Source organism: Typha latifolia, chromosome 6, assembly GCF_019914945.1.
Source record: "Typha latifolia isolate L0001 chromosome 6, TyphaL0001v2, whole genome shotgun sequence".
NCBI lineage: Eukaryota > Viridiplantae > Streptophyta > Magnoliopsida > Poales > Typhaceae > Typha > Typha latifolia.
This window is the reverse complement of record NC_133091.1, coordinates 4,266,494-4,378,179: the sequence shown is the minus strand read 5'-3', so window position 1 is coordinate 4,378,179 and position 111,686 is coordinate 4,266,494. Positions and strand designations below refer to the sequence as shown.

The following is a 111,686-nucleotide window of genomic DNA, read 5'->3' as shown; positions in this document are numbered from 1 at the left end:
TTTTTTATACAAATCTCTCTAATTATTCTTTAATTAATATAGTAAAAGACTAATTAAATATAGTTTAAATAAAGAAAAACTTTTTAATCAATATTTCATAAAGAGAACTTAATTTATGTTACAAATAAATTATAGTATCTACTTAAAAATATGTAAATTATAGATAAATTTTTATACTTAAACAACGAATTTCGTATTTAAACTAGAAATTCTTCATTCCACTATAGATAGAGTCTTGAATCTGAAAAATTCTAAATATAATTTTTCATCTCAGACTTGGTAGTATGAGATAATGCATATTATATGGTGTGGTGTTGACATGACCTCGAGTTTGAGAACTTGATAGTCTAGATTGATTGTATGGTAGGTTATTAATTGTCGATGCATTGATTTGATTATGATGCACATATTCATATTTACTTATTGTTGCATCATTCATTGCACTACTTTTAGACTGTAGAAGTAGAAACTTGCTGAGCTTTATACTCTTTCAGATTAGTGGATGAGCCGGAGTTACTAGCCGACCTAGCGAAGACTAGCTTGAGTCTTCTCTTTCGAATTCTTATTCTTATTCTTAGTTTATTCATGTAAATTAAGCTAAATGGTTTATAGCTCCTACATGAGCTTTATCATGTTTTTGGCTATGAATATGTATTTTAGGTTTGTTGTGGCCTTAGTATTATAGGCTTCTTGTCTGTATTATTTGTAAAAATATGGACTTTTTGCTTGTATATTGTGTTGAGACATTGACCAGCAGGTCACGTGGTAATCATATAGGTTCTATCGACGTGAGGGGCAAGTGTTTGGTGGCGGGTGTTACAGAGATAGTGGTGAGATAATTAGGATTAGTTACACGATCAAAATTTTATACTTAAACTATGAATTTTATACTTAAACTAGGAATTCTTCATTTTGCCGTAGATCGAATTCGAATCTGAGAAAACACTTAATACAAAAGTTCTAAATCATGATGTCATTAATATTATCCGATTAGTTTAATTATATCTGGGCATCAAATGAATATCTTTTGAATATTTTTTTAAAACTACACAGAATTAATATTTTATAGTTTAAGTACGAAATTCATACTTTAAGTATAAATTTCGTACTTAGACTATAAAATTTCAATTCTACACAGTTTCAATAAAAATATTCAAAAAATAATCATCTTTGAATATTATGAAACCAATTCGATAAAATTTATAACATCATGATCTAAAATTTTTTATATTCTAAGTTTTTCTTTAGATTCGAAATCTATCTACAATAGAATGAAGAAATTCTTAGTTTAAGTATCAAATTTATAGTGTAAGTATAAAATTCTAATAGTAGTTCACAGTCTTTTAAGTAAATACTAAATTTTTTTTACAACATAGATTAAGTTTTCTTTTTGAAATATTAATTAAAGAATTTTATTTATTTAAACTATCTTTAATTAGTCTCTTATTGTATTAATTAAAAAATAATTATAGAGACTTCCATAGAAAAAAGAATAATTAGCAGCAATAGAAAAAAAAATAACAACAAAGAAGAAGAAAAAAAACAGGGTATGAGTCATTTTCTCTCTATTCTTACTTTGTACTAGCAGCACTCAATGAGTAATAAATGGCAAAATGACAAATTTAGAAGAAAGAAAAGGAAAAATAACTCTTCTGCAAAGAAAATTAAAAATGAGCCTGAGTAACAAATCAAAAACTAACTGGGTTTTAGTGCAAATTACCCAAGTTAAAAATAAAAAGGATACCTTTGTTTACTCTAATAACTTAAAGATTATTAGAGTATAATAACCTCTCAGTTATTAGAGTATAATGTGATTGGAGTTGGTTAAAGAATTAGCTTAATTGCCTAACCTAGTTATTAGGAAGCCCTCTTTAAACTTTTAATCACAATCGAACTATTTTATAAGTCAATTCTCTCTAATTTAGATAACTAGTACCAATTCTAACACCAACGTATACCCAATTAACGGGAGTCAATTTAGTTTTCCAAGATAATAAATAATGGTAAGGATAAAGTAGAAAGTTATAACTTGACAAAGGATTGGTGATATGGTAATATTTTATAGATCAAAGATTACTCCGACATAACTTCACAAATAACTACAAATTTTAATAAATAATTTCTTCAACTCCCAAAAATATAAAGTCACGGACTCTTATTTAACTCTACAAAATATAGAAAAATTATATTTATAGTACTGTCGACAAATAAGTATGAATATACGAAAATTTTAACCAAATGATATCTTCTATAAGAAAACATTTCACAATAGCGTGTAAAAAAATAATATCATGGTAAATTATAGTTGTTATTAAATGCTTAAGAAACATAGATAAACTTAATATCGCATTCTAACAGCTTCTTAGGATCATCATAAATGTTTAAGGAGGGAGAGCTTATCATATATGAATATTTCTAAAGCTTTGAATTTTACTATATAAGAGGTAATGTTACCGTTATCTTTCATTCTTTACAACTTAGATTTGTTGAAATATGATACCAACCGGGTCATATTTGATTGTATTATGAGAACATTGGACTCGATGAATCGAGTCTATTTATTTTTTAATTAATTTATACCTATGTAATGTTAGCGCTTAAGGTAAGTCTAGTTAAGTCATGTAGACTACTAAGGTAAATTCAATTAAGTTATGTAAGCCACTAAAGCAAGTTTAATTAAATTATGTAAGTATCTAAGGTAAATCCTAGTTCGAGTCGTATAAGCCTTTAGAGCTAAGTCCGAGTATGACTCATTGTACCTGACCTCTATATATAAAGAGGTTGGGCTTCTTAGTTTATTAATCCAAGCATTGAAAATTAATTAAGTTTAGTTATTTTATTATGATCGCATTTATCATTTTTATCATAGTCATTAGATCGCCTTTATTTTCATAAGAGTACATCATAATCGTAGAACCATTTCAAGCACCTAAACCTTAGCCACCACCTTCCTTCAGGAGCCACCCTACTACTATAAGGCCGTCCACTACTACCCTTGCTGTCTGCCACCCTCCAACGACCATTACAACATCAAATATTTACTGTTCCACCTTGTTCTGATCTTGATTGACTGTTTTAATTATATTTTTTCATCTAGACATACAATTCACATAAAACTAGTGTCTCTAGAAACCAATCTCATGATACTATAACCACCTAAATTTTCATTATTTTTTACATATCGTTTCAAATCTGGTTCGTAATAAAATAATAAATTTGTATATATGCTCTATTGTCTAGTACTCTATTTATTTATCTGTAGTAGTACTCCTCATGCATTTGAGATTATTATTTACTCATGCTAGCAGACGACTGAGTTTTAGCTCTTTTGTACTCAAGTCTCTACTATCTACATTTATAAACTAGATGCAAGGAAACTAAATGGTTTCAAAAGATTTTCTAAAGAAGAATGGGTCTGGTCATGGGCTTTAACATTTTCTCAAGATATTCTGAAAGTCTCTTATCCTCGTCATTGCATCTATATCTTGAGCTATTGCTGCTAATCATTAACATTAGGACTTCACTATTCTGGTCCTAGACAAAGTGCACAAGTTTTTCCAATTCAAATTCAATATTCTTTGAGCTTTGAAAGGATTTCAACTATTTTCCAACCATGGCTTGGTTTTGTTACCTTTTGCAACTGTACAAACGTGTATTGGACTAAAATTTAATGTCAGAGATTCTAGTATTTGACACTAAACTAGCCCTCCTAAATATTCATTTTATGTGTCTATTTTACTTTAAAATTTAAATACGAGATAGCTGTGTTTAGAAAACACTGACCATATAGTAATTTTCAATTATATGTTGCTGACTAGATTAAATTTATATAGAAAACTTAGGCAAATCTTTTAAAAGATTTAAAATTTGTCATTGACCGAGTTAGTGACTTTTAAATATAAGTTATTAATAAGGTTGATAGTTTTCAAACAAACATAGTCTTATATTTAAGTTTTAAAATAAACTAAAAGTGAAAAAAAGTGGCGAAACTTAAAATAGTCAAAAACCCAAAGATATACATCTTTATATATACCTATTTTTTGAGGGATACATATGTAAATGGTCAATAAACTCAAAGATATACATCTTTAAAATAGTCACACAAAAAAATATTTTGAGGGGTATATATGTAAATATAAATTTTAGAGGGTATACAAACAAATGAGGAGTTTTTTAAAGGTATATATATGCGAGAAAAAAAATACTAAAAATTATTCGATAGAATAATTAATATACACCACTGAATAATTGGCATATTTGGGAGTTGGACATCACAAATGCAATTAATCCTAACTTATCTTGACATGGTTCCATTAATTTCTAATAATAACGAAAACGACGCAAACATAATCATCCACAGCAACTCCTAAACCAATTGGACGAAATATGAATACAATTTCCATATGAGACAAATATAATCCCAACTTGCCACATGTCTTAGTTCATGAATTTAAGAATATCGTTGCTTATCTAGACTTGGTGAAGGTTTGTATTACGAGTAGTTGCAACAACTCTATGACTCAATTCGCTTGCTAGTTATTCGGATTTATATTAATGATAATCAATGAAACTTAGTCTATAGACTCTGTTACTAGTTGAATACAAAAATTGAGCATTTACTATGCCAACAAAATCTTGCATGCAGAGATGACATTCATTTCTTGAACATAATAATGTCAATTATTTATGCATAACTTAGCATGCTTACTTCTGGGTATATAAACAAGCGGTATATAGACACCATGAGAGCATTCTTATTTTTGAGTAAATAAATAACTTTTTGTTCATATTTTTATCAGTCGTGCCATCCAACATCTTGTTAACCCGAAGATTGGGCTGAACCATCTCTGGACTTCATTTGTAACCATGGTTCTCGATGAATATTATATGTCTGCAAACTTTATTCAAAAACTAAAGAAAAAGGAATAGAGAGAACATGGATGAATGTCGCTCACTGATCTTAAAGAGGTCAAAACAAAATAAAAATAAGATTAATATGCATTAATGTTACTCAAATGAGTTTTATTTTGATCCAAAGATGACGGTTATCTAGAGATAATATATATTTTTTTATTTAAAGTCAATATTATCCGTCTTTATTTTGTATTACAATGTATGTTAACACACACTAATTATTGTTTTGATATTACCCCATCGCTGTCAAAAGATTCCTAAGCTGTCTGACAAATCTTTAGAATAGTGTGTAATAATTTTCTACTCATATTATTTTATAAACCCAATAGTTAATGATGCTTAGAAGCCCATAGAGTAAAGATTGTACCTTAACGAGTTGGGAAAGACAGAATGGAAACCAATAGGATATCTAGAAGAAGACAAGTTGATAAATCTCTATGGAAAAGTCAATTGAATTAAGTCCCCGAAGATCCATGATAAAGAGAATCGAGAATTTGACACTAATTGTTAGAACTTTATCATAATTTTAAAAAAAACCCTTTTAACATGTATATTTAATTGAGGAGAGTCTCATCTCCTTTTGTTAGCATTTAAAATATAAAAATTATTATTGCATAATAGTTTAAACTTTTACATTTTGTTTAGCATGAGAGAGTTAGAGATGGGAAGAGAGGAGACGAAGAGAGAAAATAATATATTACTCGTTATACCCTTCTTTTAATATTTAATTATTAAAATAAAGTAGCACAAGTTATAATATCTATAAGAATATTTTTTAAAATAAATAAAAGTAATATAAATAAGTTATAATGTCCACAAGCTATAGTTTGTTAATAGAATCCCAATAAATTTAAGTAAATAGTATCATAGAACAAGAGACATTTAAAATGTTACAAAAATAAAAAAAAAGGCTTTATATTTTTCTTTCTCTCTCTTTCTCTCCAGTTTTGGAGAGTGAAAAAATGGTAGGCTTTTTGTTCCTCTGTCTTTTTACTCCTAAATTATTCAATCTAAATAAAAGAAAATTAGTTTTCCTCTTTACTTTCTCTTCTCTTCTTTCCTACTCTTTCCATCCCAACAGTGTCAAAGTAACCGGTGAATTAACACCTCTAATCTAAACACAAAGTATAGCAAATAGATTTATTTTACAAAATTAAAAAGAGAAGAGCGTAAAACATGATCTTGCAATATCTAATAAAAAGTTGATTTGTCATGCACCATTCAATTTAATTCCAATTTAGCCTAATTATATCTAGAGATATAATTTTATTATATCAATTCATTGAGATGTACAATGATAAAAGTCAAGCTACCGAATAACTGCGGCGACAAAGTTTGGACCTGGTCTTCTTCAATGCACAATAGTGCAAGCTAAGTTCGTTGCTTAAATAGGGGTCTAGAATCAATAGTAGGTAGTTCCAGAATAGAGATAGAGTTGCAGGAATGGAAGCTCAGGGTGGTGTCATCCAAATGATCACCGGCGAGGGTGATTTCAATGCTCCGGCAGTAGACGTCTTCATTAGAGCTTCTCAAGAGTTCACTGCTCCTCACGCTTCCTACACAGTAGTATCCATCATTAGACCTCAAAGCAGTGGTAAGAGAGCCAAAGTCTATGGTTTGGCAATCTTAAATTTATATTATAAGCTCATTAATTACAAGTTAGACAAAAAAATTAACCTTTTCTTAATATATAGATTGGATTATTAGATTTATCAAGAAAGAGGTTGCCACATATCCAAATGACGCGTAGAATATATACAGTAAATCACTCCCTCTTTTTTTAATTTGTATTAGTAAATTTCCTTGGAACAGGGAAAAGTTATTTGCTGAACTCTCTATTTAGGACCAACTTTGGTGTGATGAGAGCTGATGAGAATAGGTAATCTCCTCGTCACTTTTTTAAGTATCTTCATTGGAGAAATTATTTAAAATCTCCCCGCTCTAAGATGTCCACATCTTCTTCCCCAATAAAGGAACTGGACTACTGAGATTCCATTTTCTTTAATTTGCAGACCTTCTCTGAAGTCTTTATATATATATATATATATATATATTCATGCTTCCTTTTTTGAGTTGTTTTTCTGATCATTATGGTATAATTTTTATAAAATAAAAAGGGGACAAACAACCAAAGGAATCTGGATGGCAAGATGCATCAGGCCTTGCATGATTATCATGGATGTTGAAGGTTGCGATGGAACAGAAAGAGAGGTGAGTTCTTCTTACCAAAAATCAGTTTAATCATTACTCAATTACTCTTAGAATTGGTTTTCCTTCGATAAATTAGTGGAAGTCTTGTAGGCTAAGAGAACTGTTAACATGGATTTGTTGTAGATTAAGAAACTAAGGCAACAAAAATATGAAAAGTGACACAATGTTAGAGACAAACATCACAAATATTAATAAGATTACATGGAGATAAATTAGAGCAATAACTACGAGTGCTTATGTCTTTGGCTACAAAGTTATTAATGGTTGGTACTAGGTAAGCTTTGGTTTTTGTTCTCTCCCTTGTCACTAATCAGTGCAAGAACCATCCGTGGGAGGATTAAGCCAAGTTTTACAAGGATTTCTTTGATTTGCCAATCTAGCAAGGGAGTGGGCTTAAATCATTGTTAGTCTTGCTTGGAAAGCCAACTCTAATTTTGGTGAGAAGAGTCTTCAATCTGATACAGTCCAAAAAAATGTTAGAGACAAGGGATATAAGAAGAAAGATATTTAGAAGATCTTTAGGAAAAATAGAAAATGCTACTAAAGACTTGATCTCATAGATCTCATTATTCACCTTATTTATAGATACATAGATGACTCTTAGAGTTCCTAGTGACTCTTGAGATTCATAACACTTTCAGTTTTTTTTTTTTTATGACTTCATGCATGACCCTTAGACTTACAAGACATTTTGTTTACTTGACTCTTGGACTTATAAGAATAAAATTTAATTACAAATTAACTTCAACACCCCCTCTTAATTTGTAATTTTCAGCAACTTCTTGAACTTCTCAAATTTCTCGGTGGTTACGGTCTTTGTGAGAAAATCTGCCGGTTGGTCATTTGTGTTGATAAACTTTAATACGATTTCTCCTTCATTCACCAAATCTCTAATAAAATGATGTCGAAGTTCTATATGCTTTGTTCTAGCATGATATACTGGATTTTTTGTCATAGCAATTGTAGACATATTATCACAATGAATTGTAGTTGGCTGCTGTTGTAGTTCCTTTAAATATGAAAGTATTCTTCTTAGCTAGATTGCTTCACATGCTGCTTCTGTTGCAGAAATATACTCTACTTCTGCTGAAGATAAGGCGATTGTCTTCTGCTTCTTTGAGCTCCAAGATATTATTTTTGTGCTAAAATAAAATAAATAGTCTAACGTGCTTTTTCGATCATCTAACGAACCAGCTCAATCACTATCTGTAAATCCAAATAGTTGTTATCATTTTCTTCCAAGTATAAGATTCCATGCTTCTTCGTTCCTTGAAGATATTTCAACACTCGTTTAGCTGCTGCATAATGAAGCTTGCTTGGCTCGTTCATAAATCTGAAAATAAGACTAACATATTGTATAATACCAGGTCGAGTGTTAGATATATTAATGAACCAACAAGGCTTCTAAAAACCTTTGCACATGCTGTTTTTGCACTATCATTTTGTTGCAACTTTTCATTTAAGGTCATCGGAGTTGCCACTGGTTTGCACTTGTACATCTGAAATTTCTGCAATAAATCTTCAATATATTTTTCTTGAGAGATAAAAATCTCTCATTTTGCTTGTTTCACTTGGATTCCAATAAAATATTTCATAAGACCTAAGCCAGTCATCTCAAATTCCATCATCATTTTCTTTTTAAAATCTTCAATCAATTTCATATTAGTGCCCAAATATATTAAATCATCAACATATAAACATATTATGAGAAGATCTTTCATACCTATCTTCTTCACATATAGTGATGGTTCACTTGGGCTTCTTTGGAATCCATTTTGATAGAAGTATCTATCAATCTTGTCATTCCATGCTCTTGGTGCTTGTTTCAAGCCATAAAGAGTCTTTTGAAGTCGGTATACTTTATCTTCTTGATCTTTCACCTCGTAGCCTTGTGGTTGCTCAACATATACTTTTTCTTCAAGTTCTCCATTGAGAAATGCAGATTTTACATCAAGTTGATAAACATTCAACTCCCATTGAGCTGCTAAGGCACGAATTGTGCGTATTGTCTCCATTCGGGCAACAGGGGCAAAAGTTTTAGTGAAGTCTACTCCGGGTTGTTGAGAATAACCTTTTGCAACCAGCCTTGCTTTATATTTTTGAATAGATCTATCTTCTTTGAATTTTGTCTTGTATATCCACTTTAGCCCGATCACTTCTTTTACTTTTCGCAAGTCTACAAGCTCCCATGTCTTTTTCTTTTCTTTCGTAGTTATTTCTTCATTCATTGCCTTTCTCCATAATTCTTCTTTTGTTGCTTCATTGAAATTCTCTAGTTCACTAAAAAAGAAAGCAACATCACAAGATTCATAAATATCTATTAAATAACGCACCTTTCTTGTTGGTGTTTTAGAATATTCTTGGTTTGAAAAACTTGATGTTTGTAATCTTGTTGGAGTAGAGCTTGGACTTGCGGTTGCAATTTCTTGATGTTATTCTTGACTAGCTGGGTTCAAAAACTCATAAGCAACTGGTGCTTGAGAGGAGTTATCTTCCCAATTCTAAGCTATTTTTTCATCAAATATAACATCTTTTGAAATTACAAGCTTGTTAGTTTTAGGATCATATAATCAATATCCTTTTGACTCATCACTATAGCCAAGAAAGATATACTTTTCACCTTTTTCATTAAATTTATCTTTGTTTGGTGAAGAATTTAAAGAATAAGCAATGCATCCGAAAATTTTTAAGTGATCAACTACCAGCTTTCTTTGCTTCCATGCTTCAAATGATGTCATGTCAAATACTGCTTTGGTAGGAGAATGATTAAGTATATATATTGCTGTGTTAACAGCTTCTGCCCAAAACTTATTAGGCAAGCTTTTACCTTTTAACATGCTCCGAGCCATCTCGACAATAGTGCAATTTTTTCATTCTGCCACACCATTTTGTTGCGGACTTCTTCAAATAGTAAGTTGTCTTTCAATTCCATTTTCCTTGCAATACTCCATGAATGGAGTGTAGATGAACTCTCCTCCACGATCAGTCCATAAAATCTTGATTTTATGGCCACATTGATTTTCTGCAAGAGCTTTGAATTAGAGAAAGGCTGAAAATGCCTCAGACTTTTGTTCAAGAAAAAATACCCACATCATCCTGGTATAATCATTAACAAAAAGAATAAAATATCTTTTGTTATTAAGAGAGGGAGTCCTTGTACAACCACAAACATTAGCATGTACTAGCTCCAGCGAGGATTTAACTCTCCAAGCTTCACTTATGATGTGATGTTAGGATTAAGCTCCACAAACATATCCTCGCTTCACTTATGATGTGATGTTAGGATTAAGCTCCACAAACATATCACAATTTCCTCTCATATGGTTACTGCATCCACTATCCAAATAACAAATATTTTCATATTCATCTTGAGTATTCATGCATGAAAACTCATGGTTAGTTTCTTCCTTAGTAAAATTTGCTTCATCCTTCTTTTTATCTTGATAATAGCAATCTCTTTAAGAATGATTTGGATTTTTACATTTTTTGCATATGAAGTAACAATCTTTTGTTTCATGATTGAATTTTTTTTTGCATATACGACATGTACAGTTAGAGTTACCAGATTTTTGCTCTAAAAATCCAACATTTTGATTACACTATGATTTTCCCTTGTTTTGAGATCTTCCTTCTTTTTTTCCTTGCTCCTATTTTGTTGTCCCTTTATCTAATATAGAAACTTTTGATTGAAAAGCTTGCTCAATTGGCTGAACAGATGACCTATTAATTCTTTGCTCATGTGCTTGGAGAGAACTCATTAGTTCATGCATTGTATATAATGAAAGATCCTTTGATTCTTCAATAGCAGCAACAACATGATCAAATTTAGGAGGAAGACTACGAAGTACCTTTAGCACTATTTTTTTTGTCTGCAATTATATCTCCATGGCTTCGGATTTGATTTATAATTTCTGCTACCTTTGATAAGAACTCTTGAATACTTTCACTATCCTTCATAGAGATATTATCAAAATCTCTCCAAAGGGATTGAAGTTTTATGGATATTACCTTTTCATCTCCTTGAAACTCATTTTTTAAGATATCCCAAGCTTGCTTTGCTTTATTGGCACCAAATATCCAAGAGTAGATAGATTTACTTATCCCTTGCTAGATGAAACGAAGTGCACTTGCATCTCTTTTGATAGAAGCCTTATATTGAAGTTGTGCATCCGTCCAATTTGAAGAAGTCATTTCCTGAGGTGGCTCAGGATAGGTTCTCTCAACCACCTCCCAAAGATCTTGGGAAATAAAGATGGTCTTCATTTGACTACTCCAATAGTTATAATGTTCTCCTTCAAAAATAGGTATTTGAGTTATGGAATATGCAAATATTATTGATGTAGTGGCTGCCATGGGATAATATTTGAGAAAATTTTGCTCTGATACCAAATTTGTTAGAGACAAGGGATATAATAAGAAAGATATTTAGAAAATCTTTAGGAAAAGTAGGAAATGCTACCAAAGACTTAATCTCATAGATCTCATTATCCACCCTATTTATAGATACATAGATGACTCTTAGAGTTCCTAGTGACTCTTGAGATTCATAACTCTTTCAGTTTTTTTTTTCATGACTTCATGCATGACGCTTGGACTTACAAGACCTTTTGTTTACTTGACTCTTGGACTTATAGGAATAAAGTTTAATTACAAATTAACTTCAACAAAAGATATCTCGCATAGACCAATTGATACCAAGATCTCCGTCCAAAATCGCCTTCACAAGCACTTGTGAATCGCTAAAATCCAACACAAGCGGCCACTGCCCAACTTTGTCTTCTCTTTTAAGCCTTCTAGCATAGCTAGCGCCTCTCCCCATTAAAGCATCATTGTGGTATTCAAGATAGATAGACTTTTAATCTAATGGAACTCAGCGAGAGAGGAACAAAGAGCTATTTCGGTGACACCCGTGTGGTTCACACTCCACGCTACATCCACCAAGCAAGCCATATCCTAATCCAAAGGCCCAACCGAATCACAAAATAGAGGAGTAGTTAGAGGACAGGGGAAACTATCACTGAGTAGGAGGGAGTTGGGCAAGATCAACCTCTCTCAAAACCTCCAAAGAGGTCCTCAAGATATTCCCGAATATCACGTCGTTCCTGGCCTTCCAAATGGCCCAGATCAAGAAAAAGCATAGGTAAGCTACTCTTGCGAAAGTGAGTCCTTAATCTCCTGAATCCACATGCATTCCCACCTGAAGAGAGATTGTGCCCATTTTCAAACCTAGCTTTGGGGAGAAGCATACCACTTTGGCTAGGTTATAACTGAAGACGAGATGCTCCGTCGTCTCTTGATCAGTCTTGCAGGAGGGACAGAGGGCATCTATATGCGAAGATTTCTTATTGAGTTCTGCCATTGCTGGAAGCGCTCTCACAATCACCTTAAAAAAAAGAACTTCGATTCTAGGGATGGCTTCATTTTGCTTCCAAACTAATTTCTAGAGGGATTGCTCAACCATTTAGAGGAAGCGCTAGCTCAGTCGCCTTAGCAAACTTTCCTATACAGCGAGTTCGCTGTAAAAGCCCTCGCATGAGTAAGTCTCCAGAGAAGCTTATCGGAGGTAGTAGACGAAGAAAGCCCGGCATAGATACTATAGTTGTTATTGATCATTAGCTGCTTCACCCGTATGATATTAGAGGGATATTAAGGACAACTATCTGAAAATGAGGAACCCAAGGATCATCCCGAATTGAAATAGTACTTCCATCACCAGTGCAACATCTAGCTCCTTTTCACACCTAATACCTAACATGCAGGATGGAGTTCCACATCTAGCTACCACAATAGTTAGGCTTCCGGCACTAGAAGGAGCCCGATGGGAAATATCTAGCTTTGAAAATAGTGGCCTAAAGGGTAGACAGTTGATCAAGTAACCTCCAAGCTAGCTTCATCACTAGCACCCAGTTCACCGAACCTTCTAATTTTGAGCCTGCCATGGCTATGTACAACGAAAACCTCACCGAACCTTATATTACTTTAGAAAAATAAAAGATAAAAATAATACGTAAGCCTACGTAGCAGTGGTTGGGGCTCACATACATAAACCCACAAATAGGGCCTATAAGTCCACAAATCAATAGTTTAAGACTTTATTATTGTTAAAATAATAATATTTTTAAATTTTATCATAAAAAATGAATGACATTTTGACCTATTAATTTTATATATTATTTATTTTCCTCTAAAACTAATACTTTTTTTACTTTTTCACATTATATTAAAAGTAATAATTATACTTTAGCTTAGTTCGTAACCAAATACTATATTTTCTTGAATAAGTTTAGAGTACTTAAATCAAGACTAAGAAATAGGATTAGCTAATATAGTTCGAAACTTAACCTCAAACCAAACAAAACCTTTAGGATCAAAATCACATCAGAAATCCCTAATTGGTGCAGGGAGCTCTACTATTAGCTTCTTTGGGAGAATGATCATAGACATAAAATAAATAGGAATAGAGCTTAACACCGCTTTGATCGATATCTACTTGCCAACATGAGATAGATGTGTTTTGCCTTCCACATATCCAACTTTTGCTTGAACTTTTCCACTATGAATTGAACTGTCGATTTTTCAAAGTTTATGGCTTGCCCAGATAAGCTATAATAAGGTCTATACCAGCCTTTAGATTTAAAGCCTCATTCTACGCAGCTTTGCAGAATATTAGCAAATCATTAGCGAACATAATATGCGAAATAGTCGATGCAAACCTGGCAAGCTTCACTTCACTAATCCTTTTTAACTTCATATCTTCCTTAAGAAGAATTGAAAGAATATTTGATCTAATAATGAAGAGGTAAGGATCTTTGTCTCAGATATCGAGAAGGAAGGAAAATTCTGTCAACTTGCCCATTCATTTCAATTAGGAAGGAATAAGTGGAGATACACTAATAGAATATGATGATAAATTAATTAGGGAAACTAAAAATCTTGAGACTATCTAGATGAAGACCACTCTATGCGAACAAAAGTTTTGGACAAATTCGCTTTTAACATGAAAGCGTCAATCATGCTTAAGATAGATGATGTTTTCTTGAACAAGAACATGATTGTTTATGATCTAGCTGCCCAAGATAAAAGATTTGAGCACCACTTTATGCTTGCAGCAAATAACGTGGAGATGATTTTGTAAGCAGTATTACAAAATCTGATTGGTCAATAATCATTAATAGTGATCGAGGTATCCTTTTTCGCAATAAGGATAATGTTTGCTCTATTAAGATTTCTCTCCATAAACTTAGAGCTAAAGCAAACCTTCATTGATGAGCAAATCGTCGGCTTTAGATCAGTCCGAAAGGAATGGAAGAACCTCGCATTCAGTTTGTCGGGACTAGGCCTATCTAGAGCAAGTCTTTTCAAAATGGACTGCACTTCCTCATTTGACGATGGAGCAGACAAAGTGACACATTCTCTGTTGAGATCCTACGTAAACCATTGCTTTTGAAAAGAGAATAATCAAATATAGAAAAGGGATTAGATGAAGTAAATATCTTTTTTGAAATGATTCGTGAAAGCTCCTATAATCCCAATCTAATTGTAAGACCATGATCCACAATTAAGCAAAATCATATCATTTAATTTCTTCTTTTTCTAACAGTTGGCATGGAGTAAAAGAAAGAATTTTCCTATCCCCCCCAAGTAACCCATTGAACTCTTGACCTTTAAAACTAGTAAATCTCCTCTTGAAGAAGGATATTATCATGCTTGCTTCGTAGGATCTTCTCCTTTGCCTAGTCTTCATTACACGTGGCGGAGGATTGGAGGTGAGCAATTTCACCTTTAACGGCCCTTAGCCTAAACTAGGGGCTGGAGCCATGTTAAAGTTGCTGAACTATTTAACGGTTTATATAAAAAATAAATTATTAAATAGTTTAATAATTTTCATAATTTATAAAATGCTGATCAATTCAACTATCAACAATTTACATATAGAATACTCAATGCTTAATCGATAGAGTACTTGATATATTATGTGGAAAAGATAGAATCAGTAGTTTCACTCTTGATTTACAACATGATAATTGAGCTGCTGGATAAAATAAACTCTCTTTGGTAATAAATTTTAGAGTTAAATGTATTTTATATTTCTGTACTTATGCACAATATCACTTTACCCTCCTATACTTTAAAAAGTCTTAAATCAGTCTCTATATTATGACTAAAGTGAAACTATTAATTTTTCCGTTAAACTTAACTGAATAACGTTAAAATAATCAAAATGCCCATATCGTGTTTGTTAGAGAAGACATGCAGATTTTGATATAATGCAATAAAATTACCAAAATAACTATAGTACTTTGTTAAATTTAACAAAAAAACTAATAATTTCACTTTAGTAAGTACAGAGAGCACAAGTATAAAGTATAAAATATATTTAACCTAAATTTTTTTAGTTACCATTTTGATAAATAATATTTTATGCATACCATTTTGGTAAAAAAAAAATCATTAAATTTTTTTTATTAAAATATATTAATTGGAAAAAAAGGACTTCGCAGCCCTGGAGGAAGGAGAAAGGCAAGAATCCGTGGTCGGCCAGAGGCGGTTGGCTGCTGCGGCCAGTCAGCAGCCATCCGCCGTTGCTGCCTGGACCCACCACAGTGAGAGAGAGAGAGAGAGAGAGAGAGAGAGAGAGAGAGAGAGAGAGAGAGGGCCGAAGGAGGAGGTCGATGGCGAGGAAGGCGGCGACAGTGAGGTCAGTGGGGGGAGTGGAGCCCAAATTCCGAGCTGGCCTAAGCTGGTTGGCGCCTCCCCTGGCTCTCCCCCTACTGTGGCCAGAGTTGTCGTGTCCTGTAAATCGTTTTCTTTTACTAGGGTTCAGAGGAACGGCGTTGTATGAAACGACTTGATATTCCATATGATATGCAGTCGCCAGATTTTACATGTGTAATCCTATACTTCAGCGATTCTCCATTGCCCTCACGCATTTACTATATAGCAATCACATTCAAATAATGCGATAAGTTACATATTGAGTTTACTAAATGATACAATTTTTTTTTTCACAAGTCTAGTTCTTTGAGTTACTGATAGTTGAAAGTATTGCTTCATCTTACAGGACGATACACTATTTGAAAAGCAAAATGCTCTTTTTGCTTTGACGGTTTCAGATGTTATATTGGTAAACATGTAAGTCCATGATGTTGGTCCTCTTGGTTTTGAGTGAGATTATATTACTCTTCTTGGTTGGACTCCGTAATGGCTTCTATTATCTATTATTTTTTGTGTAGGTGGTTACATGACATTGGCCGTCAACAAGGTGGAAACATTCCCCTTCTTACGTTAATTCTTCAGGTTGGTTCTAAATTAAATTACAATTTTTACATACAAAAATGAATTCATGATTGATAGCTATTCTTATGTGAATCTAGATTGCAGTTCTGAAATTGAGGTTAGTTTGGGAGATGGATATACATACTGAATTTTTCTCGTGTAAAATGTATCACTTATATATATACCTGGTGGAAGTTTATGAATGACATATAGAAACCTCTGTTTTCAAGGGCCGACCCGAACCCTAGCAACTTAGCGAGGGCTTGACATAGACCTGTGTCACCTAGAGCTGATTGCCGGTCCATTCTGCAGTACAATAGCTGACCAGTCTAATGAAGCTAAATATTCAATATATCCATTTGCTTTGTATCAACATATTTGTCCGAAGTGTATTGCAAGATTATCCATGTGGTTTTGCAATATGAACAAAAGACAATGCAATTCTTTTTGAGAAAAATGCACAGTTAAGGCCAACAAAGTGATGGTTTACTACAGGCTTTATGTGCTAAGAAATAAGAAGTCAATTCCTTGTGAAGACAATAAACTCCACTGGACGGCAGCATATTAAGTCATTAACCTATTGAGTATGAATAGAATTTTGCAGATCATGTTATATAGTCCTGAATCACTACATCTGTTGCAATTTTTGGCAGGAAAGAATAAAGCTTGATCCCTGCAAGACAAAGGTGATATTTGTCATTCGTGACTATGATTATGAGGTTTGCTACTTTGCTTCATTCGGAATAAGATATCTACTAACTTGTATATCATTACTACCATAAATAATGAATACATCATTCACCATATGGAATGTCAAACTGCATATATCTCCTTTTCTGTTTCAGACTCCTCCTGGTATTTTGACGGAAAAGGTGATGGAAAGCATTAACAAGGTACTCTTTCTTCTTTATCTTTATTTCTAGCTGCTGCACTATCATATCTTGAAGTTAATTAATATTAACAACTCATAGCAGATATGGGAATCGGTAAAACCTGGGCATCGGAATGCGAAATTAAGTGACTACTTCCAGGTGAGTTGATACATGTTTGAAGACTAAGGAGGTTTTACTACATAAACATATATCTTTGTATTCTCTTGCATGCACGCATACTGCATACATATAGGTCTGCAGTTTTTTTTATATTAAAAATATATGTCTGCAGTTTTGTGCAGTCCCTGCTGTTGGCCATATGGTACAGAGGAGAGGGATTCAGGGTTATTTCGCTCTTAGAATATATTCCCGCCAACTAACTTGAACCTTTTTTAATTTCAGGATTATGATCTATTTCTTGTCTGTTAGATGATGTCCCTATTATGTTTGCACAACATGACCATCTTATCTCTAGCAGGATGTCTAATGATAAATTTTAAACTTAATATAAGCATGATTTTGACATTAATTTAGCTCTGTGACTCTGTCCCTAAATATACTTGGACTATCATTATTAAATCATACAACTGTTGAATATAGTTGCGTGATGTTTCCCCTTGAAACTTGGAATAATATTAAATTCTTATATTGTATAATTATGGATTGTTCACTTACAATGTGGTACTCCCAAGTCAGGTGATTTATGCTCCTAAAACATGTGGTGGGACATCTAAATTGGAAATCTCTGAGAAATTATGAAACTCATGAATTTTTGTAGGAATTAGTTTTAAGTATTAAAAAAAATTATAAATTCTCTTTATACTTGAGTTATAAGTAAATGCCAAAATATTGTTCATGTTGAATTCTACTGATTAATGATTACATTAGCTGATGTCCAATTGAGATGATCTATACCTAAAATTAACTTGATTTTACAATTATTCGTTCCAATTTTTAAATCTGATGGTAGTGTGCAATGTAACCAATAAATAGGTATCATGTGCTAGAATTCATTTATGCGTGCTTGTGTAAATAGTCCCATAAATTTTCATGTGATTTCTTTAATGTGAAGGTGTCTGCTGTGTTTTTACCACGCAAATGTGAAGAAAAAGCTTTCAAAGAAAAGGTATGTAGTTAGTTTTGATATTTGTGCTAATATTTAACTGATTGTTGCTATTGGGCTACGAATGGTTTGTCTTGTTTAGCTAATGCAGAAAATGGCCAGTTGGTGTTAGTGGAATTTTCCAATCTTTGAAACCCACAGATAGATAAATTTAGGCATACCCAATGCTCTTTTTGCTACATCTACTTGCATCTACATGGGATACTGATATTACAAAAAAAAGTTGTTTGGAAATTAGGATAGAGCTGTCAAAGCAAAATTTTGTCATATAATTAAATGACCACTATGTCCTTTCTTTATTTGTCTCTCCATTTCAACCCCTCAAGACCTTGTTGGGCTACAACACTTAAAAGAGAAAATTGATATGACTACTATAAGAATAACCATGTTTTATGGATAATGTCACGCCTCGATCCAAAAACATGATGGCCCCAAATCTCTAGGATAAAACCTAGAGAAAACATAAAAGCCCAAATAGTAATCAAATTCTAAAATAGTTTGACATAACGGACATGGTACTCAGCCTTCAGAGTCCTCACTAAACGGCTTTTTAAATTCATGCAAAATAACAAGTCCTCATGAGTTAGACGCCCAACAAGTAACCCACTCAATTAAGAATATGTTTAATGACAAATATCAACATATGATATATATAGTAGCAGAAAAAGAATTATAATTATACATATAAACCGTCTTAGAAAATAAATAATTTTCTTGTCTCTTATACTGAATTTCAAAACTCATATATGTTAAATTAAAATCATAAATTATTCATATTATCTCATATTGAATAAATTAACATAAAACAAATCAATCTCTACTAAAGTGTATTATCATGGAAATCGAATTAGAAATTATTCTAATTAACACAATCTGAATAAATTAATATAAAACGAATCAATCTCTGCTAAAAGTGTACTATCATGAAAATTGAATCATAAATCATTCATAATGTCTCAATTTGAATAATTCAATATAAAAACAGTCAATTTCTGTCAAAAGTGTACTATCATGAAAACTCGCCAAAATTGATAAAATGTTATATTGTCTCATTAATGAGTACTCTCACCCGTCGCCACATCGCACTACCTAGTCACTATCGGGATGATGCGAGGGACTCTTTAGATAGTCGATCCATCTAGGGTCATAGTTGGTACTCTCTAGTGCTCTAGCAATTTTTTTACTAGCTGTTGAGTAAGATTAGAGTCACCAGGATAAAAATTCAGGAATTTTTTTTCTAATCCTGCCAGTCACTTGGTAGCACATTGCAAGGTTACATTTCAAGAATATTTTTCTTGGACTTATCTTCTTGAAAATAAATTAGATTCCAGATTTTACTTTTATCAGTATTCAATTATACTGATTCATTCTGAAATTCAAGTATTAAATTCCTCAATCATCAAAATGCTCAATTCTTTAAATACAATATATGCATGAATAATCCATAAATCCAAATACTATTATTTTCTCTAATATATATATATATATATATATATATATATATATATAAATCATTCTTAATAACTTAGAAAACATAAATAATAATAATCTAACATTTGATCTTATAAAATTTCACATCTCAAAATAATATTTTGTTTGTGATCATCTTTTCAAAAATCTTTCTTTTAATAAAGATCTCTTATATTTTATTTTCTGAAAATAAAATATATTAGCATAAAGATTTCCTCTGTTATTTTCTGAAAATAAAATATAATAATAAATAATTTTACAAATCCGAAAATCCTTTAAATTGAAGTAATTCCAATTTATATCTTATTTTCTGGAATAAAAATAAATATTAATTATTTTCAGAAATCCGAAATTCATATAAATTAAAATATTCCTAATTTATATCTTATTTTCTACATTAAAGATAAATATTAAATATTTTCAGAAATCTAAAAATATAAACAATAAAATCCTTTTTTTTTTAATTCTGAAAATAATAAATCTGAATTTTATATAAAATGCAAATAATCTTAACATTTCTAATTTTTCTTGAAAATCCTTAAAACAACAAATTTCTTAATTTTCCTATACATGTTACATATTTGACATCCTCGTATCATAATTTATTATCTCTTAAAATTAAACATGATAAGAATAAAAAATATGAGTAGGAACTTGTCTTGATTGCTCAATTTAAAAATATTTTAATTTTCACATTCTAATCATAATTTGCACGGATTCCAATACGCTTCGTGATTGTCTTTTCTTTTCTTTTCTCTTTGGTATGATAAGCTCTTTTTTTTCATCTATTCTCTTTTCTCTTTCTCTATAAGTTTTCTTTTCTCTCTAATCTCTAATTTCTCTTAAGAATAATTTCCTTTTTTTTCTTTTTTTTTTCTCGGCACTGTAGCTATGCTACAGTCCGCCCTTACTTTCTCTCAAATTCCCTCTAGGGTTTTCTTACAGGCCCCCCTTTTATAATTAAAAAAAATATAGTAAGAGTCTTATTTGAATAAAGATTCTAATATTTTAAATATATACTTTAAAATTTAATTTAATTTAATAAAAATTCTAAAATATAAAAGATAAAATGAAATTCCCCATTATCTAAATATTTATTTCTATTTTATATATTTATTTACGTTTTAAAATTTTTGGTTGTTATAGATAATACAAAAAGTTTGTGCTAGTTGTGTCATGAAATGGGTGATGAACTCTCTTACAATATAGTTGTAATGCCATGATGATCAGAGAGGCATTTAACAGCTACTACTAGATACACCGCTCTACTACATGGCAGTACTATCACACTTTGCATTCAGGATTGTAAGGTTTTAGCAAGTATTAACCAAAATATAATCAGATCCAAACATCACCGCCAAACCCTTTGCTAAGAATATTCTATCCACCAAGGAGGCTACAGACAAATATAGTGTTTGTTAAGAGAAAAGCAGTTAAGGTTTTGTTACAAGAATTTGATGTTCTCACTGCGAGAAGGTTATGTTATATCTTGCAGTGCACAGAGCTGCAAAAATTATTTTCTACGGGCAATCTTGCTGGTTCTCGACAAGATAAAGTTCCTGCCTCTGGCTTTTCCTTTAGTGCAAAAGGGTTATGGGATAATATTAGACAGAACAGGAACATCAACCTTCCAGCATACAAGGTATTCTAGCATAATTGTGAGAAAATATTCTGCTCGCCAAAGCAGTTATTGTGACTTGTAGTTTTGCTTACATTTTGAGGTCTTTTTTCTAAATATATCTAGGAGTTTGTAGCTATAACCATGTGCGACAAAATTATGAAGGAAATTTTGGGTTCTTTGGCTTCCATGCAGGTAATCTTGTAATTATTATAATTCACGTCAAAAGCTTTCATTACCTAAAGCTCAGACATGCTTTTTGTCCCTTAATATGTTCTTAAGGATTATTTACATCTGAAGAGTTGTTCATCGATAACATCAGACTTCAACAATAGTCTGCAATCACTTCTGGACCGCATGTTGGCTAAGTAAGTTAATCCAGCTTCATTCTCTTCAGCAATATCTCTTGCTTATATCCTGTTGTCAATTCTCAGCAGAGGCAACCCGTCTGTGTGATGATACTAATATTTTCCAAATAAGTGGAAGTAGGGAAATTGAAATCATGCACACACACACACACACCGACCATTCCTTGAGTTAGAAAAGCTTATAAGGCTACAAATGCAAGACAACAACAATGAATACATCATATCTAGAGATTGCTCCCATATATCTGTGGAGTTGATGCACTTAATCTGGATTTGATAATCACTTACTGCTTCGGCTCTTTGAAGATGATTAAAAAAAGATACTTATAAGTACATTAGAGAAATGAGGAAGTCGATCTTTTTGTCAACAAGTACCTTAGCATTTTTGTGATTTGTACATCTTGCAAAAATAATTCTGTGATATTTTCTAACTTTCATTGAATAATGCTAATAATAGAATACTTTTACCTGTATATAGATATGATGAGGAGGCTTATATGTATGTCGCAAATGTGAGGGATAAAACACGAAGCAACTTAGAGACTGAGATACTGCACGTGAGAAATCGCCCTCCTTTCCTTTTACTTATGATATGTTTGGCTTTATTTATCTGTTGGGGGACCTAACGCGGTGGGTTCATACTTTTCTCCATTTTCTAACTTATAGTGACACCCCATGGCATTCTTACATGTTACTGGGTAATTACCCATATGAAAAAGGACGTCTTATACACGGGCTCCTATCTACAAGGGGTCCACAAAGTAGAGATGTATGTAGTTTCACCTTAATTTTTAAAGAGTGTTTTCAACTTTCTAGATGCAGAAACTGCTTCTTTTGACTCGAGTGTAGTTTTCTGAAGAGAAAATGATGAGTGGTTCCTTCCATCAATTATAACTTGGCCTAACCATTTAACTAATTCTAGTCCATAGTAACATAGACTTAAACCCGTTCTTGATGCTAAGAGCATGATTCAAAGTTTTGGTTTTGGTCCTTGGAAAAAATGAATTGTTTCAGAGTTTAATTCTATTTCAGAGTTTTCAGATCAGTTCCCTTTTGCTTCAGTCTTTTTTAAATAATTAAAAATATCTAGGAAATTCTAAATAAGAAAAATATCATAAAATTTTAAATACTAGAGAAACTAAGACATGTCACGAAAAAGATCTACTGTTCACATATTGCAAAGAAACAAATTAACAAATTAATAATCACTATAGATGGAGAAGGGTTAAGGTTTTGAGAGATACATTTGGTTGAGAGAGCTCTCAATCTCTTTCACGAGAGTTGAGAGATTTTAATGGATTTAAAGCTCCCTTTAGTTCATGTGAGAGCTTTAGTTCGTATGGTGCATGATCTCTTAAGCGGCTCTTAGTGGAATGCTACTCTGATCAGAATATTATTCCCTCCCGAGGTAGCGACATATTCTTAGTAAATGCATGGGCCTGGCCGCCGCGAGCTCGCAGGATAAGGTGATTTGGATGCCTACTCCTCTCACTTGTAAATCGGCCTACGACACTCTCTCTAAAGAAAACTGGTAAAGTTCCCCCTCCTTGACAAATCAAAAGCGCATCCGGAAGCTTGTTTAGGGATGTAAAATCTTCCTTCCTCGTATAAAAACCTTCCTATGGAGGGCTATTGTTGGACTTCCAGTTAAAGCTGCCATTAACAAGTGCATTTGGGAGCTCGAGCCAAACTGCACCTTTTGCAAAACTGAAGTAGAAACTATTGAGCACCTCCTCCTCCTTTGCTCGTTTGCTAGGGCAGCTTGGTTGCACTCAAGGCTCGGTCTGAAGGTAGAGGGCCCTTTAGTCACTTGGATGTTTGGATTCTCTCTCTGAAAGAGCATATCACTGTCGATCAGTTGGCTTATACCTTCAGTTTCCTTTAGAATATTTGGAAGCTCATGAATGACGTGGTCTTTAGGGGTGTCCTCTCTAACCCTAAGGAGATCTGTGATAAAGTGGAGGTGGGCTATTAGTGGTCTTCCTTGCTCGACCATCTTTCTCAGGAACTTCTTGAGTGCTAGCTTGAGGAGGTTCCATCAGCTTCTCCTATGCTGAATGACATTGTTTGCTGGGTTGACGCAGCTTGGCAAGGTGGGCATAGGGCTGTCAAGCTCGACGAGCGGCTCGAGCTTGGCTCGGGTTCGTCTCGACTGAAGCTCGAGTCCGGCTCGGCTTGGTCAGAGCTGAGTCGAGCTCGAGCAACTAAAACCGGCTCGAAATTAATATCGAACCGAGCCTGAGCTAGAGTCGGCTTGCTTAGGCTCAACTCGATAGGCTCAGTATAAATCCTCGCCTCGTCCTACGTCACGATGCGCCTCCTCCTCCTCCTTTTTCTTCTTTGGCAGCGGCTTTCTTCCTCTTCTTCTTCTTCTTCTTCTTCTTCTTCTTCTTATTCTTCGGCAGAGGCAAGCCGGCCCGGTGCCACCTCCTCCTCCTTCTGCAAGGGCAAGCCACTGTAGTGCCGCCTCCTCCTCCTTCGGCAGCGGCAAGCTGCTGTGATGCCCCGCCTCCTTCTTCGACAGCGGAAGCTGCCGCAGTGCCGCCTTGTCCTCCTTCGACAACGGCAAGCAGCCGCGGTGCCCCGCCCCTCCTCTTCCTCCTCCTCCTCCTCCTCCTCCTCTTCTTTCTTCTTCTTCTTCTTCTTCGGCAATGGCAAGCCGCCGCGGTGCCTCGCCTCCTCCTCTTTCTTCTTCTTTGGCTCAACTTGAGCTCGATCTAACTCGATCTGGCTTGGCTTGAATGAGGCTTGATGATAGACTCATTTTAGGCTCGAGCTCGGCTCGGGCTTGAGTTGAGCTGAGCAAAGCCTAAGCCGGAGCCGGCTCTTTCAGGCTCGACTCGTTTACACCCCTAGGTGGGCATGAAGGTGGCATGGGCATTTATATTTGCTCTCTCTTGGGTTGTCCGTGCAAAAGCATAGCCCTTTTTTTTATGATTGCCCGTGTGCTCTAGTTAGGGAGGCACTCACTTTTCTCCGAGGTATGGAGACAACAAAAGATTTCGTGTCGTCGTCTTGTTGCTAGTTTTTCTTCGACTCCCAGTCAGTGGTTAAGGTCGTAAATGGTTGCAGTGAATGTATTCATTGGATGATTAGGCCCATTGTATTAGAATGCTCCATGTGGATTTCTGCTAACCCCACTTTTAAAGTTTGTTTTGCGGGTAGGAGTAATAACTCCATGGCCCATAGCTTAGCTAGGCTAGCCCTAAGTGACCGTGTCACTAAGGTTTGGACTGAGCCTCCCTATGACTTTGCCTGTACTATTGATTTCTAATGGAACTTTGGTCGCTCGACCCTTTAAAAAAAAAGGTGGATGATGCGAATTGGACTAGACTCAAAGGACGAGATGATGGGAATTGAAAATTAATGAACAAGATAAAAAAATGGGTCCTACATCTTTTGTGTTGCCCCACAAGAGTTTGTCAATTGGGTTTAGGTAATGCATTGTGGATGCAAAAACAGACACGAAAACCTGTTTAAGTCAATTGGGTTTAGGGTAATGGGTTGTAACTTGTGGATGCAAAAATAGACCCGCAAAATTGTTTCATAAGAGTTTAAGTCAATTAGATTTGGACTAATGGGTTGTGGATGCAAAATACCAGCATAACTGTATCATGAGTTTAGTTTAGGGGTGAAAATGGATCGGATATGAACCGAATAGTACTCAACCTATATCTGAATCCATATTTTTAGACCGGATATTGATTCATATATGAATATTAGACGGACAACAAAAATTAAAATTATATCCTAACTAAACAAATATAATTAGAAATTAGATATAGATCGGATCTTAAATGGATACAAATATAGATAATATCTTAAATAAGTATGAATTCAGATCCAGATCGGATACAGATCAGATTTTAAATGAATATTCATACAGATCGTGTATGGATTGGATCTTAATGCAATGATTCTTAATCTTAAAGCATAATCCCTGAATAGCAGGTGTACAAGGACAAAAAAATTTCAGTTACCATGAGTAAACATTGATTAATTCTTGATATGGGATACTAAATGCAACATCATTAATTCCCTGAACTACAATCATATTTAGATTGGCCAACCCTTTTAATCTACCAAAAAAAATTCACCAAAATCTGTCAGTCCCAGTTGCCCACCTCAAGACCCTGATATGCATGTGAACAGAGGAGAAGGAATCATGCCATTAGCAATGCATCAACTGACTAAATCATGGAATTGCAAGTACACTCAATAGCAGAGAAGAAAAGCATTCAGAATATAGTGAAAATAAAGTGAAACTTATCACAAAAGCTAAACCAATTAATCTAATGGTTGAGTTTTTTCAGAGGCTAAGTAATCACTTCTCAAATGAAATTTGTCGAAAGGGGTGGATGGATATCACTAATTTCACTATATCAAGAAGGATTTCTAGCACCAAAATCAAAGAATTGTTCAACAAGTTCTGTTTCACAAGTTCAGAAAGCAGCAATAACTGAGGAGAAAAGAGAAGTACATTTGTGGAACATTGTCCAGAATGCACATTTATATCTCTAAAAGTTTATGAAACTAATCTAAGGTGAACCTCTCCATCTTGCTCAGGAGCCAGAAGTTTATGCCAAAATTTCCAAGATTCGACACAAATGGTATTGAATAAAAATCCCATATTTTCATTTTATTTGCATTTCTTTCATCTAGTATCAACAAGCAAAACAGCTCAAGATGCAATTTTGAAGCAATGAGCAACTTCCATACCTCATCAACTCCTCGTAGCCAATCAACAAAAGGAAGAAACAACATATGACAACAGGATCTTCCAGAAATAACACTTGTAAGCTTCAAATCAAGTACACACTCTACACACATCATTCCACAATTACCTCCCTATCTATCTGCAATTCTTCCATGAGATTTACATGTCTCCAGAAAGAGAATGGCAAGAAAGACAGAATATGAAATCACCCATATACACCATCAAATGCACAACTACCTCCGGTGTCCGGCAGAGGGCGTGCCCAATGGATGAAGACTGAAGAGTTCAGAGAGATTAAGAGAGTGAGGGAGAGAGATGATGAGGGAGTGAGAGAGAGTTGAGAGATAGATGGGGAGGGAGCAAGGGAGAGTCGAGAGAGAGATGGAGAGGGTGCGAGGTAGGGTTTTGACTTTCGTGGCGGATGATGAAGAGGGAGTGAGGAAGAGGTCGGAGAGAAATAAAGAGGGAGTGAGGATTATAAGATGGGTTACGAGTCAGGTAAGGTAACAGAGTATGCGACTAAATGAATATCCACTATCTGTATCCGAAAAAATTACCTATACTTGTATCTATATCTGTATTCAGATTTTTACTTTAAACTCTACTTGGATTCTGGGTCAAATAGGGTTTTTGCACTCGTATCCGGTCCAGGTCGGGTTGGTAGTGAGTTGAGTTAGTTAATCCGGGCCATTTTCAACCGTAATTTAAGTCAATTGGGTTTGGGCTAATAGCTTGTGGATGCAAAAATAGATCTGAAGACCAATTCCACGAGTTCAAGTCAATTGGGTATGGGCTAATAGTTTGTGAATGCAAACAGACCTATTTCCAACTCAAATCACCAGTTTTGGCTAAAACTTAATTCATTTCGGTTGAGACTCACTATTCAGATCCGATTTGTCATTTTCTAGTATCAGACCTTGTCTCGGATTGAGTCCGGCCGATTTTCCAAACCATGGCGACACTTAAAACTAATTTGCCTCACAAATGCAAAAGAAATAAAGCTGTCCAACTAATATATTCAATGACCTATCTCATTCATCAGCTCAAAAATAATCACTCCACTATTAGTTAGACTCAATAGAATCTGATCAATTTACTTTTCCATCACTAGTGAACTAAAATAATATGTCTACCATTTCCGTTGGGAGCATTGTTTTGAGTTTTGGCCAGGTATCGGCCGTATCGGGTGATCCCCGCAACCTCGACGTTTGGTGACGTCCACCGACCAAGATCCGACAATCTCGACCTGCGACGACCTTGGGTTAGTTTTTTTATTTTTTATTTTGTTTTCCTTTCTCTCTTTGACACCCATCTCTCTTTCTCTCTTTGACGAACCACCTCTCCTCTCTCTTTCTCATCTCTCTTCGTCCCTCTCCCTCTCTCTCTTCGACCTCTATCTCACTCTCTGCAATCACAGAGAGTGAGTTGGAGAGACGAGAGAGTGGAGAGAGAGAGAGAGAGAGAGAGAGAGAGAGAGAGAAAATTGCTTTGTGGCAGAGAGATTGAGAGAGGGAGAAAGAGAGAGAGGGAGAGAGAGAGAGAAGGGAAAAGAAGTGAAAAAAATTAGAAAAAAATAAATTGACTTGTAGATAGTAAGAGAGAGGGAAATAGAAGGGAGAGAGAAGAAATAAAAAAATCATAAGTTTTGAGTAAGTTAATACAAACTTTTAGTTTTTAGACTTCATATATGAGTAATTATTTTTTTCTTATTTTCTTATTATTTTTTAAAAATTTTAAAAAATTTCTTATATTTTTAAATAATATTTAAAATTTTACGTAATTGTAAAATAGTCTGATCTAATATGAGCGGCCGATACAATCGATACAGCTGGTACATTCCAGATGACCAATCCAATATGTCATGCTACTTGTTATGATTTCTTATCTTTACATTAAGGTTGTTATGTTATGCTTAATGCCTCGATGATCTAGACATGCTAATGAATTGTGAGAATCAATTATGTTTAAGACTTCAAGATTTATTTCTCAAATTCCATCAAACGAATCAATTCAAGCTCAACATGATTACAGTTGAATGCGAAAAATACTTGGGTCTATGAGTAGCAGGACATCAGGTGTCGTGCACTCATAGGATAATATGAATTTATTATCGTCAATGTCATCATATCAGTTAGACCTTCCAGAACCACAACACGCTTATTATGCTTCATATTTGCAGCTTGCATATAGTGTGTGTATGTGTCAGTCGTTCCAGTGCGTTACATCATACGAGAATTAGAAACTCCATATTTGTATAAAGAGTATGTAAGACGTTATAATAAGTAATATTATTAATAGATGAGTTTTGAGGATTATTAACAATATTTTATACAACACTGTTGTGTTAATTTTATACCGACAAAAATGAACTCTTTGATCCTTTCTGTTATTCTATGTTCAACTAGTTTCTAATTAACCTTAAAAATATATTAATGGTGTGCCAAAAACGTAACAATGCATACCACTCTGAACTTGCTCCAAATTGATATGTGCTGAGGACAAGAAAATATGCCGATACAGAAAAAGTTAGAGAGGTACTTATATTCACCCCTAAGGAAAAAAGATAGAGCATTTATGAAGTTCTTTTTCTCCTCCAAATACCTTTTTTTCATACTAGCATAGCTAGATAGATGAAAAAAAGATAGAAGATAATCTATCAAGCCTTGGGGGAAGGAAAATCAAGAGTACCTAGTTGTGGGGAAAAGAAAACAACCCAACTGCGAGTGAGAGAGCAGAAAGTGTGGAATCTACCACAAAAGAGAGAAGGGAGGAGGAGGAGAGGAAAGGGATAAATGTGGAATCCTTCGGAATGATCATTTATAATTTTTCATGATTTTTTCTCCATTTTCGGAATTACCGTCATGTCTCCAACACCATTTCTGATGCTTCATTTCATGGACTCAAAAGGTAGATATTTGACTTCATATTTAAAGTATAATTTATAAGTTCTGCACGTCAATGGAAGAAATGGAGCAAAATAGAGATCCATATATCACACAGTTAGGGAAATTGAAGAAAAAAAAATTCAAATTAGTGAAAATTACCAGTAGACAGATTGATCACCTGCAGTCTGTTGGCTGGTTTCAGATAGAAACTAATAGGCCATTAGAATAGTTTGTAGCTATGCCATTACAGTTTTTGATAAGTCAGATACAACAGGCAACTTATTTTGCACTGGGAGAAACTTCTGAGATGGAAGGACAAAAGAAAAGAAAGAAGATGCATACCCTCTTGTTGTGAAGTCCTTGTCCAATCAAACTTGAATATAAGAGTAGAACTCGCCGTGCTATTATATATTATACTAACATATATGAGTTGAAATACTAAAATAAACCATGAAACTCAACAACTATATAATCAGGTATCAGGCAATTCAACAAATACCATCTCAAGTTGCTGGTTGGACTTCGTTCCCTCACTGATGACTTTGGAACAATATGACGCATTATACACACAAGTTGATGATCCACCATGAATATCTGATCTACATCACTAAAAGTCTAAAAAAATTTTAAAGCAATAACTTAATTTAGTTTTGAGATATGGATGTGTCATGCTGTTGAAGAAAATGAGCTGCACGTAGATGTTGAGAAAAATGAGCTGTGCATATTGTTAGGATTATGAAGTTGTTGGAATAATCTTATTTTGTAACTTCGTATTACATAAGAAATCCTTCAAATGGAACGGTTATTTGTTTTATAGGTACTTTACATAGTATTCATCCGAATTAATGGTATTGATCTTCAGTTGATTATCTAAGATTCAATTTTTGTTTTTGATTAAAATCTGATGTTTTCTCAGCAAGTTAAAGTTTGTAGTAATACTATGTACATATACACATACACATTTATTTATATTAATATAATTCCTTTAGCTGACTAATTATTCTTGTTTGCAGCTCTTGGAACCTATATGTAAGGCCATGTTGCAAACTCTCCCTACTGAAATCTTTGTCTCGAGTAAGGATGAAATTGATGCTGCCTTAAACAGTGCGAGGAGTCCTAGTGACTCTGTCAATATTGTGGTTAAACCTTACTTGGATAAGTTTGACAATTCATGTGCAGGTACGTTAATTTCTTGAAATATTACAAAATATGAATTGCTTTTCTGCTAGTGGGTTGATGTTAAATTTTGTCTCGTCTTCATGACATATAGCCACTGTTATATAAACTTTTCTGCAGCACAGTTTTTGATGTTTGTGTGTGTGTGTGTGTGTCTACATATATATATGCATGCTTCTAGGTACATTCTACAAATTCCAACGTTTGTGACTTTAGATGATTTTGGCTATTTTCCATGGATCTACATTATCACTAAGTTTATTGGGATTAGATTACCACAATGTGTTATGGTTCCTTTAGGATTCTTTCTTGGTGCACCTTAAATTATATTTCTTATATGCTTACATTTGGTACATACATAATATATAGGGTATTATCATGAACTTATGATTCTTCATTCTATCCTGCTGTCTCAGTATTTATATTTGAAGCCCCATATTTTGGGCTTTATTTTCAAAAAACACCCTTTGTTGACTAATTTGAAGGAAAGTTATCAAAAATAGATTATTCCTTCCTAATCAAACTTATTTTTTGTTTCATTCTTTATGCTAAATTATACTTTCACCTCTATCACATATTCACATTGCACCCCCTGAAAAATAAAAGCATACAATTCACCTTGTATACTATCAAAACAGAATAATTGCAGCCCTACAGAGGGGTGGATAATGTTTTAGACAACGATGGTCGTGCCACCATCAGCACGCCTCGGCACGCCCCGCCGTGCTGCTGGCACGCATTTAAAATATTTTTAATAAATTTTCTAGAATATTTAAAGATATTTTTTAGTCTTTGATATGTCAATCTTTAGTTTTTGGTTTAAATATATGTATTAAAAGTTTAAAACCTACATTATAATATTTATCTTTAGATTATTTTATAAATGACATTTTATTAAAGATAAAGCAAAAGTTAAATATAAATATTATTCAACACATACTATGATTGAAGACATTCATTAAAACAAATATTAATGATTGGACACTCCATAATATAACTGAACACAATTTAATCAATAATAATTTAATAATTAAAATTAATATCTAGTTGAACGTAAAATGACGAGGAGAATCAAATACTTCATTTGTCAGCACAAGAATAACACGAGAATATTATATTAAATACTATCGATATTTTTCAAAACTTATTCACTGATAGTATTGCTAATTGTAATGCTTCACATAGTCTTCATACAAATAGAAATTTTATAATTCTTCTATGATATGATATGGATATTAAACATGCACGAGAATGGGCGACACCGGCACAGGCACAGACATACGATAAGCATATACAGATTGTAGATATAGAGTATAATAATGGTGTTGTGGCTCTGGTGGGTGTGGTTGATATGATGGTAATTATGATGAATTTATCATTCTGTGGGTGCACATCTCTTAATGTCTTGCTACCTACAAACTCAAGTCATCTGAAAAAATAATACCTCTCTAAGAATATTGTATAATAGGGACGCATGTTTCATCTCCATTATCACCGCCACCAGACCGAGTCTCGTTATTATGACCATGACCATGACCATCACAATCACCATCATCATTATCATCTCTAGTCTCATTATCATCAATTTTATCTAAGCTTTCTAAATAATCAATTGATCAGTTGATTTAATAAATAACTGATGAAAATAGGAAAAAAATTTGCTCCATATGGCACAATGACTGGCAGGGGGTTGTGCTGAACGGCACATAGTCGTGTCAGCCCGGCACGACTTGGCACACACCCGTGCCGGTCGGCACCGCTCAACACGGGTCAACACGGGGGTGTGCCACTGGCATACCTCGTGCCAAGTCTCGTGCCATTACTGGCACGACAAGTGCCGACCATCATGACCATCCATGGTTTTAGATAGTTCACCAGGTGCATGGTATGTGATACTAAGTCATAATTCCATGGACAAAAATGTAATTTAGCCATTTTTAAGAGGTAGCCCCTTTCAGATAGATAGTAGTGTATAAATACTAATGGAATATTCTTCTGGTAATATATTTTCATTATTAATAGTTAACTTATGGTGTTATCTAAGAATAAAGTCTCAAACTCATGATTTGTGTCACGTTCTGATTTCGAAATCATGACCTGTCATGTATCCCTATAGGCTTAAGATATACAAAGCCTTAATAATAATTATCTAACTCTACAATATAAAGAAACCCAAAATTTATTTAATAACTCCCAATCAAAAACTCCTAAAGATTAAGATACTCAAATCATATAACCAATGACTTCCAAATAAAACTAGGGCAACTAGTTTTTCAAATTGAAACTAAAATTGCTACTATAACTGAAGGTGGAAAGCCAAAATTCTAAGTAGCAAATGAGTCCCAGTGCACCACATTTATTCACCATGATGATCAGTATCTAAAACATTAAAGGAGTTTAATGAGCTAACAACTTTAGCTCAGTGGGTAAATTCACCCATAAGCCAGTAAAACCAAAATTTATACAACATGACATAAAAATCAAAGTTCGACAATTTATAATAATAACCAACATGCTCACACTGTGAATAATAAATCGAAAGTAACAATAATACAAATAATCAATTGATAATGTGCTCAATTGCATTATGCGGAGTTTCTCAATAATTGTAATATTTCTTATTTTGAGTCTATGCTTTTGGATCCAAGTTACCTCAAGATGACACTCAAATATTTTCCTTATAGCTAATCTGGTATGTGATAAATGCACCACGTCTTTTCTTCTGATTGTTGAGAGAGATTAGAATTACCTCAGAGAGATTTTGTCTAGTCTAGGATTGTTCCTTTACTTCGCCAGTCACCTAAACGGATCACTATATGATTAGGATTAGGTATATCCCCTGGACTTTAAAGTAGACTTGAGTCACCATAAGGAAATGCACGAATAATATCTAGACTGAGTATGTTCTCAAAGTCTTACCTACTTAATCTGCTAGCAACTCATTCGATATATTTGTTATTTGCACGAAGATTAACATTGTATGAACTATAATATTGCATGAAGTGAAGTATGACACAAAGTAAACAGAGCATAAAGATATAATAACGCACGAAGTATGATGTTGCAGAAAGATAATACAATGGAATCATAGTATAAAATACAAGATAAATACGTGGGTAAATCAACTCATCTGGCTCGCATAGGATAATTTCAAATTCCTAGTCCAGGTACTAGTATAAATCTTCACCTTTATTCATAAATAACTTTTATAATTTTATTTAACAATAATACAATTTCTAGAATTAACAATAAATTTTTGCTCATTTAATTGGGTCACAACCTAAGTTGGCGACGAGGCCACGATCGAACGACGCGCATGTGGAAGAAAACACTTGGAAGGATAAGATTGTCAACCAAGGTGGCACGAGTTGTAAATGGAGCCTTCGCCAAACCTTTTTCAATTTATCTATTTTTTCTAGCCAATGTGAACTCTGTTGGTGGAGCTCCAGCATAAATCGGTCAATATAGAGAGATCTTTGAAACGTTGTTATTTAGCTGACATAGCTTAGTTAGGCTAAAGTTTAGTTACCATAGCTTCATCTGCATGTATCCCTCGATCTTGACTTTTAAAAAGTTGGAACTTCAAGCACAATTTTGATCTTTCCACCCCGTACTCCACTCATTCCTTAAAGTTCGTGCACCCTACCTAGCTACAATTTGCAAAGGAAAAGATACGTGCAGTTACCAATAAGTAGCTACCAATCTCGATCTCCAGTCTTCTCCACCGTCAAACACCTAACTCGTTAATTTACAGCATGAACACCACTCTAGCCCGAGAGCAAAGCTCCAAATCATCCACCACCCAAAAACCCTTCTACTACACATTTTCATGATTATAACTATTTGTTAGTTATCTAACTACTTTCTAGTTATTTAACTACCATAACTATTTTTTAGTTATCTAACTATTGGCACCTTTTAGTTGGTGTCCTTTCATTTTCTATAAATAGAAGATGATGTTATTGTTTTGGATAATTCCAAAGACCTTAGTGCTTGCTTTGTTACAATTAACTCTTGTTCAAATCAAGGTTCAATTTTACGAGTTGCACCTTAATTCGTGACGGTCTTGTATCCCGAGAACAAATTGCTTTCGTAATTTTTAATCGCAATAAGTGGACGGCAAATTTATTCAAGAGATAGATTTACCTTCGCCTGACCGTTGCAAGTGCCTAGCCATTTGATTTCATTAATCTCCACTTTTTAATTTCCTCCAACATGTGGTCTCTCCTTGCCCAACTTACGCATGCCTAGCCTAAGGTTTGTGCTTAGCCTAACCCAAAGCAATGCTAGCCCAAAGGTTGGGCCAAGAACTAATTCCATCTTTTTTCCAAAGGAGGGAAAAAAATGAAAGAAAAAGAGGAAGAAGCCGATTGGCTAGGGGAGATGTTTGCTGGCAGTCTCCATTGCCAGTGGACCAAACCAACCACACCAAAACGAAGCTCACGACCAATGTGACCCACTCGAGGTGGAGTAAAGAAAGGAGAGAGAGAGAGAGCGACGGCATGTCCCAAAGAGAAGAATTGAGAGATTTTTATAAAAAGGAGTTTAGGTTTTACACCACCCATCCCGATGGTATCGTCGGGATTCTCGCAACCAAGCCATCTCCAAGAGGAAGAATGACAGTAGTGCACGTGCCTAGACATGTGCCCAAATTTTTTTTTGTGTGGATATTGCAGTTCCACTGAAAAGATAGGGTGAGAATCAACAATGGTCATGCCCAGTGACATACCTTCTAACATATTTTTAGTATAAAATTTAGGATATTTAGAGATGTTTTTAGGTTTTCAACGTGTTAATCTTTGATTTGTAGTTTTAATATGTATATTAAAACCTACATTACAATATTTTATCTTTAGATTACTTTTATAAATTGTTACGCTCTCACTCGGCAGCCACGTGCATGCTCACGTGCCCACACAGTATGGACGACGCACATGACAAGACGAGTGGGGCAATAACTATACTAAACGACTACATAATCTGGCAAGACTACACAGAACACGACGAATCATTAAGATACAACTAATATAACTAATATAAGAGTAAAATATAATGAAGTATAAATATATCCAATATTAGTACAACTCTACTTATCTTTTATATCATCTCACGTCTAGCTCACCTCTTCTTCATCGTAAAATGTGTCTTCACGATATTTCAAGTCGCTATCAGGTACCACATATATCTAGGGGTTAGAAAGAAAATAAAGAGTCATGAGCTAACAGTTAATAGACAGTCAGTTATGAGCTAAAAGTTAATAGACCTTACCCCAAATAGTGATGTCAAACTGAAAGTAATAAATAACATGAATCAGATAAAAGTATCATGCAATGAATGAGCATATAAATATATCTTTAATAATATTTAAATATATGGTAGATATTATGTCATGGCCAATCAAGTGTATAATTCTTAATAATATATAAATAAATCTCAAATATAACATATGATGCAGGATGACCACTCGATAATCATGTATATCAGGATGATAATAAAATCATATGTATTTCTCAATATTTTAATTATTAATGTCATCTCGATATGACAGTCATACTAGACAATCGTGCACGTTCAACATCTAGTACCCAATCTCATCATCTGTCCCGAAGGTTCAAAGCATACCTTGTAATCCATTAAGGGTATCTTAGTCATAATCATAATTTGCTATATGCAAAGAGTATATCAATATCCATCCAGACTGGATATCCACTAGTTGATAGAAATCATATGAGAATAACTCGCCATATATGCCCTGACAAACACATGTCCAATTGTTTATGCATATCAGACTCAAATAACCTCAGACGTGGGCTATGAGATATCACATATCAGTGATCATAATCATCTCATCAAACACTCATAACCCTAGCGCCTACTCGGGTATTCTCATGATTTTAGTATCAACTTACTACCAATAGGACTCCATAAATTTCCTTTTACATCATAGATTATATGCAAAAAAATTTATTACTATAACAAATCATGCATATTAAGAATTTATGTGGTAAAGAAGTCAAGAGAAATATGATATAATGCATTCTCCAACCATATATATATATATATATCATATGTATGCATTTATTTAGTACTATAACAAATCATGCATATTAGAAATTTAGGTGGTAAAGAAGTCAAGAGAAATATGATACAATGCATTCTCCAATCATATATATATCACATGCATACTCTTACAAGAGGTCAACTTGACATAAAATATAGATAATATATTCATCTCTAATCATCTCTATATATCTACATACTTGTATCCAAAACCAATCTAATAAATAATTGATAAATATATGCTTATCCACTATTATATATATATATATAATCATGCTGAAAATTAAAGGAGAATACATATATATAAATATATAATATATCATTATATAAGAGAGCTGTTTAGGGGGTAAGATTACTCATAGTCCGATTAGAATATATGAAATGTACATCCTCATGTTCGTCCACCAAACATCAACTCATCGCTAGCAAGGTTCACGGGGTCTCAAATAACAAGTTTGGGATCTGAAAAATATTTAAATAGTATAAAGTTAGTCGTTATCCAATTAGAATCAATTTGTGTAAAATATGATAATTTATTAGGTTCAAAATTAACTAGATTTAGATGATATATTTAATTGTGATGATATTAATATGCTATTACTACAAATTATATTTATTTATTAAGAACCCTAGTTTACTAATTATAGAGTTAAGCATATAATAATTAATCTCTTTTTATATAAAACGTACAACAACTACATATATGATTTATAAACAAAAATATAAGTATAAACAAAATCTAATTAATAATTATTCGGTGATTCTTACTTTTGTTCAACTAATCATTAATTATATGTAAAGTAGTCATTATCCAATTATGTAAAAATACTAAGCTTAGTATTTCAATTTATACAAAATAGTATAAAATAATTAGATGCATATATATATATAAACATGAATATAAATATATGAATTTGATTATTATTAATTAAGGTATACATATTATTATGCTTATCATACTTTGCTAATAGTTATGTTAGTGAGTACAAATTATTTAAAATAATTAATTGTCTAATTAAATCTAATAAACAGTTAAAAGAAAAAGGAGAGAAAATCTCTCGCTTTGCTATAGTGCTAGGCTCGACTCAACATTGTAGTTAGCAGAGAGAAGGAAAGGAAGAAGAAGGAGAAGCATAAGAAGAAGAAAGAAAAGGGAAGGGAAGGGGAAGCCGGGCCGGCAAAGAGGGGCTCAGCCGTTGCTAGCTAGCTAGCGGCTCAATTAGGAGAACCCAGGCCGTAGAGAGATAGAGAGAGAGAAGAAAATAGAGGATGGGGAAAGACCTCACACGCGGCTGCTCTCAGTGGTAGTGGTGGCAGCGGCGGCGGTTCGGCATGAATCCGAGGGGAGAAATTTGATAGAAAGGAGAGAGAAGAAGAGAGAAATAGAGAGAGTAGTATGGAGACGGTGGCAGTAGTGGGGCCCGTCGTGCCCAATTGGCCCAACCCTATTGGTTGAGGGTGCGTGATGTCCTCAGCACACGTCTGTTGTTGCATGGCATGTGTGTGGTCGGCACGTCGTACCATGTACTACCCTTTTTTTCTTTTTAAATTTTAATTTTATTTCACATATTACTATATTATTTCATTACTATCATTATTATTTATTTATTTTTATTTTATTTTATTTTTAGGGCTGGGATATTACATGAATGACCTATTATATTAAAGATATAGCAAGAGTCAAATTAAATATTATTCAGCATATAATATGGTTGAATACATTTATTAAAATTAATATTAATAATTGAATACTTCATAATATGAATGAATACTCTATAATAACATTGAACATATAATATTAATTGATAATAGTTAATAATTAAAACTAATATCTAATTGAATGTGGAATGACTGGGAGGATCAAAGACTTGATTTGACTAAATTTGATTAATGATGATTGATAGATTGATAGATGTTACGAATCAAATCAGAAATGATTCATTTGTGGGAAAATTTTGAAAATTTTGTCACGTAATTGAAGGAGTCACGGATCTAACGATTTTGGAATGAAGTGATTTCAAGGTCAGAGTGCAAAGATATTAATAAAACAGTGGAGGAAGGTCGAAACTAGAAATATAAACGTTGTAGCGGCCGGGAGGGGGTGGCGGATGGTCTTGGGATGGTGGAGGTCAGCCGTAAGGGTGGGTGACTTGTGGAGGTAGATGATGTCTAAGATTTGGAGGAAAGATTAGGGTTCTAGATTATATCTACTCATAAGAAAATAAACGGCTATGATTAAAGATAAAAGTAAGATAATAAAATTAACTTAACTCGATATTTATTCCATGATCCTAATAACCCATGGCCACTCCTATTTATAGGAGTATAGTCATAGTGGGTTAGATTCAATTCGTCCTACTGGGCTTACATACGCGAATTATCCGCTTTAATATAAATTTAAAAATAATAAGTAAAATTAATTAACTAGACTCGACTTAACTCAACCTAACTAACTCGACTCTTGTGGTCGAATCGTAATAATAGAAATAGAAAAAAAAAATTAAAAATGGGCTCCACACCAGCACGAAGTGGTATGCACCCGCGTTGGACTAGCATAGTGGGCATGAGCAGTGTTCCATTGGCACACACCGTGCCAGGTGCCATGCCAACATCGACACAAGGTGTGCCAAGAGGCACAACCATCATTGATGTGAATCATAAATATTTGAAAAATGTATGTGAAACCTATATATCTATTAATCCACCTCTCTCTCTCTACATATATATCAATTATATATCAATATTATACCCGTACTTTTTTTGGATGCATGCTGCTCTTGCAAGTTGTTGCAAATATTCAATAATCCCTGTCCAGCTGGGCAGTTGTCGAGTAAATTTTGGTCCACATTCAATGTATTTTCACTTATTGTCTCATTGATCCAAGTCATCAAGGAAAGACAGTGACGATCGGTTGTGAAACAAAGACGACATCATCATCCAAACCAAGTGCCACCTGGCACTGTGCATGTCAAGCAGTATGTAGTGCCATTAGCTCATTGGCGCGACAAATATATCCCGAAACTTGCATAGTTCTTCTATATTGTATGTCATCCGTATAATCTCCGTCCACCATCAACATACTTCCATGGTTGAGGGCACAAAATTTAATACGGAGGGCCATGTTGAACATATAATAGATTGTGGTAGAAAAGTAATGCAATAATATAGGGTTAACAAATTAATAGAACATTCATTTTACGTTTTTTCACTTTTCAATAACATATAGGGTCGGGAAGTCTTCATTTACATTTCACAATATTTTTCTACTTCAGCATGTGTGTGTGTGTGTGCACCAATCCTAGAATTTGTTTGATGATTGTTCGATGATTTACTTATTTAGTATGGTAACAGAACACCAGCAGTGAAATTGCTTATTTGCAGGTTTGCACCAGCGGTACGAATCTATGGTTACTGGTCAACATGCAAAACTTGAGAAAGTTCTTGTTTCATATGCTCAAGAGAAGGCAAACTCAATTGAGGTTTATATTTTACTTGGTTTCTGTTGAAATACTTATCTTGTACACCTTCTGCTCTTTCCTTTGCTTTGACATTTATTTATATGAATTATATATATATATCAAGTACTGTTGTGCTAGTGGAACGAGCAGTGCTGGTAATCCATTGACACGGTACGTGAGGATCACTATGGTCAACATGGAGTGGCACTTCCCCATGCCAGATAACATGCGCTAGTTTGGTACATCGTCGATATGAGTCGACATAATTAGCATGTGGGAGTATTCAGATGCTTCTCTTGCATCATTACTGAGTATACATATATATATATATATATGCAGTTGACAGCCCCTTTTATAGGCTGACATTTCACATTATGCACAAGAAAGATAGTTGAATAAGAAATATCAAGATTACTTTACTGGCACTCGATCAACCTTCCTATGACATTAGAAATGATTGATATAGTGTTGAAATTTGTGTAATTCTTCAAAGGTTCATCTTCTGAACTTATTAGAAATGATTGATATAGTCAACCTCATTTTTTTAAGCTTTCAATAATGATGGCATGGTGGTGCTTGACTCTTTGTTCCTTCATAGGTTTACTTCCAGTTTGTTGCTTGTTTTCAAAGCACTGTACATATATCTAGTAGTAGTAACCCTCTTCTTTTCACATCATTCATCAATCATCATTTTCTGTGCAGTGGAAACGCGGTCTTCGCAAGGGATTTAAAATAGCCACTGTAGGCTTTGCTATTTGCAGGCTAGCATTTGGTGATCCAACCAGTCTGGCTGATTTAGCTGCCTTTTTCTTCATATAAATGAACTCCCATGTCATCCTGTCAGACTTCAGCTATGCAGCTGTTATACATTTTATGCATATGTTTCCTTGTCTTTATTTATGTACTTCCTTTCTGCAATTTGAACACAAAGTTGTTTGTAAGAGAGACTTGCATGCTTTCTATCTTAAATTTGCTTCCTGTTTTGAAGCCTTGTTTAGAACTGCATGCTCTTTTTTTTAAGACTCGTCTTATTGTGTCTTATAGTTGTATCTTGTTTGTAATTTCCCCAAAAAGGTATCACAAAAAGTAGACATTCCAATATCAAGTAAGAACTATTCTAACTCCTGCTTATTAACTTCCGAAAAATGCAAAATTCCTGCAGTAATTAAACTTGGATGCTGAGATAGCTCGTTTATTTGCTAGTGACAATGATCATATATAATATATTCGGCTCAAACATTTTCTCATATATTGGCTCATAGAAATATACATACATGTCATGATATTAATATACTGAAGGTGATTTCATTACTAACCAATACTAACTATTGCATTCAATGCGGCAGTTAGCTAGTTGAACACCAATTTCCTAGGCATGCATTACAATGACACTTTCGCACAGTCAAGACGCCCATCGTTCAGAGCTAGGTCCTCCTGGGGCATGTGGCTCGGCAAGTGAATTGGGTCATGACTCATGCGTCACGTCAGCATGTGTTGCTCATGTGGACCAATAACAAAATCCATGATATAGAGTTTACATCCCATTCTTTATGACCAAGGAGGTTGTAGAATTGAAATTCATTTATCTGGATCTAGTTATAAGATGTGAAATACCAAATCCAACTGAAAAGAGAGAAATTAAAGAAAGAAAAAAAGACACATCTTGGTTTTGGATCATGCACATATTTAGTTTTCTACTTCACTATCTAAAACTATCTGGAATGGTTCAACACAAATGACTTTAGACCTTGTAGACTGCACCTAATGTTTCTCTTTTTTTTTAGCTACAACCTTGATCCTAGAATTCAAGGAGGGATAAGCTTTTCATACTTGGCCCAAATGTATATAAACGCTATGTATACATATAAATCAGACATTATTTCCACACACAGCACATGTATAAACAAGTGCGAGAGAGAGAGAGAGAGAGAGCTATAACTACTATAGATGAATTCATACCACAGCAAAATAATGAACTAGTTTTCTGCAGATAAAAGGTCTCACAGAACAAAGAAAGGAAAAAATTTGCTATCTTCTATCCTATGAAGAATGATATTCTAGACAGCCCATGTTTACATCATCAAAGAGATATGGAAACTTCCATATTTACGTAATGTAAATATATAAATTTACCATCACAATATTATAACTGTATAACAAGATAGTAAGGGGAAATGACACAAGCTTTCATAGATGAAATGAAATAGATGGCTGTTTCAATTATAGATGTAGCTTATTTTTCTTCAATATGAACGTGATGTAAACATAAACTGGCAATGTTAAGCTCAGGAAATTGTTGACATGAAAATCAAACAGGAAATAGTTTGCCTCTCATTTCTGAGGTGTCCATCACTCTTCTTCAGTTCTTCCTATTAATAATCTTACTGTGGCATGTATTGGATGAGTGCGATTAAATGAGGATAGTAACGTGGATGAATGAGGTTACCTAAATATAGAACAATAAATGTCTGTATCACATACAACCAGGGGTTGGAAGCTAGATGATAGATTATGTAAGAATCAATTAAGGGTTGGAGATCCTCAATGGAGACCAATAGTGCAAAAATAATAAGAAGTAATTTCAATCAGATAGAAAATTCTCAGTACAAAAGAGTGAAAGACCAAAACTGAAGTGGGAGTAAGTAATAAAAGGAGACAACATAGCATTAAATTTAACACATTTTTGCACAAAATATAAATGAATAGAGGAAAAGTATCTATATAGTTTATCCCAAATAGTTGGCTTGGTGGTGGTGGTAATGATTGTTGTTAGAGTCGCAAGATGTTAAGGGCCTCTGACACCCTATGGTTAACATTTGGTTTTGAAGCTTACAGTATGTGTCACTGTAGATGAAAGCCCAATATAAAGATCAAAAGAGTACTCAACTAGCCAAAAAAACAGATTCTAAGGCATCACAACTTATCATAGTTAAGAAATTTTTGGAACCCTATATTATCAGTGAAAGGCACTAATTCAGCAATGACTGGCTTCTTTGCAAGTAGAAAGGAAAGGAACATGAGAAAAGAAATTCAATTTTACAAGGAAAGGAGAAAGTAAATAATAAATGGAATTGTCTGCTCATTCCCCATCCTTTGCTCCTTTCATGCCATAGTGATGATCCATTTCCTTCTCTTTACAGCAGTTGGATGAATTTGATTCAATAACTTCCCTAATTTCTTTTATACCAAGTCTCAACTTCAAAGGAGAAAAATGAACTGAAAGATAAGAAGCTGGACCTATCTATATAGCCAAAATGATTTCAGAGTCTGACTAATTTAGGTGATTCAATCAACAAGAATCCTACCAATGCTGGATATGGGTAGGGCAAAGCTTGATGCAACTTTACCCCTATTATTGGAGATGTTGTTTGTAAGGCTTGAAATGATGACCATTTGGGTGTAGAGCAGGGTCTTATGTCACATTCATTGATGTCATCAATGTTCGGAGTTCTACCGTTCCACAAAATTAATTAAAGCTCACAATCCAGGTAATACTATGTAAATGCAGAGAATTCAAATTATGCAATATATTGTGAAGAAGAAATAAATCAATCAAAAGAAGAGTAACCTCTTGAAGGCCGGAGCTTGTCCCGTGCATGACAGGTCCCATGATTACTCTGCAATCAGGAAATACTCCCACGACCTTGTTGTAGATGGCTACTGGAAGAGTTGCAGTGACAAAAATATATTGTGCTGACACTGGTGCAGAATCAATTAAACGCTGAAGAACTTGCTCAAAGCCTTCATCACCAAATAAGATGTCGACCTCATCTAACATGTTAATGTATATACTCCTATGTTGTAACTAAGGGATAATATACCCTAACCATGTATTTATACTTATTCTCAATGTGAGTACAGCAGAGTTCTTCCATTCGTCACATGATATCAGAGCTATGACCTAGGTTATCATCTTTAACCTTCTTCGTGAACTTGTAGCCGATCGATCTCTCCGGTCGACGGATCACATTCATCGACGCCGTGAGCTTCATCTCCTTCGACGCCTCACCGCCGTCGACTATCGCAAGCTTCATTTCCTTCGACACCTCGCCGCCATCGATTGTCGTGAGCTCAAGTGGCAATGTAAGGTCTCCATCGACGTCGTCGTTGACTTCATAGCTTGAGCAACTCTTCCCTTCGGGTGGAAGAGGTCTCCGTTGACGACAACGCCGCCGACTCTTCCCTCCGGCTGGAAGCTTCTGATCGGAGAGGCTTGCCAACTCCGGTGCTTCCTCAACACTGTCGTTGCTGTCAATTACCTCCAACTCCGACGACGGCGACAAGGAGTCTGCAAGCTTACCAACATACAAGTTGGGAGCCTTTAGGACTCGACGGCAAGGTGAATCAATTCCTATCAGAGATAAATTGATTAGATCAATTCATCTCAATTTGTTCCTGCTTGAAGTCTGATCCAGCAAAGGATTAATTGATTAAACTTGCTACTTGAATCAATTCATCTCAATCCTATCTGAGAAATAATTGATTAGATCAATTCATCTCAATTTGTTCCTGCTTGAAGTCTGATCCAGCAAAGCATTAATTGATTAAACTTGCTACTTGAATCTGCTACTACTATTTTTCAATGGCTAATTCTAATACAGTCCGTGATTATCTTCCTTATTCCGCTGATTTTATGCTTGTAGCTGCTGCTGATTGGCCATATTTGTGTGCCATGGTAGAGGGTGCACTTGATGGTCGTGATCTCTCTATTCATCTTGACAAATCCAATATTATGCCCTCCGATGACTCCAAAGAGCATGCTACTTGGAAGGCTCATGATCGTCGTGTTCAAGCATATTTGATTGCCTCCATCGACAAAGCTCTTCGTCCGGATTTTATTCAATTTATCACCGCAACTGATCTTTGGTGCCACCTTTGATCTCGTTTTGTCGAATTTAGCAGTGCTCGAGAGTATCACCTTCTGTCTAATGCTTAAACAGCTCAGCAAGGCAAATGATCCATCCAACAGTTCTATAGTCATATGTGAGATTTTTGGCGTGAGTTGCAGGCATTGGAGCCTTTTAATTTTCCTTTGCAGTTTGTTAGCATTTATGAGAACTTTAGAGAGCATCGCCGGTTGTACCAGTTTTTGTATGCTCTTCGCCCGGAGTTTGCTCCTTTGGCAGGAATTTGGTTCATCGTGGCACTTTGCCGAGTTTAGAGCCAGCTGTGACTTAGCGAGTTGCTAAGGAGACTCGTCTACGTACTATTTAGTCTCGATATGCTCCACCAGTGGCTTTCCCTTCGACCCGGGTGAAACAGGTTCTTGGTGCCACATCTGCTAATTACTCTTGCTCTCGTCCTCAATGTTTTCAATGTCATAAGTCGGGGCATTTGATTGAGACATGTTGAGAATTATGCCCTGAGAAACACAAGAACCACGAACAAAAGAGTCATCTACGTCCGACGGCATCTGTGGCTACTATTGTTTCTTCTAAGATGCCTTCCACTATTCCTATCTTGCATACTGCTCCATCAAATCGTCTTCAGCAGATTGAGCAAACACTGGCCCAACAGAGTCAGCTCCTCAGTGTCTTTTACATAATCCAAGAGCCCCTACATCTGCTTCTCTACAGATCACTCAGCCATGCCTGCTCCATTTGGTATTACTCCCTGCTCCATCTGGTATTACTCGTGACACTTGGATTGTGGACTCTGGTGCTACTCAGCATATGACTCCAAATTCTTCTATACTTACTATTTGCTCACCCTATCGCATTTGCCACCTCTTCAGACTGCAAATGGATCTCTTCTTCCCATTTATCAGTCTGAATCTATTACCACTACCTCGGAGCATTCCGGTCGTCTTACTTTACTACATGTCTTACATGTTCCTAATCTGAGCATGAATCTTCTCTCAGTTAGCAGCATTTGTGATTCTAGTTATCATGTCTTATTTACTGCGACTTCTTGTGCTGTGCAAGATCCACTTACCAGCCAGGAGATGGAGTTAGTCGTAGAGCTGGTGGTCTTTACCACATCTCTTCTCTTCATCTACTTGTCTCACCCATTTCCCATTTTGTTGGTGCTACTCTCTCTCCTATTGATTTGTAGCACCGTAGGTTAAGTCACATGTCCAAATCTCGTCTTAAAGGTATTTTCCATTCTGGAGCCTTAGGACGAGATTCTTTTGGTTTTAGTTATATGTCGGATGTGTGAGTTGTAAGTTAGTCAAACTATCAGCTCTTCCTTTTTCTTCAAGTAATAGTAAAAGCAGTTCATCTTTTGATCTCGTTCATTCTGATATATGGGGCCCTGCACCTTTATTTTCCCGATGTGGATATTTGTATTATGTGAATTTTATTGATGACTTCTCTAGATATACTTAGTTTCATCTCATTCGTCATCGCTCTGAGATTCCCTAAATTTATCAGATTTTTACATCTATCATTCACACTCAGTTTCACAGACACATTAAGGTTTTCAGGTCTAATTGTGCTCGAGAGTACACCTCTATTGTTATGCGTTCCATTCTCCATTCTCATGGCACCATTTTTCAACAGTCTTGTCCTTACACTCATGAGCAAAATGGTGTAGCATAACGAAAACATCGTCATATTTTATAGACTACGCGTGCTCTCATTCTTAGTTCATATGTCCCTCGTTCTTAATGGGCAAAAGCTCTCTTGACCTCTATTGATCTTATTAACCTCCTGCCTTCTCTTCTACGAGATCGTTCTCCTCATGAGATTCTTTTATTTGTTAAAACAAATTATAGTATTCTTCGTGTTTTTGGATGCATTTGCTTTGTTTTGCTACCTGCTTATGAGTATGACAAGTTGTTCGCCCAATCTGCGCAGTGTGTTCTTCTCGGATATAGTTCTGAACACAAAGGTTATCGATGCTATGTTCCTTTGACTCATCGAATGCGGATTGCTTGTCATGTCTCTTTTCTAGAGGATATTCCTTATTATTCTCATGAGTCTGAAGACCTCACTTTTCTTGAGCCTCCATCTTCGACATCCATTCCTTAGTCTCCTCTTGAGACAGTGCCCACTTCAAATTCTCCTGAGGATCCTCTTGTTCGATGTCCTAGTGATTCTCTCCCTTGTCGTCCTATTGCTCAGGTGTACTCTCGATGGGTTATTCATGTACCTCTTTCATCTTCTTTTCCTCATGTTCCTCCTATTTCATCTTCAGCTCCACCTTCTGCACCCCCTCCAGCTGGTACTGTGGGTCCTCGCCGATCTCAGCATGAGTATCGTTCTCCTTAGAGATATGGATTTATTGATGTTGCATGCTATTCTTCTGAGTTCCACACCTTTCTAACAGCTCTTCATACATATCATGAGCCTAATTCTTATCGGGAGACTGTTGTCCTTCCTGAGTGGCAACATGCTATGAATAAGGAGTTTCAGGCTTTTGTACGCACTCAGACATGGGATGTTGTTCCTCTATTAAGTGGGACTGAACCTGTTAGCTATAAATGAGTTTACAAAATCAAGAGACGACTTGATGGATCTATTGAGCGATATAAAGCTCGTCTTGTAGCTAGAGGTTTCACCCAAGAGTATGGCATTGATTATGAGGAGACATTTGCCCCTATGGCTCAGATGACTACTGTTTGTACTCTTCTTGCAGTAGCTGCCATTCATCGCTGACCTTTGTATCAAATAGATGTAAAGAATGCTTTTCTTCATGGTGATTTGGCGGATCAGTATATATGCAGACTCCACTGGGATTGTCTGTTTCTTTGTCTCATGTTTGTCGACTTCAACGTGCCATCTATTGTCTTAAGCAAGCACCCCCGTGCTTGGTTTAAGCGGTTTCGTCGAGTGATGACAGAGGTTGGTTTTATTGAGAGTGATCATGATCACTCTATGTTTACGCGTATTTCTTCGCAGAGATATGTTATTCTACTACTCTATGTAGATAACATGATTATTACAGGTGATGATTCAGCTACTATCAAGTCTCTATAGAAACATGTCTCAGCACTTTCAGATGAAGGGCTTAGGTCACTTGCATTATTTTCTTGGTCTTGACTCTTGAGATTGCTCACAGTGAGAGAGGTATACTTGTATCTCAACAAAAGTATGTTTCTAATTTGATCAGTATGGCAGCTATATCTGATGATCAGACAGTTGACACACCTCTTGAGCTTTATATGAAGCTTCGTCCTACAGATAGAGTGCCATTGATAGATCCAACTAGATATAGCTAGCTTGTTGGACAACGTGTGTATTTATGCATCACTAGACCAGATATTTCTCATGCTGTGAGTATAGTTAGTTTGTGGGAGCCCCTCGATCTACTCAGTATGCAGTACTACTCCGGATTCTCAAATATCTACGAGAGACTATTACTCGCTCTCTATTTATGTCTGCTTATTCATCTCTTGTTCTTCGTGCTTATTCCGATGCAGATTGGGCTAGTGATCCTACCACTTGTCGTTCTACTGCTGGATTCTGTGTATTCCTTGGTGACTCTTATATCGTGGCGAAGCAAAGAAGCAAGAAGCAAGATATTATCTCTCCCTCTAATACTAAAGCAAAATATAGAGCCATGTCCACTACTTCTAAGGAAATCATTTACCTTCGCCGTCTATTGGGAGATATTGGCATAGCAACTCCTACACCCACTGCTCTTTATTGTGATAATAGAAGTGCTATACAAATTGCGAGCAATTCTGTATTTCATGAGAGAACAAAACACATTGAGGTAGACTATCAATTTGTTCGACATTAGTTTCTAGCTAGCACTATTAGTCTTCCGCATATATCTTATATGGAGCATATAGCAAATTTCTTCACCATACAACCTAGTCCGAGAGCACCATACAACCTAGTTCGATGGATTGCTACGAGGTTGATATGGTGCTCTCGGACCATGATGCCCTGCTTCAGAGATTCAAACACAACTTGGCAGCGGCTCGGAACCAAATGAAGTAGAACTATGACAGCAAGCATCAGAAGTGAAGCTTTGAAGAGGGGAATTGAGTCTACATCCGACTGCAAATTGTATCGGCAAACCACGATGCGACCTATACTCAATCAGAAGTTAGCACATCGCTTCTTTGAGCCATACCAAGTCTTGAGGAGGATTGGACCAGTGGCATATCTACTTGACTTGCCCAAAGAGTCACAAGTTCACCAGGTTTTTATGCCTCAAGCTTGCAAATCCGACTCGGTCTGGCCAAGCCCGTTGAGGCAAATTTGCCCGATCTAGCCGCAGACACGACAAAACCTGAGCCAGTAAGGTTCTTGGCTAGGAGACGAGTTAGACGTGATGGGAGATTGGTAATTAAGGTGCTAATCGAGTGGTTCAGCAGCTAGTGGAAGAAGCGACTTGGGAGCTCAAGTCAGACTTGATGGACCGCTTCCCTAGGTTCACACTTTGGAACAAAGTGAGTGGAGGCATGATGCGATGATGTGATCCAGACCTAATCGAGTCACACATTCGAGTCTATTTTATCTTATTAACTTATTTATTAGTCGAAGTCCTAGATATGTTAGTGTTTTATTTATCTGCATGAGCTACTTTACTTCCCTTCAGGCCCCATTCTGCCAATATGACTACTGGTAATATCCTATTGGGAGATAAAGGGAACGTATAATAAGAGAAAAAAGATTATTATGTTGCTACAGATATCTTTTATAGCTTTTACTTGCATATGGGGATGGCTAACAAAATCCAAGCTAAACAAGATGACGAAATTAATGTCTCCAGTCAAGTTTGAACAGACTGGATAACGGTTTATTATATTATGTTATTTTGTGAACATTGGAGCATTGTTATGATGATAAAATTCAGTAATTACTCAGGAATGGCATTACCAAGGATCTAATAATGGTTATATGATCAGATTGAGTTATGACATAAACATATCCTGACATGTTAGAGTCCCTTATTTTTAAGGATTATAACCCTGCACATACCATCATTGCACTTTATTCTGAAGATGGTTTGACTGTTCAGATATCTACTATTCTCTCTTTCTCTAGCCCTTATACACCCTAATTGCTCTAGCTTCATTATCTTATCAATAATGACAGCATTAGAGTAAATAGAGAAACGTTAAATTTTTAGTTGAGGATAAATTGGTAATAAGGGCTCAAAAGGATTTACGGCTATTAAAGGTAGTTGCTTAGAGTGTGTTGGCATAGCTTAAATGGGATAAAGATACAAGGAAAAGGTACTAGGTGATCGATCATGCACAACTATGATTATAAAAGGCTCAGCTTCAGCTATGCCAAGATAGGAGTTGATTGGGAAAGTTCCCTTTTCCAGAGGATACCTAGCAGGCTAGCACCTATACTACTAGTCCTGCACAGCTCGAAGCAAGAAACTCCATCAGTACGGTTATCATTTATCAAGTCAACATATAAAGCAACTTCAATAACTGCTAAGTTAATACGAATAAAATAATATAGACGTGATGGGATGAATTTTGAGCAAAAAAACATCATATATTTATCTTGAAACATTTAGCAAATTCTCAACCATTATTTCATTTTTCAGAAAAAAGACTGTTGGTGTATTGAGATTATGCATGCTACATCAAAAAGGGAAATGCAGGTAAAGATATCCTTTATACTTATTAATTGAAACACGATTTAATTTCAGGATAAGATGGGCAGGACATGAAAACATCAATATGCCATACCATTTAAGATTAGTTAATTGCAAAAATCCTTCTTGAAGCAGATAAATAAAACGGCCAGGTGTTGCTATGAGCACTCTTGTTGAAGACTATCCAACTGAGTTTTCTGTCGAAAACCACCTGTTGCAACCATAGACCTAAAGGGGTCCCCGCCCTTTGATATGGACCGGCAATTGTTAAGGACCTGCAAAATTAGGGATAACTAGATAAGTCAAGAAGAAAAAACCGACGACTTTCCTAAAATTATATATATATTGTTACAAGGAACTTTCAGTTATTCCATAAACCGAGATCAACGTATTAAGTAAATCTAGAGATGTGCCCATAGACAAAATTAGTGCCTATACATCAAAGAAAGGAAGATTTGTGGACTTTCTTCAGTATGAATTTTCATATACAGATAAAAGAAAATAAACGAAATGCCAAAATGAAAAGTAATTTCCTTGTTTTAGTTGTTCATCTTATATGGCCATTGCCAAGTAATTTAAATAGAAATAGGAAAGTTAAGACACTGAAAACGAGTTATAAATCAAAGTAAAATTTCTTCGGCATCTTTTAGCTACCATTAGTTAGAAGTTAGAACATTAATATTTGAAATCAACATAATCCAAGAATACTCATATCAATAGTGGGAGCATCTGTTCATGAGAAAGATCCATGGAAGAAATAATTGGTTTCAGGTGACTAGAGAAACCTCCCTGGAATTGTGAGAAAGTTAACTGAACAACTATTTTGCAGTTTTAAATTTTCACGACTACATATCAACCGGATTTCAAACGTTCAAAATTGGTACTATTGGAATATAAAATATAGAACCACTGCTTCCTAACAATTTAAGCTTTTAGAGCAGTTAATGAGTTAACATGATATCAAATTCTGAGTTAAAATATCGCCTGGTTATATGTCATCTAAAATATAAAATCTCCACTCATTTAAGTCAAATGAAATCTACTTATTGAGCCATCAAAAAAGTCCTAAGCCTAGAAGTGAGGGAGATTGTTGGAATATAAAATATAAAAACCATAATTTTTTAACAGCTTACATGTTTAGATCATTGGTAAGCTAATAGGTACCACCGACATGGCCATCCTTGACTGACATCTCTCTTGCCGATCTCTGCTCCAATGTAAAGCCCTTTTTCTAAATTTTTTCTATTTTCATCAATTATCATCAAATCAATTTTAGTTATTTTCTTAATAAACATGATATGATATATTTTTCTTATTTCCATCGATCATCATCAATCAACTTTAGTCATTTTAGGAATAACAACTCATGCCTAATTTTCTTTTCTCATTCTCTAATTTTCAATCAAATCAAATAATTAACTCATGTTTTGTCATCTAATCTTATTTCTTTTTTTGTCCTTTCCTTATTTCTATCCATCAACTCTTTTAAATGCCTCTAAAGCTACAAAGTGTTAAACACAATCATATTATGGAGTGTTCAATCATTAATATTAGTTTTAATGGGTGTATTCAATCATATTATGTGTTGAATAATATTTATATTTGACTATTATTTTATCTTTAATAAAATAGGTTATTTACAAAAATAATCTAAAAATAAAATACTATGATGTAGGCTTTAATACATATATTTAAACTAAAAATTAAAGATTGACATTCTAAAGACCCCAAAACATCTCTAAATATCATAAATTTTTATTAAAAATATTTTAAATGCGTGTCAAGAGTGTGTCGTGCCGATAATGGCACAGCATGACTCGTGCCACTAGCATGGCTATCATTGATGTCAGTTATAAGGCCCATTTAGGTGGGTGATCTCATGCAATCAAGTAACAAAACAAATTTCTGACGGGCGATGAAAAAGTGCAGCAAGGAAATCATAAGCTTTTATAAAGGGAGCTATGCTAGTTTCAAAGGTACAAGGGAGACAAGGTCATATGATACGCCTAGTGGGACTAGAAGGAGCCTCATATACTGCAAAATCAAATCTTACTACATGTCATACCCATTCTCAATTTGAGTTGATCCTAATACGGTAGAGCAAGTGATTTGCCAATAAAGCAACTTGTCAAGATTAAAAGTGATAAACTCATTTACATGTAGATACTTAAAATTTTGATATAAACAAAAACATTGATACCAACTATATGATATGCTGAACAAGTGAAAATATTCTCATTGGTTCAAACATGTAAGAAAGGAAGAACAATTGATTAAATTTTAAACCATATACCAACCTGACAAGACAGTTCAGCAGTAGGTGTCAATATTATTACTCTAGGACTCCCCGATGATGATTTAGAAATCCCTAGTAGTTCCTCTTGTCTTATACATTGTATAACTGGGGCCAAATATCCCCAATGTCTTGCCAGATCCACTTTGATCAGCAATTATGCAATTTTTCCCCTCTAAGACAGGCCAATATGCCAAAGCCTGCATTTATTAGAGTATGTCAAAATAAATTCTCTAGATGACTAAAAAATAGCCAAACAAGTTTGATTAAATGGCCATGATTAACAAATCAAGTTTTGCATACCTTAGTTTAGATTAATATTACTTTATATTGGAAAAATAACAAAATGTGTTTTCTTTACCTGCTTGCTGATTCTAAATGAAAAATTTTTGAATACAAATGCAGAATATATATATTTGCATGTATAGAGGGAGAATTATTGATAATGCAAAGTCCAATAATATTCTCACAAACCATGCTACTTGTTTATCTTTCCTCCACAAGAAATATCAAATAGTCTGAGAAACATTTCAGGGCCATGTAAAGTGTTTACCAGTTATACCAATCATTTGCAAAGTAAATACAGGTAATCTCTGAAATAACTAAAAATAGAAGCACTCCCATCTTCTAGAATCATCAATAATTTGATCCGAAACAGATCATTTAATTATTAAAGATGAGTAAATGATATAAAGTTATAAACAGCATAGTCTATTGACAGTCCCAGTTTATTAATCTGAAATAGCACTCCTGAAAAGATTGAATGCATTACTTAATAAGCTTAATGAGTCAAATAAATTAACTTAATGGACTTAAACCACTTAACTGACTCAATACCCAATCCGTATTCAATATATATTGGACACACGTACGGGGACATATATGGAGTATCCGTTCTTAGAGTGTTAGAGGAACCTCACAATAAGTTGCTGCTAGAGATGTGTATGTTGAGCATACTTCCATCAATATAATATAGTATAGTAGAAAGCTAGCATCATGAACTTCCGTTCTCTTTGCAAGTGATCTAATATTTTTGCACAGAAAGAACCGGAAGCAAAGAAAAATGCTCTTAAAAAGAGCTGCAAGAATACAGCCTTCTCAGAAACAGTTTCTAGTTTTTTCGTGTAATGCAGCACACAAATCCCTAAATAAGACTTATGGTACGCATAAAGAACTGGTTGAGAGTTACATTCAAGTACATGAAATGGTTTTAGCTTTTAACCATCTAACAACAGAAAGCTCAATCATTGGATATGCACTTCAAGCAACCTGGTTACTGATGATCCATATTTTTCTATCATGGCAAAGAAACATGCCTCAACATTATATCAATAAGACTTGTGGTACGCATAAAGAACTGATTGAGAGTTATCTGATTCAAATACATGAAATGGTTTTAACCATCTAAGTATCTAACAACAGCAAGCTCAATCATAACAACAGAAAGCTCAATCATTGGATATGCACTTCAAGCAACCTGGTTACTGATGATCCATATTTTTCTATCATGGCAAAGAAACATGCCTCAACATTATATCAATAAGACTTGTGGTACGCATAAAGAACTGATTGAGAGTTATCTGATTCAAATACATGAAATGGTTTTAACCATCTAAGTATCTAACAACAGCAAGCTCAATCATTGGATATGCACTTCAAGCAACCTGGTTAAAGTTGATCCATATTTTTCTATCATGGCAAAGAAACATGCCTCAACATTATATCAATACCTTACATCTTTTGGCTTTCAAACACTACATCTAAACTGTATAACTTTGAGTAAATAATTCTATTCCCTTCAATTTATTTATCAACTAAATGGATTGTGGGATGAAGAATATATGAGCCACCCAGCAATGTGTATTCGCTCTCATGACAGCGAGATGAGAGAGAGAGAGGACGTAGAGGGAAGGGGTCGCATATCGAGGAAGGGGATTGGACAGCTAAGGGTGAGAGAAGCTAATGGAATTAGAGGTCGAAGTAAAGAGGAGGCTAGGGGTCTGATCCAGTTCAAACCAGGCTCAAAACCCCCATTAACTTAAGATAATAGGGTCTGGAGTCGGGTTAGGATCAGATCAGAGCCAAATCTGTCACGACCCAAAATAGGAATCATGACCGGCCATGCATCTCAATATGCTTGAGATGCACGAAGCCTTACCAATACTCTCTACGTATACGATGCCAAGATAAATAAATAAAATGAGAATGTGCTTTATTAAAATTTTATTACTAAATGCAATTAAAATAAAAACAATGTTAATGTTTTTTGAGTCTCTAAAATAAAATAAAATCTTCTAATCTAAAGCACAAAATCTAAAAGAGCAGAAAGGTAAATAGGTGAATCCTAAGTGGAGGTGGAATCCGGGTACATCACGCTCAGTCGCCCCGCTGACTATTACCTGAAATAAATAAACAAATACAAAAAAAACAATAGAACTCGTGAGCCAACAACTATAGCTCAGTGAGTGGAATCCACTCGAACCAAATAACTTTTAAAACATTTTAATGCTGAATAGATTAAACTAAAAGCAACAATATCCATCATAATATGCAATAGGCATGATCTCTACATAATAACAATGATAACAATAGAGAAATGTCACAACTTGTAACCTTGCACGTTTTCAACATATTAACATCTTTTTGATATTTAAACTGTCATATGTCTCAATGGGTCTAAACCCTGTGGATCCACATCAACTAGAAGTCACCTCGAGATGACGCTCGGAACTTTTCTTCATAGTTAATCCGGTTAGGGTCATCAGAGGGTATCATCCTGTGATTAACACACTCTGTCTTTTCCTCTAACCGTTGAGAGAAGTTAGAATCACCTAAGAAATTTTCTCATACTTCCTAGGACTGTTCCCTAACCCCGCCAGAGTTACCTAAAAAAATCAACACAGTGATCTAATTTAAGACTTTCCCCTGGACTTCCCGGATAGACTTGAGTCACCACGGAAAATCGCAAACGATTTATACGGAATCGTTCTCTAAGTCGTATCAATACTAGTCTTATTTTTCTTTTCACAATTTTTCAATATTTGCACGAAGTATGGTGATGCACTGAATATAATAATTAAATGCACACAGGAAAATAAAACAATTAAATTTTCTCACGTACGGATGAAATAAATAGATTTGCACACAGAAATTGCAACAATTTAATTTTTACATATAAGGGTGAAATAAATAATTTGCACACAGAAAATTTACATGGTCTGACAAAAATACGAAATACAATAAAATAAATATGTGAGTGAACCCACTCACCTGAGTCTAGGCAGGACAACCAAAATCTCAAATCTCTAGCCCACGTACTAAAAATCACCACCTTAAATAATAAATAACAATAACATTTTTAATTAAAACAATTATTAAAAATGTTTATACAATTTAACCTAAGAATAATTAATTTGGGCTAAAATAAGCCCAAATCAATTGGGCTGGTCTGCAGTTGGCCCGCAGCCCACCCAATTAATTCTTAAATGGATTGGGCCAAGGCCCAATCCAAATAGATAATGGAACCGGGTCGGGTTCCTTGGATTCGGATCCAACTCAACCCGAATCCAACACTAAAAGGGAGAAGATCAGACTCGGGCAACCCGAGTCTGTCTTCCCCAAACCGAAGAGAGAGAGAGAAAAAGAGAGGAAAAGAGAGAGAAGGAAGAAGAGAAAGAGGAAGACGCCCGGCGACCGCCACGGCGAAGGTTCGCCGGCCGCACCCCCGGCATCTCAATACCCATACGGTGTCGCCGTCCTCACGAGGTGGAGGAGAACCCGCGAACGGCGGTCGATCCCATGACCGACGGCGATCGGAGCCACGAGGGCTCCAACGGTGACTGCCCACGGCACGAGGCCAACGGCAAGGCGCTTCCAGCGGTAGCGGCTGCGACTCGAAGCCGCCGGCCGGCCAGATTTGTCGACGAGGCCGAAAACCCCCAAATTAGGTATTTCGGATTTACTTATTTAATTTTAAATTAAACTAGAGGGATGAGAGAGGACTCACCGGGGAGGAGTGTGGTGGTTCCAATTTCCTCCGGCGACGCTCCGGCTGGCCGATTCCACGGCGACGACTCCGACGGTGAGGAAGGAGAAAGAGAAGAGGGCTGGGGGTTATAAGCATTAAGCAGAGAGAGAGAGAGAGATTAGGGTTTAATTTATAGTTTAGATGAGGATCAAATCTAATCCGATTCGGATTAGATGAAATCCCTTCTTTCCCGCTGCGCACCGGAGAGGGAGAGGGGAGGGGCTGCACGTGCAGAGCACGTGCACCCTCCTCTCTCAACCCAAATTTTTTTTTTTCCTGGTCCTAACAAAATCCAACCTAATCCTAAGCTCTATAAACTTACGCTATAGGGTTTTGGTTATGTTTGGGCTAGTTCAAAAATGCGACCTGAGCACCAGCTAAAGCAAACATACAGCATGAATATTGTAGCAGACGGCACAGACTATGCTGAACGACAAGTCTTGTACCAGCAAGCCACTGGCACACCTCCTGGCAACAACAATGAAATCCCTGGCAGAAACAACTACAACCTCTCTCAAAGTCAAAATATGAAGATGGCTCAAAATCTGAGGTACTTGCAAGCTAGATAACAGTTTTAATAGATCTAATGTACATTCATAAAGAAATTAGGGTAACTAAATGTAGGCTATATCAAGATATTATTTTTCCTGTCCTTAAATTTGTCGATGTATGAAAGTTAACCATCAAAAGCTTTAGCATTTATGATCATTTCCACAAAAACAAGTCTTCCTTATGTGTGCTCAAAATATTTAATTTTAATTGCCTGAATTTTAAAAGTTAAAAACATGTTTGCAAAATGGATATATTGATGACAAGGGTTTTCATAAAAATGAATGACTAACCATCTAGATTGGATAGAGATCATCACCGAGAATAAGATGAAGCAATATCCTTTAGAAACATTCAAACAAGATAGATAAAGATCATATGGCAGCACACTACCAAGTAGAAGGATGCTCCAAGACAAGCGGGAGAAAGAGCCCAGAAGACTCAGGTCAATGTCAAATAGTCATAATGACCCACAAAATAGTGAAGGACATTGTCTCTATAGTAGAAACAATCTGAAGCAAACATCCCTACATCATAAATAGTCAGGGCTAAAGGTTAAACAAGTTTAGATATGGAAGAGAAGGGTGAGAACATAAAATATAGTATAAGAAAAATAATTAGTAGAAGTATACACGCTATTGCTTGCATGTACACACGCTTGCTAGCTGGCAGACAGAAGACATGCACAGGTCAATAGGCATGCATGCAAATACACTCACATCTTATCATACTCTATAATACAAACTATTTCATTCATTTCTAAGAATTTATACTCGCATTTCTATTAGGATATTAACAAATAATCAGACGACATCAACTACAAAATTATGCATCCTTGAGGAGCTTGGCACCACTATTTTTTCCTTTATTGTTGAACCTGAGAAAGCGAGAAGTCCTGCTCTAAGGAGAAAAAAATATTTTAGTTGTATCCAGATAGAATCCTTAACTTTTGGTCCAACTATGAAATTTTGAAATCTAATGTAGAAAGCATTTTGCTTATCACAGTGCGTGTATAAGATTGTCGAGTTTGCTAGGAGTTCACCTTGTAGTAATGATGATCCGGTCCTATGGCGCACATTGCTTAGTGCTAGCAAGATCCATAAAAATGTAGAGATGGGTGAGATTGCTTCAGACATCTTGTAAATATGCCAACTTATAATGCTGGAGTTTGCCAGGAGTTCACCTTATAAATTTCATAGTTGTACAAAATTATGCATCCTTGAGGAGCTTGGCACCACTATTTTTTCCTTTATTGTTGAACCTGAGAAAGCGAGAAGTCCTGCTCTAAGGAGAAAAGAATATTTTAGTTGTATCCAGATAGAATCCTTAACTTTTGGTCCAACTATGAAATTTTGAAATATATTGTAGAAAGCATTTTGCTTATCACAGTGCGTGTATAAGATTGTCGAGTTTGCCAGGAGTTCACCTTGTAGTAATGATGATCCGGTCCTATGGCGCACATTGCTTAGAGCTAGCAAGATCCATAAAAATGTAGAGATGGGTGAGATTGCTTCAGACATCTTGTAAATATGTCAGCTTATAATGCTGGAGTTTGACAGGAGTTCACCTTGTAAATTTCATAGTTGTACAAAATTATGCATCCTTGAGGAGCTTGGCACCACTATTTTTTCCTTTATTGTTGAACCTGAGAAAGCGAGAAGTCCTGCTCTAAGGAGAAAAAAATATTTTAGTTGTATCCAGATAGAATCCTTAACTTTTGGTCCAACTATGAAATTTTGAAATTTTGTCAATGCGTGTATAAGATTTTCACAGTGCAATAAATTTAGGGCATACCATTTTGCGTACTTGGACCAATTCCATTCTTCAAAATAAGTTGCTTATCTGCAGTGCTTCGCGAAGGCCACTGCTCAATTGGACGAATAATCAGTGCTCTGGGGTTCTCCTAGGGACGAAAAAAAGCATCTGCTTTTAATATTGAAGGAGCTTCTTCTTCATCAGCAAATAAGGGAACCTGTGAAGATGAAGTGTTGGGCTTTGCGATAAAGGTTTCCAGAAAAGACTATAGAGAAAACAAAATCTAACAGATCTTGCCACATTCCAAATGGGTCGTCTGGTGTTAAGAAATTCTAACCTTTGGACCATCAGTTTTGGGATGATATTTCCTTGGCAGCAATCTTATCCTTCTCTGAGAGAGGTGTCTTGGAACCAAAGTGGAGAGCGTTTTGACTGGAATCGGTTTTTCAGCAACCTATCAAAAAGCAAAACATTCCATTTGTCATACACTTTCTTACAACAGCACCTAAAAGACGTACTAATGCAAAAGTAAGTAATGTCAAAGCTACACCCCTACACTCAAATAGGTCCTACTTGCATGCTTGAAATACCATAATGAACTGAAGGGGCAGATCCAACATGACCAATAGACATCTGAGGCATCACTGGAAGTGTACCAAAAGGATTTGTAATAGGAGCTGGTTGCATGACCATATTGGATTGACTAGCAATACTGCCTCATCGATACAAATAACAGGAAATTAATTAGAAAAACATAATTGGTAAATCATAATAAATATATAAGGAGAAATAAGGCATAAATCTGAAAATACATCCAAACAAGACAAATTATACTCCATAATATCTAAGCTCCACAGTCCACACAAATAAAGTAAAAGAATATGAACTAAGGTTCCACATTTCACAATGAGAAGTAGAATGAACTACAATAGGAAAGAAAGAAAACATACTGTTAATTAGCAAAGAGACATTTTAGAAGAAGTCTGAACTCAGTTAACAACTTAACATGTATGAGTTTTCCCTCTTTCCCATCTAAAATACTAAAACCTCTACTTACCTTGTTATTACTGCCACGTGATTTTCAAGGCTATCAATATAAACTACATGAGGGGTATAAATGTAAATATGAATTTTTGCAGGGCATAGAAGAAAATAAGAGATTTTTGAAGGGTATACAAGCACAAAACCCAATAATTTATTTTATGTAAATGTATAAAAGATACTTTATATGTTCTAATCATGAAGCATTTTTTTACACACATTTTTATATATAAAGCTAATGAATATCATGGGAATAATAGTTTAATGCTTTGTGTGCTGATTGTTGTGGACTTCAAGTGTCTAACAGTTATTTAGAAATTTATGCATCCTTCATGATTATCTATTTCAGATCTGCTGGCAAGTTTACTCCTACAAGTGTGGTTGTCTTCAACCTCTTAGATGGACAACCTCAGAGTAATCCTCTTGGCATCAAGTAACTTGGACTTGGGTATCTTAGAGTATCTAGAGTCTACAGATCTTTCACTTTGCCTACAAAATACCAATAAAAGGACATATTAGAAATTATGGAAATCAAAGTATAAAACACCCTTCAGGAAAAAAAAACTAACTATATGGGAGAAACATGCTTCCTTGTAAGTTAGAATAATTTCACTCTCTCCATAAGAACTTCTAAGGCTAACCCTTTGATGGCCTGGCCTTTTTACTCCAACTCCTTAATTAAAATAGCATTGCCAATATTTAAGTACAAGGAAAACACTAAGTGAGAAAATGACCTCCTGTCTCTGACTTAAGATGTAGAATGCATTGCTACATGACATCTTCGGTATGGAAAAGATTGCAGCAGATCACCTTCTACCACTCAGTTTTCATCTTCCAACTTGTCAATTCTGACTGCTGCTTGGATTTATAGACTATAAAATGACGACCATTAGAAGTTTCACCAGTAGTCCTTACAAGAACAGGATCCATCCTTGAAATGATGAAAGCGTACACGATCCCTTACAGTGATTTCCCGACCATAAGCTTTTGACAAAATTTTTGTCAGCAAATGGCAATCCTTACACACCCTCAAATTCTTCACAATCCGCAGATTAGTTCCATCCGGAGTATTAGCCAATCCATAAGCAATAGCTAATAACTCACTATGATAGTCTCCCCCATTCTCTGAAACATCCTCCAACCATCGCGCAGGTCCATTTTCTTTTCTCAATAACTTTAAATTCTCTTCCAAATGACCCACTGAAGCTGCTCGGCTGATCATCTCCTTCACCTTCTTATAAATTTTTGAGGTATCATGATGTGAACAGTCACCAACTACAAATTTCCTCACCTCACCATGAATCTGAATCGAGCTCCAACCAGGAGTGGTCTTAATTCCCTCATTCTTAACCATTTTTCGCATCTTAGAGACACCATCAGTATCCCCTGCATTGCCATAGATATCTGCTAGAAGAGCACAATCTCCAGCATTATAAGCTGACATATTTACAAGATGTCTGAAAGCAATCTCACCCATCTCTACATTTTTATGGATCTTGCTAGCACTAAGCAATGTGCGCCATAGGACCGGATCATAATTACTACAAGGTGAACTCCTGGCAAACTCGAGCGCCTTCTCTAGCTTGCCTGCACGGCCACATACGTCCACAATACAACCGTAATGCTTAACATCTGGTTTGACATTGAATTGGTAGCTCATTAATTCAAAGTACTTGAGACCATCATCAACCAGGCCTTGGTGGCTGCATCCCATTAATAATCCAAGGAACGAAACAGAGTTTGGCCGGACCCCAGCCATCAACATCCTTTGGAAGAATGTGATTGCTTCATTGCCACGACCATGAATTCCCAATCCAATGATCATCGAATTCCAAGTGAAGACATCACGGCACTGCATCCGATCAAAAACCCGATGAGCCTCATCCAAGCTACCACATTTGGCATACATATCTATAAGCGCATTGCCCACAAACAAATTTCTATCCAAGAATCCATTTTCCTCTGCAAACCCATGAACCCAGACACCAAAATCCAATGCCCCAACATGAGCGCATGACGAGAGCAGCCCTACGGCAGTGAATTCATCAAGACCAACATCTGCCTTCCTCATCTTCTTATAAACATTCAATGCCTCATCATGCAAGCCCGCACGGCAATAACAAGATATCATCGCATTCCAGCACACTAAGTCTCTCCACGGCATTTCGTCGAACACCCTCCTCGCATCGTCCATGTAGCCAACTGCCACATAAGACCGGATCAAATTGGTGCAGACTACAACATTGGAACAAAACCCAACTCGCAGAATGGTCCCATGAGCCTCCTTGCACTTGGGTTTCGCCTTGGCGAGCTCGCAGGCTTTGAGGACGGAGGAGAAAGTGATGGCATCGGGTCGGACACTAGTAGAGCGAGACATCATGGCATTGTAGAAGCAGAGGGAGTTGAGAGGGGAGGAGGCACGGATGAGGGTGTTGTAGTGATGGGCGAGAGGGGAGAGGAGGGCATGGGAGAAGAGAAGGAGGGCGTGGGAGAGGTCGCCGGAGGAGGAGGTGGCGCAGAAAGAGAGGAGCTTGGAGGAGAGAGAATGGTGGTGTTGGTAGCCATGGACGATGACTTGGGCATGGATTTCTTTGAGTTGGGTCATGCTGGCGCATCTTTGGAGGATTCTGAGCAGGTTTGATTGTCCAAAAGATAATGCGGAGCCAAAACTGAAAGATGGACTACTTGATGCACCAAATGCAGGAACACTTGAAGCTCCATATGCTGGTGTAGTAATTGTGCCAAATGCAGGAGTGCTTGGAGATCCAAAAATAGAAGTGCTTGAACCACCAAAGGCTGGTGTCACTGTTGAACCAAATCCTGGGGTACTTGAAGCACCAAATGCCGTTCCAGTATTACCAAATAACGAAGTTGATGTGGACCTAAATGCTGGGGTACTTGTAGCACCGAAGGCTGTGGTACTTGTAGCACCAAAGGCTGGGGTACTCGTCGCACCAAAGGCTGGGGGTACTCGTCGCACCAAAAGCAGGGGTACTTGGAGAACCAAATGCAGGTTGACTTGGTGCACCAAAAGGAGTTGTGTAACCAAAGACATTGCTTCCAAATGCTGGTTGTGTTTGCTGAAATGTGCTCCCAAACAGACTTGATTGGCTAGATGATTATCTGAAGCCTCCAAAGGCTGGCTTCTGGCCAAATAAAGATGATCCTGCAAAAAATTCTAGGTGATGTACTGAAATATCTGGCATAAGTCAAAAACACAAAATTGTAATATAACCAAATACCTGTCAATAAAGCAGTGAACTATTAAGCAAACTACTTCTAGATATGACATACTTGTATCATTCATGAGCATCAAGGCAATGTTAGATAACAGTATCTAACGAGATTCATCTTGACTATACACATTATAGTTAATGCAACCTAGAAATACTTGTTCCTCCTTTACAATGGCAGCAATACTTCTCTGTTTATATATATGATTACCAAAGCACTCCTAGTTTGAGAAATGATCAAGGAGCATTCAAAACTGCCCCCTAACCTTACCATGATTAATAGTGCAGTAAAGCTAGAAAAACTGCTTATTTAGCTTTATAGCTTAAACATACAAAAATTTCTCCAGTTTAATCATCATAATGAGTAATGACTGATCAGAAAGATAGGTGTTCCAGTTAAGACTAAGATTTCTGTTAGTAGAATGACAACAAGCACATCCAACTATCGAAAGAATCAGTCCATTATGTGCAACCACTTTTCTCCCTAAACTCAGTAATATATAAAAATGGGTAAAATGGGTAGAATGATTACGGCTTATCAATTACATGACAGCCTAACCTGCCCATAAATTTGGTTGACTACAAGAAACCTTCTCCGCTAAGCTCTATATTAGATCATCTGTCAAAAGATAATAGGAAATAATCCATGCATTGTTCCTATTGTTTCCTCCTTCCTTTGGGCTTAACACACACATAAAAACATTGGACCTAGAAATGAGACATCGAGTAAAAATAAAGTTTATAACCAAATTGCTCAGGCACTAATAAAGTTCCTGACAGGTTACAAGTTTACATTCAAATCCCCCAAGAATTAGAATGTTTACACTATTTTATGAACATGATATTAATGTTAATTCATGTCTAATAGAAAATTTAACTCGAATGATCGCATGGCATCTAAATTTGGTGAAATAAGCAGCCCTAATCCCATATTTCACTGATTTTTTATATGTCATATATCTATTTAGTAAATTTCATACCAAGACCAACAAAACAAAAGAAATGCAAACACTAGACTTGATCTGAATAATGTGAAATTATGTTTTCTTAGTTATTCTTTCAGCTAATTTTAGTGACATTTTCATATTTTTCCAACAGAAGAAACCTAGAAACTAGAACAGACGATAAAGAAAGGCCCAAATTTTGGACTTTGATTTTGCTTAGCATGTCAACTGTCAAGTACCTTCTTTGAACCAAATGGCCAACTGAATGCTTGTTTGACTACAAAACCATCCATTGGAATGATATAAAAGTAAAGAGCAATAAAAAATAAATATTTGACTGGAGTATAGGTCTCTACATAAAGGTTGAGTATATCACTAAAGAAGCATTTCAGAGCTGCTATTTGCTCAATAATACTACCTTCAACTTTACTTCATCTTTATTCTCAAACATAAAGGGACCACAAGTGTATCCCAAATTTTAACCCCTTTGAAAAGTAAATATATCTCTTGTCACCATCCCCAAAGTGTACGAGACAAATGTATGCATTTCAAATTAGAATTGTACCTATGGTTACAATTATATCGGATATGCCTTCTTTTACACAATTAAAATTTAACTTTTTAGATGCTTACAACATATATCCCTCAAGGAAATTATTCATTTGGCATCACTAATATCATTTGATTGAATATTTGCCTCAGCTCCTCATATGAAAGACCCATCCCTTCAATTAATCATTGTCACAAAAAGCAGATCTAAGATAACAAATCAAAGATAACAAATCAAAGATACACACCGTTATTTGATTATTTTTTAAAATAGCAACGTATTAAGAGACAGTCGCAGGTGGCGGACAGTCACCCCACCGCCTAGCGCCTAGGCGGAAGGCAGACGGTCTAGTATTTTTAATATATATAAAATAATAAATAATTATATATGATATATACCATATACTAAAATAGTATATATAATTTTTTTAATAGTCCACTAAATCCTAAAAACTAAACTTAGCCCACTTTCCACCTCAAATGTGGACCCATTCAACATAAGTAGCTCCAAAAGGGCTACTAGAAGACTGCCCAAATGCTGCATTGCAAACTCCAGTTATTAGAAGATAACATGAGATACTAATGTAGCACTGATAATCTAATTGTCTAAAACTAAATTCTACATTTACACCCAAAAATGTAAATCAAGGTATTGTATGCGGGAGGGACCCGCGGACGCGCCAAGCGCATGCATGCGTCCCAGCACCCCTGCCACCCCGTCCGACCCGTCCTCTTCTTCTTCTTCTTCTTCTTCTTCTTCTTCTTCTTCTTCTTCTTCTTCTTCTTCTTCTTCTTCCTCTTCTCTTGTCGTGCACGCAACCATTCCCACCTCCCCTTATTTCTTCTCCAGCCCGCCATCTCTCTCTCTCTCTTCTCTCTCTCGGGTTGCTGACGCCGGAGACGAAGCCCTGGAGCCGACGGCCGACAAAGCCAACCACGCGATCCCTCGGTAAATTTTCTTTTTCTTTTGTTGTTTTTCTTTCTTTCGCTATGCCTTACCCCTCTCGGCTGCGTGGCTACGCCATCAGCGTCGTCGACCTCAATGGTGGCCGCGTCTCTCCCTCTCCTTGATTTCCTCCTCTCTTTTCCCTTCCCTTCCCTCCGACCAACCACCCGCCTCGGGTGAGGGCCGTGGGCCGCCGACATCAAAGGTAGGCTATCGGCGGCGTGGGCCACCGGCAGCGTCGGGCCCTTCTCGCTCCCTCCTCTATCTCCTTCCCTCGAAAAGAGATGGTGTGGGAGGGCGGGGGTTTGTTTAACCCCCACCCATCCCCTTAGTGGGTTGCAGTTTAGACTGCAGCCCACTAAGCCCAACTTTGGTGGGCTGCACACCGCAGCCCACCAACCCAATCTTGGTGGGCTACGCACCACAGCCTACCAATCCAAACCTTTGGTGGGTTGCGGTTGGACTACAGCCGTGCAGCAGCCCACCAAGGCCTCCCTTGCCTATTGGGTTGGGCTTAGGCCCAACCCAACACCCCAGCCTAGCCCATTTGGGGTCATTTCCAACCTATAGCCCCATTTCTCTATTCTACCTAATTAATTAATCTAACAACTCCCCGAAAGACAATTTATTATCATCTAAATAGTGTGAATTTTAGGATGACATAAAACTCGCCCTAGGGAACCCTTGACTTATGTATATGTCTAAACCTAAATTTTCTAAGGTAATTAATTCTATTAATTCGCTAACCTTACATATGGCTTTTCTTACGTGAATTAATAGGATCGACACTGCATGAGAAGGATTTTGGGATTCCGGAAGAGCCGGCTAACTAAGAAAAACTAGAATACTGTGGAAACCCCCAAGCGAGTAGAGTTTATACAAGTCTAGAATAATGTAGTTACAGCTATTATACCTTCCATGACACTATAGGAAATATTAGTATTAACACATGCATCTAGTGTACCATGATATATCTTAGCATGTGTAGTTATTGATAGTTTACTCATCATGATATTATGAGAATGTTAATGTTAGCAATATGTATTAATGTAACGATGCTCTACATGTATCCTGTATGACAAACTCTTGCATAAATATTTATTGTGAATATAGAATGTAACGATCGTGATGACTATGACATGACTTATACACTCACAGACACTACACCACTTCTACCTATCATTAGTAGTCGGGTTCTAACTAGGCAGTGCCCCTACTCACTCAACTCGAGGTTAAGGGTAGATTGTATCATATATGATTATATTATTAACGGCCTACATTTGATGTTGGGAGCCTGTGTGGCATTTAGATAATTATACTGCATAGTCAAAACTAGATTATAATTATAAGAAAACATGATTGTGAGGCGGAGATATATCTCTAGCGGTACCCGATGATGCAGGGTTAGGGCGTCCATTAATGAGCCGAGGGCTCTCGATTATCTCGCTAAGGACGGTGATGATTTAGAGAGTGTGAGATATGGGCCCACGACAGGGGTCCTTAGTCTGATAGCCACAGACAATCGGTCACATACAGTGTCGTCATATATGTTTGGGTGGCATTACCGCTAGATGTGTATATATCCCTCTTCGATGTATGAGATGATGGATGATTATGTGATGGATAATTTTCTTAAGAATATCTACACTGTGTGGTGAATGGCTCAGTGAGCTATGATAAAAATATGATTAATGCCTTGATGAGCATGAAATGACCAAACTACACTTTTATTTCTAAGCATAACATGTAAACACTATGATTGAGATTTGTATAAATAAAAAATTGTATCAAGCTTTATACATGTGTGGACTTATCCTGATATGATTAGGAGTTGACATATTCTAGGATAGTGACGTGTAGTCTTTATTGATTACATTGATTTAGTAACTCATGGTAAGTCATGTAAATAAGCGTATTGTTATTGCTAACAACTATAGACATGCATTGAATATACACATGTGATTTCATTGTTATAGATTGTATGGATTTTACTTGCTGGGCTGTGTACTTACCACCCCTTGGTGGCATCATTTTAGAGCTAGGGAAAGCAAGTGCGGGTAGCGAGGAGTAGCTGTCTTTATTTCAGTTATGTCTATGTCTATTAGTTGTATTGAGCCCCTGCGAGAGTGTTATGATTGGCGTTGTATTTTAGACTTTAGAGTTGTATTTTGGATGTGTGTCTTGAAGACTTGTTGTGGCATGTGGAACTTATAATTTAACCACGTGATATACACGTGTATTTAGAGATTTTGGTGTTTCAAACCAGCAGCAAAAATTGCACTTTTGGCACTGAAGGTGAACCAGAAATGCAGAGAGCATAACAACATTAATAGCCACCTAAATCTATGCTCCTAAAATAGAAAACCAGGACAAGGAAGCCTCATTAAAAGAAAACATATACTTTGAATAAAGCCTGACACACCAAAAACTAACCTGAATTCTCATAGATAAATTAAAAGATTAATGAAATCACGAGAAGAAGCATACTAAGGAGTGACGACACTGCTAACTTCTACTGATCAATCACAAAAGCAACACCAGATCATACCAGTGCCATCAAAACCTCAAACAGCAACCCAAAGATCCAGTATCCAAACCCAACTCACATTAAAAGAAAACGGATATGAGCGTAGATAAACCCTATATCGAAGAAAAACAAGCGAAGCACTTAAGAATCATGGAGGAAGGACAAAAAAAAGGGCAAAGTTAATAGAATTCATCCACGATTTCACAAAGAAACACCAAAAGAGAGAACTACGATTGATCAAACCGAACATGGCTACTCGGGTTATCTTCGATCACGAAATCAGCTAGGGTTTGAGGCTTCCACAGTAACAGCGAGATGGCTTCCTTCCGCAACCTTTGGCACTTATAACCGGAAAGGAGAAGAGATTGCGCTGCCTCTTTAATCTATGTAGGAAGCCTAAGTTAGCTTAAAACCAACGGGAGAAAGGAAAAAAAAAAAAAAGTACAAATCCCGTACCGAAACACCAGACTAAGCGGATCCGATCAAGAAACTGGAAGGCAGGTTAGGGGAATCTACTGGGAGATTTTAGGGCAATCGAGGAGGGAGAGGGAATTATTTCTCCTCACTTCTTTATTTTAGTGCGAAAAAAAAAAAGGAAAACTTTTTGGTCCTTGGATTTGAATTAGGCGAAGAGGGAGGTATATAGCCGACTCATACACCGTGAATCCGTGGATCAGAGGTTCGGATGGAGTGTGACGTTTCATGTGTGTCTACACGAACGATGTCCAAAACCCTATCTATCTTCCTTTGGTGAAATCTTGGTCTGGTGTAGTTGAGTATCAGATGGGTCCAAATTATTTTACATACATGCCCTTCAAAAATCTCATATTTATTTCTGTATGTTCCCTCTAAATTTGATATTATATATATATATATCCTTCAAAACGTACTGATTTTGTATTTATGCCATCAGTATTTGAATATATCTCTTCTTTTTGTTTCTTTCTTTATTTTTTTAGTAAAATGAATTTTGAAAATTTTACATATAACACATTTTTCTTTTAACAAAAATGTGATTTACATTCTATATTTTTACTATTTATAAATCGAGCCCTATAATTTAATAAATATATACAGAAAAAATATCATGAGTTAGATATGAACTAACACCATAAAAATATTCTGTTAATTAGATATATTTTATTTGTATTTACTAAAATGCTCTTAATATATGTTAGGTTTAGTTTAGTTAGATTTAATTGGGTTGGGTTGAGTTAGTATAGATTGGATAAGTATAATTTTGATTAGGAGTATTTTTGTAATCTTTTTAATATAATTAACTTAATCCAAAAGCTTAATTAACATATCTAATAGTAAAGTATTTTTTTATATATATTTACTAAATTATAAGAATCGATTTATAAATAGTAAAAATATAAGATGTAAATTATAATTTTATTAAAAGTCACGGTGCCATATGCAAATTTTCTTATTATCTATCGAACATATTCTATTCCTCTTTGCTATATATTTGAACTTCCATCCGGTTCATTTTCCCTACCTCATAAATAATGTATATAACCTCCGAACTCCTGTACGCCAAAGAGAGGAGATGGTAGAGATAGAAGATTGAAGGGTGGAGACAAAACTGAATTATTGTCCTCCCATAAAGTTACAGTCATGGTTTCTGCAGATTTGTCAATAACTCAATATGTCATCTTGATTGTGGCTTCTGTATTTTAACGACACAGGAAATAGAATCAAACATTGCTTGTATTGCCAAGAGTATAGAAGAAACTCTTCATTTCCAACTCTAAAATAAATACCAGGATCCTGAAAATATCTGTATTACAATATTTTTTCATATTTGCATCTGAAATATTGTTGCTGAAAATCTATGACAAGTGGTTATTTTCGATGTCTCCAATGGTGGTGAGTCATATGTCAAGGTCTTGAGCTTGGGTAATCTTAAGTGCTTCTATAAAATCTGCTATTTACCTAATAAAATAATAGCAACAACAGAAGGAAGAAACTATAAGTGAAGACAATGGAGTGATACAAATTATGAAGAGATAAGCATAATCATTATCAGCTTTATTTATTTGTTGGGCAAAATAGTTAAGGCGGGCATTTCACAAATAGTGAGTTCAAAAATGAGAATTGATGCTACACATTCATGACATTCTAATAGGATAGGAAAACATGGAAAGTCGCTGAAAACAAAACTCACTATGGGGCATTTCCTCACTTCAATTTTCAGGGGACCTAAGAACAAGAGATGAAAGGAAAAAAAAAAAAAAAAAAAAACAAGAGCAGAAGCAATTGCCCCACAGTACAGCAAGCTCTCACAGAGGCAAAAAAAAAAGGTCTATACAGAAACCATACAACACTCACCCCGTTAAAGGGCAAAAAAAAGGCAGAAAGTAGCTACAAGATATAACAAGAAAGCCTTAAGTCACTTGGTTCAAGCATCTAAAATCAACAACTTAAAGGGGAGCTCTCTAAGATAATGGTGTCTCCTTCGCCGAACTCATAGCTGCTGAAGTGCTTGACCTTGAACTTCCATTCTTCCTTCACTGGGTCATAAGATACGAATTCAGCGCCCTGCTCCTCAGCTTTCTTTGTCAGCATTTCCTTGTATTTCTCAATTCTAGGTCCTTCTGTGTACTGCTGGCCTGTCTTCTTGTTCATGCACTTAATATTAAGAAGTGTTACCTCTGCAGGCTTGTTGAGCCCCTGTCCAACTGGAGGCTTCTTGCTTTCATCCTTGTATACAATCACCTCACGGGTGTTGAACTGGACAATAGACTCAAGGTCAAGTGTCCTCACATCAGTTTCACCGAAGAATTTGATGCTCCCATAGCCATGCCTGCCGACCACAAAATCTTTTACATGACGACAGAAGCCTGGTTCAGCTCGTTCTTTAGCAGCCAGCTCCTGGATTCGAGGTTCTGTGTAGTAGTCAGCATGGCGTAACTTGGGCATCAGTGCCTCCACATCTGCACCATGCTCATACACAATTGCAGCCTTGAAACCCTTTTGTGTCTGGTCTTCATGAACTCCGTTCGCCTTCTGAACGGTTTTGGATGGTGATTGAATGTCATTTTGCTCAGCCATTTGGTGGTTCCTAGTCTGAGAATCTGCATGGATTTCATAAATCTATAACACAGGAAAAATGTAATATTTAGAGTTCTAAGAGTATTTAAAAACTAACAGATCCAATGCGATTAATTATTGTTATATTCATCTCATTCAAGACTACAAATCAAACATGTGAAGTCAATAGTGGACTAGTGGTTTTCTTGGTCGTTTCTCTTTAAAATGTTATCCTATTACTCAGTTGACTGCAATATATTCTTACAAGGCAATCTTACCAACAAAACCATAACAAAAATCTTTTTTCTCCAAGAATAAAGCATAATTATTCAATAGCAACAAGAATTTCTATTTTCAAAAATGATAAGAAACATAAAAAGTTATATATAGAGAGTTTTAAACCAAACTAATTTCCCAAAAAATTATTTTAAATGTCTAGTACACTTTAAAACTTAAATACAAGACCAAGTGCATTTAAAAACCACTGACACAGTCAGCGATTTCCAAATACAAGTCCTTGACTGAATCTATGACTTACATAGAATTTCAAATCATTTAGAAAAGTTGTCAAATTTTAGAGAGAAACTTTTTCATAAATCACTTTCTAATTCAACGACTTCTAAATATACGTGGCAAACTGGATCAACAACTTAAATAGAAACTTTTCCGTTAGACTTATCCAATTTTTTCAAGATTTAAAATTTCTATATAAATTATTGATTCAATCAATTATTTATATTTAAAAATCGCTGACTTGATTAGTGTTTCCAAACCCCTAATCTCATATTTAAATTTTGAAATGAATTAAATGTGTAAAAAAATATGGGCAGACTTAAATAGTCAAAAAAAAAATCATATATATATATATATATATACGTCATAACTTGTGCATAGACTGCCCTGCTCAACTCCATACAGGTCCAAAGATCTTCAATGAAAACATAGTTACTTTCTATATTTTGAAGAACTGGAAAGGATTCAAGAAACAATATGAAACAAGTGAAAAAACATAATCACGATCAACCCACCATAATGGTCCTCTTCAAAGGGTTCACTTACTGCAGGAGCAGATGGCTCTTCCAATACTTTACCTATTCAAGAAGATATCCCCAGATAAGGAAAGAGCACAACATCATCTTGAAGAATCAAAACAACTCCATTACAGCATATAAGATCAAATATATCAAAAATAAAAGATTGAAGAAGAGCATGTCCACAAGCAAACCAAGGACAATATGATTAAGATTAAGCAAGGTGACATGTTACCAAAATGTAACAATATTGTACATTTCATGACTGCTGCCTGGTGATCATGGGGCTGCTAAGCACCATTTTCGAAGTATAAATAGCAAATAGAGAATGACATGAACAAAGTTTTTTTATTTTTTATTTTGAGTAGAACCGCATTAATGGAACTAATATAGAGCAAGCAACAGGAAACTGTTATATTTGGGGCAGATTAAATAGGAGCTTAGTTGCCCAATAACTCAGTAGGGACCACTGATATAACTTAAAACATAAACTACTGGTTCTTCCAGAGGCTAGAATGTAGTTTCAGATGCCGCAAGCCCCTCTCTTTTGGTTTGAATCCAATCTAAGTTAACTCCAACCAGCTAATCTAAATCACCAAAAGCAATTTAATGGTCTACATTGTAGTCGGAATCTTTGAAAAGGTCAAGTTAATCAGCCTCATCTTTTTTAAGAAATAAAGGAAAGCTGCAGGCGGCAAAATGCCACCACCAACAGCCCCAAAAGGAATCCATATCAGTAAGTGACCAAAGAAAGGTTTCAATTGGCAAAGGTTGTCATGAAGCACCTCACTACTCACATACCAATAAGAGACACTATCTCGTAGAATAAATTTGGGGTACTTTATATAATTATATCATCTAATTATAGTTGTCAAAAGATCATATCTTGCCATCATTCAAATTTGTTGAAAAACTGCCACAGTACCTCACATAGAACTCAAATTTGTTGAAAAACTAATTTTCCTAATCGAGACCCTCTTAGAACTTGTCAAACTCTTGCTTCTAGGTTACAAGTTTGTAACAGAACTTGGGTAAATAAGAACTATCTCCAAGCACCATCGTCCACCCCATTAGCTGCTGATGACAAGGACATTCTACAGAACATCATTAATGAAAGCAATTTTGATCAGAAAACTTCCTCAGCCTTACCGACAAGGATCTACTAATCAAGGAAGGCAGTTACTGCCATGAAAGATCAAGACAAATTAACAACAACCAGAAAGCCTAAACATCAAGAAATTTATAAGACTATGCTAGAGATATGAAGCATGGATATGGGTACGAGATATGGATATGCTATCATACAGATACGACAATAAAAAAATATGGCGATACGACAATAAAGATATCGTGATACAGCAAATTCTAAAAAAACAGGATATGATACACCTAAGATATGTAAATAAATATATTAAATTAATATATATATTTATACTCTAATGACAACCTATACATGTATATTTACAAAAAGTAGAAGATGACATATACATGTGTGACAAAAACACAAAACATTACTGATTTCTAACACAATCTAACAGATAAACAAATAGAGATATTTATTGGGAGAAGGGAAACTAGAAAAAGAGAGACATAAAAGAGAAGTGAAGAGGGAGAGAGAGAGAGAGAGAGAGAGATGACAACCATGTAAATTCAAAAAAGAGGGGAGGGAAAAGGAAAAAACAAACACTAGAGAGAGTTTTAAACCAAACTAATTTCCCAAAAAATTATTTTAAATGTCTAGTACACTTTAAAACTTAAATACAAGACCAAGTGCATTTAAAAACCACTGACACAGTCAGCGATTTCCAAATACAAGTCCTTGACTGAATCTATGACTTACATAGAATTTCAAATCATTTAGAAAAGTTGTCAAATTTTAGAGAGAAACTTTTTCATAAATCACTTTCTAATTCAACGACTTCTAAATATACGTGGCAAACTGGATCAACAACTTAAATAGAAACTTTTCCGTTAGACTTATCCAATTTTTTTCAAGATTTAAAATTTCTATATAAATTATTGATTCAATCAATTATTTATATTTAAAAATCGCTGACTTGATTAGTGTTTCCAAACCCCTAATCTCATATTTAAATTTTGAAATGAATTAAATGTGTAAAAAAATATGGGCAGACTTAAATAGTCAAAAAAATCATATATATATATATATATATACGTCATAACTTGTGCATAGACTGCCCTGCTCAACTCCATACAGGTCCAAAGATCTTCAATGAAAACATAGTTACTTTCTATATTTTGAAGAACTGGAAAGGATTCAAGAAACAATATGAAACAAGTGAAAAAACATAATCACGATCAACCCACCATAATGGTCCTCTTCAAAGGGTTCACTTACTGCAGGAGCAGATGGCTCTTCCAATACTTTACCTATTCAAGAAGATATCCCCAGATAAGGAAAGAGCACAACATCATCTTGAAGAATCAAAACAACTCCATTACAGCATATAAGATCAAATATATCAAAAATAAAAGATTGAAGAAGAGCATGTCCACAAGCAAACCAAGGACAATATGATTAAGATTAAGCAAGGTGACATGTTACCAAAATGTAACAATATTGTACATTTCATGACTGCTGCCTGGTGATCATGGGGCTGCTAAGCACCATTTTCGAAGTATAAATAGCAAATAGAGAATGACATGAACAAAGTTTTTTTATTTTTTATTTTGAGTAGAACCGCATTAATGGAACTAATATAGAGCAAGCAACAGGAAACTGTTATATTTGGGGCAGATTAAATAGGAGCTTAGTTGCCCAATAACTCAGTAGGGACCACTGATATAACTTAAAACATAAACTACTGGTTCTTCCAGAGGCTAGAATGTAGTTTCAGATGCCGCAAGCCCCTCTCTTTTGGTTTGAATCCAATCTAAGTTAACTCCAACCAGCTAATCTAAATCACCAAAAGCAATTTAATGGTCTACATTGTAGTCGGAATCTTTGAAAAGGTCAAGTTAATCAGCCTCATCTTTTTTAAGAAATAAAGGAAAGCTGCAGGCGGCAAAATGCCACCACCAACAGCCCCAAAAGGAATCCATATCAGTAAGTGACCAAAGAAAGGTTTCAATTGGCAAAGGTTGTCATGAAGCACCTCACTACTCACATACCAATAAGAGACACTATCTCGTAAGAATAAATTTGGGGTACTTTATATAATTATATCATCTAATTATAGTTGTCAAAAGATCATATCTTGCCATCATTCAAATTTGTTGAAAAACTGCCACAGTACCTCACATAGAACTCAAATTTGTTGAAAAACTAATTTTCCTAATCGAGACCCTCTTAGAACTTGTCAAACTCTTGCTTCTAGGTTACAAGTTTGTAACAGAACTTGGGTAAATAAGAACTATCTCCAAGCACCATCGTCCACCCCATTAGCTGCTGATGACAAGGACATTCTACAGAACATCATTAATGAAAGCAATTTTGATCAGAAAACTTCCTCAGCCTTACCGACAAGGATCTACTAATCAAGGAAGGCAGTTACTGCCATGAAAGATCAAGACAAATTAACAACAACCAGAAAGCCTAAACATCAAGAAATTTATAAGACTATGCTAGAGATATGAAGCATGGATATGGGTACGAGATATGGATATGCTATCATACAGATACGACAATAAAAATATGGCGATACGACAATAAAGATATCGTGATACAGCAAATTCTAAAAAAACAGGATATGATACACCTAAGATATGTAAATAAATATATTAAATTAATATATATATTTATACTCTAATGACAACCTATACATGTATATTTACAAAAAGTAGAAGATGACATATACATGTGTGACAAAAACACAAAACATTACTGATTTCTAACACAATCTAACAGATAAACAAATAGAGATATTTATTGGGAGAAGGGAAACTAGAAAAAGAGAGACATAAAAGAGAAGTGAAGAGGGAGAGAGAGAGAGAGAGAGAGAGATGACAACCATGTAAATTCAAAAAAGAGGGGAGGGAAAAGGAAAAAACAAACACTAGAGAGAGTTTTAAACCAAACTAATTTCCCAAAAAATTATTTTAAATGTCTAGTACACTTTAAAACTTAAATACAAGACCAAGTGCATTTAAAAACCACTGACACAGTCAGCGATTTCCAAATACAAGTCCTTGACTGAATCTATGACTTACATAGAATTTCAAATCATTTAGAAAAGTTGTCAAATTTTAGAGAGAAACTTTTTCATAAATCACTTTCTAATTCAACGACTTCTAAATATACGTGGCAAACTGGATCAACAACTTAAATAGAAACTTTTCCGTTAGACTTATCCAATTTTTTTCAAGATTTAAAATTTCTATATAAATTATTGATTCAATCAATTATTTATATTTAAAAATCGCTGACTTGATTAGTGTTTCCAAACCCCTAATCTCATATTTAAATTTTGAAATGAATTAAATGTGTAAAAAAATATGGGCAGACTTAAATAGTCAAAAAAATCATATATATATATATATATATACGTCATAACTTGTGCATAGACTGCCCTGCTCAACTCCATACAGGTCCAAAGATCTTCAATGAAAACATAGTTACTTTCTATATTTTGAAGAACTGGAAAGGATTCAAGAAACAATATGAAACAAGTGAAAAAACATAATCACGATCAACCCACCATAATGGTCCTCTTCAAAGGGTTCACTTACTGCAGGAGCAGATGGCTCTTCCAATACTTTACCTATTCAAGAAGATATCCCCAGATAAGGAAAGAGCACAACATCATCTTGAAGAATCAAAACAACTCCATTACAGCATATAAGATCAAATATATCAAAAATAAAAGATTGAAGAAGAGCATGTCCACAAGCAAACCAAGGACAATATGATTAAGATTAAGCAAGGTGACATGTTACCAAAATGTAACAATATTGTACATTTCATGACTGCTGCCTGGTGATCATGGGGCTGCTAAGCACCATTTTCGAAGTATAAATAGCAAATAGAGAATGACATGAACAAAGTTTTTTTTATTTTTTATTTTGAGTAGAACCGCATTAATGGAACTAATATAGAGCAAGCAACAGGAAACTGTTATATTTGGGGCAGATTAAATAGGAGCTTAGTTGCCCAATAACTCAGTAGGGACCACTGATATAACTTAAAACATAAACTACTGGTTCTTCCAGAGGCTAGAATGTAGTTTCAGATGCCGCAAGCCCCTCTTTTTTGGTTTGAATCCAATCTAAGTTAACTCCAACCAGCTAATCTAAATCACCAAAAGCAATTTAATGGTCTACATTGTAGTCGGAATCTTTGAAAAGGTCAAGTTAATCAGCCTCATCTTTTTAAGAAATAAAGGAAAGCTGCAGGCGGCAAAATGCCACCACCAACAGCCCCAAAAGGAATCCATATCAGTAAGTGACCAAAGAAAGGTTTCAATTGGCAAAGGTTGTCATGAAGCACCTCACTACTCACATACCAATAAGAGACACTATCTCGTAAGAATAAATTTGGGGTACTTTATATAATTATATCATCTAATTATAGTTGTCAAAAGATCATATCTTGCCATCATTCAAATTTGTTGAAAAACTGCCACAGTACCTCACATAGAACTCAAATTTGTTGAAAAACTAATTTTCCTAATCGAGACCCTCTTAGAACTTGTCAAACTCTTGCTTCTAGGTTACAAGTTTGTAACAGAACTTGGGTAAATAAGAACTATCTCCAAGCACCATCGTCCACCCCATTAGCTGCTGATGACAAGGACATTCTACAGAACATCATTAATGAAAGCAATTTTGATCAGAAAACTTCCTCAGCCTTACCGACAAGGATCTACTAATCAAGGAAGGCAGTTACTGCCATGAAAGATCAAGACAAATTAACAACAACCAGAAAGCCTAAACATCAAGAAATTTATAAGACTATGCTAGAGATATGAAGCATGGATATGGGTACGAGATATGGATATGCTATCATACAGATACGACAATAAAAATATGGCGATACGACAATAAAGATATCGTGATACAGCAAATTCTAAAAAAACAGGATATGATACACCTAAGATATGTAAATAAATATATTAAATTAATATATATATTTATACTCTAATGACAACCTATACATGTATATTTACAAAAAGTAGAAGATGACATATACATGTGTGACAAAAACACAAAACATTACTGATTTCTAACACAATCTAACAGATAAACAAATAGAGATATTTATTGGGAGAAGGGAAACTAGAAAAAGAGAGACATAAAAGAGAAGTGAAGAGGGAGAGAGAGAGAGAGAGAGAGAGAGATGACAACCATGTAAATTCAAAAAAGAGGGGAGGGAAAAGGAAAAAACAAACACTAGGGTTTAGGGTTTAGACCAAGGTTTCAAATATCGGAATCGACCATCTGAAAAAATAATATAAATACATAAAAAATTCAAAAAAAACTAAAAAGTAATAAGATATAAATATAAATTATTCATATATGAAGCCTAAATATTAAAAAATTATTATTTTCTCAATCTCTCTCTCCCTCTTTCTACCACTCACACACACACTCTCTCTCTCACATAAATTAAAATAAAATTTAACCTCTCCCACTAATTCTCTCTTATCAACTCTCTCTCACACTAACTCTCTCTCTTATTAACTCACTCCCTAAAAAGAACCTATCACCCTCAAAATTCTATCCCTATCCGACTCCCTCCAAACTCTCTCCCTTTCCCTCTCTAACTCCCTTCTCTCTCTCCTTAGCACTCTTACTCTTCCTCTCCCTTTCTCACCACCTTTCTCTCCCAAGCTGATGCTTCTCCAACGTAGTTCCAATATCTATCAACGTCCAACAAACTCTTCCAACGCAGATCTAGCTCCAGTAACCTCCAACGACCTCAAATATGCTCTCTCCCTCCCTTTCTGACGAGCTCCCTACCCTCTCCCTCCCTTTCTGACGAGCTCCCTACCCTCTCCCTCCCTTTCTTTCTTACTATCATCCCTCTATTTCTCCCTTTCTCCAGACTTCCGTCCATTTCAGCCAATCCTGACGCAATACGGATCGGGTATCAACTAATCCAGCCAATACTAAGTTGAAACTAGCCATCAGACAAGTTTTGGCCCTGGATCAAAATTAGTTATGGCTAATCCCAATCCGTTTTTGCCAATCCCGAGAACTAACTTCCATGGTTTACACAAAGATGAGAGGGCAAGGGAAAAGAGATAAATGAGAGGGAAGAGAGAAAAATAGAGAGGGAGAAAAACTTACCTGTACGAGAGAGAATAGATGAAGGAGAACGCCCACAAGAGAGAATAGATGGAGGATAACGCTTCGTTGAAGCTCATCAAGAGAGGACAAAGGTAGCTACAGCATGCATTGGGAGAAAGGGGAATTAGATTGATCAACGAAGCTCGTCAAGAGAGGACAAAGGTAGCTACGGCACGCATTGGAAGAAAGGGATATTAGATTGATATGTCCTATTCCATTACTTAATAAGCTTAATGAGTCAAATAAATTAATTTAATGGACTTAAACCACTTAACTGAATCAATACCCAATCCATATCCAATATATATTGGACACGCGTACGGGGACATATACAGAGTATCCGTTCTTTAGAGTGTTAGAGGAACTTCAGAATAAGTTGCTGCTAGAGATGTGTATGTTGAGTGTACTTCCATCAATATAATATAGTATAGTAGAAAGCTAGCATCATGAACTTCCGTTCTCTTTGCAAGTGATCTAATATTTTTGCACAAAAAGAACCGGAAGCAAAGAAAAATGCTCTTAAAAAGAGCTGCAAGAATACAGCCTTCTCAGAAACAGTTTCTAGTTTTTTCATGTAACGCAGCACACAAATCCCTAAATAAGACTCGTGGTACGCATAAAGAACTGGTTGAGAGTTACATTCAAATACATGAAATGGTTTTAACTTTTAACCATCTAACAACAGAAAGCTCAATCATTGGATATGCACCTCGGGCAACCTGGTTAAAGATGATCCATATTTTTCTATCATGGCAAAGAAACAGGCCTCAACATTATATCAATAAGACTTGTGGTACGCATAAAGAACTGATTGGGAGTTATCTCATCCAAATACATGAAATGGTTTTAACCATCTAACAACAGAAAGCTCAATCATTGGATATGCACTTCAAGCAACAACCTGGTTAAAGATGGTCCATATTTTTCTATCATGGCAAAGAAACATGCCTCAACATTTTATCAATAACTTACATCTTTTGGCATCTTCCCTTCGACTTATTTATCAACTAAATGGACTGTGGGATGAAGAATATATGAGCCACCCAGCAATGTGTATCGCATCTCATGACAGCGAGATGTTGACACAGAGAGGGAGAGGGGACGTAATTTGAAGGGGCCGCATATCGAGGAAGGGGATTGGGCAGCCAAGAGTGAGAGAAGTTGATGGAATTAGAGGTTGAAGTAAAGAGGAGGCCGAGAGGGAAGGAAGTAGAAGATGAACTGTTTTTCTGTTAGATTGGGTCTGATCCAGTTCAAACCAGGCTCAAAACCCCATTAACTTAAGATAATAGGGTCCTGAGTCAGGTTAGGGTCAGATCAGAGCCGAATCTAACCCGATCCTAAGCTCTATAAACTCTGACCTGAGAACCAATTATTCCATTCTTCCAACTCCTACGGCAATGAACGTTAGCCTACTAGTCATTCTTTTTAACTCCTCTACCTCCACCTCTGTCACTCCCTCCACCAGCTGAAGCAAACACACAGCACGAATATTATAGCAAATGGCACAAACCATGCTGTATGACACGTCTTGTGCCAGCAAGCCATTGGCACACCCCGTGGCACAACAATGAAATCCCTGGTGGAAACTACTACAACTTCTCCCTCAAAATATGAAGCTGGCTCAAAATCTGAGTTACTTGCAAGTTAGAAAACATTTTTAAACTTTTGATAGGTCTAATGTACATTCATAAAGAAATTAGGATAATTAAATATTTAAATGTAGGCTATATCGAGATATTATTTCTCCTGTCCTAAAATTTGTTGGTATATGAAAGTTAACCATCAAAAGCTTTAAAAGTTATGATCATTTCCACAAAAGCACAAATCTTCCTTATGTGCGCTCAACATTTAGTTTTAGTAGCCTGAATTCTAAAAGTTAAAAAACATGTTTGCAAAATGGATATATTGATGACAAGGGTTTTCATTAAAATTAATGACTAACATTCTAGGTTGCATCTATTGCAAAATGAGATTATCACCAGGAATAAGATGAAGCAATATCCTTTAGAAACATTCACACATGATAGACAGAGGCCATATAGCAGTACCACTACCAAGGAGAAGAATACTCCAAGACAAGCAGGAGAAATAGCCCCGAAGACTCGTACCAATGTCAAATAGTCATAATGACCCTCAAAATAGTGAAGGGCATTGTCTAGATAGTAGAAACAGTCTGAAACAAACATCCCTAGACCCTAAATAGTCAGGGCTAAAGGTTAAACAATACAAGTATAGATATGGAAGATAAGAGTGAGAACATAAAATATAATTTAAAAAAATAGTAAAATTATGCACCCTATTGCTTGCCTGTACACACGCTTGGTCGCTGGCACACAGAAGACATGCACAGGTCAATAGGCATGCATGCAAATACTCACATCTTATCATACTCTGTAATACAAACTATTTCATTCATTTGTAAGAATTTATACTTGCATTTCTATTAGCAAATAATCAGATAACATCAACTACAAAATTATGCATCCTTGAGGAGCTTGGCACCACTATTTTTTCCTTTAATGCTGAACATGAGAAGGAGAGAACTCCTGCTCTAAAGAGAGAAATTATTTTAGTTGTATCCAAATAGTATCCTTGACTTTTGTTCCAATTATGAAATTTTGGGCACTACATTAGAAAGCATTCATAAGTAACCCTTGTTTAATAATATCTCTCCCGTTTGCCTTATTTATTTCTAGCTACCATTTCTTTTGATGCACATATTTCATAGTTCGGTATTGAAGTGTTAATTACTACAAAATAGAAAAACTAGTGCAGCTCTTGCTCTTAGTTATAATTCGTGCAAAAATGCAAGCTTCAAGTAACATGATATACTAAAATCCAGTTGTCTATGCGTGTATAACATTGTCACAGTGCAATAAATTTAGGACATACCATTTTGCTTACTCGGACCAATTCCATTCTTTAAAATAAGTTGCTTATCTGCAGTGCTTCGTGAAGGCCACTGCTCAATTGGACGAATAATCAGTGCTCTGGGGTTCTCCCTAGGGACGAAAAAAGCATCTGCTTTTGGTGTTGAAGGAGCTTCTTCTTCATCAGCAAAAAAAGGAACCTGTGAAGATGAAGCGTTAGGTTTCGCGATAAAGGTTTCCAGAAAAGACTTAAGAGAAAACAAAATCTAACAGATCTTGCCACATTCCAAATGGGTCGTCTGGTGTTAAGAAATTCTAACCTTTGGACCATCAGTTTTGGGATGATATTTCCTTGGCAGCAATCTTATCCTTCTCTGAGAGAGGTGTCTTGGAACCAAAGTGGAGAGCGTTTTGACTGGAATCGGTTTTTCAGCAACCTATCAAAAAGCAAAACATTCCATTTGTCATACACTTTCTTACAACAGCACCTAAAAGACGTACTAATGCAAAAGTAAGTAATGTCAAAGCTACACCCCTACACTCAAAGAGGTCCTACCGGCATGCTTGAAATACCATACTGAACTGAAGGGGCAGAACCAACACGGCCAATAGACATCTGAGGCATCGCTGGAAGAGTACCAAAAGGATTTGTAATAGGAGCTGGTTGCATGACCATATTGGATTGGCTAGCAACACTGCCTCATAGATACAAATAACAGGAAATTAATTAGAAAAACGGAGTTAGTAAATCATAATAAATGGTTAAGGAGATAAAAGTCATAAGTCTGAAAACGCATCATAACAAGAAAAAATATACTCCATTATTTATAAGTTCCACAGTCCTCACAAATAAAGTAAAAGAATATGATCTAATGTTCGACATTTCACAATGAGAAGTAGAATGAACTACAAGTGGAAAGAAAGAAAACATACTGTCAATTAGCAAAGAGACATTTTAGAAATCTGAACTCAGTTAACATGTATGAGATTGCCCTCTTTCCCATCTAAAATAGTAAAACCTCAACTTATATTGACAGTGTGCCATTCTATAATGATCTAAATGGGATGATCATGATGATATTAAAGTTAAAGCAAGAGAGAAGTGAAACATACGGTTGCCCAAAGGTACCCTGACTGAAAATGTTGGAACCAGCACCAAAGCCACCTGAAGACGCTAAAATGCCAAAAAGAAAAATAATAATGTAGGGTAGTTCAAGATCCAAAGGTGAGGGAAGAGGAGGAATGATTAACGTACCTGGTGTCTGACCGAAATTCCCAAATGAAAAGGCACTTGATGTCTGTAGCGGCGCAGCTGCTTGGAAGGGTGTTGATAGGGAAGGCTAAAGAAAGCATAGATTAACTACATTAAAAATAATACAAAAAAGAAAAGAAAGGGCACATTATATCACATGATAATAAAGTTAGAAACTTCATTAGATGAGGAAAACTAGAAAGAATTAGTCTTAAAACCTAGACAACAGCTTCAAGGATCACTTACAGTTGTCTGACCAAACCCTGCTGGAGTGCTTGAAGGAAATATCGAAGGTGTTGAGCTGCTGAACAAACTTCCTCCAAACCCTGTTGATGGGGTACTAAACAGATTTGAACCAAAAGCTGGTGTGTTCTGTTGAAACCCTGTAGATGGTTGCCCAAAAGGAGAAGGTGCTTGCCCAAACGATGGAGCTGAGGACTGAAATAGCCCAGATGATTGAGTATTACCGAAAGTCAAGCCACTACCAAAAGCTGAACCTGAACCCGCCATTGATGAGCCAAAAATTGACGGCGAAGAACTGAAAGCAGGTGTGGTTGTTCCACCAAAAATTGACGATGAAGTATTTGAACCAAATCCAGCACCAGTGGGTCCACCAAACAGTGTAGGAGTAGACGAGGTTGAACCAAAGGGGCTTGATGATGATGAACTAAATGGGGAGCTGAAAAGTGATGTAGATGTGGAACCAAAACCAGTTGCACCAAAAGCAGGCGTTTTAAGTGCAAATGGATTAGAAGTTGTAGAGGAAGAAAAAGGATTTGCAGCTGTCTGTCCAAATGCACCTGTGGCACCAAAAGGGCTTGATTGTGTTGGAGCTGAAAAACCAATCCCACCTGCAGGCTGCCCAGAAGGGTTTGGACCCCCTGAGAAATTTGAACATGAAGATATCAGTGAAAAGACAGGCAGCTTGTGGAAAATAGCCGACAAATTATGCAGAACGAGCTAAATTTGGTAGTGCAAAACTCCAAAAATTTCAATTCTTGCAACAATGCACTCTTAGTACCTAAGAACTTGCCTCATAATCTCAGAAAAACCTAACAGGAATTCCATAAGTGTAACTTTAATTATTTTCTAATCCAGTTAAAATTTGTTGGGATCTTAGGAATGTCTTAAATTTCATTTTCCTTAAAAGAAATCGTTTTCTCTAAACTATGAAATAAAAGGTTCACAAATTGAGCACTCCCTGAGGTTCTCAAACAGCTTGTGGTAAGCAGCACTTTTATACGGAAGCACTGTCCTCACCTTTGTCTCCACGTTGATAGTCCTCCCATCTCAATTCTTCATGACTCTTATCTTTATACACAGGCATGGCAGAAATAGATTCCAACTTCCCAGCGGGCTGCGTACCAGTGCCACCATCAACCTCCGGTGTTGGGGTGTAAGCTGCTACTCGGCTTCCTCCAGCTTGACCTCCAAAAGCGGATTGTCCAAAACCAGGGCTACCAAATGTTGGTGTTGCTGCTTGAGAACCTAAAATCATTGCCAACAAAAGGTGAATAAAGATAGAGACTTAAAGCAAAATCAGAGTAAAAATAGGAAAGCAAATAAAAGACAAAAAACATGATATACGGCTTCTTATTCTGGAAGACCAACAGCAACTTTAAAATAAATCACAAATCCAAAAGATAGATTTAATTTTCAAATAATTGCAATATCTGAAATGAAACATTCTCACCACATCAGAGATTGTGACATAAGATCAGTATCTGAAGGACAAAAACAACTTGGTGACTTACCAAATGGGGAACTCTGAGCACCAAAAGGAGGAGTTGTTCCAAAAGGAGTGCTACCAAATGTGGAGGCCGATTGTCCAAAAGATGGTGTAGAGCCAAAACTGAAAGATGGACTACTTGATGCACCAAATGCAGGAGCACTTGAAGCTCCAAATGCTGGTGTAGTAGTTGCGCCAAATGCAGGAGTGCTTGGAGATCCAAAAACAGATGTACTTGAACCACCAAAGGCTGGTGTCACTGTTGAACCAAATGCTGGGGTACTTGAAACACCAAATGCTGTTCCAGTATTACCAAATAACGAAGTTGATGTGGACCCAAATGCTGGGGTACTTGTTGCACCAAAGGCTGGGGTACTTGTTGCACCAAAGGCTGGGGTACTTGTCGCACCAAAGGCTGGGGTACTCGTCGCACCAAAGGCTGGGGTACTTGGAGCACCAAATGCAGGTTGACTTGGTGCACCAAAAGGTGTTGCGGAACCAAAGACATTGCTTCCAAATGCTGGTTGTGTTTGCTGAAATGTGCTTCCAAACGGACTTGATTGGCTAGATGATGATCCAAAGCCTCCAAAGGCTGGCTTCTGGCCAAATAAAGATGATCCTGCAAAAAGTTCCAGGTGACGTAGTGTAATATCTGACGTAAAGTCAAAAACACAAAATTGTAATATAACCAAATACCTGTCAATAAAGCAGTAAACTATTAAGCAAACTTCTTCTAGATATGACATACTTGTATCATTCATAGCATCAAGGCAATGTTAGATAACAGTATCTAACGAGATTCATTTTGACTATACACATTAATACATTATAGTTAATGGCTTAATGCAACCTAGTAATACTTGCTCCTCCATTATAATGGCAGCGATACTTCTCTGTTTATAGATATGAATACCAAAGCACTCCTAGTTTGAGAAAAGATCAAGGAACATTCAAAACTGCCTCCTAACCTTACCATGATTAGTAGTGCAGTAAAGCTAGAAAAACTGCTTATTAAGCTTTATAGTTTAAATATCCAAAAATTTCTCCATTTTAATCATCATAATGAGTAATGACTGATCAGAAAGATGGGTGTTCCAGTTGAGACTAAGATGTTCTGTTGGTAGATTGACAACAAGCACATCCTACTATCCAAGGAATCAGTCCATTATGTGCAACCACTTTTTCTCCCCTAAACTTGGTAATCTATTAAAAAGTGTAGAATGATAATGGCTTATCAATTTCATGACAGCCTAACCTGCCCATAAATTTGGTTGACTACAAGAAACCTTCTCCAATAAGCTCTATCTTAGATAATCTGTCAAAGGATAACAGGAAATAATCCATGCATTGTTCCTATTATATCCTCCTTTCTCTGGGCTTAACAGTCACAAAAAATTATTGGACCTAGAAATGAGACATCGCGAGAATCCTTTTGGCCTTTCAATATCAATAAGTTTAGGGTACTCTCAAAAACAAATCCAGTGGACACAAGATAGGACCTATAGCTTCGAGGCATATATAAGTAAGGATGTATCGACAAGTTATACTTGACTTCCTAGCAAAAATTTTTTAAAGTACCACAATATGAGGTCATAAATTATTATTGCTATGAATTATGATTGGCACGAACTTATCACTTATAATTGAGTCCAACAACAGCAACAACCTCCTATCCCCTACAGCCCTTGTACCCAGAAAAGTGGGTGCATACACTTAAGGGGAGTCGATAATAAAATTGTGATGTTTGGTGGGAAGCTATAATAAAGTAGATTCAACCAAATTGCTTGGGCAAAATAAAGTTCCTGACAGGTTACAAGTATACAACTCAAATCTCCCAAGAATTAGGTTAGTTTACGCTATTTTATGAACTTGATATTTATGTTACTAGAACATAATTCATGTCAAATAGAAACTTGAATGAAAGCATAGCATCTAAATTTAGTGAGATAAGCAGCCCTAATCCCATATTTCACTGATTTTCTATATGACATATATCATTTAGTAAATTTCATACCAAGACCAACAAACGAAAGAAATGCAAACATTAGACATGATCTTAATTATGTGAAAGTATGTTTTTTAGTTATTCTTTCAGCTAATTTTATTGACATTTTCATATTTTTCCAACAAAAGAAACCTAACTAGTGAAAACAGAAGCAAAAGCAAGGCTCATATTTTGGACTTTGATTTTGCTTAGCATGTCAACTGTCAAGTACCTTCTTTGAACCAAATGGCCAACTGAATGCTTGTTTGACTACAAAACCATCCATTGGAATGATATAAAAGTAAAGAGCAATAAAAAAGAAATATTTGACTGGAGTATAGGTCTCTATATAAAGGTCGAGTATATCACTAAAGAAGCATTTCAGAGCTGCTATTTGCTCAATAATACTACCTTCAACTTTACTTCATCTTTATTCTCAGACATAAGGTGACCACAAGTGTGTCCCAAATTTTAACCCCTCTGAAATGTAAAATATATCTCTTCCCACCATCCCCAAAGTGTACGAGACAAATGTATGCATTTCAGTTAGAAGTGTACCCTGCGGTTACAATTCTATCGGATATGCCTTCAATTATATCATTAAAAATTTGACTTTTAGATGCTTACAACAATCCCCAGCAGAAATCATTCCTTTGGCATCCCTAATATCATTTGATTAAATAGTTGCCTCAGCTCCTCATACGAAAGATCAGAGATAACAGATTAAAGATACAGAAAGTTGTTTAATTATCTTTTAAATATCTGACCAATATTCAAGTCAATTATGTTTCAAATCTTCCTCAACGAAAGGAAATCAAACAATCCACAGTCATGGTCCTTCTGGATTCTTAGGGAGATGTACAGAGTCATTTGAAATCAACAATCATGGATCTCCTACTCAAGGAAACCAAAGTCATGGATCTCCTATTCTCATACCTGACATAGGGTGGCATAAAGGGAAAAGTTCACTAAAAACTCATTAAAAGCCATGTGATTTTTAAGAATAACTTCTGCATACTGAAAACCTATTAATCAAAAGATATAGAAAGAGCAAGCCAACATAAGTGGTCACATTGGTTGTCATTTGACTTGAAATTGAAATGGATAAGGAGGATACGACAACAAAAAAGTAAGCAATATATTGATAAAGACTAAAGCCTCTGCAGCATGTTGGAGCATGAAAATGATTCAGAAAATTGAAGATTCACCCAAGTGCTGCCTATTCAACCGTATGAATTATTTGACAGCTGCTAATTAAAAACTGCCAACACTTTAGTGTTCGTGTTTAAAAAAATTTACTAACCGCCAAATGAAGAGGAAGAACTGCCAAATGCAGGAGTTGATGATGCACCAAAGGCAGGAACAGTACTTCCAAAAGCAGGAGCTGATGAAGCACCGAATGCGGGTGTTGAAGGTTGTCCAAAGACGCCAGTTGATGTGCCCCCAAATATCGAGCTCCCTGTCTGTGACCCAAAAGGAGTAGGACTACCAAAAGGCTTCGGAGCGAAAGGATTAGTCCCGACGTTGCTTGTTTGGCCAAATACAGACTGAGAACCAAAAGGGCTACTAGAAGACTGCCCAAATGCTGCATCACAAAACACCAGTTATTAAATGATAGCATGAGATACTAATGTAACTCCGTTAATCTAATCATCTAAACTAAATTCTACATTTACATCCAAAAATGTAAATCAAGTTATTGTAGCCAGCTGCGAAAATTGCACTCTTGGCACTGAAGGTGAACCAGAGAGGCAGAGAGCATATCAACATTAATATCCAGCAAAATCTATGAAAACCAGGAAAAGGAAGCCTCATTAAAAGCAACCATATACTATGAGTAAAGCCAGACACACTAAAAACTAACTTGAATTCGCATAGATAAACTAAAAGAGAAATGAAATCACGAGAAGAAGCACGCTGAGGAGTGAGGACACTGCTAACTTCTACTGATCAATCACAAAAATGACACCAGATCATACCAGTGTCATCAAAACCTCAAACAGCAACCCAAAGATCCAGGATCCAAACCAAACTCATGAAAAGGAACCGATATGACCGTAGATAAACCCTACTATCAAAGAAAAACAAGCGAAGCACTTAAGAATCATGACGGAAGGAAAACAAAAAGGCAAAGTTTACAAAATTCATCCACGATTTCAACAAGGAAACACCAAAAGAGAGCATTACGATTGGTCGAACCGAACATGGCTGCTCGGGTTGTCTTCGATCACAAAGTCAGCTAGGGTTTGAGGCTTCCACGGCAGCAGCGAGATGGCTTCCTACGCTACCTTTCGCACTTATAACCGCAAAGGAGAAGAGATTGCGCTTCCTCTTTAATCTATGTAGGAAGCCAAAGTTAGCTTAAAACCAACGCGAGAAAGGAAAAAAAAAAAAAGGTATAAATCCCATACCGAAACACCAGACTAAGCGGATCCGACCAAGAAACTGGAAGGGAGGTTAGAGCAATCTATTGAGAGATTTTAGGGCAAACGAGGAGGGAGATGAAATTATTTCTCCTCTCTTCTTTATTTTAGTGCGTAGAAAAAAAAGGAAAACTTTGTAGTCTCTGGATTTGGATCGCGACTTAAATGAGGCGAAGAGGGAGGTATATAGCCGCTCATACACCGTGAGTGCGTGGATCCAAGGGTCGGATGCATCTGAAGTCCACCTAGGGTGTGACGTGTCATGTGGGTCCTTACTATCATCTTGCGTGGCATGTGTCTGCGTAGCAGGAACGATGTTCAAAACCCTCTCTATATCTTGCTCTGGTGCAGTTGTATTAGCTGATACAATTACCAGGCAATTTCATGTCTTGATTTTGGTTGTATTGCATTTAATTATATTAAAATAATATCTCAAATATTGAAAACAGCTGGTACTAAGTAATTTAAGGGTTTTTTTTTATATATTTGTTTGTATGTTTATCTAAATTTGATATTTTGTATATACATATTTAAAATTTTAAAGCACACGGTTTTTATATGTATACCTCTTAAAATACTAGCAGTTAAAACTTGAACAAATTAAGATATAAAACAAAATTATTCTTATTCTACATTTCATAAATGTTCATAGTTACAAGTATTTTTATTTATTTTTATTAAATTAATGAAACTTAATTTTAAAACAATTAACTGGGTATCTATATAAAAAATATATGTTTTAAAGGGTATATATATAATACCAATTTTAGAGGGGCATACAAGAGATTTTCAAAGGGTATATAAATAAATAAAAACTCAAAAATTTATTATATGTAAATGTATAAAAAAAAATTATATGTTATAGTATGGTACTATTGATATTTGAATTATCACTTTCTGTCTCTCTTTTTCTTTTCATTTTTTTTAGTAGAATGATTGAATGAATGATATCTCTAATTTACAGGTTTATTATCTATTGAATATATTCTATTCCTCTTTGCTATATATATTTGAACTAGCATCCAATTGATTTTCCCTACCTCATAAATGATGTATATAACCTATGAATTGATATACAACAAAGAGAGGATGGTAGGGATAGAAAATAAAAAGGTGGAGATGAAACTGAATTTTTATTGTCCTCCCTATAGTCACAATCATGTTTTTCTCAATATATCTTCTTAATTGTAGCTTCTGTATTTTAATGATATAGAGTAAATAGAATCAAATATTTTTTGTATCGCTATGAATATAGACGTTAATTCATGAAATTTTCATGAAATTCTTCGTTTCCAACTCTATAATAAATCGTGGGATTCATGAAAGCATTTGTATTATAATTTTTTTTCATATTAGCATCTGGAATACTATTACAGCTTAGAATCTATGACAAGTTTTAACATCATTCGCACTCATTTCAAGTGGCTATCTATGTTTAATGTCTCAAATGGTGAGTCATATATCAAGCTCTTGAGCTTGAGTAATCTTCAGTGCTCCTATAAAATCTGCTATTTACGCGATAAAAGAGTAGCACCAACAAAAGAAATTATAAGTGAAGACGATGGAGTGATACAAATTGCAACGAGATAAGTATAATTTGCACACATTTTTATAAATAAAGCAAATGAATATCATGGGAATTATAATAGTTTAATATTTTGTGTGCCAATTGTTGTGGATTTTAAGGTTTTGTTTGGTTTAAGGCTAAGCCCTAAACTTAATTACTTAGCCTTATTTTTTAATCTTGATTTTAAGTATCTTGAACTAGGCTAAGAAAATATGATGTTTGGTTATAAACTAGGCTAAATTATAATTATTAGTTTTAATGTAATATAAAAAAAGTGAAAAATTAATTAGTTGTAGATAAAAATAAATAATATATAAAATTAATGGTCCAAAATACTTTTTGACTTTAATGATAAATTTTAAAAATATTATTATTCTATCAACAAAAAAGCTTTAAATTATTGATTTGTGACTTGTAAACTCCATTTGCAGCCTTTATGCATGTAAGCTCGCAAACGGGCTATATACATATATGTAAGGCCGCAAATAGACTTAGCATTCATGTAAGCCCACAACCACGCCATTCACTTCTAGGCTAGATAAAGATTAATACCGATGGCTTTTTCACTGGAGCTCAAAATTAGGGGAGTACCAGGCTTTGTTGCCCGGCAATCTAACGGTGGTCCTTTGGTTATAGGGTATCGATGTGGAAGGTTTGGATCAACTCTACTGGTTGAGGTAAAGACAATGTTGTATGCTCTTCATACCATCCACCAAATATTGGCAGATCAGGTCTTGATTGAAATGGATTCCCTACTCCTTGTCAAAATGTTGCTTGAGATTACGAGGCTCTCATAGGCTGTAAAGACCATTACAGAAGACATTTTCTTCTTGCTAAGCAAGTAAAATGATTACAAAATATCTCACTTTTTTCGCGAGACCAATAAGACAGCATATTAGCTCACTAACTTTAGACGTTCCCAAACATCTGGTTATACTTGGGTTGGAGCTTTCCCACCCATGCTTTTATATTGTTGCGTTGTAGATTTTAATAGGGCTTTTTATAACCGTGGAAGGTAGTTTCCTAATAATATTTCCTTTTTTCTAAAAAAAAAAAGCTCACAACCACTGCTATATACATGCATGTAAGCCCGTAAATGGCCTTACAAGCATACATATATCTAATGTAATATTTTTCTAAAATAACGTAAGGTCAAGATTTCTAAATAAAAACATAATATTATTATTTTTTTATTTTTAAAAAACTCACATGTAAGGTATTAATTTTGTAAATCTCTTTTAAGAAGTTCTTCGTATTGCAAACTATAAGAAAGTTCACAAGCTTGTAACCACTCTATAATTTATTGTAAGTTTAGTAAGGATTAAATTTTACTTGGAGGGAAATATATATATATATATATATATTTTGGAGAAAAATTAGAGATAGATGAAATAAGATTTGAAATAGAGTGCAATTATTATTTTGATGTGATATGAAAATTTAATGCATGTCATGCAAGTAGTACCAACATATTATTATTATTATAAAATATAAATATAATAAGCCATTTTAAACTCATATTTAAACTATTAATAAATTATATTAAATAATAAATTTCTAATATTTTCATCGTGTACTAATATTTTTTCAAGAGTTATTTTTTTGTGAGCTTAGTGAAAGTCTGAAAGATAAGCTCTTTTATAATAATAAAAAAATATTTTTCGGAAGAGAGAAAAGAGAGAATATTGACAAGACATGAAATTGACATATCTAAGTCATATCAAGAATAAAATTAGAATCAATTTAACTTTTATTTATTTATTTATTAGGCATTGAACTTGGTCTTAAAAAAATAGGTTGAAAAGCTATTTGATTACTGAACTATGTTAGGGTGCCTGATTGAGTTCAAGGACCCTTCCTGAACTCAAAACAAATAGGGGCTTAGAGATTACAAAAAGAGAAAAAAGAGTATAAAAAATGTAACAAAAAGGGTAGTAGGATTCTCATTTTTGCCATAGCTCAACTAGAGAGACAACCGGGATAAGAGCTTAGAAGTTGAAAATTATATTGAGGGTCTCTCCAGTCAACCTAAATTTCATGACCCAGATTGATTGTCAAAGTAAATCTTAACTTTGAGTTAAAGCTTTTGATCACTATGAGAGTAATAAGGGTAGTGAAAAAAATGTTACACCAATTTTATCTCCTCGTCACAAAGAGCATAAGAAAGAGGCTTTGTGAAACTTTTTCTAACCTGATTAGATATACTATGAAGCTTATCAAGTCCGGTTAGCCAAAGAAATATTTTAAGCTTTGAAGAATGGTGGTATCTTCAAATCTCGGAGATGTTAGTGAACTTCACACCTAAGAAGTTAAGGAGGTAATAGTAAGAATTAGCCAAATAAGTGTTATGGCCTTATTGGTAATGAATCTCCACTTAATCTTATATAGTGAATCATCAATAACAACTCCATGAGCTAAACTTCTAATCTTCGACAAAAGCAACAACCTCATCGAATTTTCTAAATAACAAAAATAAGGAATATGGTTCTCGAGAGATTGCTCTTCTAAACCCTTCTGTAGAATTTAGATTTCTACACATTTAGAATATCAAGGGGCAGAAGAATATTATAGATAAGTGGGAAGACTATCTTTTAGTTCGAATATTAATCTAAGTTACATTACTAATTTGATACAAAATGATGTGATCCGAGTATGATTGAATCAATTCACGAGGACATTAGGCTCGATTGATCGAGTCTATTTATCTTTTAATTATTTTATGATATTAGTCTTTTAGGCAAGTCTAGTTTAGTCATGTGAGTCATTAAGACAAATCGAAATAAGTCATAACAACCCTTAAGGCAAGTCTAGTTAAGTCAAGTAAGCCTTTAAGATAAGTTTAATTAAGTCATGTAAGACTTTAAAGCAAATCCTAATTCGAGTTGTATTAGTCTTTAAGGCTAGTCCTAATGGAACTCGTTGTAACATACCTCTATATATAGAGGGGTTGGACTCCTTGTTAAGCATCCAAGCATTGGAAAAGTATTCTAGCTTTGAGTTTATCTTAGGAGTAAGAGTAAGATAATCTAGGAGTAGAAGTAAATTAATTTTTCTTCATCATCGCTGCCCACTATCTTCCTCACCATCACCACCACTATCATCCCTCTTTCCACCCTCTCCATCTACCATCATTTACCCTAGTCAAAGCATACACTCCCTTATTGTGAATAATTTCTAGTCGGTCTGTAAAACAAAACACGCATTTGAAGTATTTTTTAATTTGATGACATCTCTTCAAAAGTATGAACATACAAAATAAGAAAAAAATTTCAATAGGATGTGCCTTTTATAAGAGTGGAGGACCAAGTTCTTTCAACATAGATTGTTTTGAAGTTTGCTTAACTTCTATCACCACTTATCCATCAGAGCTAAGTTTTGATTGAGGAGATTGATAACTCTTAAACCTCCCTAGTCTTTAGGCTTGCAAACTTCTAGTTAACTAGAAGACTATTTGTAAACTTTTCTAGTTAAACAAGACAGTTAACTCGATAGCATATTTAAGTTTACAACAAATCTTTTTTACTCCCTTTTCTCTTTATTCTTTATTTTTAGTTCACTGCTCTAATTTTGTCCTAGCCAATCTACCTATATCTTAACATTTATTATTAAAATATATTTTGGGACCTAGTATGAAATAATGTATATTCAAATAAAGTTTAATAGATTGTCTCATACAAATGGGTCCATAGCTCAGTGGTAGAGCATTTGACTGCAGATCAAGAGGTCACCGGTTCGAACCCGGTTGGGCCCTTTTAATTTTTTTCTTCTCATTTTAGTTTTTATCATAAGTAGAATCCCTCAAGTTGTGTACTGTTTCTACTAGATTCTGAAAGCCTCTGTGTTCTCCATTTCTTTTAAGCAATCCAGTGATTCTCTTGGAATCATTTTGCCTGAACCTGATCTCCTCTTCAGGCTTTCAGGCTTAAAAGCTCTAGCTGCATCAAATCTCAACCTGATCTTTAGAATGTATAAAATTGAGCCAAAAAAGGGAAGAAAAGGATAGAGGGAGAATCCTTGATGATTTCTTGTTATATATTATCGACCTTCAAGTAAAGGAAGGAATACATTTCTTGTTAAATATTATAATGGAAGTTACAGTCCCCTCGTCTTTGTTATGTATTCTTAGATGTTCATATTGTCTGAAATTTTCATGCAAGGACTACTGTTTCGACTGCAGTTGATGGAAGAACTGCATCAGATTGATCGTCACCTTCCCATATCTCCGGTAGCGCTTCCTTGATGTTGTGAATGCTCCCTAGTGCATGATCAGCCCCTGGCACAAGAACTGAACTCCCCACCTGTGTCATAAACTTCCCGTTTGTTAACTTTTGTGCAGGCTATCATGTTAGGTGCCATTTTAAATGCTTGTCCTACACTTTCTAATAATGAAGAGCATGGATTTAAATTGTGGAAAATAGAATCAAGACCTGCAATTTTGCGAAGAAGGAAAAAAATTAATTAATTTGATGGAGTTGAGCGGCTTACGATGACTGTATTGAAACCAGCAGCCTTTCCTGCAGCAATGTTACGAGGACTATCGTCGAAGAAGATCTGAAAGTAGAAGAGTTTGAATTGTTAAAATGTCATTTGATTTTATATCTGTAATTGAGTAGTTTCCATGAGTAGTTCACATAGTCTTACTGTTCTCTTGGGATCAGCATTTGCGATGCGAATAGCGGCTTCCATCGCTTCGATGGAGGGCTTACATAGTATTGGTGATTTAGAGTTCAAACCATATGTCACGCCACAAGCAGTGGCAGCATTTTCTGTTTCACAATTGCTAGAAAATGCATGATCATTGTCAATTAGAGGCACAGGAGTATTGATCTTATCAATGTTTTCACACGACAAAAACGGCGGATTGAGTGTCTCGAAGCATATGACACCCTCGAAACAGTCCTCTAATCCCAACCTGCTAAGAACTTCTGCTGCGTGATTCTTGTCAGCATTTGTGAATATCTGCAGTATAATTGAGCTAAGTTAGTTTCTTTGAAAGGAAATCATCACCTTAAAAAACTCTAGTTAACTTAGTTGCTTTAAAAGATTTAATAGCCAGCCATGTTTTCATGGGCTCTGTAAATTGGTTACACATACTATTTTCCTCTGTGGCATTGAAACTAGTAGATTCCTCAGCACTGGATCAGGTTTCAATAGATCATATGGCAGTCTTCCATGAACATAGGCATGAAATTCATCGTTGTCGAACTCGAAACCTAATGCCTGCAGTGTATATTGGAGTTTAGACTAACACAATTATAGAAGACTATCTATGTGAAAATAATAATAATCATAGAGTGTACCTTAAGACCGGCCATCGTCGTACCATACTCCCTGTACAATTCCAAGCACATCTGTGGGACTTGACTTTCTTCAATTTGGAGATGGTGCTGCATGTAATCTGCAAAGTAGACATAATTTAGTAGAGGTAATATCAAAGTATATTAGGGAGGATTTCAGTCTGGACCTAAGATACTTGAATCTTAGAAAGAAAGAAAGATAAGGATGTGGTAAATTTGGAATGTATGTAAGACAAGCTTGCTTTGTCTCCATTTTGTAAATCTTTTGCTTACCCTGTATATTTTTCCGACACGCTAAGTTGATGCCTGAACTCAACGGATACAAGGTGTCATCCATGTCTAAAGACAACAATCACCAGAGGAAACATCATATCATGAATCAGGTTTTAGATTATCATTGGAGGAAATTTAATTACAGAGTCGGTTTGATTCTGATTGAAAGGAAAGGAATAATTAGAATAATTTTCATATATATATTGAGAATAAGATTGTATTATTACCGAAGAGCAAGCAGTCATACTTGGCTCCATCAATGACACTCTCCATTTGCGATCAAGCTTGCACCTGAAAAGAAAATGTAAATGACAAAGAAAAAGAAATTTTGCATAAGAAGTAGGAAGTGTGATGCATCCAATATTCTGGATAATGAGCATTTAGAAAGTGATATCTGCCTTTCCTTAAATATACACAAAATAAGACTTCTGTTAAGTGTTGTAAGAGTTCCGATTATTTAGGAGTGATCGGTAGTTTGCTGGTTACTGTAAATGCTGAATTTGAATAGCAAAGCCTACAGACGTATAAGAAGCTGTGAACTAAGAACAAGTTCATTGCATTTTGGAGAAAGAAATTGATAATAAATTGAGCCATATGAGAATGTCTTTGGAATAAAAGAAGTTGCTTATGAAGCTTTAGTAGTTTAACCAGACCTTTGTTAATCGGTAAAACAAGTTGGAGAAAATCCATTTAAGATGCATATAGAGCTTACTTAATAACATACAAGTACTCAATTTACCTAACTCTTGTCCTACTTTTGCATCAGACCTCCTCACAATTTGAACACAAGCCATTATAATAGTCAGTATTTTTGCATGGCCAACTTAAAAAGATTTTATTATGAATGTAACCGAAGTTCGAATTCCAGAATCACCTTAAATTAGTCCAAACCTCAAAAACTCCAAGAGAGGCATTACACAACAAATGCAAAGAGAAATTGCTCATGAAGAAAGGAGAAAGAAGGAACTAAATAGATGCATATCCCCAATTACCTCTAACTGGAGGAAAGAATCACTGCTTGCAAACTTCAGATGATGGTGTTAACTTTGGTGCAGTAGGTGGTGTATATATAGGACCATAAAGGTCTAGTGTGTGGGGAATCTAACACTTAAGTTGTTCCATTGGGTGAATAAAAGGATATCTTATATCCACTTGGAATGATTCAATTCCAATTCCTTCTATATGTTTCTGGTTACTTTCATATGAGACTCAAATAGTCTCCCTAAAAGAGGCCCAAAGTTAGAAATGGGCATGCCAACGAGTTCTTAGCAAGAATGCATGTTCCAGAAAAAACGAAAATTAAAAATGAAAACGTTTATATAAACTCTTGAGCACTAATTTAATTGCTTAAAATTTATATCAAACTCTGTTTCAGTTAAATTAATAAATTATGACTGGATGGATAAAATAGTTGGCATATGCTCACAATTTGCCCCTCGATGAAATTCCAAAGATTCTGTAGAAGAAATCCAACTATCTTTAGGTACCTCTGAAGCATATTTACCCTCCAACAAGAATAAGGAATGGGGTTCACTTGGTAATATTCTTTCGAATCTTGGTTCAATTCCATTATAAGAAATAAACGAAATAAGAATAAATGAATAATTTGACTAGTTGTAGGAATCTATATTATGTGGCTGTAGTTTAGTGGTTAGAATTCCACGTTGTGGCCGTGGAGACCTGGGCTCGAATCCCAGCAGCCACAATATTATGAAGTGTTTTTTTTAGCGCTTCTATCGTTTTTTTTAATTAACTTGACGAAAGTTTAATTAAATTTTATCTATTTAATATTTTTATTATTTACATATCTCTTTCATTGTTTAAGATTAATTTAAATTATATTTAATAATAGATCGAGATAGAGAATCATATTTAAATTAAAGTTTATCTCCAAAAAATCAAATTTAAATAATATTTTCTATAATTAAGGTATAATTATATCTATTGTAATCATATCTAAAAAAAAATTTTAACGGAAGAAAAGTATGTGTAGTTTGAAAATTAAACACACATAGTTAAATTTTTTTTAACTAATATGTCTCTTTTCTTTTAAGTAACATGGTTTTCGAATAAGAATATAAAATGGACTATTATAAACGTTAGATTAAGATTATAAATTTTATTATAAATCTTAGATTAAGATTATAAATTTTAAAGGGTTATCGAAATATTTGCCCTTTTTTTAATGCAATTTTGTCATAATGAACCCTCGATCTTCCGTAATTTTCCATCAAACGCCCCCTTCGAGCCAAAAGAAGATAAAGCAAAGGGTAATCTTTTTACTAGATGCTGGAGATCATTCCTGTCGGCTGTCGAATGTCGATCCAAGGACCAAGGCAGAGTTTTGGCTCTTTCTTTTGGTCCGGAACACAACAAGACAAACATTCCTCTCAGCGGCATTATATCATATAGTTTAATGGCAAGAGGAGGAAAGGTAGTTGAAAAGAAGGGTAGATTGCAGAATCACGTGCATACACAGAACAGCATTGGTGATGCAGCATCTCGTCGAGGTTGGAGGCAGAATTTATTTTTCAAGTCTTAGTTAGATTTACTTTTGTAAGTCTTTGGTCAAGTTTATACTTTAATTGCTAGTTGAATTTATCTTTTAGAGTTGTTTCAGAGTAGGAATTTTAGGTTTCAGAGTTTGTTTAGAATTGGTAAGCATGTGGATAACACTTATATATGTACTAGTCTTATGTTAAAGCAATTTACACATTGTGAGAGATTGAGACTCTGCCTTACCGTCTGCGCCAATTTGTTTCCTTTCGCCAGAGCCCTTTTGTCTCTCTCGGCTTGTCCACTTCCATCCACTTTAATTCCCTTCGTTTCCTCTGTTATTCCCAGGAGTGGAGAGGAGAAGGTGAAGAGAGAATCCATGAAGGGTTTGTGGGTAATTGGGCTTCTTGGATTGGTTATGGTGGGATGGGCTCAAGGTGGTGAGCAAGGGAGTGCAAGCAGCCCCCTGCTGGTTGAACAGACTCTCATAGGATCTGCTGTTGCCCAAGGAGCTGGTATTTTCTTGTTGTTTCTCATGTGTCTATTAGTTGTTTGTTTTTGTTTTTTCTTTTCTTGTAATTTAAGTTTGTTTAGTTGCAGTAAGGAAGAGATTAAGTGAACCAAAAGTCAGAGAGGATAGTTGTTTAATGCCCTTAAAACTTTTTTCCCTATTAGTTGGCTACCTTTACTGTCATCTCATTAGAACTTAACTGAGTCTGATTTTTCAAACAGTTCTTTTGTTCCGAAAAGCTTAAGTTGTGAGGTGATAGATGACCAACAATGTACATTATGCCCTAACGTTCCCCATTGTATATCTTGTATCCTGCACATAGACAGAGGATAGATAATAGGATAATTCTTGTCATTATGACCTCCAATGTTTGTGATACTGGCTGAGGACTTCGTATGATCATATCTCTTACAATATTTGCTATCCTCTACAATTTATATTCATTTAATTTTTCAACTATATATATAAATCCTTTTGATTAATTTTGTCAGATATGTAATCAACATTATTATTTTGTCAAAACAAATTTTCATCTCTTCTATCTCCTGTTACTGCTACATGAAATACTATTTATATCCTCTTTCTATATTCCTTCAATTAGTGGGGTTCAATTTGTATATATTTCCTGCTAGGTATTTCATAATAATATAATAAAATATAATATAGCAATAATAAGAACAAAAGGATGCATATATATACCAGGTGTAATGTCTTCTCATTGTAAATAGAGGGATTTATTTAGTGAAGAGGTGTATCTAAGAGATGCATCCTTTGTTCCAAGTGTGCTTAAATGACCTCCATCTATAAAAGGAGAGAGCAAAAATTAGAAAATGAGATGATATATTTTCCTTACTACTTTCTTGCAAAACTGAAATCTTTTGAATGTAATTTTTTTTCTTATGGGGTGAGAGACTTGGTTCTCATCCACATCGATATGGGGAAGTCACTGTGTTAAAGGAAGCTCCAAGGACCTACATCAATCAAACTTTGTTTTTATGTTATCTTATCTTTATACTTACCCCTTGATAAATTCGTCACATTTCCAAAAATCCCTGGCTCCCATCCAGCCACAATTTAATAATTTGTTGATATTTTTTAACTCTTGGTCTTGATTGTTTTGATATTTTCTTTAATATATATGGTATTGCACTATTGCTTTATGCAATATTAATGTTAGAAAATATTCTGATGGAAGGCCAACATGTAACATAATATTTCAGCAAAATATCAGATCCTTCAACAGTGAAGGCCAACATAACTTTCAATTTTGAGACATTGAAAAATAATAGAATTATGTCAACTCTCATCCCCAGTCTCTGTGAAGCTATAACTTATTTAATCATCAATCCTTTTTTCTAGTTAATAAATACAGAAAAGTAGCATGAAAGCGTAGCTGAAGTATTATGTCTTCTTTTCAGTTGTACATTTTGTCAAGTAGAACCTTGGATTGGTTTAAACTTATCTGAAAAAGATCTGCTATCAAATTAGATTAAAGAACTTCCATGCATCATTTTTGTTTTTTCATAACAGTTGATGTCTATGTAATGACTAAAATGACTAGAATGGTTCTTTGATACTCTTGTTTATTTTCATTTCATGTTTATGTCACTCATAATTCTGTGATATTTTGGTGAGAAAGAAATGGTAAAGGATTGTGATTGTTTTGTGTACAGTTTGTTTGGATGGAACCCCACCTGCTTACCACCTTCATCGAGGCTTTGGATCAGGAGCTGACAATTGGCTTGTTGACCTAGAAGTGAGTTTAAATAGATCTCCACATGCAAACTCTTTGCTCTCATGTTGTTCTGTGATAAGTAATTGAATGCTATAAACCATATAGGGAGGAGGTTGGTGCAATGATATAAGGTCATGTGTATTCCGTAAGACAACTCGTCGAGGTTCATCAAATTACATGGAGAAACAGATAGCTTTTACTGGGATACTAAGCGACAAAGCTGAGGAGAATCCTGGTATTGTCTTCATCTTTGTACATTTTTTGTTCTAATACAGCTATCTGTGTCTTTTCAATCCCTGATTTCCTCCCAAATTATTTCTTCTGTGATGTTCACAGACTTCTATAGCTGGAACAGAGTAAAGGTTCGTTATTGTGATGGTGCATCCTTCGCAGGAGAAGGCTATGATGAGGTTAGTAGGTTTATTTGTAACCTCAAATACAATTTTGATACTAGTAATTATGGACATTGGTGTTTGCAGCTTTATAATTCACAATTGGCAATCCACTTGTTCTAAATCTATCTCAATAGAGAGATTCTGGAATTTTGAACATCAACATTTTTTAAGGAATGTCTTAAATGATCATATATCTTTCATGAGTTTTTACATTACTTACTTGACATAACAATGAAAACTACCTTGATACTATTCTAGTGTACTTTATCGAGGAGTTTGATCTTTCTAGGTCATTTGTTCTATAAATATATTTAGTATTTTTTCAAGTTTCTTAACAAATATGTCGCTCATGTAGGCAACTACTTCTAGTTCTCTTTCTTCTGTCAGACTCAGATGTGTACATCCTATTAAATTTATAATCTTAGTCAATTTTTGTATTTGCATATTTCCTCTTGTGCCTTGGTTTTTTACTTTTTAGTTCTATCACATTCTGTTTTATGTTTCAACATTGTAAATGTAGGCATCTGGCCTCTATTTTAGAGGACAGCGTATTTGGTCAGCTGCTATGGAAGATCTAATGTCAAAAGGAATGAGTTCAGCCAAGCAGGTTGTTTTTCATCTTGTGCAATATAATTTTCTCATGCTCATACACCAATCATTTTATGGAGTTGTCATTTTCAGGCCCTTCTTTCTGGATGTTCTGCTGGGGGTTTGGCATCAATAATACACTGTGATGAGTTTCAGGCACTTTTTCCAGGCAACACTGAAGTCAAGTGCCTCGCAGACGCTGGCTTGTTCCTTGATGCGTATGACTCCTCATGAACTGTTATGATGCTTCATTAAATGTTATGATGCATTCCCATTAGTTTCATTTGAACAAGTTTTACAAGTACAAAGCTACTTGAAATATTTTTGACTAACATTACTTGTGGTTTTATGTATCTGCACATTTTATTTACATATTGCATATGTATATCAACTTCAGTGTTGATGTAGCTGGTGGGCATACCCTGAGATCCTTCTATGAAGGTGTAGTGAACCTGCAGGTACTTTTGCTACAATGAATTTATTCTACAAATAAAGGAGCAAATATTTATCATCTATTCACTCTGCTGTACTTTATTTACTGGATGTGCGTTATGATTGTTCATGGTTTTGGTTTTGGAATTACATCAAAGTCACTCTAATATATTTCTACTGTCTTGTGGGAAACTTTCATGGTATGAAGGGAGCAGTTAAGAACTTGCCAGAAGCATGCACTGCCCGCATGGATGCAACTTCGGTAACCTTAGTTTATCTACAACACAACCATTGAATGGAAAGCACTAAAGCAGAGTGGCATACTAACTTACCCTTCTGTTTGCTTTTCTTTCTTTTTTGTTTCCTTTCTTCTATAGTGTTTTTTTCCAGAGAATTTAGTGGACAATATCCAGACCCCAACTTTTCTCTTAAACACGGCATATGATGTATGGCAGGTAATCACCAATTTTAGCCTGCAATATGAGTTGTTGTATGGCAATAATGTTTCACAGAACTGTTTATTATAGTAATGATGTCATGATCTGCAAATTTCTTTTGTTTCCTTTTATATTTGGAATCTCCTTCTCTTTTCAGTATGTCACTGGTTAATGGGTAAAAGCAAATAAGCGTCAACAATTTCTGATTACCTACTGCCTGTCTGACAACATGTTTATTTCCTCTTCTGTTAAATTCTCAGCTCCACGAAAGTTTAGCCACTGGTAATGCTGATCCTCATGGTTTTTGGAAAGAGTGCAAGTCAAATTATTTACGTTGCAACTCAACGCAGATCCAATTGTTGCAAGGTACCTATTAGCTTTGTTTCGTCAATATTCTGCTCCATGCAAGATAATTGCCTGTAACATGGAATTGTGCATGAATGGGAACTTATATAGGGTTCAGGAGCCAAATGATTAATGTGGTAAAAGCGTTCTCCAAGTCCAAGGAAAATGGTTTATTCATTAATTCTTGCTTTGCTCATTGCCAATCTGAGAGACAGGACACATGGTATCAAGATGATTCTCCTACAATCTCAAACAAGGTACAACTACTTGTTTTCATTTCTAGAGACAGATAAAAATTAGCATATATTTATTGAAAATAAACTAGAGGAATATATTTTATTCTCTGTCTTAATATTTCTGCTTGGTTATGTGTGATCTTCTGTTTTCGTTGGTTACAAATTATCTACTAGATAATTGCAAGAAAAGCTTGGCTGAACTCAAAGTAACAATATGGTTAGACTCAGAACAAAATCTTCATTATGAGGAACTGCAGACATCTTGGGAGCTCCAATCTTAAATTCTATTTTAGAAGTCAAAGAAGTGTGCGGCATTTCTAAAACAATAACCAGTAGCTAGTTTCTCATCTGAAAAATGATCACATTATTATTAATTTCCAAGATTTCAGTTGGAGAATCTTTATTAGATTGCATGCTTCGCTATCTACTATATGGCTTCTTTCTCTTTATATTGTTGTTAATCATCATTCCATTAGTTTGATTGTTATGGTCACTGCATGGAGGATAAATTGTTTCAACATAGATTCAACAAATTTTCATGATGGAATTTTATCCTGCATTAGTTGTATTTCAAGGATCATCTTAGTATACAAAATGGCCAATAAGAAATAATTACTCTTTATGAGAAATAAAAGATGCGACAGCTGGCAGATGTTCTTCAATTGTTATCAATCATTATCTGGAGTTTTGCCTTAGGATCTCATGAGAGTAACTCTTGTTGCTTACCATAACCTGGCTGCTATACCAATGGAATGATTTATACTTGCATAGTTACTGATATTATAGTCTTCAACTTGATGATATATTTAATTGGTAATCTTTGCAGAAAATTGCGGTATCTATTGGTGATTGGTATTTTGATCGAGCAGAAGTCAAAGAGATAGATTGCCCGTACCCTTGTGACAACTCCTGTCATAATCTTGTATCATCAGGATCATGATTCTTTTGTTTAGTTTCAACTTCTAGCTATAATTGTGTATCTGTTTGAGTCCTATTTTTCTCTAGAATGATTTTTCTCAGAAAGAAATAATATTTCTCAAGTATGACCAAAGAACAACAAAGCAGAAGAAAAACTGCGGCAAATACTCTCTTCCTAGTACACCTAATGGTCCTGCCCAGAATATATTCTAGCTAATAGGTATAATATTTTGAAAGATAATTTGACTATGATATTGTCCCTTATGTTGCCAATTTATAAATTCAAAAGTTGGTCTGAAATATACATGAAAAGTACATGGTGGTGCTGACTCTTCAACTGAATCTGATTCACTGCCAACTTGTCCTCAAATTTTGCTAATAGATAGGTGCCTAATGAAATTAGGTATACAAACATCAGGAGAGGAGAGGAACTGTCTAATTATTAAATTATCGTAACCGTTGAAACTGATTGAAGGTTAAAAGAAATGTAATAATCAACACCATATATGCTTGTAACCAGTCAGATAGTTATAGGAGGTCATACAACTAACTGACACGAGGATTATATGGTCATTCAAACTATATTCTATAATGAGAAGCAGAGGTTTGCAGTGTGCCATTATGCAACGTGAACATGGTATGGGTGGATGTTTCTTTTCTGTAACATACTCTCAATCTGAACCTTAAGATCCTTCCATTGTAATGAAAGTATACTAAACAAGGACAATGCTTCTTGCCGTCATAACATTCTGATGCTCACAGCTTGTGTTCAGATTTTGCGGCTAGTAATTGAACTTGTCTTCTTCCAGAGTACCAAAACCATTTCGTTTCTGAGGTTGGTTGGAAGTTTCAATCTTGTTGTAGGAGGAGTTTAAATTTGTTGCAACAGCTCCTATTTTTCTTTTTTCTTTTCTAAAGTTTGTAATGGAAGTAATAGAGGTTAAATTTTAGCAGATCATAGAAATAAGGAGGGAGCCATTTTTATCAAATTCTTTCCTGCTGGAAGTATTGGTTTAGATGCCCAACTTTATATTCAATTGAACAGACTCTGATCATGATTATCTTCTACTTGATGTTTATAGTAGCTTTAGATACTCTGTCTATTTCATGAAATTAAAATCATTCTTCATATGCCCATGAGATTCCTTTATTCTTGTAAGGACAATCGTAATACTGGAAACATTTATAAGAAGGGAACATAGCCATATTGATCACAACTTAAATTTATTTGGAAGAAATCCAATCTCTCTCTCTCTATGTCTGAAAAGACAAACTTGCAAGGTGACAAGTACAGTGAAAACATTACTAGATTTCTGTGGAACTTCTCAATGTTCTCATACAGTAGAAGAGAGAAAGATGCCTTAGTTGAGGAATACAGAAAGATCTGTAGGCTGCTCTACTCACCTCGAGCAACTGTTTGAAGCTCATTTCTAGTTCATCCTGGAACTTCTGGTAGGTGATGACAATGGCATCCCTATAGATTCTCTTAATATCAATTAAATAAGCTGCAATAAGGTAGTGAGATCACAACTATGTAAGATTGTTAGGACCGGTGACACTTTCCATGCAACCAGCAAGAATTAGCACTTTCGCCTCCGCGGCGCTCGTCCTGTTGATATCGACCGGCATTAACCTCTTCTGTTGGTCTGTCCAACTCAATTCATATGGTCCCTTGGGGACTAGATTCTCTTAATTTGACACACTCTTTTGTCCAGCAAGCCAAAGAATCTAATAGTACTCCTCCACATGCATAGCAATTGACAAGCAGAGCAGCCAAAATAAAAAACAAATGTGGCTACATGAACTTGTTCTATGTGTGATCAACTTGTTATATTTATTCCTAAATAGAGTGCCCCTACCGTAGTTGATTACTGGATACAATACTTGTGTGCATATTAGCATGTCTTGGTTTGTAGTCTGCTAAGTTCAATGCCTCTTATCTCTTTTAATTTTATTTAAATCAGTAGACTATTTGTTTTCTTGATTAATTTGTACATGTGATGAACTTTCATTTTTGAGAATCTCATCACAATCGTATCGATTATGTCAAGAAAGTAATAGCTAGTGATGCAACTTCGTTGATAAGCAGGAAAAGAAAGAAAGCCCATGGAATTGAAGTTCAACTTTGAAGAGGGAAAAGATTCTTCCAAGTAGGAAGCTGTCCATATCTTCTGGTTCCAGTCCTCCTGTTTCTTATTTTCAAATCTCCTATCCATTAATCATACAATCTTATGAATGGAGAAACATATCCATGAGAACAGGAAATATACTGTTCTAAAGGGCCCTCCTGACAATACAAGCAACAGAAAAATATACTGGTCATGTGTATGTTAGATATGTGAAGAAACAAGATGGTGCAGTCTCTGTTTCACTAGAAACTAGTGTAGAGAAATTTTTTTTTTTTTTACATAGTAGTGCATCTCTTGCTTTTGCTTCTTTTTCAAGTGTCAGTCTTTATAACAGAGGAACAAGATGCCTAGGGGGGAAAAGGAAGCAGATGTATTGTAAATAGAGGTCACTGTCCATTAACAAGTAGTTACATAGAGCAGTAGGTTTCAGTTTTTATCTTTTTCTTCAATCCATCTCAGTCCTTTTGCTTTCAAAGCCTTGCAAATTAAGTTGAGATTATTTTCAGGTAGCTATCAACTGGGTAAACAGGAGGTAGACAACTATCTTGTTCCCAAAAGCAGGCACTGTGCCACAACCTTCATGGAAGTAAATGCTCAAGAGTGCTTGAAGTTGAAATATTTGATTCTCTTGCTTCTGACAGGAATATGGTACCTTGTTTTACTCAAAGCCATGCATTCCCAAATTGAGGATGATGCTAATAATGGTTATACAAATCAGCAAATTGGAACATTACAGTGAAAGTAAAATAAAAAGAAAGAAAGCAATGATTCTGATTGTTTACATGACAAAGTAGCAACAAGTGAGTGGCAAAAACAATGAAATTACTATAATAAAAAGGGACAGGACAGTGAAACACAAGCTTTATTCTCTAGCATATCTCCCCACCTTCTATGAATAAAGGTGGGATAGAACTTACCACTATGCACAAAAGCTCTGTTTTCCTGTGTCATGAGGCCTATATACAATACAAGAATCTATTGAGGAAACACATCTGGAGAGTATGGGGAGAAGCCTTCTTACTTATTCATGCTTTTATCGAATTGAAAACTCCGCTTAAAAAGAAAAAAAAAGAAGAAGAAGAAGAAGAAGAAAAAGTGGGGGGGTTGCTGCTATATACTTCTCTCTCTGTCTCCAATGTATGAATTGAGAGGTTCCGAAACAAATCGTAACTGTATCGAATTATAGCTAAATCTGTTCAAAGGATGCAGAAACTCTGTGGAACTCCTTACCATACATATCAGAAGGTTGAAGCTGCTGATTCTGGTGCCAGGTGCTCAAACCATTTAATGAGAATTGAGACTCTTCTCTGCTGCCTCCATATAGTCCCTGGGTTTGGCTATGGATAGCCGCGGCGGATGACGGGATGATGCCGTTGAGGTACTCGGACCATTTGAGGTCCTCTGGCTCTCCTTCGAGATGGACTTGAGATTCTTTGTTTGGTACCAGGTCTGACCATGGAAAGATGCCACTGTCATAGAGAGAGCCACTGCTCTGCAACTCAATGACACTGCTGCTGTTCCCACTGCTTGCACTGTTGTTACCGGAGCTACCTGCGAGCAGATACTGCAGGTCTGGCAGAGCTTTGTCCGGTGGAAGATTCATCATGGACTTCAGCGCAGTTGCGGTCGAGAGGATTGAGCTCGAGAGCGATGGAGCAATAGATGGGATTGTGTTGCAACTGAATTCAGGATTGGCATCAAATATCCTGCAGTTTTGGTTGAACCAAGGAGGTAGACTCTGGTTCATTGATAGCTCGAAGGAGGACGCCGTCTGATTGCCGACGCAGTCGGGACTATAATTCGAGTTCTGGAGAGGAAAGTAGCTGACTGAATTCGATGCCTGGCAGCTGGAGGAGCTCCCGTGGGTTGTCACAAACCTTTCAAGGAAGAATTCTTTTGTCGGCGCGATAGAATTATTCAAGCTTGGCTTCTCCATCTTGGTCCTGCCCTCTGTGGACATCAATGGCGGAGTCGTCTCGGAGACCATCGAGTTTAGGTTGGCGATGGTCGGCGCGAGGTGCTTCAATTCGCTGGAGCCTGAGGTCTTGTCACTGTTTGTGGGGGCTTTGCCTGCTTCTCCTTCAATCTCGGCGAGTGGCTTGTGGGTGTTTGGGTCAATGCCTCGCTGCCTTAGCTTCTTCTTGATGCAGGAATTCCACAGGTTCTTAATCTCATTATCTGTCCTTCCTGGTAATTGTGCAGCAATCTGAGACCACCTGAGAAGGAAAAATTTAAGAACTATATCACCTCTTACTAAAAAATAAGCTTCAAATGCATTTAAAGTGGGCAACTTTTGTGGAATTCAGCTACCTGTTGCCTAGTACTGCATGGAGTTCAATGATGAGGTTCTCCTCCTGCTGCGAGAACGACCCTCGCTTCAAATCTGGGCGAAGATAGTTAATCCATCTCAACCTGCAGCTCTTCCCACACCTCTGAAGACCTGAAACGCGTTGCATACCAGAATCAGAAACCATGGGAGATGAGATAAGAAATTATAAAAAACGGCGTTGCTTTCTTCAACTAGAAATTATCTTTCTTTGTACATCCTTGTACAGTAGAATTACCTGCTAACTTTGGAACAGAGCTCCAACACCCATGGCCATACTTTGTGATGTGCTTCAGGAGCTTCTCATCCTCCTCCGGAGACCAAAGACCTTTCCTCAGCTTCTGCTTGTAGCAGCAAGAGTGCCTCCCCATTTGGCGCGCCAACCCCCGAGTGCAATGCTGCAGTTTCCGGTATCGAATTCGCCGAATTACTCGGTTGGAGGAGGCAATATAATGAAGGCAGGAGCTTGTTTTTGTTGGCCTGAGGTGAGTGGTGGAAATGTATAGCAAGGGGATTGTAGGAGGCTGAGGTCAGTGGAGAGGAAGAGGAAGAGGAAGAGGAAGAGGAGGAAGAGGAGGAGGAGGAGAATTGAGCTATTGATATGGGGCTGAGCTACACAAAGGAGACCAACCTCACAGTCATATAGGTGTGATTGGATTTTGGTCTTCTTTAATCTTTAATCTTTTTTTTTTTTATCGTCAAGTTTTCCTCCTCCTGCTGTCTTGAGGTGGGGATGAGGGATTAATTATGAAAGTTGAATGTCTTATGCAGCTCTAGGAGTTAGTGTTTGCTGCTCTGATTGTGAGACAATCATTGAGACTAATCTAATGGAGGTTATGGTTAGAGAGTGGGATTAATCCCATTGTCTTCAAGACAAAAAGACCAAACCACAGTAAAAGAAGAAGAAGAAAAGTCCAATTCATCTTTGAAGGGCAATGCCATGCCCTCCCAATGAGTTCTGTATGTATTGGACTTGGACTTCAAGCTATCCAATCCTTTGCCTGCCACAGTCTATGACCAATACACCCATACTGGAAGGACCACTTGTTTTTTTCTGGAAAGGAGTTAAAAAAAAAAAGAGGTTCCTTTCATGCCATGGTGAGAATTCCCCTTCTCAAGCAGAGTAGTTCACCAGAATAGTATAACTACTACTACTACTACTACTACTACTACTTGAATACTGTCACTTTTCTCCTTCTTGTAAAGGTACAGAAGGCACCAACAAAGAAATAACCCCCTGTGCCCATTTAAATTCCTAGATAATCTTTGTGTCAGAGGGAACAGGAACCTATTTGCTTTTTGGGCAGATCTCCTCTACCATGATAAGTTTAGAAAGTTCTATCATTTGGGTGGAAAGAACAAATCATCCATGCAGCCTTCTCTCTTCTCTTTTTTAATATATCATAACTTTTGTATAATTATAAATTAGACAAAGAAACTAAGTTACACAGCTGTGCCAATTATTCTAAGAAACAGTATCACAATAGTCCCAAAACATGCACAAGCTCTCTGGTGAATTGATAAGATTCGAGGTGATTAAAACTCCTCATTCCTCTCTCTTCCCATCTTGGGTACCAAATTAATGAGAGTTTTCTCAGACAACAATATCCACCAGATCAGCAGGAGAGAGAGAGAGAGAGAGAGAGAGAGAGAGGAGGGGATAGAATAATCAATCTAGAGAGGTGGAGAAGTATCTTTGTAATTAAACCCATTTGGCATCAATGATTAGAGTCCATGTGATCTCCTAAGCAATTGTGGATTAAACTAATGAGGGGGTGGAAAACCATCACCAATGAGGCACTCATATGAATTAATTCACTCTGACCCACTTTTTATTTATTTCTTCTTCTTCTTCTTCTTCTTCTTCTTCTTTCTTCTTTCTTCTTTCTTCTTGGGTGATT

The 111,686-nt window shown here is 35.6% G+C and overlaps 6 protein-coding genes and 2 non-coding genes across 33 annotated transcripts; 4 read left to right on the top strand and 4 right to left on the bottom strand.

Moving 5' to 3' along the window:
* Positions 1-6,335: 6,335 nt before the first annotated feature.
* LOC140790455 (protein ROOT HAIR DEFECTIVE 3-like) lies at positions 6,336-41,148 on the top strand. 3 transcript variants are annotated; one of them, XM_073140569.1, is made up of 17 exons: positions 6,380-6,508; positions 6,727-6,793; positions 7,032-7,125; positions 16,187-16,257; positions 16,359-16,422; positions 17,055-17,120; positions 17,247-17,294; positions 17,376-17,432; positions 17,566-17,595; positions 18,346-18,399; positions 21,362-21,508; positions 21,611-21,679; positions 21,767-21,852; positions 22,331-22,409; positions 30,468-30,633; positions 40,072-40,169; positions 40,851-41,148. In XM_073140569.1, exons 1-17 carry the CDS (start codon positions 6,385-6,387, stop codon positions 40,965-40,967), a joined length of 1,437 nt encoding a protein of 478 aa, XP_072996670.1. In that variant the 5' UTR covers positions 6,380-6,384; the 3' UTR covers positions 40,968-41,148. The 3 variants fall into 3 exon arrangements, with proteins under 3 accessions (XP_072996671.1, XP_072996670.1, XP_072996672.1); XM_073140570.1 differs by lacking the exon at positions 17,566-17,595 and having other exon boundaries at positions 6,336-6,508; XM_073140571.1 differs by lacking the exons at positions 6,380-6,508; positions 6,727-6,793; positions 7,032-7,125; positions 17,566-17,595 and adding an exon at positions 15,623-16,014.
* On the bottom strand, positions 40,540-69,137 carry LOC140790453 (pentatricopeptide repeat-containing protein At3g56550). 17 transcript variants are annotated; one of them, XM_073140554.1, is made up of 14 exons: positions 68,981-69,123; positions 68,768-68,907; positions 68,546-68,637; positions 61,060-63,491; positions 59,875-59,996; positions 59,622-59,738; positions 59,324-59,501; positions 59,097-59,192; positions 58,956-59,000; positions 58,713-58,808; positions 58,572-58,616; positions 52,958-53,153; positions 50,755-50,935; positions 40,540-41,060 (listed from the first exon to the last, which is right to left on the bottom strand). In XM_073140554.1, exons 3-4 carry the CDS (start codon positions 68,552-68,554, stop codon positions 61,224-61,226), a joined length of 2,277 nt encoding a protein of 758 aa, XP_072996655.1. In that variant the 5' UTR covers positions 68,555-68,637; positions 68,768-68,907; positions 68,981-69,123; the 3' UTR covers positions 40,540-41,060; positions 50,755-50,935; positions 52,958-53,153; positions 58,572-58,616; positions 58,713-58,808; positions 58,956-59,000; positions 59,097-59,192; positions 59,324-59,501; positions 59,622-59,738; positions 59,875-59,996; positions 61,060-61,223. The 17 variants fall into 17 exon arrangements, with proteins under 17 accessions (XP_072996655.1, XP_072996652.1, XP_072996657.1 ...); XM_073140551.1 differs by lacking the exon at positions 40,540-41,060 and adding an exon at positions 47,257-50,414; XM_073140556.1 differs by lacking the exon at positions 40,540-41,060 and adding an exon at positions 60,718-60,814 and having other exon boundaries at positions 50,575-50,935.
* Positions 69,138-70,624: 1,487 nt separating this feature from the next.
* Positions 70,625-90,263, bottom strand: LOC140790567 (nuclear pore complex protein NUP98A). 6 transcript variants are annotated; one of them, XM_073140694.1, is made up of 13 exons: positions 90,089-90,262; positions 89,865-90,015; positions 88,981-89,262; positions 85,719-86,312; positions 85,225-85,452; positions 84,211-84,845; positions 83,968-84,052; positions 83,826-83,886; positions 83,269-83,407; positions 83,033-83,149; positions 82,735-82,912; positions 77,250-77,312; positions 70,625-71,604 (listed from the first exon to the last, which is right to left on the bottom strand). In XM_073140694.1, exons 2-13 carry the CDS (start codon positions 89,881-89,883, stop codon positions 70,943-70,945), a joined length of 3,063 nt encoding a protein of 1,020 aa, XP_072996795.1. In that variant the 5' UTR covers positions 89,884-90,015; positions 90,089-90,262; the 3' UTR covers positions 70,625-70,942. The 6 variants fall into 6 exon arrangements, with proteins under 6 accessions (XP_072996795.1, XP_072996794.1, XP_072996796.1 ...); XM_073140693.1 differs by lacking the exon at positions 77,250-77,312 and adding an exon at positions 74,920-74,982; XM_073140695.1 differs by lacking the exon at positions 77,250-77,312 and adding an exon at positions 72,589-72,651.
* Positions 90,264-95,346: 5,083 nt separating this feature from the next.
* Positions 95,347-95,418, top strand: TRNAC-GCA (transfer RNA cysteine (anticodon GCA)). The gene has a single exon. It is a non-coding gene; the product is annotated as a tRNA-Cys (tRNA).
* A 251-nt stretch (positions 95,419-95,669) lies between these two features.
* Positions 95,670-98,333, bottom strand: LOC140790901 (uncharacterized protein C24B11.05-like). Its single transcript, XM_073141215.1, has 8 exons — positions 98,230-98,333; positions 97,465-97,528; positions 97,238-97,303; positions 96,968-97,065; positions 96,762-96,887; positions 96,309-96,626; positions 96,153-96,218; positions 95,670-95,965 (listed from the first exon to the last, which is right to left on the bottom strand). Exons 2-8 carry the CDS (start codon positions 97,508-97,510, stop codon positions 95,816-95,818), a joined length of 870 nt encoding a protein of 289 aa, XP_072997316.1. The 5' UTR covers positions 97,511-97,528; positions 98,230-98,333; the 3' UTR covers positions 95,670-95,815.
* A 537-nt stretch (positions 98,334-98,870) lies between these two features.
* Positions 98,871-98,942, top strand: TRNAH-GUG (transfer RNA histidin (anticodon GUG)). Its single transcript has one exon. It is a non-coding gene; the product is annotated as a tRNA-His (tRNA).
* A 586-nt stretch (positions 98,943-99,528) lies between these two features.
* On the top strand, positions 99,529-105,473 carry LOC140790452 (pectin acetylesterase 12-like). Of its 3 annotated transcripts, none has more exons than XM_073140547.1 (13): positions 99,529-99,747; positions 100,082-100,248; positions 101,918-102,000; positions 102,085-102,214; positions 102,316-102,389; positions 102,895-102,981; positions 103,056-103,180; positions 103,360-103,420; positions 103,603-103,656; positions 103,772-103,849; positions 104,092-104,197; positions 104,288-104,433; positions 105,239-105,473. In XM_073140547.1, the coding sequence occupies exons 2-13, from the start codon at positions 100,113-100,115 to the stop codon at positions 105,350-105,352; spliced, it is 1,194 nt and encodes a 397-aa protein (XP_072996648.1). In that variant the 5' UTR covers positions 99,529-99,747; positions 100,082-100,112; the 3' UTR covers positions 105,353-105,473. The 3 variants fall into 3 exon arrangements, with proteins under 3 accessions (XP_072996648.1, XP_072996649.1, XP_072996650.1); XM_073140548.1 differs by having other exon boundaries at positions 99,665-99,793; XM_073140549.1 differs by lacking the exon at positions 99,529-99,747 and adding an exon at positions 99,771-99,894.
* A 2,791-nt stretch (positions 105,474-108,264) lies between these two features.
* On the bottom strand, positions 108,265-110,722 carry LOC140790451 (transcription factor MYB61-like). The gene is made up of 3 exons (XM_073140546.1): positions 110,024-110,722; positions 109,770-109,899; positions 108,265-109,675 (listed from the first exon to the last, which is right to left on the bottom strand). Exons 1-3 carry the CDS (start codon positions 110,154-110,156, stop codon positions 108,646-108,648), a joined length of 1,293 nt encoding a protein of 430 aa, XP_072996647.1. The 5' UTR covers positions 110,157-110,722; the 3' UTR covers positions 108,265-108,645.
* Between the last annotated feature and the right edge of the window lie 964 nt (positions 110,723-111,686).

Excerpts from the sequence above, each read along its gene's own strand:
- LOC140790455 (XM_073140569.1), top strand. The coding sequence starts at position 6,385 with ATGATCACCGGCGAGGGTGATTTCAATGCTCCGGCAGTAGACGTCTTC. Across the intron at positions 17,295-17,375 it reads TGATGGAAAGCATTAACAAG|ATATGGGAATCGGTAAAACC; the intron begins GTACTCTTTCTT and ends AACTCATAGCAG. Across the intron at positions 21,680-21,766 it reads GTTCTTTGGCTTCCATGCAG|GATTATTTACATCTGAAGAG; the intron begins GTAATCTTGTAA and ends TATGTTCTTAAG.
- LOC140790567 (XM_073140694.1), bottom strand. Across the intron at positions 84,846-85,224 it reads CTATCAACGTGGAGACAAAG|GGGGTCCAAACCCTTCTGGG; the intron begins GTGAGGACAGTG and ends CAAATTTCTCAG. Across the intron at positions 71,605-77,249 it reads CTTTGAAGAGGACCATTATG|ATTCTCAGACTAGGAACCAC; the intron begins GTGGGTTGATCG and ends AAATCCATGCAG.
- LOC140790901 (XM_073141215.1), bottom strand. The coding sequence starts at position 97,510 with ATGGAGAGTGTCATTGATGGAGCCAAGTATGACTGCTTGCTCTTCG. Across the intron at positions 96,888-96,967 it reads CGACGATGGCCGGTCTTAAG|GCATTAGGTTTCGAGTTCGA; the intron begins GTACACTCTATG and ends TATACACTGCAG. Across the intron at positions 96,219-96,308 it reads ATGCTGATCCCAAGAGAACA|ATCTTCTTCGACGATAGTCC; the intron begins GTAAGACTATGT and ends TTCTACTTTCAG.
- LOC140790452 (XM_073140547.1), top strand. The coding sequence starts at position 100,113 with ATGAAGGGTTTGTGGGTAATTGGGCTTCTTGGATTGGTTATGGTGGGA. Across the intron at positions 102,001-102,084 it reads ATTGGCTTGTTGACCTAGAA|GGAGGAGGTTGGTGCAATGA; the intron begins GTGAGTTTAAAT and ends TAAACCATATAG. Across the intron at positions 103,421-103,602 it reads AAGGTGTAGTGAACCTGCAG|GGAGCAGTTAAGAACTTGCC; the intron begins GTACTTTTGCTA and ends CATGGTATGAAG.
- LOC140790451 (XM_073140546.1), bottom strand. The coding sequence starts at position 110,156 with ATGGGGAGGCACTCTTGCTGCTACAAGCAGAAGCTGAGGAAAGGTCTT. Across the intron at positions 109,900-110,023 it reads CTCTGTTCCAAAGTTAGCAG|GTCTTCAGAGGTGTGGGAAG; the intron begins GTAATTCTACTG and ends AACGCGTTTCAG. Across the intron at positions 109,676-109,769 it reads CATGCAGTACTAGGCAACAG|GTGGTCTCAGATTGCTGCAC; the intron begins GTAGCTGAATTC and ends TTTCCTTCTCAG.